Raw genomic sequence first — 141715 nt, 5'->3', positions numbered from 1 at the left:
CGATTTCTCTATACACACCACACTTCAGTGGTTTATATGGGAAAATCCAACAAATAAATTATGTACATGTACCATTAACAAATAAATACTAATCTAACTGAACAGTAACATGTAAAAAGTTAACCTTATATACCAAGAGGTTATATCGTAGTTGATTGTAGATATGGAATCAGTTGATAATTTTTAATGTAGTTGGGTACGGAGAAATTGAGGTTATGTGATTATCCTAATCGTTTTAAAAATTGATCCTTTTTATTTTATATAATATAATCGATAAATTATTTTAAGTCGTGCATTAACATTATAATATTGAGTCAGAATAAAAATTAACGAAACATAAGTATTCGGAAAAACAATAGAAAATAATTACAGAACAAGATAGTTGTTCAGACAGGATATTACACACGATAAAGTATTGGTAACCAATGGTATTATTATTATTATTATTATTATTATTATTATTATTATTATTATTATTATTATTATTATTATTTAAATCGTGTAATCACTATATCATTTATAATAAGATGGTGAAACTAGCGCTGAAGTAGTTTCGGCAATTTCGGATGTGAAAATCATTGCATTTATAAGGGATTTTTTTGTGGAGAGACAGTTCCTCGGGTTAAACTAGCGCTGAGGTAGTTTCGGTGATTTCGGAAGTGAAAATCGTTGAATTTGATTGTTTGTGGAGATGCAGTTGATCGTATATCCAAGGCATAACAAAGCCTAAACTAACCAAACCTAACCTGTCACAGATTCGTATATGCAAGGTGTATAAGGGGAATACGAAGGAAACTACCTCAAGGTTAGTTTACCCAAATAAGTTTTATCTCGTTCGGTTTTAATTCTATAGGTGCTGTTGTCGGCTTGTGAGAAATGCTTCGAAAGTTCGGAAGAGCATAACGTTCAGTGACACGGAGTGAACTAACATGATTTACGTTTGATACCCCTTATTTTCTAATGTAATTAATTATCCCATTTATGTGTAAGTGTAGGTCTATTTTAAAAGTGTGCAAGGTCAATGAGAGCGATTTGTTGGAGCAGTGTCTGCTAGATGTCAGATCTTTTTGGAATTTATAAAATTGACAATTTTTGCTAACTACCCCATATTATTATATTTAAAAGTTGAAAATTACTTGCAAGTTGATGATTTTAACAATATCTAGATAAATATCACTAAATATCAAGTTTAGAACATTGATTAGGCCTATTTGGGTGAAATAACACCCCACACGAGTACCAATGTTAGGAAGCACTGTGCGATTTCCTAAGAGTTAATAACCATAAACAACATACCGGTAATGAACTTATTACAAATAATTTTATTTTAAGTTTAATTATTTTAATTAATGCTACCCTGCACTGTTTTTGTTAGAGCTATACATTAAAACTGGATCATACATAAATGAGAGCAGTACATGTAAAGTTATTAAAATAATGTGGGCTCCTGTAACTATTCTGTTTGTAATTAATAGTATAACTAAAAAAAATATTGTTACTGCGTAAAAATTGAGTGGAAAATACTTATACATTAATATATATTCACAGTAATATGAAAATGTGAAGCTCTCGGGGGAATATATAAAATATTTATAAAACATATATTCAGACTTAATATGAAAACAAAATGTCAGATTCATGATTATATTATTATAATGCCGCTAATAACTTTGCAACACATCATCACTTTGAAAAAAATAATATTGAATAAAATATCACGAAAAAATAATCAAATACCACCGCCCGATTGCTGTCATTGTCGCCAGATTGCTGTTATTGTATCATGCGCATGCGCAAACCCACGACGTAGAGGAGAAAATATCAGTCGCAGACGTTGCAATAGTCACAGAGTACTGAATACGGAGCAGATTTCGATAGCGATATTTTGTCACAGATATTTCGCGTCATCAGTCACAGGTTTATCTGTGACAAAAAAATACCTGTGACAAAATATCGGTTTGTGAAATATCGGCCATCTCTAGGCGCGAGACACACGTTAGAGATCTAGGCACAATCGAAGTGGCCGTGATACAAATGTGATCAGGCAGGCTAGCATTGCCGAATTTTCTAAAGATATCGTGTTGGCTAGCTTGAAAGTCAGTAAAAACAATGAAAGAACTTAAAATGGCGTCGAAGAATATAACAACCGTGGATACCAGGGCAGAACTTGCGGAATTAGTGAAAAGAAAAGCAGAAATTGCGGTATGGCTTGATACTGTCACTCAAGTATTGTAATGGCTCACAAACTGTTATAATAGAATGAAGTCTGCACACACTTTCAAATGACAATACACAGAGCAGTTTGGTTAGGTTACATTTTGTATTAATTTTGACAAATTGGTATTGTGCATTAATATCTTGTAGCAGCAATATTTATGTATTTAAAACTGCTCTCATTAAATAAGAACATGGTCTATTTTATTTCAAAAGTGTATTGCAAGTACAGTATATCATGTGTTCCTTTTTTCAAGGATAAACTTTGTCACTTCGATGTCAGTTCAGGACTAGAAACAAATGATTTTTAATGAGTGTATCGGTGTTAATTGAATTTCTTTTTTTTTCAGGATACATTAGCAAACCTCGAGCGACAAATATATGCTTTTGAAGGAAGTTATCTAGAAGATACACAGTTATATGGAAACATCATTCGAGGTTGGGACCGATATTTAGCAAGTAACAAAAACACAAACAGCAAAGCAGATAAGCGCAACAGAAAATTTAAAGAAGCAGAGAGACTGTTTTCAAAATCTTCAATCACGTCGATGGCTGTAAGTTGAATTCTGTCTATGAACTGAATAGGTCCACTTATACACTATAATTTCCGGTACCGGTACTTATTTTTTTTTTTATACGTTTTCTTAGTCACATACTACTTAAAAAGGTATTCTTCCAAACCACACGGGACTGACTTCTGATTTGTGTTTTATGATCAATATACACGCGACACATTAAGTGAATGGTATTTTACCACAATATATATATTTTTGCTTCATTGTATTGTGTCATATACATATAGTCATGCGCAAGTGAGGGTTGCGTTCACATATATTTTTCGCGCAAATATCGCATAAGTTACTACTTGCCTGTATATTCATATAAAACAACTCGTCTTTTGCGAAAACACTCTTTTTAGTGAAACTTGCGCTCAGTAGTTTCGGTGATTTCGTAGGTGAAAATCGTTGAATTTATGAGGGATTTTTTTTTTGGGGGGGGGGGAGATGCAGTTATCATATATGCAAAGAAAAACAAAGCCTGAACTAACCAAACCTAACCTGTCACAGATTGGTATATGCAAGATGTAGGCCTATAAGTGGAATACAAAAGGAACGACTTCAATGCTAGTTAAGCCCTGTTCAAACTGTATTCAGACTATCACATGTAGATTATTATTGGCATTGAAATTTCCCTGAACCTAAGAGTATGTTATTTTGGCATCAAGTTTATCACCAACTTATTCATCTACAATAAAATTTAACTGTCATTTTGCCAGAAATTACTGTGTCCGTGGTGGTTAAAGCAATATCCTCTGAAGATCAAAGTTACTGGATATCAAAACTTCACAAATTAAGTTGTAAATTAATAACGACCTGTTATAAGTGTAGGACGTAATGAATGAAACAGAGATGGGAGGCGTGAAGAACAGTATGCTAAACTGAAGAATTTGCTGTGGTAGCTTTGAACTGTGCCATTACGGTTACGACCAAATTGAACTAAATACACAATGTCGCCAACATAAGAACATGACTTTGATCTGTGGCATTGTTAGAAAGAGATTTTTTTTTTTTTTACTCCTTCGTTCTGAACATTACTGAGAGATAGCACCACTGTTAGTGACAAGATGTATTTGCGTAGGCCTAAATATTGCTAGATCAAGTCAAGAAGATCCCTTCTTGCTCCGGTTACACATTTTGCATATACGAAGGTTAGGTTTGTTAGTTTAGGTTTTTAATTGGTACGCACTGCAATATTTTATTTTATTATGTAGCTGTACATTATATTACAGAGATACAATAAAATGGATTATTATTATTTGTGAAAAGGAGGAAAAAATGTACCATTGTCAATAATTTTAAGGTACAACATCGGCATTTTGTCTGTAGACAAAAAAAAAAATAAAATAAGAAAGAGGAAGAACATTTAGTTACACAAAGAAACTCTTGACAGTAGCTGAAATTAATTACGTTTTCCCCTTTGCCTAAACTTTAAGGACAATTATTATTAAATAAAAGGAATAGAAATTTTAAAATAAATTTAGATCTGCAATGTAATATACTTCCATCATGTACAATTTCTGTTCACTTATTTTCCAGGCTGTAAGTGGATTAGTGGATCAGACCCAGGACAAAGGTAAGAGTATATACGTGTGCTTCTTTTGTATTGCTGCTGTATATGAGGAGGGTAGGCCTGCAATAATAACAAAAATATATATGAAGAGTCCACTGCAAGAATGATGGATGTCATTTGGAATACATTTTGCAGGAGAAGCAATTGAAAGTTTGAAATGCTTAGCGCTCAAAGCTTAACTGTGACTTTCCGATCATTACTGGACAGTGACTATCAGTGTTAATGCCATATAACTCTGTATGTACATTCTACATGTCCTAAGCTATGCATTGACAGTCTTAGTTAATTTTCGACAAGAAAGTGACATCCATCATTCTTGCAGTGGACTCTTCATATATTTACAGATTTCGAAATTGTGTGTGTATGAGTGCGTGCATTTTTTTTTTCTTGCAACTGTAACTCTTAAATTCTTAAAATTGAATGTTCAAGAATAATGTTAAATTAATAGATTTGGCGGAAGTAGACAAATATCAAAGCATACATATTTAATTAAACAATCTAGCACTTGTAATAAAATTCAGATTATTATTATTATTATTATTATTATTATTATTATTATTATTATTATTATTATTATTATTTTACATTACCGAAAAGGTGAAGTCTTTATTAAATTTATGTTCATATGATTTATGTGATATCATACTTTATATGCCTATTTTAAACACCGTACTGGACTTAATTTAGTACGACCTTGAATATAACATGACCCCAAGTTTTAGATGTTCTTAATGAAACAATAAAAATATTTCAGTGTAATATTATCTACATTCTGGAAGTGTTACAGGCTGGTATTACACTATCAAAGTTTTTTGAGAAATATAATTATGATAAATGTTTTATCACATAATGTCATCGTCATTGTCATCCCTGGTATTACTGGAAACACAGCACTTTTTGGAATCTTCACAATTCACTCATTGCTAATCCCATTCCATGTTGTAATTATTCACTGTTTTTTTTTGGGGGGGGGGGGATCAGAGCATGGTTCCCTTTAAGCAACCAGTCAATATACAGTAGAAACTCTATTATCTGTGATAATGAAGAGGATGGGCTGAATGGTCAATCGAAAAAATCGGATATTCTGTACCATAAAAGATTTTTGTACATTTAATGAATAATGCTTATATTTTTGTAATTTCCTCTGTATTGAACACATTAGGTAGTGGATCAAAAGTTCACTGATTTAAGTCTGGTTATTAACAACGGATTTTTAAGAGGCAATGAAACTCCTTGTAATGGATGTCTGTGAAAAGATATGAATAGTAGAGGTCTTGTGGTGTAGATTTACATACTTTAAACACTTTATCCTCGATTTTTATTAAGTAGAACACACTTGTGACTTCAGTCTCGTATTCTGAGTTGAGCCATAGTTTCTGGTTTCCCAAACCACTCAGTTATTTGCACTTTTTTAAACGCATGGAAGACATTTTATATAAAAGTTAAGTTATACAGAATGACAACTTCAACAATAGACCATATTGTGTAAGGATAAAGTTTTGTAATAATTCCTCTAGAAAAATTAACGTGCTAATATAATGTATAGTACTCATATATTTCTGTAACAAAAAAAAAAAGTGGTAGGAGGACAATCAGATAATCCGCCAGTTGGTTAATAGGGTGATGGATAATTGGGGTTCTACTGTAGGCTGGTATTCATAGTCGACACTTTCGATTAAAGTGTCCTTTGGAAGACGCAAAGTATCACTTTTCCTTTGCACAGTCGACACTTTGGTGCAAAGGAACACTTTGGATGAAAGTGTAGTTTCGACTACACTTTGAGCCGAAAGTGTCACTTTGTAGAAAAAATGGCGGACGTCTTGGAAATTGTCAAATTATTAGAACGTGCGGAAGAGATGGCACAATTAGTGGACAATGTACAAATTAGAGATAGGCCTAAAGACAATCCCATGGAATTTTATAATGATATAGAATTAAAAAAAAACGGTTCCGATTTGATAAAGAAACTTATTGAGATTGCTTATATTTTCGATGACTGGTTGACAAAAACGAATAATAGACGTTTGCCAGTGCCTCCAATAATACAGTTATTGACTGCATTAAAATTCTATGCTACAGATATGTACCATACATTAATATATGTAATATTATAGTTCAGGTATTTCTGTAGTAACATTCGTATATTTATAACCTCAATTCGATGAAGTGATATGTAGGTAGATAAACCTATATAACCTATTTTTTATTACTGAAACGAATTTTTTAACTTAAATAATATCAAACTAACTTCAATCTAATGTAGGCATAACTATCTTAAATTAGCATTGAGAGACCTCACGTGCCTGCCTTCTAAGCAGATTCCATAATTATATTGGGTTTAAAATGATTTTGATTTTTGTTGACTACCTGTATTTTGAGATAAGATTTATCTTGATGTTGATATAATCATTACTGTTTTGATACCGGTAATATATATTTTCATGCCGGTAAGCAATACATCTACTGTCTCTAGTTCATGTGCAGTCATAACCTCACCACGAAAAGAGATTTCATACTATTAGGCCTATTTTGTTTTGCATTGTAGGAACATTTGGCATTCAAAATATTCCTGAAGAGCAGGCAATAATGGAAACGAGAGAGAGAGAGAAAAAATAGTAGTAATAATAGCAGTAGTAATGTGTTTATTTCATTCTTTTTTTTACTTCTATTCACTATTCATGAAAAAGATAAAAATGAAAATAACGGAAATAACACGATATATCAGTGAAGCAGATACGTATAAAACCTAACCTAACGATATAAATTTAATGATTTTATATATATATAAACTAATAGAAGATATGTAGGCTACAAAATCTAACTTAGCGACATAAATCAATGAAAAAGATATGTACAGAACCTAATCTAACTATATAAATTAATGGATCAGTTATGTACTGTACAAAACCTAACCTAATTTCACCAGCAGTATCATTATTTAATAACATGTTATATATCTGAACTGACTGAAATAATCTAAACTATCGGCAACAAAAACTAGAAACTGAAATAAAACAACTTTAAATATATATTTTCTTTCTCGCGTGATCAATTAGGCTCCCAATTCAAATCACAAGCACTGTAATTTGTAGGTTATACGTCATTAATTTGTTATTGTTTGTTCACTTGTTTTGAAAGGCATTGTGGGACTTCTGTTACCAACCAAATTGTAAGTCTACACTTTGCTGGCGTAAAGTGACACTTTGTGAAGTGCACTTCTTCAATCGTCTATGAATACCACTAATATGAAAGAGCCACTTTCGTCAAAAGTGTCACTTTGCAAAGTGGTGATATAAAGAGTCGACTATGAATACCAGCCGTACTCTCTGAGTAGGTTATTCTTTAAGGGTTTAACAACAATATCTAGTACCCCTGAAGCTGACTGGAATAATGATTAAATCAGTATTCATTTCTGCTTCTTGATCTATCAGCTGTGTGGCCACAAAAAGAATCAAGTAATATTGCTCTCTTCCTTAACAAAGGAACTGGTCATCATCATCATCCCCAGTCAGCTGCTAACTCCTGTCATCCAGCACTTCTGTGGTCGAAATATAACACAAGGGCCCCTATTCACAAAAGTATGGTATAATGCATTACAAATGTTACTGCAAAATGTGGAGTTTATCTTTCTGTTCCACAAAATTATGTAAATTTGTAAAAGTGATGTCATAATAATTATGTGTATATACGGCTGTTTGCATTAATGCCTTAGACTACACCTATAATAAGATTACGTTCATCTCTCTTATTTCTAATAGATGTCGTATTAAAGAACTGCAAAAAATTGTTACTAAGATATTTTACCTTGTAATTCCGATAGTTTATAGTGAATTTTTGATACTATAATGTGAAAAAGTTTCTTCTTATGGCAATCCTAGTTTCTGGCTTCATATGAATTGCAGTAGTACCAAATTTAATCAACAGACTAAGCTAGCAACAATCTTCTGTTCTTCCATCTCTATACCACTTAATCTAACATGTTCATTATACTGAAATGCTGGCTAAGTTGAAAATGTATTGTAAATTTGTATGGTTTTCATTATCATCATCATTAAAATTTAATTCAAGGATATTATTGTAGAATCTTTAGTGTATTGCAAATATTCATAAATATATGTCACTGTTGTATAATTAAGACTGGTTGAGTGGAAGAGAAGGCCTCATGGCCTTAAGTGTGCTAGCGAAAATAATACATTCTATTTTATCATCTCTGTTGCTTTCACTGCTGCTAGATCACATATTTAATAAATTATTATGTTGATATTACAACTTACAAATGGCTTTTAAGGAACCCGAAGGTTCATTGCCGCCCTCACATAAGCCCGCCATCGGTCCCTATCCTGTGCAAGATTAAGCCAGTCTCTATCATCATACCCCACCTCCCTCAAATCCATTTTAATATTATCCTCCCATCTATGTCTCGGCCTCCCTAAGGTCTTTTTCCCTCCGGTCTCCCAACTAACACTCTATATGCATTTCTGGATTCGCCCATATGTGCTACATGCCCTGCCCATCTCAAACGTCTGGATTTCAAGTTCCTAATTATGTCAGGTGAAGAATACAATGCGTGCAGTTCTGTGTTGTGTAACTTTCTCCATTCTCCTGTAACTTCATTCCTCTTAGCCCCAAATATTTTCCTAAGCACCTTATTCTCAAACACCCTTAACCTATGTTCCTCTCTCAGAGTGAGAGTCCAAGTTTCACAGCCATACAGAAGAACCGGTAATATAACTGTTTTATAAATTCTAACTTTCAGATTTTTGGACAGCAGACTGGATGATAAGAGCTTCTCAACCGAATAATAACATGCATTTCCCATATCTATTCTGCGTTTAATTTCCTCCAGAGTGTCATTTATATTTGTTACTGTTACTCCAAGATATTTGAATTTTTCCACCTCTTCGAAGAATAAATCTCCAATATTTATATTTCCGTTTCGTACAATATTCTGGTCACGAGACATAATCATATACTTTGTCTTTTCGGGACTTACTTCCAAACCGATCGCTTTACTTGCTTCAAGTAAAATTTCCGTGTTTTCCCTAACCGTTTGTGTATTATGTTGATATAACATTAATAAAATTTTTAAAGAAACTCTTGTATTAGCAATATTAGTTTTCTTTTATTCGTAGAGAAAACTGTACGGATGTACATATACAAACTTATACTTTTGTGGAACAAAACAGTGATAATTTCACTTGTACTTCGTAGGTATGGAGTAATAAAGTATAATAATATTGTACACCATACTTTTATGGAACACAGTCTTCATAATTTGTGCAAATTACAGGTGAATTTACTTGTTATGTATTTATACCATACTTTTGTGGAATAGGGCCCAGAGGGTAATCGCTCTTTAGGAAGGGCTTTCCATTTAGAATTACATATAGTGGTAGTCAGTCCTCACGTTCTATTAAAGCAGGCCTGGGCACGTTATGTGATTCTGAAAAATAAGCGCTGTTTACTTCAAAGAGCAATTCTCTTGAGCACTGTGACTGTACATCACTCACTGTCAGTGCAGTTGTTAACTCTGCAGTAGTGGCAAACTTCGAAGATGCACCTGCTGCTGTATGTCAGACGAAAACCTAAATTATATTTTGAGATTGAACATGGCTAACATTGAACAGCTTTTGCAAATGAAACGACCTCGTAAGTCTCGGAAAACAACCACATTTTAGTTATTGAGTTCCAAATAGTTTTGTTTCAGTAGAAAATATTTATTGATTTCAGATTGACAGAAGTACGATTTTGTTACAGTAATTTATTTATTCATGCAAAATTAAAGTTTAAGAGCTTGTTTATTATTGATTTCCGTCTGGTGTTTCTGATTGTAATCCTTTAATACATATGTTTATGCTCGACCATGCCGAAATGTAGTAATTATACACCTGGTAGCAGCCCTTTAATGGACCTCATTAAAGTACACCTATTCATTAAAGTTCAGGTGTTCCACCAATCAGAAAATACCATTGTAGCAATATGAAAGCGCAAGTATCGATTATTCTCGGATATGCAATCAAATGACAATTAGTTCTGTTACTATAATAATTAGCGTTAATTGTAAATAATATTCAAATAAATTCAATTTGTCATCTCGTTTTTCAATGTCTAATTCAATTTCAAGGTTATATCAAGATTAATGTTTATTTTACACTCTAGATTATATCAAGGTCAATGTCGACATTTGTTTCTCGGAAAAAAATCAATACTTTCGCATCTGCGCATATCTCACAATTTACGAGGTATTGCACAAGGTCAGTTCCGCTCCTCAGTCAGATAAGAATAACATGAATACTTATGAATAATTTCAAGTTAGAAATATGGTCGAGCATAAAAAGTCGTATGAAACTTGACTATAATGGTAATTAAGATGCTCGTATGAAAATTATGAAACGAGTGCAAGTGAGTTTCATAAACATACTCGCGTCTTAATTACTACCATTATAGGCTCATTGCAAAATGTACTATTATATTATTAATGCCATTATGTAATTGTTAAAGCACTGTGCATATAGATTGTGTAAATAAGCCTACATAATGATGTGTGTATGTGCACAGAGCGAAGTTTATTTCATTAAATTAATAAGAGTGTTATAAATTATGTATTGATGTAATATCCTTATAAACTATGATGTACTGACAGACTGAATGAATAGAACAACCGTGGCTCTTGTTATATTAATGCAGGAAGGTGGTTGTAATTCTGCTCTGGCTTGGAATTGAAGTGCTTTGCGGACCGAATACAGCTCTGGCCAGCTAAATGGAGCTGCTCTCATGCCTGGCATTGTATTAAAGTGTACTTTCATGACTGAAAGAATCTAGGCTGCTGTTATCATATGAGTACGGTTTTCACGCTGTCGATTTTATGCAAATCATAATTACAATTGTCATATTCACGAATATGTTTTAACTTTCAGAAAGGAACAGTGAAACAGAATCTCAAACAGGAAACAGTGGAAGTGAGGACAACAATACAGGCAAAGAATCAGGGAAAAATAACATTACAACTGTTCATCACCATGCAACCAATGGAAGCAATAATCCCAATACAGGTCCAGCACTAAATGGCAGTGCAAGCCTGGACAGACCTGCAACTCCTACCAAAGAAACAGCCAGCAAAGAGAGCAAAACTGTTCACCGTTCGGGCACAAAGAAAAATACAAACAAGAAAGCAAGACATCGATGACAAATAAAGCACAAAACGTGAACATGGTTTTTGAAAACATATTTATTGAACACATTTTACTACATGAAACTGAACTGAAGTCATGGACTTCTGTGTCATATCTTTATCACGTCATTACGGTTCTAAGGATATATATTTATTTTTACAATCTTTATATGGCATCTCTTGTTTCATCATTCACCCTGTTGGAATTTCATGTTTGGTAAGATAACACTTTCTCCCTTCTTCCTCTCCCCCATGTATGATTTATTGCTATAAATTGTCTATCGTTGGAGGTGCCAACTTACATAGATTTTATGTAATATGTACATATTTGTAACTGTATTAAATTTTCAGGCAAAAATTTTAAATCGTTTTGTGCCAAATTCTTCATGCACCATGACAGCATTAGATGCTTTAAAATGCCTGTTAGAGAATCCGTTGTGTAAAAGTACCCAGCATATGTCATTCAGAGAATGAAGTGATTACTGAAAGTTGTTTTAAGTTGGGGGTGATGTCGAGCTATAAAAAGTCTTACATAAACTTGGTGTGGAACTCTAAAAAAGTTACTCATAGATAGAATGTCAAGTTTTGTTGATAATATCGTCTGTGTTTAGCTGATCTGGATATAGTTTGATGGTGAATTTTGGTATCAGTAAAGTATTAATCATTTCGTTAGCATATGCTGGGTTGCTGTTACTTAGTTGTAATTCGTGTGATGCATATTTTGTACATGTTACAGTACTTGAAGGAATATTATTTTTGTAGCAAGTTGTATGACAGTTACTGTATATATAAATTCCTGAAAAACACTTTTAACATCTCATTCAGAGCTAGAAGTCATGGTTAATGTGACAGGCTGAATGTTTATGCAGGATAAGTAGGTATGGTGTAATTTCCCTTGTCCAAAACTCGTTAAGCCTGTTGTTGATAGTGATTTGCAGGGGTTGGCATCTCATAAGACTAGGATTTATGTAGTACATTTTTTGGTGTGAATCATAGTGGAAATGGAAAATGTGATCTTTGAACATTAATGTGGACTGACTGTCTCTGAAAAAGAAACTTTAAGCTTACTTGATTTTTTTCGGCTGAATGTGATTTTAGACAATACACCATTACTTGTCTGTAATGGTTTGCTGTGTGTTAGATTAACAGTTTATTATTGATTTATTGAATAGTAATGTATAAAAGGGAAGGAGCAAAATAAATTTTAACTAATCTTCATGAATTTTCAAATGCATGGTGAAATTACGACTGCAATTAGTAACAGAAAGAAAGGAAACTGGAATCTTCATTTTTAGTTCAACTTTATTATGCAGGAGTTACGAAGATTTTTTAATTTAAAATTTAGATATAATAAATAACATTGAAGTCCCTGGGAAATTAGATTTAGCGTGATGCATATAATGAAATTTCTAATAGTAATATTATTTTGTATTGCATGAACAAGATTTTAACAATTAACTATGATTTTCTTTCCAAACATATTTTAGGACTTTTTTAAACCAGTTATAAGGTATTAAGTTTTCATTTTTACTTCGAGTGTACTTGTACTTAAGGGGACACTCAACTTAAAAATTGCAGAAAAAGTGTCATAGAAATTAAAAATTAAATTTCTACACTAATTTACGTGACAGAACTAAATCAATACGCAGAATTCTTCCCCTATTCATTGAGAAGTCACAGTCAAATGCACAAAGCCAAAAAATAAAAAAATGATAATTAAAAGTGATATTTCAATTAATGATTGATTAAAAATTGAAATATTTTTTATTTTGAAAAGTATTGGATCTAATGAGCTGAGATTTTGCATGTTACTTTCCATATGTATATTAAAGTTTTTCTCCAAATTTGAAAAAGATTGGTCAAATAGGAAAAAAGTTCCAAAATATAGTTGAGTGTCCCCTTACAAGTTGAGGAAGGAACCAAGCAAATTATACAAAGGGAAAAATAAATGCTATCAGTCATTTTGATTTACACAGGTTGAAAAATATATATATCCATTCATTCATAGTGTTCTGCCCAAGAGCAGGTCTTTCACTGCAAATCCAGCATTCTCCAGTCTTTCCTATTTTCTGTCTTCTCTTTGTTTCTTCATATGACCCATATATTTTAATGTCGTCTATCATGTGATATCCTATTCTGCCCCGAACTCTTCTCCCGTTCACCATTCCTTTCAGTGCATCTTTCAGAAGGCAGTTTCTTCTCAGCCAGTAACCTAGCCAATTCCTTTTTCTCTTTCTGATTAGTTTCAGCATTATTCTTTCTTCACACGCTCCATGTTTCTGCCCCATACAATGCTACAATTCACACAAAGCACTTGACTAGTCTCTTCCTTAATTCTTTCTCCAGAGGTCTGCAGAAGATGCTCCTTTTTCTATTAAAAGCTTCCTTTGTCATTGCTAAACTCCTTTTGACTTCTTGGCAGCAGCTCATGTTACTGCTTATAGTACAACCCAAGTATTTGAAGCTGTCCATATAATTTGTTAAAAATTGTCTAATAGTGGAAACTTGTTACAATAATGTCAGGAATCAGAATATAAATATTCATTGTTATTTGAAACAAAGTTATTTTTATATAATCTGTCCATTTGCGATATAACAAGTCATAAAAGATCCACAGTATGATGGGCTATGCTATGACCAACCGTGTCCAAAATTTTTCTCAAGAGAATTTGTGTGAGATGAACAGAACTGTAATGATTCTTAATTTTGAATGACTGTTAGGTATGAGTTGTATGTTCATTGAGCTTGTATTGTCAGTCAGTTATAGAGAGTCTGTTTGAGAAATTGCTAAGAGTTTAAATAATTATACCGGTACATTGTCACTTTTCTCACATTGTTTTTGCATCAGATAATTAATTATATTATATAACCCCCAGTAGTAAGAATTAAAATAGTACATAAACCAAATAATCAAGCACAATGCAACTGTTTTGGCTATTTATGCTTCCAGCAATCAAATAAACGAAATTGAGCCTGTGATCACGTGACACTGTGAAAAAGCATTCCAAACTGGGCTGCCTTCATATCTGACAGTTGCTATAAAATTGCAAAAGCTAACCAAGAATGGACTTCACCATTTTAAATATGTTTCAGATTGTTCACTCAATTGCATTGCAGATGATTCTCAGTCGTATTTCCGAAACCTTTATTCCGAAAACCTTCATTTTCGACTGGTCTTATGTCGGAAAACTTTATTTTTGACTGTGCCGAATTTCCCCCCCCCCCCTCCCCTGAACGTTTACTAATCATATTTCCGAAAGTGTGTGTGTGTATCTAATGCTCTGGATTTAACAATGAAGTCATCATCCTTCTTGCTTCCCAGTATTTTGGTGGAAGGTCCACAAATGTCCTAAGAGTTTCACAATTAGCCAGGTGCTCCATCTCCATCTCCATGTCCTCTTCTCTGGTGCACAGTAAGCATTTAGGTGAATTCAGTACTCGAATATGATGGAGGTGTTTACTGAGGCAATCATGACCAGTAATCAATCTAAACATGGCCACGGCAGATTTTCGAGGTAGATCAGGAATTAGTTTTGGATCTTTGAATGATTCTTTCCATTTTGAATTTTGATGTTTTGCCTGTTCGCTGTTACTTATTCTTTTTATGACTCGTTTTATTGATTCATATGGGAACTTGAAACTTGTTTTTAAGTTGATTTTAGTTCCTTTCTTTGCTGGAGGTGGGAACAGTCAGTCCTGGCTAGGTCCAAAGGACCCACTGACCAAAGACAGATATGGTCCTCTTTCATACTGTATACGGGGTTGAGAAAGGACAATTCAACCGCCAACTCTTAAAAACATGGTGTCAGCTCATGAAAATGTTGCATCCCAAAGTAAAACATTCCGGAGTAATAGTCCCCCGGTCGGGTCTCCGGGTGGGGACTGCCTTGGGAGGGAAGAACAATGAAAACATGAAGAGATTTCCGAACTATTACATTTTATTTATTATTCATATATCATTTACAGAGCAAATTTTTAAAGTGAAAATTGATGCTGCAATGTTCTCAAATGTTCCATCTGGCGGTTATGATTATTCTATGTGTCATATTCCCGGACGATACTGCGAATTCTGTTCTGAAGCTGAATCTATTTTTTTTTTAAGTTGACATCGTACAGTCCGATCCATTCTCAACTCTTGCAGCATCATCTCGATATCCCCTTGCCCCTTTTCTGTATTGTTGAGTAGAAGCTCGGGTGTTCCTTTCCTATAACGACCTGAAATCTGTTGTGGATATCCTCACTGATGTTATTGGTCCAGTGTTCATGATGTAGAGTGCCATCATAGTAGTTCTATAGGGATCTTCTACCGTTGATATAATTGACGTTGAAGTAATCCACTACTGAGATCATGTCATTGTCCACGACACTGTGAAGCTCTCTGAAACATCGTTTGACATCTTGCGGAGGAACATACACCAGCCCGAAGCATGTATATCTCGTTTTTTACATGACGATCATTTGCATCGTTGTAGGTTCCCTGCAGACCTTCAGCTTGAACTGACTGGCCCAAGTGGAAGAAGCATGCTGTAGTGTGGGTGCCAGGAAGAGCTGCATTAATACTATTTATGATGCCTAACTCAAAATTACACATTGCACGTGCTGGCAGATTTAGTGAGATTGTAAGGTCTGCATTTTCTGTACTACTGTTTGTAGTACCTTTATATGCTGGGCAGAGCATATCTGAGAGGAATTGCGAGTTGAACTTGCCAGTTTTCCTCTTATAATAAATGTGTCCATCTATGTCAAGAATTTTGCCTCCTATTGTTTCTGGAATTATTTTTGGTTCCATGTTTTTAAATTTTTTTAATTGTGAACATTACCTGGCAATGAAACAATGGTGTTTCTGAATTGGAAATAAGGATCCGGAAATATGTTATTCGGAATATCCGTTGTGATTTGGAAATAAAGGTCTTTGGAATAAAGGTTTTGAAAATACGACCAGGAACGATTGCAGACAATGTTATTAGAGTCAATTTTATGCACAGCTACTGATCTTCTTCAAAATTTTGCCTTCTTTTGTTCCTGGAATTATTTTTGGTTCCATACTTTTTAATTTTTTTTAATTGTGAACATTACCTGGCAGTGAAACAATGATGTTTCTGAATCGGAAACAAGGATCCGGAAATACGTCATTCGGAATGACTGTTTCGATTTGAAAATGAAGGTCTTCGTAATAAAGGTGTCGGAAATATGACCAGGAACTATTGCACACAATATTATTAGAGTCAATTTTATGCACAGCTACTGATCTTCTTCAAAATTTTGCCTTCTTTTGTTCCTGGAATTATTTTTGGTTCCATGGTTTTTAATTTTTTTAATTGTGAACATTGCCTGGCAATGAAACAATGATGTTTCTGAATCGGAAACAAGGATCCGGAAATACGTCATTCAGAATGACCGTTTCGATTTGAAAATGAATGTCTTCGGAATAAAGGTTTCGGAAATATGACCAGGAACTATTGCACACAATATTATTAGAGTCAATTTTATGCACAGCTACTGATCTTCTTCAAATTTTTGCCTTCTTTTGTTCCTGGAATTATTTTTGGTTCCATGGTTTTTAATTTTTTTAATTGTGAACATTGCCTGGCAATGAAACAATGATGTTTCTGAATCAGAAACAAGGATCCGGAAATACGTCATTCAGAATGACCGTTTCGATTTGAAAATGAATGTCTTCGGAATAAAGGTTTCGGAAATATGACCAGGAACTATTGCGGACAAAATTATTAGAGTCAATTTTATGCACAGCTACTGGTCTTCTGCAAAATTTTGCCTTCTTTTGTTCCTGGAATTATTTTTGGTTCCATACTTTTTAATTTTTTTTAATTGTGAACATTACCTGGCAGTGAAACAATGATGTTTCTGAATCGGAAACAAGGATCCGGAAATACGTCATTCGGAATGACTGTTTCGATTTGAAAATGAAGGTCTTCGTAATAAAGGTGTCGGAAATATGACCAGGAACTATTGCACACAATATTATTAGAGTCAATTTTATGCACAGCTACTGATCTTCTTCAAAATTTTGCCTTCTTTTGTTCCTGGAATTATTTTTGGTTCCATGGTTTTTAATTTTTTTAATTGTGAACATTGCCTGGCAATGAAACAATGATGTTTCTGAATCGGAAACAAGGATCCGGAAATACGTCATTCAGAATGACCGTTTCGATTTGAAAATGAATGTCTTCGGAATAAAGGTTTCGGAAATATGACCAGGAACTATTGCGGACAAAATTATTAGAGTCAATTTTATGCACAGCTACTGGTCTTCTTCAAAATTTTGCCTTCTTTTGTTCCTGGAATTATTTTTGGTTCCATACTTTTTAATTTTTTTAATTGTGAACATTGCCTGGCAGTGAAACAATGATGTTTCTGAATCGGAAACAAGGATCCGGAAATACGTCATTCGGAATGACCGTTTCGATTTGAAAATGAAGGTCTTCGTAATAAAGGTTTCGGAAATACGACCAGGAACTATTGCAGACATTATTAGAGTCAATTTTATGCACAGCTACTGATTTGCTTCAAAATTTGGGGAGCAATCGTGCAGTAACGAAAGAGAACATTTAAAATCTTAAGTTAAAAACACTCTCATAAGTACAATGTTTTTAAGTGGCATGAGTACATGAATATTTCTCTTTATATGTAATAAAATCGCGAGAAATATTGTGCCCTTATGTATCAACTGTAACTTTTCATTTTGATATATAGAGTAGAGCGTAAACTAAAACCTTACCAGCAATATGATCTGAGTTCATTACAGAAGTGGCCTGATCAATGTCAACCTCTCGATTTGTTGCAAGTGAGAGAATTCATAGAAAGGAATGCTTTTCTATTCACGTTTGTACTACCAGCTGAAGTCCATTAAATGCAAACATTTGTTTTGCATAAAACAGCATGTATGAAGTGACAGGAATAATTTGTGTGTTGAGTGAATGCTTGTGTGTACATGTTTGTGTGTGTATAAAAATGTTAAATACAACACATCACGCTAGGATAAGCATCTCCATCTCCACTTTGATTTATTCCTTCAAGCATATTATTGATCCTTAGAAGATGTACAAAAATCGAATTTAAAAATTGTTTCCTTTCTCATATTCATCCCAATCATAAAGTTCTTTCGAATTGTGAACATAGGTCTCATGTAATGAGATGTAATATATTTACTGAGAAATAACTAATGATTCTTAAAAATAAATGACATATTACTGTTTTTATTGTTTATTCATTTCAATTTTAATACCAGTAGTTCAAGGGAATGTTGAAAATTATGGAATTTTTATATAGATATATGAGGCCATTTCTGGAAGAAGGGCACATAAGACAATATGGTGATTCGAGTAATCCTAGTTTAAAGATTTTGTTTTAATTTATTTCAATGAACACTTTATTCTTGCATACAAGAATAAATTAAATATATGTAGAATATCATTATGAATCCACTTTCACAATACAAAGCATTTTTATCAATATATTTCATTTTAAAATATTATTTGTTATAAGCCATTATGTGCCCTTTTTCCACAAATCAGTTTTAGGCTGTTTGAAGCTGTAGTTACAGTGTTATTTGAAATATTTGAAGTTAAGTAATTCATTTGGAGCTTTTTACCTGTATCCTCTAAGAATTTCTTCAAGAAAAGATCGTACAGTATTCTGACACTTAGATTCGGATCTTCGAAATACCTCAAAGAAGATTTGTCAGCAGTAATGACTTTCTTGGCTGGGAATTGTGCTTAGGCGTTCTTCTAACATTTATCAAATATTAGCCTCTATTTTGTGAATGTTTGCCTCTTCCCTCCACAGATGAATCATTGGGCAGTGTTTTATCTTGAATAACTCTGAGTCTTTTAACTGATACCTGATATAGCTTTAATATCAAACCACGACAAACTTTAAATTTAGTGCCATCTGTATGGAGAAAATATTCCCAAATAATTTCCCTGAGCTTATTTGGGTTTAATGTTGCCTTCCGAGTGTGTGTATTTGACTTCTTCAACATATATTGGCTTAAAAATGAATCCTATATTCCTTACCTTGATCACTACAGAACGTTCCAAAAAGCTCTTCTTGCTTACTGTTAGGTACTTTGAGATAGCATTGTTCTTGACAACACGATGATACTGCTGAAAATGTTGTTTCTTTTATGTCAATTCTGTTGCTTGAAATAGGTCTGACCGCTCTGCTGTTTTCTCCTCTTTTCTTTCTCTTAGAATTGTCGTAAGATAGTCTTTTTTTGCCCATTATTATAGTAGGAATAGAACGGCTATTGTACTAACAACCGCAGCCTGAACCTTCTGTACACTTGCTGTAGTAGCAATGAATCTGAACAACTTTACGCTCGCAAAGAAAATGCTTTCCCGACCTCTAGTGTTGAGATAATGAAATAAAATTTTGGTGGAATAAGCTATCTAATATAGCGGTTACGTTTAAACAATTTCCCGAAAAAGGGCTTATAGGACTATAGGCCCATCTTCCGGAAATCGCCTCATATATTTTTACCACGATACAAAGTAGAAGGTATAAGGAATTCGCAGTAGCTCATAACAGACTTAAACAACAAAATACTGTAGACAACAGATTGCCTGTTTATTTTCTAAAGAGTTCAAAAGGACCACTCATTTTTAAATGTTTTTACGATCTTGTCTCAAGACACAAGTACAAAGCAGGCAAACTTTCCTACAGTTCTGTCCCAAAACTTGTATTCCATTAAGTCAGCATATAATGTATATGTACTCTACAAAATCAAAACAAAATTTTCCCTGCTTAAAGAGCGTATATTTCTGACATTCTACACATGCCAGTGAACTATTAAATGTAGTACTAAGCTGTTGAAAAATAAATAAAAAGAATTGGCCTACTTATACTACACACTGTTTTGATAGTATACCTGAAAACTTTAGGAATGCCTTAAGGTAGTAAGATCCTATGAATCTACTTCATTGTGAATTCTGTATACTTAAATAATGAGGTTCAGTTTCCTATGTAACAGCAGGAAAACATTACTATAATAAGACGTGTTCGCGTAGGCTTCCGCTGCTGGTGTACATGGAGTGTGGATAAGCTTCGGGGCTTCTACCGCGTTGTCTTGGTGTTGGTGGCTGATGTTTCGACCGCTGTGTTGTGGTCATCTTTAGAGCAGTTGGATAAGGAAATAGTCTGCGAGCTCATATATATATAGTAGTCTCGATGGGGGGTTGAGGTCAACGTAGGACAACGTAGCACCAATCAGATGCCAGAAGGAGAACCTACGACCTATCACCGCAAGTACTCCCCCCATCGAGACTACTATATATATACGAGGTGGCAGACTATTTCCTTATCCAACAACTGCTCTGAAGATGACCACAACACAGCGGTTGAAACATCAGCCACCAACACCAAGACAATGCGGTAGAAGCCCTGAAGCTTATCCACACACCATTACTATAATAAGTTGCTATAAAATACCGTGTGACACAGAAGTCAGTTGACAAATGAGAAACATTACTGTAATTGAAAATACAATTGTATACAATATGTTCACTACCGCAAATGTTCAAAATTTGCTCCATTTTCTCGAAGACAGTTGCCTCATTCAATCCTGACATTCTTCTGACATACTTAAAAGTGTTGTAGGTGGGTTGTGCTGGATAACATGGGTGATCCTTTGTTTCAAGTCATCTATAGATGTAGGCTCTATTTTAAAAACAAATCCCCATAGAAAGAAATCAAGGGGTGTAAGGTCTGTTGACCGTGGAGGCCATGACTGAGGTCCACCTCGTCCAATCCAGTGCACACCAAACATCTGATTTAGTTTCTGGCGAACTGTTAGAGCATAATGTGCTGTGGCCCCATCTTGTTCAAACCACATTATCTGTATGTTCAGTGGCAAATTATGCAGGAACTCTGTTACAGTTCTGTCCAGTAATTCTCCATATATGTGTTTGTTTACATTTCCATCAAAGAAATATGGTTCCACAATCATATCACCTAGTATTCCACACCACACCATAACTTTTGGAGCACTAGGGTTGTTAGCTTCATGCCTCCATTTTGGGTTCTCTTTGGACCAGTATCTTGCATTTTGTGTATGAACGTGCCCATCCAGAAACAATAAGCATTCGTCACGGAACAAAACATGCTGAAGGAAGGTTCAAATCAATCTTAATGATCCAGCTGTTTGCTGACAACATAAAGTCCACTGTAGTCTATTCAGTTGTTTTTCACGAGAAATGAGGGGTATTTTGATCGGTGTTCATTATAGATGCCTGTTGCTAGTAGCCAGAGGTGGGGTTTGATCACTGAAGGAAGGTTTGATCACTACACAAAAGCTGTGTGATCCAGTTGCAATTTATTCGCCTCTTGAGCAATTGTAAGGGTGAAAACGTGCAGATTTCAATATTCTGCAAACAGGTTCTCTACTGATACCACTTTCTCAAGCCACATAGCGCACTGACTTTTAGGGGTGCCTGTCGTCTTTGCAATCACATCTATTGAATGCTGTCCTTCAGTAACAGATTTGGGAGGAAAGAGAAATATGTACTGCCAACCTAACAGTACAAATAAAAAAGGTCACTCAGATTACAGACATCTTGGAGGGAATACGTCACCATGTTACTAAAATTATTTCAGTTTTACAATTAGTAATGTTTCCCATTTGTCAACTGACTTCTATGTCACACAGTGGTTTTTGCACTGGTCCATCATTATTTTGTTAACAATATCGTTAATCATAGAGCCAATCAGTATCAAGATCCATATGCTATTGTAATAAGAGGAGAGACTATTCGAAAGCAGATGTGAACCTTAAAATTGTGATGCAATGACATCATCTTGTTGGAGATTTAATATTACTGATAATCTTTGTTTCTTAGGGAGATACTAGCTGCTAATCCTTATGAAGACAACTCAAAATGGACACTAATACAACAAAATGTACTAGAAGGCACGCAAAACACTTATATTTAGTGAGAATTGCCAAAGAGTATGTCCAACATCTGCTTCAGTTATGAAAAAAAGGGAACTAGAGTGAATATTTTCAAGTAAGTAGCTCATAAATGAATATTTTTAATTTTATTGCTATGTATAACCAATCATAAATGCAGGGGCTGTTATTCAGGTGAAGTAGGTGAAGTGCTACTTCACCTATTTATGTGTAAAAAACAATTTTTATCTCGTATTAATAATTAATTCTAGTTATTACCGGTACCGTATTTCTAAAATAAAAAAAGTTTTCTTTTCAGTCGTTATAAACAGTGTTTAGTTGTATAAATAGTACCTGTAACCGTCCGCTGAATAGAATAATGTCAACTGTTACGAGTGCCGAGCGGTGTCTATTGGAACTTACAATACTGTAAAGGTGAAATTATTTGGGCTCCCATTCTCAAACAGCACTTGGTTTCCATGGTAACGTGACGTCACACACTAAAAAAAGATTGTATGAGTGAAGTGCGTTTCTGAGTCTTTCAGTTACGGAGAATTGTCAGACTTGTAGGTGGAGTAACCAGTTTGCAGATCTAACGGTACTAATAATAGAGAAGGGTTGCAGCTGGTGTCCATGGCCGGGGGCTATTGTTTAAGGGCTGTGAAATTTTACAGTATGTACTACCTGACTCGAGAATAGTATTCTCATTCCCTGTGTCTTCGCAGCCACCCCTGTAGTGGTAAATTAGCTGGCTCTATGTTATTTTATCAGGAATACACCACACATACATTAGGATGTTTTCCGCTGCGTGTATTATTTCTTCTCATGACCTCTTGTATTTGAAAGTTCAATGCGCGCGTAAATGTACACATGTAGTTTAATACTGTGTACGTATATATTAACTTATTATTTAATGTGTTTAGAGTGTACTAGTGATAAGTGTATATAGTGTATTAATCCGACATCTGAGTGTATATTATATGTTTAATCAAATGCGAGTACTTAGATACCAGTACATAGAAAATGTTGATAAATGAGTGCGAAATATGTATCCAGAAAATGACACAGTTGTAATTTATTAGAAATGTCGTTTTGCAGACTTAAATATGAGGATAAAAATATATGTTTTAAATTCTTGATCTACAGTTCCATTTGTTCTTTGTTTTAAAAAGTGCTGAGAAAATAGAGAAGTTGTATAAAATAAGTTTTTAAATTCTTCCGATGAAAGAAGCTTTTCTGATTGAAAATATTGGAAATTTCACTCAGAATGCTACATCACAGGAGGGACTTTCATTATTAGCCCCATAGTTTTACTGTCCATCCTCAGTTAAATCAGATATTTTATGTAGACATCATCGAAGGTTTGCTGCTTTAAAAGATAGGAGGATTGACTTGGTATGCAAGAATTTGGTTGAGTCCTGAAATAAATTGGTTTTCCTGTTTGCATGTGTTCTAGAACTATTAAAATTGTACGTAGTTTACGAATAGAAGGTCTGCTCATTATATTGGTAAAACTGTTGATGCATTTGTTTATGTGAACAGCACTTCACCTTTTTTTTTTGACGGCGAGCCGCTACTGCATAAATGTCTTCCACACTTTCTGAATCTCCATATTAAGAATTTCTAGTTTATAGAATTTCTTCCATTCTATTATTTTAGTTGGTTATTTAACGACGCTGTATCAACTACTCGGTTATTTAGCGTCGATGAGATTGGTGATAGCGAGATGATATTTGGCGAGATGAGGCCGAGGATTCGCCATAGATTACCTTGCATTCACATTACGGTTGGGGAAAACCTCGGAAAAAACCCAACCAGGTAATCAGCCCAAGCGGGGATCGAACCTGCGCCCGAACGCAACTTCAGACCGGCAGGCAAGCACCTTAACCGACTGAGCCACGCTGGTGGCCTTCCATTCTATTATTAAGGAGAAATATATACAATGGTGATGACAAACAAATCATCAAAAGAAAGAAATTAGCACGACAAATTTATCGAATTTACAAACGTTATTGCAAAATCTCTTAATATTTGGTTACAATATTGTTAATATGTCACTATTAATGTTATTTATTTTTTTACCTAATGGGCACTTGACTTCCATCAGTCATCCAAGCATCCCCATATATTGGGCAACGTACCAAAGCTTGTAGTTATTTCAGCTGCTATGAAGGCATTGCTCTTAGCAAACTATGTAACACGTATGTTGATTATGATTAATGGAGTAATGGTGGAAGAATGCTGGTAGGAAAATGGGAGTACCCCGCAAAAACCTATCACCAAACAATGTCTTTGTCCATCACGAATTTTAGTTGGATGCTCCAGGATTCGAACCCAGGTTACCAGCATGAAAGACCGATGATCTAGCCATTTGGGTAATGGTACACGTCATTATTAACGTGAATACAGCGTTAACGAATTATGGATGGGTGGAGTGAAAAAACTCTCCAACACTGACGTAAAGTTCTCAGTGATGTGTATATTTGATTTTATTATTAAACTTTCTGCTGATGGTGCAGTGCTGAGCAGGAACTTCCTGTACATGTTAATAAAGTTCTTGCATTGCACTAATCATGCCTTTAGTAATAATCCATTCTCACAGGGAAAGAGAGGGGAGTAGTACCTAATTTTTGTATATAAATGTTTTATGATTCTGTTAATATAGTTTGTTTTATATTTACCTTGTAATTGTGTTTGTGCAAGAAATTTTGTTGCAGTAATAATCTCTTCTGACGTAGAGTATTTATAGGTTGTATTCATTTAACTGATTTCATTTTTATTAACGATTATGATAATAGTGATTAAGGTGGAAATGAATCGTATGTAAATTTTCAATTCAGCATTTGCCTCTGTGGCTGAAGGAAACCAGTCAGATTGACTAGCCACGGGGTTTGAACCCAGTATCTCCCAAATGCAAGTCTAGTGTGTTACCAGTAAGTCACCTCGCTCGGTAAATTGGGAAGAAAACATTTATTGATTTAATGAAACAAATAAATGAAGCTGCTTGTATTTAACAAGTTGCCTTAAAACATAGCTGACATAATCATTTAAGATAATAAATACATACTCAGTGTTTATACTTACATTATATTACGACATGGTTGTTTTGTTGATTTAAATATTCTTAAACATATGCTGATTAAGTTCCAATGAAATCAGCAATAATATTCTCTGCAAATGAAATGAGATATTGCTTGTTGAGGCCAAAATTACTAAATAAATTTACAGTCTTGTGATAGATAGCCTCCCTCTCACCAAAAAGTAAACCTTGTACAATTAATTTGAAATTAGGAAACTTGTCTATGTACTTCACCTGAAAGAAAGGCTCATAATTACTTTTCTTCCCTTGGTCCATATAACATGAAACTGATATAAATAGGTAATATACCAATAAATACGATCAATAAAAATCATTTCAAATAAAGATTACAAAGTCATTTTATTTGCTGTTTCTTTACACTAAAGATACTATGTTTTAGAGTTCAATATAAAAATACAATTTTGTCTGTTCCAAAATCAATCAATGATTTTTTAAGTAGAAGACAGATTCAAATAAACTATACATACTGTACACAGTGCATCATTGTCTCTCTGTACTAATTTCAGTGAAATTTGCCCATTGAATTAAAGAATTACAAGTTAACATATTCTTTTCTGTAAAAAATGATTAATAGTATTAGATAAGCAATACTACCACATACATTTTTTTTTAAATATATTCTGAAATTTGTATGTTTTATTTATAAAAAAAGTCCACGTGTCATCTCAAATAATATTGTATATTACACAAAACAATATTTTTACAATATGAAGAAAAAGTTTCCAGTTGAGTAAATATGCTGTGATCAGAAAGGTTACTGAATAGTTAGAGCACCAGTAAAATTCGTTAAAATTAAATTTTTTTTTAAGTAGGTTATTTTACGACACTTTATCAACATCTTAGGTTATTTAGCGACTGAATGAGATGAAGGTGACAATGCCCATGAAATGAGTCCGGGGTCCAGCACCGAAAGTTACCCAGCATTTGCTCATATTAGGTTGAGAGAAAACCCTGGAAAAAACCTCAACCAGGTAACTTGTTCCGACCAGAAATCAAACCCAGGCCACCTGGTTTTGCAGCCAGATGCACTAACGTTTAACATTTGTTAAAAATAAAGTTTACATACAACTAAAACATTATTAAATAAATTTTATTTCGTCCACAAAAAATAATGGAATTTATGTCATAATACTTGTTTTCAACAGTTTCATTTTGATTGCTCTGGCAGTGTTATTTGGAAGCTAACAAATCAGAGCTATTCAAGCTTTTAATGTGTTAGTTGTGTTCTTTTTTTCACGGAAATGTATCCCTCAAAATAATAATCTTGTTGTGCAAGGAAGAATTATTCTGTTTGTAAACTGTCCGAAGATAGGTTTCAACCTCACAGGTGGCGCCAATAAGGCAACTAAGCCAGGAGATAGAGGGCTAGAGTAGTCAGTTCCTTTCCCATTTCATTGCATACATCACTGATTAGTAACATATTACACTAATCAGATTTCAGAAATATACAAACAATTGTTCTTTCTGTGACACATATCATCAATCTGAATAATATGTGATCAAGAATTTGCAGTTGCCTGAGGAAGATTTGAAACTTTTCGCAGAAGTTTTTTCTGGGTATTGTCCAGACTAATGACTGAAAAAATAAAATAGTGATAATAGTTTCTCCATAAATAAGCCCCATTCTTTTGTGAATTAAATTACAGCATGTTTCTATTTTTATGTAAACCTAATTTTTAATGAAGTGCGAGTGATTTCTTAAGTGCCCTAACATTTGAACATCCCCACAAATAGAGAGACAACTTAAATATTTACAATATATTATATCAATCTGAAATACAGTATTATACAATACTTTATTGTATACATATTTTTCCAATCATTTTAAATCATACTATACATTATTTCAGAGATGTTTATTACATCAGTAATGTCTTATAAGTTACTAAGAGTAATAAAATGAGTTTATGTCATCATTCATCTGTCAACATCCTTACGACAAGATCAATAGTATTAGTGTATTAATGTTACTTCCTACATATTTTCATAGGTAAATTACAATATTCTATGGGTAATTCAATCTACTTTTAATTCTTTAAGAATGCCCTCTTTTCTTTTATGGTCAAGGAGGGAATAACCAGCAGTTCTTATAAGTCGCATTTCAGCTGTTGTAAATCTCCTTTCATCAGCCTTTTTGATGGTCCAGGCTTCGCTTTTTTTATGTAATGTTTTGAAAATAATAATAATACTAATAATGATGATGATGATGATGATAGGTGGTGTGACACCACATAAGAGGCAACGCTGACCAGCTAACTGATGGTCTCACGTCCAACATGCCTCAACAGAGGTGAACGATCATCCAACCAGTACTGAGGTAATGTGTGGCCAGCACAATACCTCAAGCTGATATAGCTGGCTTATGAAACCGGATTTCGCTACTCACTGTAGCTCCCCAAATTCATAATGATGCTGGACGGACACCAGGCTTATACACTGGCTGAAAATTCATGAGACTCGAACCAGGGCTCATTCCGCACTGCTAGTCCAAGGCATGATGCCTTAGATCATGCAACTACAGTGCGGGACTTTGAAAGTGAGAGCATGTTTTTATAATTATTGCTTCCCATTAGAATTATTACAAAACTTCTAGATATTTTTTCTTAATTAAGTATCTCGTATTGCCTCTTTCTATTTTTTTCCATCAAAATCCTAATAATATGAAAGTTACATATTTTTTTATATAGCTTCATGATTAACCACAATAACTTCAATATTGGAATGCTTTACAAGTATTGCAATTCTGTAAAATCAAGTGCATAAAATAGAATGATGATAGATTAGGCCTACTTATCTTCAATATAAAACTGAAACTGATAATCATTTGTACTGATTATATTTTTGGCTTTAAATAATACATACATATATAACGGGTTCGATAGAAAGTACTGGCACATTTCAAACTGGCGTAATGTAACTGATTTTAAATTTTACTGCCAATCTTCAAGCTCCAAAGGAATGTCAGGAGTTTGGTTTAAAGTAAATTGCACAGTCAACAATAGAATGTTTGATGATTCAGAAGTGTGTTGTTTGTGTCGATCTGTTTTCACAGAAAAACAACAAAGATTTCGTCACCAATTCCAATGCCATAATCCTCCTTCTCGTAACATCATACTGCAGTGGATCACCACATGGCGTTTAACAGGTTCATATGAGACGAGTGTTGTGTTCCTCACCAGCATAACATCACAGTGCTCACCAGTTTTGCGCCATTTAAGAATGCAGAATATGTGGTTCCGACAAGACCATGCAATGTCCCATACTTCCTGAATTTCCATGAATGTTTTCCGCGAATCATCTCTCGATATGGAGACTTATCATGGCCTCCGAGGTCTCCTGACCTTACTGTTCCTGAACCGTGTGTATTCAACTCGACTAGCTATGAAAGAAATTCGAAGAACTGTGGAATTCCATGAATTGTTTACTTTCAGGATAAGAGAATATCTCGATTGTAATGGAGTCCATTTGAATCTGTTTCTATACAATTCTCCCAAATTTTGTGGTCATTTATATGTTTCTTTGTGTAATGTTGTGCTAATATTTTATTATTTAATAAGACTTAAAATGTGTCAGTACTTTCTGCCGAGCCTTGTACATACATGGTCATTAATTACATATTTTGCAAAAGATATACTTCTGTCACTAGATAGCACAGCCACTTAGATGAATACATCTCGTGTGCAAATGAAAAGGTAACATTGTTATTCACAGTAGCACTGATATTCTACCTTCTATCAGTTCTACGTACACAGCAGTAGCCCACAGTTCAATCGTTATAATAATATTACAAGAATAACAGCTCTCACTGTTATAATATATCAAGTATTGTCATTTAATACCTTACAATTAAAGGTAAATATAATGTTAAAATAATACATCTATTAAAATAAAAACTTTACATTCATATCAAATAGAACACATACCAGTACTTTAGTATTTTTTTTATAAAAACTTATCATATTTTAAGAAATTTTACATACAGATTACTGTATTTGCAAGAAATGTATATAATTATACTATCGAGATTTCAAGCTATTGTCTTTTCCTTGCTACATGCTAGAAACATTATATTCAAAAATTAGAAATACCGGTACCGGTATGTATTTTGTTACACATATTAGTGTCAAACTATAATTTTATCGTCTCCAGATATTAATTCATGATAAACTTATGATTTCACTTGAAATAAACGCAGCTTTAAAAATACTCGTTTTCTAGTTGTTGTTAACTTTAGAATTATACAAGTGAACTAAATTTCATGCATTGCTTGAAAGACTATCAAAATTGTGTGTGTGTTTTTTTTTTTTAACAAATTGAGCAAGATAAGCTTTTAATTATCACGAAGTATCAATAACGACAATAACCTATTCATTAACAGATGCTGTATAACAAGGTCAATTGAAAAGTTCCTGTCGTATCTGTGCGTGTTGTTTTGTTACTGTTATTTGCAATCACCAATTTATTAGCACAAATGTTATAGGTTGTACCGGTATACATAACACATTTTAGTGCTAATTAAAAAATGATAATGTTTAGGTAGTAAAAATATATTATCACAATTGTGATCATAAAAATTATTAGATGAGATAAGAACAATTTACTAAAAAGGCATATGTCACGTTTGTTGAAATTTATGTTATTCCTACTGAAAGTACATACATAGCTTTTGCAACAGTATTGTATCTTCTTCCTTTATAAAATGGGTCTAACAAAGGATGAAGGACAAGTTCCAGGTTAAAGATGGGTGTTCTCTACTTAATATCGGAGAATAACTTATGATTTTTGGCACCTAACCTATACAGAAAATTAAGTCTCCAAATAGTATATAAATTACGTGTATCAGGAACTACTCGTTGAAGGAATACTTGTATCTGCTGATATTCTTCTCTCTGAAATATTAAAAATGAGATCAAAATATTAATTGTAAGATCTAAAATGAATTCATAGCATTTAAAATTTTTTCAGACAGAATAAAATCGTATCCTGGAATTAATGTCACTTATAGAAAATCAAACAAAATAAATGAGAGAAGATAATGCATCATTGATGTTCATTTTAACAGTGAATTAAATGTAAAGAAAAAAAAGTGCATATACTTACGACTAGGTATTCTCTTTTCTGCCCTAGACGTGGCATATTTTGAACCCACATAGAACACAACTGGAGAGAGGGCTATTACAACTACTGATATTATCAATGTGATTTCAGCTTTCGGTATCGAAACGTAACAACCAAAACGTTTACTCCATTTTGTTCGAGTTAAGTTCATCTGCAAAGAGAAATAATATGAATAAAAACTGAATGCATCAGAAGATGCTTTACGAGAATAAAACATATTTATTTTTTATTTTATTGGGTTATTTTACGACGCTGTATCAACATCTAGGTTATTTAGTGTCTGAATGATATGAAGGTGATAATGCCGGTGAAATGAGTCCGGGGTCCAGCACCGAAAGTTACCCAGCATTTGCTCGTATTGGGTTGGGGGAAAACCCCGGAAAAAACCTCAACCAGGTAACTTGCCCCAACCGGGATTCGAACCCTGGCCACCTGGTTTCGCAGCCAGATGCGCTGACCGTTACTCCACAGGTGTGGACTAAAACATATTATCTGAAATGTAGAAAAATCGCGATTTCTTACAGCTTACAAGTACTTTATATATAAAGACAGTGCTGGAAGTAGTGCGAGATTTTTGGATTTTTTAACCAAATTTTTCAGAGATAATGAAATTCATATTTAGTCCTGAAATGAGGAATGTTTCTTCATCTATGAAACAGTGCAAAAACCGAAAAATCTAAATATATCATGAAAGTCCTACATTATACCTAATACGAAAGTGTTAGTCAGTTATTTTTCCTAATATAAATGAGATGTTGCAGAAAGAGTAAAAGAATCCAATATTAGGAACAAAACAGAGCCTGCAACACAGAACATCAAGTATTATGACAACTTTATAAATGACATAGAACCAGGGGAAATTTCATTTCATTTATTGCATTCCATAGTTCTTACATCAGCAATGCAGCCTTGAGATGTAGAAGTAAAAGTTATACAAAAATATGCAAAATATAGTAAGCAGATTAATTCAATTTACAAGTATAAACAATTCTATCAGGTAACTTGCCCCAACCAGGATTTGAATCTGGGCCTGCTCGTTTTAGGGTCAGATATGCTAATCATTACTCCACAGCGGTGGATAGCTTACTTACCACCTCTTTTAATTATAAAATGAAGAACAAAACGTTAAACTACAAAAGCAAAAGATGCTGGGACAAAGAAAGAATAGAAATGCAGAACAATTTGAAGTTACGATCTCCTTCAAGAACTACAATAAAGGGGATGAATAGCTCTAATGTTACGGTATAAGAACTTTGTGCTAGTATTAGGAACATTACTTACTTACTTACTTACAAATGGCTTTTAAGGAACCCGAAGGTTCATTGCCGCCCTCACATAAGCCCGTCATCGGTCCCTATCCTGTGCAAGATTAATCCAGTCTCTATCATCATACCCCACCTCCCTCAAATCCATTTTAATATTATCCTCCCATCTACGTCTCGGCCTCCCTAAAGGTCTTTTTCCCTCTGGTCTCCCAACTAACACTCTATATGCATTTCTGGATTCGCCCATACGTGCTACATGCCCTGCCCATCTCAAACGTCTGGATTTTAAGTTCCTAATTATGTTAGGTGAAGAATACAATGCATGCAGTTCTGTGTTGTGTAACTTTCTCCATTCTCCTGTAAACTTCATCCCGCTTAGCCCCAAATATTTTCCTAAGCACCTTATTCTCAAACACCCTTAACCTATGTTCCTCTCTCAGAGTGAGAGTCCAAGTTTCACAACCATACAGAAGAACCGGTAATATAACTGTTTACTATTTTTTAACTCTGCTTTATTGTATTAGTTACAAATACAGTGCATTTTTTAACATCGTATTCTGAAATTTGCAATTCAGCAGCAAATTCTGTTAAAGTCTTTTATTTTAGGACAACAGCACACCATTTTATGGAATTAAGTAGGTAGACTCATGAAAAAGAACACCATACACAATCTGAAATATCACTATACTCACTGCATCTACAATATCCATACACACAATCCCTTCTCCTGTGTCAGCTTTCAGGTCTTCATAAAATTTATTGAGAGTACAATACTCTGTAGTGCAATTCACACAAATTTTTGGATCATACTTTTCAGTGGAAGGGTTATAAAATTTTTCAAAGCATTTTGTTGTATTGTTGTAAAGCTGCTGAAATTTAATTGTCACATTAGAAAGTTGAGAAGTTAATGTCCCATTATCTTCCACTACAAAACAACCTGAAAAAAAAAAACGAATATAACAACAACACATGTAAAATTATACTAGTCAGGAGACGCTCTCCCATGAATATCACAAACTTGTTTGGGTATTTTTTGGTCAAAGTACATTGAAAATACGATCACATATGTTCTGGCTTGCTCTCCAATGGGCCCTGGTTTGCTCCTGAAATATCTGGAATGACAAGTGCACAATTCCGCGAAAAGCAGTCTTCTTGGTAATGTGACCTTAGCTAAAACTAAAATCACCTGAGGTAAATTACCAACTTAGTTTCACATTAACACAGGAAAGTCGTTTCTGCAACAAATCTTAAGTGAAACAAACTTAATCCAACCCAATTACAGTGGTATTATTAAACAATTTCATAGAATGTAGATAATTCTTAATTGTGCTATAATCTATAGACAATTACTAACACTCTATAGAATACTTACAGTTGCACTCAGCTTTTCCCCAGAGCTTGTAGACATAATCCAGTGCACCGTCAATTACTTCAAGACGATCTAAATTTACAAGTTCCATCATACAAGCATGTCCGCCTTCATCTCGAGCCTAATTAAAATAAGATAAAATGATTACCTTAACAATATTTCCTTAAGTTAATGCTTGCTATATGCGTAAGTCAAAAGGAAAAGGTAGCCTACTAATATTATCTCACAGGTACATTAAAGGAAGCAGACTGAGCTCCCACGATTTCATGATCTGGCAATGGAACAAAGCTCTTGTCATTTTACTTCGAGAAAAATAAATTGTGGTACTTGCTTCATAGAAAATCAACTGAGTCCCATATCATTCCAGAAGTTATGAGAAGAGAAAAAATTTCTTGCTTCTGTTTGGATGGGTCAAATCTATGTGATTCCAGTCTAAAATTGTCACTCAGCTAAGTTTAGGGAAATAATTGGCTGACGTCAGTAAAGATTTTCATTGAAAAAATTTGTATAGAACTATATACGACATTTTGTATCACACAGATCTGTTCCGTACAAAATAAGTGAAGATAGTTTACATTTTGAACATGTGTAGAATATTATGCAAGTCATATTTTCAATTTTTGCCTATTTTCTATTGTACTGTGATTTTAAGTTGTGTATCTTTTTCTCAATTTCCTCAATCTCCGTATTCAAAATTAAAGAAATTCCACGCAAAATTAAAAATTAAAGAAATTTCACGCAAAAAGTCTTTAATGGTGTTTCTGTCTCTGAAATCTGTATTTAAAGAATGTTAGAGACATTTCCTAAACTCCATTTCTTCAATAAAACTTGAAGTTTTGGTAATTGTCCAATCCATCTTTGATCGTGTCTGCTACTGGGAAACATGTGTACCGGTACTTGGTCAGGTTGTAGAACATTTAGTTAATCATTGGTCGTATAATGATACATGAAACTTTGTTGTAAACATGTATTTTTTCTATTTTATTGGGTTATTTTATGACGCTGTATCAACATCTAGGTTATTTAGCGTCTGAATGCTATGAAGGTGATAATGCCGGTGAAATGAGTCCGGGGTCCAGCACCGAAAGTTACCCAGCATTTGCTCGTATTGGGTTGAGGGAAAACCCCGGAAAAAACCTCAACCAGGTAACTTGACCCAACCGGGATTCGAACCCGGGCCACCTGGTTTCGCAGCCAGACGCGCTGACCGTTACTCCACAGGTGTGGACCGTAAACATGTACAGAACTTTTCATTTGCATGTCTCAATTGTTCCATACCATTCAGAACTTGTTCAGAACACAAGTTCTATACGAAATTTTCCCAATGAAAACCCACCTTAAGAAAAACAATGAATGTTTCATGTGCAATGTGCCTCCCCATCAACCTTGGGATGGCTCAGTCACCCAGATTAGCCTGGTGTAACGAACTCAACAGAGTAAGCAATCCCTCTGGTCTTACCCTGATGATGGAACCTGTATGTAGTTCCGAAATGTTGGAAATGTCAAGTTTCAGGACATGGTCAAATACACAAAAGTGTAATTCTGATGAAACATCTAAATCAGAACATACAGCACTGCTTTATGGTCATTGAAAAATGCTGCTGTAAAATTCCTGATGCCGGCAGGAATATATTTTATGAATTATTATTTATAATACGTAGTTAAATGCAATTTTAACAAATTCGAAATATTCGAGCTCTGAAACTAAGTATTCATACCAGTATTCCTGTAGGTATATATTTTATCGAGCCCATCCCTGCCTTCCCGTGGTGCAGCTGTTAGTAAGCATAATTTTACAAGCTGAACTAAAGGGAGGGGCTACTCATCAATTAGCACTGGTCAGCTTGATGAGTTAATGACTGAATTTGGTATAATTTTCCTCTATCCAATACCTAATTCCCTCTTTACCCTTTCCTATCCAGTCCTCTGACTGAACTCTTACTTTCTTCGACCCCGACGGCATTAGAGCATTCGAGGCCTAGGGGTTCATTCCCCTTTCCTTCCTCCTCTTTCTACTTTTCTGTTCCTAGTGCTGACCTGCTATGGCACTAAAATCGTCCTCCAGTGGCTTAAGGAGGGAAAGTTGGTGATCAACAAGATCTCCCAGCTAGATCCAATGGACCTGTCGACCAACAGCAGGTGTGGTCCTCCAGACATTCTGGAGGTTGTGTGTGAATGAAGTAGCCACCAAAACGTTAAAATATGGTGTTCACTTAAGTCGGCTACAACTTGCCATTTTCACTACAGACCTGTTACTAAATCTACATATTACTCTGTGAAAAGATTTATTAAATCTACATAGGGCTACTTAGACTTCAACAAACAAAATTTGATAACACAATCCCAAGGGAAAAAATGGAACTCTCTGCATCAAAATCCACAGTTAATTCCCGATTTACCACGAAAATCGTCTGTAGCTGCATTTAGATTGGCAACAGGCCATGATTGTTAGGCCAAACACCTGCATAGAATTGGAATATATTAGTCCCCTAACTGCCCATTGTGCAACTCAAACCAAGAAATGGATTCGGAACACCTCAAAATCTGTGCTTCAGTGGCTGGTCATGATAATATCTTTGAAAAATATTGGAGTGCAAGAGGTCAAATGACTTTATTTTCAAACGCCTGGCATTAGAAAACAACAACAACATATTTTATCGAGGGTAATCGAAATATAAATGTAGTTTGAGTATTTGAAATAGGCTACAAAAATATTTTGGTGAATTTTTAAAAGTACTTTGTACTTATATTTAAAACGCCTATTGGTATGTCAGTATTTTGCTTCTCCTGACAGCTGGGGCACTTCTCTTTAATCTTTACTTGATGATGCAGTATTGTTCTCGCCAAGCTTAGACGATCTCACTCACACCACTCTGCTGTCTGAGCTGGGGTCGTATAAGTTTGGCAAGTACAATACCCATAAACCTAAAATCACAGATCATGCACCAAACATTGCCAAGTAGATCCTTTACTTTATCAAAGTCTCGTCTCATTTAATACAGGCATATAATAACAATGTATAAATATTTATGTAAGATTATACTACCTTTAAAATTTCTTCATATGATTTTTGAACGTCTAAATAATAATAAATACATTTTTCACATATTCTGATTGGTCGGGCATGTCTTATGGCACACTTGGTAAATTCTGATGTGGAATTCGCAAATTGTTGCAAATATTTGTTGCAGGTATGACCATTACTCATCATCTCTTCATCGTTGAATCTGAAACAATTTTTTTCTTTTACATTTTTAATTGCCAGCTAATACTATACTCTTGTTCAGCTAACGAATAAAATGCTGTAAACATATAACAATTACAAACCAGAATGTATAATTAATTAATCATTAACCATAGTAACTGGTCAACTGACATCACTTTATTCTTGCGTTGGACAGACTTTACATTCCTTCATTAATAATATTAAAGAAGTACATTCTGTGATTAAACAGTTTCAAAATCTAAATAAATACATAATTCTTCAGTGGATATCTGCACATTGTGGCATGAATGGGAATGAGACGCCTGATATATTGGCCAAAAAAGGCTCCAAAATTGGACAGAATACAAGTTTAAATCTGTCCTATGAATCTGTCAAACGAAACATCAAAAGCAAGATCAACCACAATTACAATATTAAAATATTAGCAGAAAGTGAAAATACCAAATGGAAAAATCTATTGGAAAACATTCATCTAGCCCCGGAACTTCTCGTAAACCTGCTGTTGCTATGTTCAGGCTACTCACTGGCCACCATTGTTTAAATAAATATCTCCACAGAATAGATATACTGACTTCACCAAATTGTCTGTTATGCTGTCAGGAACAGGAAATGGATATGGATCATCTGGCAAGCTGCACAACCCTTTAAATAGCTCAAGATATCACATCGAAATATTGGAAAGCACGAAGGAGAATTACTTCATTGTTAAATCAAGACCATTAGATACGTACGTACATACTTTCAGAGGGAGAAAAGAACTGGCCACCCTACCTCGTTATCTCCTGGCCTAGTTGCCTCGTAAGTGGTGCCTTCTTGGTATCACTTGTGAGGTTCATACCTGTCTTTGGACAGTTAACTAAACAACACAGTATTTCATTCTCCTTTTCTGTCTTAAAGCTGATTTTATACGATCAAATTTTCGTCAAATCCAATGCTTCGAAAAACTTTTCAAGACCTACCGATACTTTCAAAAGACTTGTTTTTGTAAGTTTTTTAAAGTTTTATCGACTATAAAGGTTATCTAGCATCTGATTGATAATGCCAGCAAAATCACTCCAGGGTCCAGCGCCGAACGTTACCGAGCATTTGCTCTCAATGGGTTGAGGGAAACCCCCGGAAAACTCTCAAGCAGGTAACTTGTCGCAACAAAGATTTAAATATTTGAAAAGGAAAATCTCTCACGGTATTCTTACCTTATATTTAGATCCGAGTTTAGTTCCGTTAGTGATACATTCAAATTTAAACATGTTACTATGAACATATAAAAGAAATAATCCACACAAGAATACGCCATTAACCTTAAAATTCATACAATTAAGAATGACAGGATGTCATCCAAATGCCGCACGCAAATCAGATGACTTTCAGTACTAAACAATCAGGAGCAGGAGTACCAACCCCCGTCATGTAGCTCACCAAATACCTTCAATATTGCATGACATCTCGTATTTAATATGCGATCATTTTTGTACATAATCATCGTGTATAAATTAAAGTGTAAATAATTGTTATAAAATCTTTAAGTAGAAAAGTATATTGTCACATTTAATTATTTACTTTTGCAACTAAATCCAACCCCTATATTTCTAGGGAAAAGGGAATTTCTATCCGTTACTTGAGAGTATTGTTAGATATTCATAAAAAAGTTTATATGCCTATGAACATTTACAAAACGTTTGAAACAATTTAAACAAACTCAAAGAATTTGTATTAAGTGAATGACAATGGATAACTCTCTATATCGGTAAACAAGTGGTTTATACAATATCCACAATGACTTTGTAACAGTTTGTGTACAATAGGGATGAACAATTTCTACGTACTTGAAGTTTTATATGTGCTTATTTAGTGGAAGAATGAAATAATCGAATAAGGTGAAATAAAACCTATTTTTAATGTTGGTGGCCTAAATGTATTTCAATAAAGAAGCAAAATATGTACATTCTGCTGTTGTAGCAGTTTTAAAAAACTTGGACGCCCCTAGAATACCGTATAAACATTAAATTCAAAAGTGTTTGGTAGTTTTGTGACTTGTGATAAATACATTTGGCGTATACTACATGGCTGTAGAAAGTGTAAATCCAACACCAGAAGATTTACAAAAGAAGGTTTACTTTCTCCTCGAACAGTTGCAACTGATGGCTAGAGACTTACCACCGTAAGCTAATTTGTGTATTATAAAATATATATATATTTGAAGCTTTGCACATTCTGCCCAATTCTTTGTACCGCCGGTATGCTAAACATATAGGTTAACCTGTAATGCCGCTTTATATTTTAAGAGCCAGTTATATTGTACATTTTATGGTAGTTACTTATACCTATTGCCATGGAATTTGAAGTACTTCGATCTAAGATTATTCACAGAGTGCAACATTGCGTTTTATTTGTAATATATACGTAATTTCCTTGGAAGGAAAGAGCAATGGGTTTATAAGTTCTAAAAAATGTGGTTGTATGCCAAGATTGTGATCGGCGCATGCACAGTAAGTAGGCTTATATTTTGGATGTGATGATACAGGCCTAAGTAATTAAATGTTATTAATTGTGGCGTCTACAGAGCAATGAAAGATACGTAGGGCCTAATATGTTTACAGTGTTTTGTGGTATACATTTCCAAACATAAGCAGTTTTCTTTAGCATAGTTGAGTATTAATTTCTGGTAATTCATAGAAAACCTTGGTCAGTGTGATGGACATAAATTGAGGATCAGTGATAGGTTAGGTGTGGTTTGTTTAGGCTTTTGTTATGCGTAACCAAAAAACGTATATGCAAGGCAAACTAGAATCTCAACAAACCAAACCTAACCTATCACTAATTCTTGACGATGTCATTGATGTCCGTCACACGATCAACGTTTTCTACCGGATTACCTAATTTCTTGCCCCCTGTTAGAAGAAGAGGCTAATTTTCCTTGGATGTATAAGCTTATTACTCACCATATTCTTATCCCGACGTCCTTAGACCAAATCTATGTTATTGTGTTTTTTTTTTCTGGATTGAGTTACTATGTAGGTATATAGCATTGTATTTGTTGCCAATTCAGAATGAGAAGTATTTTGATGATGCTTCTTCTGTTTCACATTTGATGTAGAAAGAGCGTTTCTCTGAACCTGTTAGGCCTATTTTTCTTTTCTTAAAGTGTCCATTTATAAATCTTGATAAAAATGTTGTAAGTTTAGATTTAAATTTGGGATTTTCTTAGTGTTGGCCTTTGAACCATATAGGTCTGTGTTAAGCCGCCAGCGTAGATCAGGCAGTTTGCCTGCTGTTATGGAGTTGCGGTGATGAGGCGTGGGTTCGATTCCCCCATGGGCTGATTACCTGATTGTCTTTTTTTTTTTTTTTTGCAAGGTTTTCCACAGTTGTAAGGCAAATATCAGGTAATCTATGGCGAATCCTCGGCCTCATCTCTCCAAATACCATCTCACTATCACCAATTTCATCGACACTAAATAACCCAATAATTGATACAACATTGTTAAATAACCAAGTAAAATAAAAACTTGCTTGTAACCATAATGTGAAAAAAAAAAAAAAAAAGCAAAGTCACGCCACTGATACTCTGGGCAGATAATTCTATTATAATTTTTGTGTATTGTCGTAAAGTAATTATTCAGTGAGGTAGAAGAAGAAATAATGTTTCATTCCATATTAATGTAGTTTACTATAATGTTTTAGTATTAAGTTAGCTAGGCTATTCTATCAATAGTCTCTAAACACACACCTTCATCTCAAACAGCAGAAATAACTAAAATGCTCTCTCAATTAATATCACTCAATAAAAGAATTGTATTCCAATGGATACCATCCCATTGTGGAATCCTGGGAAACGAGAATGCGGATGCATGCTTTAGCAAAGAAGGGCAGCACTGCTACTTACAGACCTGTTACTAAATCTACGTATTACTCTGTGAAAAGATTTATTAAATCTACATACTTAGACTTCAACAAACAAAATTTGATAACACAATCTCAAGGGAAAAAATGGAACTCTCTGCGTCAAAATCCACAGTTAATTCCCGATTTACCACGAAAATCGTCTGTAGCTGCATTTAGATTGGCAACAGGCCATGATTGTTTGGCCAAACACCTGCATAGAATTGGAATATATCAGTCCCCTAACTGCCCATTGTGCAACTGAAACCAAGAAATGGATTCGGAACACCTCAAAATCTGTGCTTCAGTGGCTGGCCATGATAATATCTTTGAAAAATATTTGAGTGCAAGAGGTCGAATGACTTTATTGTCAAACACCTGGCATTAGAAAACAACAACAACATAATGTTTTAGTTTAAGAGAACAATAAAATAGAAGCATGTTGTATGTTTAAATGCTCCAGATTTTGTCATGCTACTGACATTTATACAAACTCATATTTAATGCATTAGATATAACACTAACTGTGCATAACATGAACGTTATGTACAATACAGCATAATAATAAGAAACAAAGCTTTATTTGAACAATTATTTTACTCAGTTTTACTAAAAATATCCCACCACTGATGATGGACAAGCCCCTTTACACTCTTAGTATCTATGTTGTTGTTCAAATGCCTAGTTCTCTTGCACTTCAGTATTTTTGAAGTGTTGAATATTCTTTTTTAGGTTTCTACATCTTCCTAAATGTTCTAAGTTCATGGTTCATTTGCATTGCATAACACACAAAAGGTCGAGTTAAGTATTCTAATCCTGTGTAGATGTTCTGCCAGTCAGTCATGGTCACTAATTAATCGGTACATTGCAACTGCAGATATTCGTGTAATTGAGGAACAAATCCTTGATTAGATATAAGAATTTGCCACTTCTTGCATTCAGCATTGTTTTTGCAGTTTGGTATGTACAAAATGTATGTAGTTTAGTAAGTATGATGATTCACATTATTATTATTATTATTATTATTATAATTCTTAACATATTATTATAAATCCTAGAACTAGAATTTGTATGCGAAATATAAGGAACATTATGAAATACGTACGAAGATAACATTCTTTGAAAATTATGTGTTGGTTGATGATTGTACATGCATTTAACTGTGCATATAAATACATGTATCTACGAAAAAAAAATATATATAGGCTGATCTGTTTGGGTATGGATAATATTAATTTATTATTATAAAGCTGTTATGATAGTATAAGAAATTTCTTGCTGGTAATATTATGTTTAAAATATGGAAGTTTTCATACGTGGCAAGAATGAAAATCAACAATGCATATTGTGAAATGAAAATCGTATATGATTTAAATGGCTACAATGTGTTCTTTGGTATGCTAAATTTGAGTGTGTTAAGTTCGAAGAGAATTTCGACATATGGTGTGCGTAATGTATTTAAATACGATTCCATAATGTTGTGGTATCGTAACATTTGACCAGCCTCATGGGCTAATGGTGAGAGCTTCTTGCTATAGTTCATGAGGTCCCGGGTTCGATTCCCGGTTAGAGCACAGGAATTTTTCCTTAAAGGGGATTATTCCTGTGTTCGTCCATGGTCTGGAATTTAGGTTAAGTTTAGATTTAAGACCTCTCCTGGCACTACATTATCATAATCATCCTAACACATCATCGGGGTAATATAACTCCGCCTTCCAGGCGCCCCAACCTCAGAAGTGGGTTACAACTAAGCCACGGCCAGGAGAGAAGACCAGAAATGTCGAAAAGACAACCTGGTGGCATTGGATAAAAAAAAAAATGTAGTTTAGAATATTGAACCAGTACATTATGACATAATATTATTTTGACTACCTGGATCTTATAATTTATTTCCCTGATGTTAGTGGTAGAACCTTTTTCCTAATGGACAAATTTCTGTGTTTGGTCTTTTATTGTGGATGTTAAGTGACATGACCTTACATGTTGGACCCCACAGCTGGGAAACTATATTGTCTTAGAAAATAACAGGTTTAATAAACAAAAATACTCATTTGTGGTTTAGCCACTCCGTCATTGCACCATTAAAATGAGTTAATAATTTGTTAATCATTTTCTTCTTCAGAAAATACCAGCAAAGAGTGCCGTGTGAACTACTGTCTGGTCTAGCCAACGCTCTTTTAAACGATACAATTTTCGAAATTGTAAAGGGTCTAATGGAAATTCAACACGTAACTGAGAAACATCTCTTCCAACAAAGACTTCAGCTAATCAATAAGCATTCAAGTAAGTAGTAAAGTTCCCTTAAATTAATTGTAATGAGTGCTATGTGATTGAGTGAGAACCTAAAGGTGAATATACATTAAAAATGATAAAAAAAATAACCGAACAGGCCTGTAAATGGAGTATTTCTGGAAAATAAAAGATGATCTGAACATCCTGCTCCAAAATAACAGTTAACCGAATAGACAGGAATTGATTGTTTGAGAGAAACTCTGTCTTGATCATAATTCCACAGAGTAGAAGATGCATATTGTGTAGTTTCTACCAGAGACACAACATTAGCTGAATGGCTGCAGCATTAACTTTCCACGCTGGTGACCCGGGTTCGAATTCTGATGGGTCCAAGTGAAATTTGTGATATACAAGGACAACGTTTGGTGGCAGGTTTTCACAGAGTACTCCCATTTCTCTTACCAATATTCCACCATTGTACCATTAATCATCATGCAGTACTATGTAGTTCGCCTTCCATGGTGCACCGAGGGCAATACCCATGGTAGGAAAAAGAACTACATCTTGTGCATGTCTTTTCTAGATGGAGGTTCTTGGATCAATGATGCAAAGTCAAGCACTCCATATCGGATAAAAGAACATTGACAGGGGATTTAAGGAAATCCGAATGATTGTGTAAAACATCTACATATATTATGCAAATCTAGTCTTTCAGGTGAAGCTCCCTGTAAAGCAGATTTGAATAATTTCAAGGGAAAAATTGTTCCGGGGCCGGGTATCGATCCCGGGACCTCTGGTTGAACGTATTATATGTTATATATAAAGGGAAAAGTTGAGACGGTGTCGGGTGGAGTTCCCGGGTAGCTCAATGGTAGAGTGCTGGTACGTTCAACCAGAGGTCCTGGGATCGATACCCGGCCCCGGAACAATTTTTCCCTTGAAATTATTCAAATCTGCTTTACAGGGAGCTTCACCTGAAAGACTAGATTTGCATAATATATACATTACTGTGTACGTTAACAGAAAACCACAATTTCAAGTCACACAGAGATTGTGTGCACTCGTTGTGGGTCTCTGGCATTTCGTCAGCCCACGCGAGTTGTGTGGATATAAAGGGAAAAGTTGAGATGGTGTCGGGTGGAGTTCCCGGGTAGCTCAGTGGTAGAGCGCTGGTACGTTCAACCAGAGGTCCCGGGATCGATACTCGGCCCCGGAACAATTTTTCCCTGGAAATTATTCATCTACATATATGTTTCGTGACAAAACATAATGGTCTTTTTTTCTGGAAGAAAAGTCGTAAAGACTCACCCCTGCAATATTTTTGTAAGCGTTTCCACTGTGGGTGACACCCCTTATAGCACTCATACACTATACGTCGAAGTAAATCGCAAGTGAAATCATCGATGAGGGTGTAATGGAGTGGTATGAGGGAAGGCCGTCATGTTCTGTCATCGACTGTACTCGAATTGAAGTAATAAAATACACAGGCTGAAGGGACGTCAGGGTTAGAGCATGAGTCAGCAGCTGTCTCATTGAAGTTCATTTTAGTTCGTGGTAATGCATTACACATTAGAAGAACGACTCTTCATTTGCAGTAGATATGCAGTAAAACCTGGGTTGTACGTAACTCAAGGGGAATGATTTAAATCATGCATAACTCAGAACTACGTATGAATAAGGTTTGAATATAAGATAATTTTCAAATGGCTAGGAATCACTTTAACTGAACATAGAGACCTTTGTAAGAGGTTTGTAGTAAATATGTGTAATATAAAAAATTAATAATTGAAATTAAGAAAATATTTCGTAGTAAATGTATGTAGTGTATTTGTATTAAACATTAAAGTTCTAATTACTTTCTATTGAATAAAATGAATTTGGACAAGTTGAAAGAATCCTTAAGAGCTCCCAGCTCTTTATGTTCTGGCCAGATTCTGTGAGATTGTTCATGTGGTTGTTTTCTCCGAGTACTTTGGTTCTGTTGTCATTCAACCATGTTTCATTACTGCCAAGTCATCCCTTCATTGCCTTCGTAATTTAAAAGGAATATTCAGTAATTAGATCCATGGCATATACAGAGAGTTACTATGCAGGCCAATTCCACTCCAATTTCTAACTAATAAAATCTGTTGGCGGGCATGTATACGGTCAAGTTTGTGTACACTGCTCTATGCTGACAGATTCCACTTCATCCTTTACTGCTTAGCTTTCTTGGGACAGGCACTCCACACTACAGTCAGTAAGCTGACGGAACATTACTACCTATAGTCACGACACTGTTATTCCCGGCGTGACTCCTCCTCTTTGCTTACGTCTTAGGAAGTGAAGGCTCTATAAAGTCTAGGTAGGTAGTATCGTTCGCCATTTTTGTTCTTTCGTTGCCGAGCTACCATACGAGGAATCTATTTGCCATACTGTTTAACATTATCATGTCGTAGCTCCTAGGATAATAAATCAAACGCACTGTAATTCAGCAAATAATTGAGCGGCAAATAACGTCTTCGTCTGCTTTCTGCAAACGCCAACGAAAGAGCCAAAATGGCGGGCGATTATATTAAGTATTTATCGAGCCTTAGGAAATGAATAATGTTTTCCTCAGCGAATCACAAGACGCATGTGTTTAAATGTAGCCGACCTGCAACGCAATTGGCTGCCGGAAATTAGAGTGACGGGACTATAGAACTGGTCATCATAGGCACTCTGTGTACTTTTCCATTAGAGTGTAAAGAGGTTGACAATATGTCAGTCATAAAAATTGTTGAAAATTCAATTAAAATATATGTATATGTAGCTAGTCGGCGATGTATGCAATGAGGGGGAAAGGAACTGGCCACTCTACCTCATTATCTCCTGGCCTAGTTGCCTCATAAGTGGTGTCTTCTTGGTATCACTTGTAGGGCTCAGACCTGTCTTTGAACAGTTGACTAAACAACAACAACAACGTTGGTAATGTATATGATTTGGACTCCATTGTGAAAAGATGGCCTGGCTGGTGCTTACTATATAATTACCACAGTTTTTTGGCAGGTCATTATATGATTTTTTTTAAACTTCACAATTATGTTATCTTGTGTTAGTGTTTGGGTGGGCTATTTTGTGATTAAATCCATGTTATTTAAATTTTTTCATTGAATGTCCGATGTTACTGTATATTACACACTGGACTGACGTCTGATTTATGTTATGTTGTCTCATCATGAAATGATACTGAGAGAAAGCATAACTTTACAGATATACATAGGCTATATCTGGAAAAATAAAATAAGACAGTTTTTGTAAAGTCGAGGATCAATGACAGGTTTGATAAGCCTTGCATATACACTTTTTGTAAATAGATACACAGATTTATCCTGAACCAATAAAAGAAGTGCTTTCCCACTTATCGCAATATAATGGTGATACCACTGGCTTGCAAGGCATCCTGCCTAGGACTTGCGTTACGGAATGTGCGCTGGTTCGAGTCCTCATGGGGGAAGAAATTTTCTCATGAAATTTCGGCCAGTGTATGGGACTGGTGCCCACCCAGCATCGTGCTGCACTTGGGGAGCTACGATAGGTAGCAAAAATCCGGTTTTGCAAATCAGCTATAACGGCTGGGGGGATCATCATGCTAACCACACGATACCTCTATTCTGGTTGGATGATCGTCCACGTCTGCTTTGGCATGTGGACGTGAGGCTAGCAACCGGCTGGTCAGTCTTGGCCCTTCAAGGGCTGTAGCACCATGGATTTACTTTACTTACCACTGGCTTGCATGATGATTTCGTGTGGAAATGTCTGAGAAAATCATCAGTCGAATATATAAGAAACGAAGGTATTTGGCGGGGGGGGTGGGGGATAGTTGGGTTTATAGCTGTCTCAGTGGTCACATCATGTCTTTAGAATAGTGAGCTAGAATTTCGAGATTATTTTCAGTTACTTAAGTATGTAGATTTTTCTCCTGTGTGTGGTACGTACCAGGATCAAAGATTCACCTTCCTTCCTTATTTTTTCACAATTAACCATTCACGTTTGTTTGATGTTAAAAAGCTCAAAAATGTTGTTTTTTAATGACTGTACTTTATTCGAAACAGATCGAGCAAGTGCCCAATGTCATTTTTGCATAAAGCAGGCGAAACTGAAGACCTCCAATTACCAATTACTTATGCATACAAATAAATATAACCTACCGGTTAGCGTGAGTGGTTGAGTGCAAGAACGACACAAATCAATGTCAGAAGAATGATCGAGTTTAGTAGTTCTGTATGCATTTAATAAAATATGAGGCGTTCAGCTCAGAAATGGCTCAACCCACAAAATTATATTTCCACTTTATCTCTTTGTAACAATGCGTGAAATGCGATACACAAACGAAAATTAGCTGAAATCTCATGGAAAAACTGGGAATGATGATTAGGCCGATTTACACTTTGAAGAGAATGATATGGGGAGCTCTTTAAAGCAATATATTTTTTCATTAATAAATTTCCTCGTATGTAATCATGAAAACTTTGTAACCAATTCAACAGTTCATAGCATAAATACTAGTAAAAAATGATTTTCATACTCCATCAGCAAGTCTATCATGCTATCAAAAAGGAGTGTGTTTTATGGCAGTAAACATTTTTAATAACCTCTCTATAGATATGAAAAATCAAACTCAAAATATGAGATTATTTAGGGCCAAATTAAAGAAGTACCCAATTTCTCATGCTTTCTATTCTGTAGGTGAATTTATGAATATTGTATTTCTGTCTTGTACTAAGTATTGATACTAATCCCTTGTGTTGTACTAGCATATTGTGAAACTCTTCTGTATATACAGTATTTCAACTAGACTGTTACTATGAATTAAGACTTTGTAGTACTATTAAGCTTTTTTTTTTTTTTTTTTTACATGTTCCATATTCTAGATGTGGAGTGATGTACGAATAGCATGGAATGTAAATAAACACAATACAATACAATAAACTCAATATGCAAATTTTGTGGAATGGACCATTTGTGCGCTGAGCGCCTCATATGAGATTTATGAAATATGCAACAACATACCGGACAAGTGCTTTTTTTTTTTTTAATCTTTCAGAAGTAATGTAACTGCTAGAATTTAAAATTTGGTTTTCTCCCATTATCAAAAGGGGTGTATTGTCAACTTAGCAGAGATGTAATCCTTAGAAAAATAGAAGATAATGATTTTAGATTAGCTAATGACCTGGTTACAATCCTCTCATGTAACTGCATCTAACCTCTGGGTGGCAGAGACAAGCTACCAGAGTGGGGGCATAACAGGAAAATGGCAGAAATTATGCTACTGCTTTCTTCTACACACAGACGCAGATGATAAAAAAAACTAGTATTTTTATTAGCATTGGTATTGTCGGACCATCGGATCTGTGCCCCTTCAGCGCTGTTGCCGTTCGTGGAAAAGTTAATGCCTGTACTCACTCCATTCCACCCGCTTTCCTCCCACCACGTTAAACAGCAGGCCACGAACCTTGCTGAATAGGGATGTTGCCAAACTTCCGTCAAACGGTGTCATAAATAACTGGTCCTCCATGCTACAATATCATTTCTTTCAATCAAAATACATCTTGTATTTCTACACTTTTTAAACCTAAATCGCATGTCTCGAATCACTTTCCGTAGCGTTTCTATCTAACCTTAGAAATTATTGCTTCCCTCGCAACCTTCAGTAATTTCTTCAATGTCGGAACTTCTTTCTGCATGGTATAAAATTCTTGTATCTTTCTTCTTAAAATACATCGGTTCATATCATCTACAAGAATTAAAAGTTCCCTTGGTCTGTTCCTCTCTGGTGTTTCTAGTTTTCATCTCCTGCACAGACTCCCTCTCTCCTGATTTTCTTTATTAGGAGCTCTGACCTGTCTATATAAATTACATAACATGCTGTATTAGTATTAGTTAAATAAGTAATTTTAATACGTAATCGACTGAAATAAAATAAGCCTCGCCTGTGATCGCAGCTGCTCTTTTCGTTGCCTGATTTATAGAAAACAGATATTGACCTGTTTCTCTTCATTGCAAAATGCTATTACGTACTGCTTAATAATATTTCTTTCGCCACTCCATGCTACAGTATTCATGTTGAGTTGACAACACTGGACTTCGAGTGCAAATAAACTGTCCTGCAAGACGGTTCAAAATTGTGAATAGTGGGAGAGAGATAGGAAGCAGAGAGAGAAATGAATTACCGAGGCTGAGAAGGAATTAGGGTTCAGTTCGCATATCTTACGGGGGCACAGATCCGATGGTCCGACAATACCATTAAGATTGCTGTTAACAACAATGGACAATATAAGAATTTAATTAAAAATGGCTAATGAAAATGAATACAGATATTATTATGGTAAAGACAATTTGGATTTATTTTATTATTCGACATAGTAAACTGTTAGTTTTTTTTGTTGTCTCTCGTAGTCAAAGTTACCAATGTTGGACACTGCATAATAATTAGATCTGTTATATACTACTACATGTAAGAGTTCTACATCTAAAGGAATCTTTGTGGGCAAGAATATGTGTCATAATATTCACTTGTCCTTTTTCTGATTTTAGAGTTGTGAAAGTGAAGTCTTTGGAAGTGTCATGGGCTTCATACATTTGCTAGTGCATCCCCATTGGAGTGCACCACGAACAAGGCATGTAAAATTTATGAAAATTTGCAATTAAATAATCATATTTCTTTGTTACAAGTAATGGCACTAGTAGAAAGTACTCATTTTGTATTTAACTACATCTAGTTCAATTAATTCTGTTGCAACAGGACTTCCAATGGGAATTGTGCACCTAGTTGAATTATTTTTCAAACGTGAACTATAAGTGTTATATTATAACTTAATTTCGAACAGTTTTGTATGAAGCAAACATATTTACATATATTATACTGAATTAAATTTAGAAAAGGTGTAAATAATTGTAACATTTAATTCGTCGTGTGATATAATTCTTATAAAATTACATTATTGAACATTAGTAGACTAATGACGTTTAAAATAATTGCTTCTTGTTTTCGATATATTCGTATTTATTTGTGAATCGTAGGCCATGTTTACAGCCGTGATTTGATTGAGAAGACATCCTGCAGTTTATGTTTAAGTAATGCGTATACAGATAATATGATCTAGATTTGTTGTTACATTTTCTCTCAAATTATACCTATCATATTTCATTAAGCCATTTCGTAATTGTTTCTTACATGCTCATTCACCAAGAGGATTTGATTTCAGTTCTCCTCTATATCTAGCTTTTGAAGATATGTCCTATGCATGACATTCTGTAAAGCAAGTTTTACTTGAATTTTGCAGCATAAAGACTGGGAAATGTTAATGGAAGCTTGTGTAAGAATTATGGTTTAGTGTTGTTATAGCTACTCCGTATTCAGATGGAAATATCCTTAAAAAACTTGCGATTTTCATGTGTATACACGAATAGTTTCAATGTCCGAGAACTAACGTGTTATCTATCTATCTATCTATCTATCTATCTATCTATCTATCTATCTATCTATCTATCTATCTATCTATCTATCTATCTGTCTGTCTTTCTGTCTGTCTGTCTGTCTGTCTGTCTGTCTGTCTGTCTGTCTGTCTATCTATCTCTATCTATATCTATCTATCTAACTGTCTATCTCTCTATCTATCTATCTATCTATCTATCTATCTATCTATCTATCTATCTATCTATCTATCTATCTATCTATCTATCTATCTATCTATCTATCTATCTATCTGTCTGTCTGTCTGTCTGTCTGTCTGTCTGTCTGTCTGTCTGTCTGTCTGTCTGCCTGCCTGTCTGTCTGTCTGTCTGTCTACCTACCTACCTACCTAATGTAATCTAATATCTATCTATCTATCTATCTATCTATCTATCTATCTATCTATCTATCTATCTATCTATCTATCTATCTATCTATCTATCTATCTATCTATCTATCTATCTATATCTATCTATCTATCTATATCTATCTATCTATCTATCTATCTATCTATCTATCTATCTATCTATCTATCTATCTATCTATCTATCGATCTAAATCTAAATCTAAATCTAAATCTAAATCTAAATCTAAATCTAATCTAATCTAATCTAATCTACCTACCTACCTACCTACCTACCCACCCACCCACCCACCCACCCACTCATTCATCTCTCTAGTTGCGTCTTTCGCGACACAATCCGAGGCGGGCTGCATTGTGATGAGGTGTGAGAGAAGCCTGGCGAGCAGCACCCTTGATCGTAGCCCAGCTTCCAGCAAATGGTTGCCGATGGTCCTAGCTGATACCCTGGTTGCAACAGTGGCTCTAATCTGTGCTGTGGTCGCTGTGCAATCAGCCGACCAGCAATGGTTGCTCATCTCATGCAGTGGTCCAGGCATGAATCCGTATGCTGCTGCCGTCTGGAACCAGGCTGACAAGAACCATCCAGCCTCCCACAGGCCCACAATACGACCTCGCTCAAATTCTCGTCAATGCTGTCCTGGCATGTCTACAATGTTTACTAAACACAGTTCGATGTTTGAAACAACAGTACACTCTTTCACAACGTCAACTACAGTTGTTACGGGCTCAGAGTTTTTATCCTTATTACATGGTTCCTACTCCATCCACAGCACAGCACTTTTAATCATTGCATTTACTGTCCTCTATCAGCGAATATGATGTTTCTACATCACTTCTGTAGAGGTGTTCATTTTTCATTTTCTACTAATGTATTTTGTAATGTCCAAAAGAAAGTTGTCTTTATTTATAAATTGTACAGTTTACTGCTAGACTTGACTGTCCTCGCATTTAGGAGCCCATTGTGCGGCATATATATGCGATAATTGTCTGCGAAGTTTGACAGGTAGTCCAGGTGGTGTTCGTAATGCGATGCTGACAGACGGGCCATCCTGCCTAAGCCCTGACAGAGCCACATCCCATCTGTAGATGAATAACCTGAGAACTGCAACCCCTTCCTGTATCAGCATTGGAAATCCATGCTATCCCCGGGCCTTCACCCCAACTTATTTTGACTATTGCTGATGATAGATGAAATGGAGGAAGAGGAGAATGTCGGTGGAATGATACTCAAATGCTCAATTACTTTATTGTCAAAACATTTTACAATGTATGACAGAGTCAGATGACTAGAATTTGGTTAAAAGAATAGAAACTTGATTGTAAAAAACTTAGTTTCTAAATAATTCATAATACACTGCTCCGTTTATTTAGTAGAATGCATTTGAGTGTAAAGAAAGCAGAAAACAGTACAACGTGGTCTGTTGTGACAAGAACCAAGCCCCTGCATACCGGTAAGGCATCATGTCACAAACATGTTCATGTCATTTTTACAAAGTAAATATTATTAACTTCTTGAAAACGGCACAAATATTAAGGATATTGCTGTAGAGTTTAAGGTAATATTTGTTTATTTATTTGCTTGTTTGTGTGATTATTTGTTTATTTATTTGTTTGTGAGATTACTTATTTGTATGGTTATTTTATTTGTTTTAGTTTGTTTATTAATTAATTTATTATTATTGTATTTTATAGATACATATATTCTAGGAATAAAATAATTTCTACTACCGTTGTGTCAGATTCACTTTTTATAATGAATTAACAACTCTTAAATACCCATTCCCGTATGATCGATCTTTTTACTATCCATAATATTCCTTGTCTTTCATGCTCTACCTAAACATGATGCTTGCCAATTGCAGGGGACTTGCTCTGCGTGTAATATCTAAGTAGGTAAACATTGACTTTCTCCTATATCGATGAAGCAGTGAACTTATTAATATTGTAAAAACAATTGTTAAATAACAAGTCTTTGACAGCTAATTTAAAACTATTGGCTTCAAGATTTCTAATATGATTAGTCAATACAATACATTAAATACAATTCCCATTTCCTGAAAAATGTTTTTAGTTGTATTTCTACAGAAGTTAGGCCTCAAATTATTATTTTTTTTCTGGTATTGTATTCATAAGTAGCATTATTTAGTAGATGGAAATGGGGTATACTGACGAAAAACCTTCTGAAACATATGCTTTGTGACCACAACCTGACCAAGGATTGAATCCAGGCCGCCTGGATGGAAGATCGACACACTAGCACTTGAGCCAGAGATATGGCATTATACAGTTTAAGTAAATATGTGTAAATTTTTCACAAATTGATGTAATTTATGTGATCATTTCTAATATTTTTCTTTTACGAATTGGTTTTAAGAGTAATATAAATGTTAATAGTATTAATGATTTATTGTGTTTTTAAACATCTTTCTTAGCTTTTAAGTACAGTCCGTGTCACCGTTTTTGGCGTGTGAAATAAGTAACGGGAATGTTAACTGCGAGTGTTTTACATTTGCCGCAGTCAGTCTGACAACTGTGTTTGGCATATGGCTGATGTGTCGTGTATAGGAAGTGGTACCATTCTCAGCTGCACTATCAACATGCTCACAAACAGGGCACTATATATCTAGGATACACGCCAAAAACGCTGGCACCAGCTATAACAAACAGTGCTGTGCATCTGTCTATTGTAAAACTAATACCTCTGTAAAAATTCATCCATGCAAACAAGGGAAGTTTGCAGTTACTGCTAATTCATTAATGTCACTGGTTATGAGAACTTTGTATGAAATCATAATTAATAGGGCCTATATAAATAATTCTATTACCAGTACAATAATTAAAACAACTCACTTGATGATAAGTGTTAGAGGAACAACAGTAATTGTTTGTATACGTCTGAAGTCTGATTAGTGTAATATGTAGCTAGTAGTGATGTATGCAATGGAGGGGAAAAGGAGCTGGCCACCCTACCCCATTATCTTCTGGCTGAGTTGTGTCATAAGTGGTGCCTTGTTGGTGTCACTTTTGAGGTTCATGGAACAGGATTGCTGATGCACCATTTCCTGATAAGAGAATGTTGGAAAAAAAAAGAAGGATGGGAGCAATGGAGAAGATTGTAGCTGGCAATGCACTGCTTGTAAGGTGGTTTGACAACAGTCATTAAGGTTGCCAGCAACTACATGTTGATTAAAAAACTTATTTTTATATTTCGAATAATGACAAAGTTAATGACACAAGCCTGTTCTGACTCTTTGTCTGCAAAGTTGTTAGAGAAATTAATTATTATTTATTTAGGAACATGAGTCATCATTGTCCACATAATTATGCTTGCAATAAAATTTAAACTTCGTCCAATAGAAATTTCGTAACCTAAAGATATATCTGCATCAATTAGCTTACATATACATATATATTCATATATATGAATGACCAGCCTCATGGTCTAGTGGTCAGAGCTTCATGAGGTCCCGGGTTCGATTCCCAGTTAGAGCACAGGAATTTTTCCTTAAAGGGGATTATTCCTGTGTTCGTCCATGATCTGGAATTTAGGTTAAGTTTAGATTTAAGACCTCTCCTGGCACCACATTATCATAATCATCCTATCACATCATCGGGGTAATGTAACTCCGCCTTCCAGGCGCCCCAACCTCAGAAGTGGGTTACAACTAAGCCACGGCCAGGAAAGAAGACCAGAAATGTCGAAAAGACAACCTGGTGGCATTGGATTAAAAAAAAAAAATATTCATATATGGAGTCTCGCTGTTCTCATTGAATAAATAACCATACTGTAGATATATCTGTTAAATTGAGAAAAATTCGTTCCGGCACTGGAAATCGAACCCGGGACCTCTCAGCTCTGCGCGCTGAGCGCTCTTATTGATGATATGAATGAGAAGAGTTCGGCCGACACTGTGGATAGTGTCCCAGCATGGCTTAGATGGAAAAGAGCGCGATGAGCTGAGGGGTCCCGGGTTCGATTCCTGGTGCCAGAACAAATTTTTCTCAATTTAATAGAATTAGTTTACTTTGAAAAATAACCGGTGTTTGGCCATTATGGAAATGGAGTAAGAAGGAAGACTTATTTTTCTGTATCTAGAAATTGTTTCGAACTTCAAATAATTTAAAAAGAAGGCCAGATCACAAAAACATATTGGCATTGAGGATTTCCTGAAATTACCAATCTGTAATGAACACTGAACCTTATATTATCTTTTGTTTCAGTGGAAATGCAAGACATGCTGGAAAACACAAATGATTCAACAGCTAGACAGAAACAACGGATAATCTTGCAACAGAAACATAAGGAAGAATTAAAACATACTGACATGAAACTTGTTCTTCAGCTCGACCAAAAAGTAAGATGCTCGATGAGTCTGGAAACTTAGTTAGACGTTTTGGTAATTTGCCACAAGACGTGGCCATCTACTTATGTCAGTTTTGTTCTAACATGGCAACGTGTGAAAGTTTGTGGCAAGATGGCAGATGCGAAAAAGAGAAATTATTACAAAAATTATGGCTCATAATTCATAGAATAGAAAATATCTAATACAGTAGAGCCTCTATTACCCGTGGTAATGAAGGGATGGACTGAATGGTTAATCGAAAAAAATCGGATAATCCGTACCATAAAATATTTCCGTAAATTAAGTGGATAATATTTGCACTTTTTATACTTCCTTCATGATCTATTGTTTAACACGCTAGGTAGTGAATCAGCATTTCTCTCATTTAAGTTTGGTTACCAACGACGGGTTTTTAAGGGGCAAGAAAATTCCGTGTAATTGATGTCAGCGGAAAGATAGGAATAGTAGAGGTCTCGTGCTGTAGATTTACGTACTTCTTGTTTTTATTAAATCTCGCACAGTTGTAACATCAATCTCGTATTCTGATGTGAGATGAGACACAGTTTCTCTTTCCTCAAACAACTAAATTATTTGCACTTTTTTCGGTTCTTAGCACAACATGTTTTCTTTTGTCACTCATGGAATATATTTTATATACAGTAGAAGTTGTACAGTACGGCGACTCGAACAGTAGACCATACTGTGTAAGTGTCAGGGCTTGTAATAACACTCTCTAGGAAAAAAAAAAAACGTACTGGTACTAATATAATGTACAGTAGTATTACTTCATATGTTTCTGTAGTGAAAAAAAAAAAGGAGAGAGAGAAAGACAGTCGGATAATCCTGCAATCGGTTAATAGGATGACGGATAATCGGGGTTTTACAGTATGACAAAATTGTTTTCGATTAATATTTGGTGCAGGGCTCATGCATTCTTTGTAGAGAATCAGTCAATAAATTTATAATATTTCTGGCACAAGAAATAACTTAGTTTAATTGCATTCAAATACATTTCTTTGCACCAAAGACTTTAGAAACACCTATTATCGATTATTTGGTCCAGGGCGTATGCATTCTTTGTTAAAGCAATTTGTAAAGTAACACCAAGAGTCGGAATTTTTTTCATGCACGACACTTCAACTGACAGTTTGCAACAATCAAACCATGTATTGATACTAAATGAGGGCTTCTTTTTTGCACACACGACACTTCAACATCAAGAAGCCAGAAATAAATTAAAGTTACACTCTGCTTTTGACAGTTTATAACGATCACACCTATTGATACTATTTTTACGGTTTTCTCCTACAACCTAACACTTCACACAGCTTTTAAGTTCCATATTAGGTAACAAACAATAACGTAATACTGCTTTCAACCATGGTATTAAGAATACCAACATCATACAATTTGAAGTCCGATAAATTTATGGATTCTTCCATGTTGTTTGTCATTCTGACAATGAAATGACGTCAGTCCTTCTTTTCATGCAGTCGTAATATATATATTTTTTTTAGTGACATTTTTACTTTAAACGCATAATTTCATCTTTTTTTTTTTCAGTCTAATTTTTTTGAGCTAGTTGCAACTCAGAAATGTTGTACAGCGCTAGTTAATTAATAAGACTTATAAAACTAACTTTTCTAAACTGCCAGATTAGCTCATTTGGTTAAAGCACGGGTCTAAGACTTAGAAGAATGACAGTGACGTGTGTTCATGTCCTGGTACCAGCCAGTTACAGGAATGTAAAGAAAAAAAGTGCGATCCAGAAAGAGATATCTTATGTATGTATTTATTAACACTACAATTGGATATACACCCGGTGGCAGTGATATATAATATACAATAATTACAATTACATGAAATAAAATAAAATAAACGTAAATCTATAAATAGTAGATGTAATGAACCTAGGTCTATAAATAAAAACTATTCTATAATAACGCCTACGATAAGCAAAAGTAAATCTAACTTATAAGTACAGTAGAACCTCTATTATCCGTGGTAATGAAGGGGGTGGACTGAGCGGTTAATCGAAAAAATCGGCTAATCCGTTCTATAAAAAATGTTCATGAATTAAATGCATAATACACAATTTCGTAATTTCCTTTGTGGTCTTGTGTTAACGTGCTGTATAGTGGATCAGGAGCTCATTAAAAGTTCGGTTGTCAATGACGGGTCCTTAAGGACTAAGGATTGATGTTTGATGATTGTCTCCGGAAAGATAGAAATACTTGAAGTCTCGTGTTGTAGATTTACGTACTTTATACTTTTTATCCTTGTTTTTTTTTTTTTTTTTTTTTAAATTCGCTTACAGTTGTAACGCCAATTTTCTACTCTGAAGCAGCATTAACCACACTTTCTTCTTTCCCAAACTTCTCAATTATTTGTATTTTTTTTTTATAAATAACGTTTTCTTTGACAACTGTGAAAGACATTTGCATAGAAGTTATACAGTACGTCCACTCGAATAGTAGGAATAAGGACTGAATAAATTGTACACGGGTTTGTGGAAATTCTTGGGGTAGTTTCTTGGAAGCAAGTAGTGATTATTTTACAAGTAATTATGTTCGTTGCTGACAGTGAAGCAATTCTACTACGTACTTTGTAGTTAGAATAAAGGCTTGTAATAATCTTCTGTAGAAACATAACTTACAGTACTTCATATTTTTTCTGCAGCAAAAAGATAATAGGAGCTAGAAAAAAAAGTCGGATAATCCGACAATCGGTTAATAGGGTGACGGATAATCGAGGTTCTACTGTACTTCTATTTCACCCAACTATTACCAATTTAAGTAATTACATATCACCTTAATTAATTACATACCAACTTAATTAATTACATATCACCTTAATTTATTTACATATCAACTAAATTACATATCATCTTAATTAATTACATATCAACTTAATTAATTACATGACATAACTTAAATAATTACACTGCACCTCCAATTACATTTTCAGTCTAATCTTCTCAACCTTTCCTTAAATGTATTGATTTTAAGAGGACCACCCTGAAAGATTGCCGCAGGTAGATAAAATAAACGTAAATGAAATAAAATAAAATAAACATAAATCTATAAATAGTAGATGCAATAAACCTAGGACTATAAATAAAAAAAGGCAAAGGACCTGAAATGGAGGAAGATACATATCTAGGACAGAACAAGGAAGTGAAGAGACATGGGGAGTAGGAGAAAAGGGAAGGGAAGGGAGGAAGGAGAGAGAGAGAGAGGGAGGGAGGGAGGGGAAACATTCGGCTTTCTTTCCTTCATAAAAGAGCAAAAGTGCCATAAATGACATGGACACGTCTTCTACCAAATCACCGATGTTTTCTAACTAATGTACTCATTAGGCCTGCTTTAATTCTTGTTACATTTAGTTCACAATTTGTTAACAATTACTCGATGACCTTCCTCATCACATCACTGTGCATGAAGCAAAAGAATATATATATTCAGGTCTTAGTTTTTTTAGATCTTCACTGAAAGGTTAGCATCATTATGTTTATTTTTGTTTCAAAAGTAGATTATATGCAAATGAAAGATAAATTCTGTGCCATTCATTAATGTTTAATGTCAGAAACATTTGAAGGGTACACGGGAAAAACGAACAATGTCACATTTCCATTAAGGGTGAGATAATGATCTATTCCAGTATATTACTGCAAAATTTATTGGCATTTCTACTTGAAATTGATGAGTGTATCCGTGGTTTTAATTCTCCTTTACCAATTTTGGTAAAAATAATACTAAAGTTTGTAGTAATACAGCGAATTAGATAACAACATCACCCTTAAAGGAACTGTGACATTTTTCGTTTTTCCCGTGTACCCTTCATTTGTCTTCACATGTGAGAACCTGCTCCTGTAACAATTTGAATGATATGAGGCACAAGAAATTTGGGTTGCGCAACTTCATTGAGTTCTGCCTCTCCAAATTAAACATGCTGGTGCCATCACTGATATGAAATGATTGTTTAAACAATAAACAGGTTATTTCAATCTGAACTTTATAAAAATAAAATTACGAGCGTAAAAATATATATTACTTTTTAATATATATATTTTTTTTATTGTAGTGCATATTTGCTTACTTTGTATGTAAAAAAAACGTAGTCCTAAATTGACAGATTCAACATTTTTCTCATTTTTGTGCACATATTCTATATAATCATACAGTATTGCTTCAGTTGTTTTTTGTAATAAAATGTAGTATTACAGATGTTAAAGTTATTTTGTAATCTGAATAAACTGTAAGACATACTTTTTTTTTGTTTATAGGTTAGCGACCAACAAGTCACATTAGAAAAGGCAGGAGTACCAGGATTTTTTGTGACAAACAACCCATTAGATGTGAAAGTACAAATGTATTTGTTAGATTTCATACTTAGACTAAGCAAGATGCATATTCCACCTTAGAGAACATCGCAGTGATGTGTCAGTTCAACTACATGCTTCATTTCATCTGTTCATTACATATTTTTGTCACTTTTGTGTAAAAAAAAAAAAAGTAAAAATAAAAAATGTCATTTTTCTTTAAAGTCTTTAGTAATTCATTTCTAGTTCATATATAAATTGACTGTGCTTTACTTGTCATATAATAGTTCTCAGTTTTATGTTGACTTACTGTTTTTCTTCATATATTTACTACCTTCTTTATTTCCTCTTGTTTTCTTTCTTTCTTTTTTTTTTTTTTTTGCTTTTTTTTTCCTTGTCCCTTTTTTTTCGTTCCATCTTACGTCTTTTCTTTTTCTCTCCCTCTTTCTGTTTTTCTTTCTTTCACCTTCTCTTTCTCTCTTTCTCATTTTATATTTGTCGGGTCAAGCCCACTGGTCTAGGCCTGCTTGCCAGGTTCAGACCTTAAAGAAACGAAATCTTGAACGAATTATATATTACTTGAATACAATATATAACATTTTCGTGTTAATTAGAACTAAGTTATAGATACCTAGTTCTAATTAACACAACAAAGTTATATATTGTATTCAAGTGATATAATAGTGTTAAAAGTTGTGTAATCAAGATGTATGTATAGAATTATGTATTGATTAAAAATAATACGAACATTTTCAATCAATCTTCGTAATGTATCCAGCTGTTTGCTGAAAACATGAAGTCCATTATAGTTCTTGTTTTTCACGAGAAATGAGGGGTATTTTGATCGGTGTTCATTATAGATGCCTGTTGCTAGTAGCCAGAGGTGGGGTGTAGTCAATATATATACTGCAGGGCTGTGTCTTCTGCAACTGGTACTGATGATTTCAATTTACTTCTTTTGTGGTTTATGGATGGACAGTATAGAAGAATGTGTTCCAGTCTTCATCATGATTATTATACCACAGACAAGTAGGATTATCAGAAATGTGAAATCGGTGTAGGTACAATTGTGTGGCAATGTGACCTGTTCTGGCTCTTGTTAAAAATGTTTGAACATGTCTGGGCAAATTTTTGTACATTTCCAGGTCATTTGTTTTCTTTTGTACAGACTGTTAAATTTTTCCTTTGTCAGAAGAGAGCCAATTGTTGATCCATAGGTTTGTAAAATGAGACTTTACTGAAGCAAAAGCACTGGATAGAGATATCACTTGAAGAGGTCTTGGTTGAAAATATGTTGCTTGTTTTGCAATATTATCGACTTTCTCGTTTCCAGATATACCACAATGACAATTGAAATGTTGTTTCCTTTTGGAGTTCTTTCAGTTTACTTAGTTGTTTCTGAATTGGAATAATTCTATGTGCATATAGGTTTGGTACATATTTAATTATATTAAATATAGTCCCCTTGGAGTCGGTAAGTATGCAAATAGATTTTTCAGAAATTTGAGTAACACACTGAAGAGCAGCATCAATAGCTAGCAATTCAGTGTCAAGACTGGAGGAGGATGAACATGGTATGAAATAACTTTCTTGATATTTTGGAATATAATATTCTGCTCTTGATGTCCCATTATTAGGATTTAGAGATCCATCTGTATAAATTTGAAGGTAATCCATATATGTACTGCAGAGTAGTTCCATGGAATCTAACTTAAGAATGTACGGAGGATCATTTTTGGAATGATTTCCTGGAATTTGTATGCTATGTTCTGGAATCACCCATTTCCATTAAGGAATTTCGTGCACAACTGGAGTTTTAGCAATGAGTGTGTCTGTGATATAGACTGGTATTTCTTCTTTTTTTATTTTATAAAAATTACACAGGATATCATCTGACAGTTTGAAGAAATCTGAGATCTGGATGAGGCTTGAAATTTTAAATGTATTTTTAGATCCTTTTGTAATATATAGTGTCTGAGTGGTTGAATATTACATTCAATAATACGAAAATTTGAATGCATGCACAATTAGATGTCCACCTGGTACCCATCCAGAATAATAGATTACCGATATCGTAAGTTATTGTTTAGCTCGCCTTCGTATTTCGTAACAGCATTTGTCTTGTCTCTACTCTGCCTTAGCTACAGAGCACTGCCTATTTGTTTTATCAGGTAGATTACTCTTTCTCATGTTCCTACTGGAGTGATGTCTCTCGCAGCTGTTTCTGACCCCTGTGGCCTCTGCTTTATCTGCTAGTCTTCGGGTTTCGAGTCAGACTCGGGTTTTGGGTTGGGTTCGAGTCTGGTTCAGCTCGGACCAGTCCAGGCCTAAGAATTTCGGCCCGTGCAGACCTCTACTGCACAGATCCTTTTAGTTTCCTGTCTTGATTTGAAAATGAGCCAAGTTGGTGTAAACTAACACTGTCATATAATCAGAAGTCGTAATGTGCATGTGCTACTATGTAACCATTGAATTCAAGTCCACAACACAGATTGGCCAATGTGCGACTAGAGATCAATAGTAGAACCATCTAGAAATAATTGATCATGCACACTGAATCAGATGGCTCTGCAATATAATTTCTTTGCGTAGATTACATGTTCCCATGTATGGTGGGTCCCTACCACCACGGCATGGCGCGTCCTCAGGTTGCGGATAGAGGAGACGGCCTCCAGATATGGAGGGTAGCTGCGAATATATTGAATAAGCAGTCGTGGACAGCCGATAAGGGGTGGTCCTCCAGCTTGGGGGTTGGGCGAAGGGCTAACAACCCATCACCGTAAAAAACAGCTTGTTACGTATCCCTATAATAAGCCTCGGAATAGGACTGATTCTCTGGCACGACCACAGCAAAGGAATAAGGTTTTGAGATTTGGCACTTGGAACGTAACTAGTCTTTATAGAACAGGAGGGGTAACATTAGTAGCAAAAGAACTAGCCAGATATAGAATAGACTTCGTAGGAGTACAAGAGGTTAGGTTAGGTGGGAATGGCATAACACAAATAGGAGATTACTTGTTGTATTATGGGGAAGGAAACAATAATCACCAATTAGGAACAGGATTCTTTGTACATAAAAGAATAAAATCAGCAGTAAAAAAGGTCGAATTTATCAGTGACAGGTTATCATATTTAGTACTTAAGGGTAGATGGTGCGACATCATAGTTATAAATGCTCACGCCCCTACAGAAGAGAAAGACGACTATATAAAGGATAGCTTCTATGAGGAATTGGAACATACTTTTGATCAGTTCCCTAGATATCATATGAAAATTTTATTGGGGGATTTCAACGCTAAAGTAGGACGGGAGGATATTTTTAGACCAACTATTGGAAAAGAGAGCCTACACGCAATTAGTAGTGACAATGGAGTTAGATTAGTCAACTTTGCCACATCGAAAAATTTAATTGTCAAAAGTACAACATTCCCCCATAAGGATATACATAAATATACTTGGACTTCTCCAGATGGATTGACACACAACCAAATAGATCACATCTTGATAGATAAACGGAGACATACTAGTATAGTAGATATTCGAACTTTCAGGGGTGCAGACTGTAATTCTGACCATTATTTGGTGATTGGAGAATTAAGAGAAAGATTATCAGTAGCCAAGCGAGTAGAGCAACAAGTTAATATTACTAAATTCAATATTTTGAAATTAAAGGACGAGGAAGCTAAGCAAAATTATCAGGTCGAAATTTCGAATAGGTTTGCCACTTTAGAAAGTTCCGACGAAGTTGAGAAAGAATTAGATGTTAATAGCGTGTGGGAAAATATCAGAGATAGTATCAAAATTGCAGCTGAGCAGAGCATAGGTTATTATGAAACTAAGAAAAAGAAACCGTGGTTTGATGAAGATTGTTGCATGGCAGTAGAAAGAAGGAAACAGGCAAAATTGAAATTCTTACAGGATCCAGTTGAGGAGAAGAGAGATAATTATTTCAATGAAAGACGGGAAGCAAGTCGTACACTTAGGAATAAAAAGAGAGGTTACTTGAAGGAAAAACTGAATGAGGTAGAAACAAATAGTAAGAATAAAAACATTCGAGATTTATATAAGGGTATAAAGGAATTTAAGAACGGATATCAGCCAAGGGTAAACGTGATCAAGGATGAGAATGGTGACTTGCTTACAGACTCTTCATCAATCCTAAACAGATGGGAAAACTATTTTGCGCAACTACTAAATGTACATAGGCCAAATAGAAATGATCGGGACGAATTGAAATACAAACTGCTGAGCCATTTATACCCGAACCCACGCTTTCAGAAGTCGAAATTGCGATAGAAAATCTGAAAAAGTACAAGTCTCCAGGTATCGATCAAATTCCAGCAGAATTAATACAAGAGGGTGGAAGTGCATTACATAGCGAAATTTATAAACTTGTACTTGCTATTTGGGAAAAGGAAATTGTACCAGAACAATGGAAGGAGTCCATAATTGTACCTATTTTTAAAAAGGGGGACAAAACCAACTGTGGTAACTTTCGAGGAATATCACTTTTGTTGACGTCGTACAAAATTTTGTCCAATATTCTTTTGAGAAGATTAACTCCGTACGTAGATGAAATTATTGGGGATCATCAGTGCGGTTTTCGGCGTAATAGATCGACTATTGATCAGATTTTTTGTATTCGGCAGATAATGGAGAAAAAATGGGAGTATAAGGGTACAGTACATCAGTTATTCATAGATTTCAAAAAGGCTTATGACTCGGTTAAGAGGGAAGTATTATATGATATTCTTATTGAATTTGGTATTCCCAAGAAACTAGTTCGATTAATTAAAATGTGTCTCAGTGAAACATACAGCAGAGTCCGTATAGGTCAGTTTCTATCTGATGCTTTTCCAATTCACTGCGGGCTAAAGCAGGGAGATGCACTATCACCTTTACTTTTTAACTTCGCTTTAGAATATGCCATTAGGAAAGTTCAGGATAACAGGCAGGGTTTGGAATTGAACGGGCTACATCAGCTTCTTGTCTATGCAGATGACGTGAATATGTTAGGAGAAAATACACAAACGGTTAGGGAAAACACGGAAATTTTACTTGAAGCAAGTAAAGCGATCGGTTTGGAAGTAAATCCCGAAAAGACAAAGTATATGATTATGTCTCGTGACGGGAATATTGTACGAAATGGAAATATAAATATTGGAGATTTATCCTTCGAAGAGGTGGAAAAATTCAAATATCTTGGAGCAACAGTAACAAATATAAATGACACTCGGGAGGAAATTAAACGCAGAATAAATATGGGAAATGCGTGTTATTATTCGGTTGGGAAGCTCTTATCATCCAGTCTGCTGTCCAAAAATCTGAAAGTTAGAATTTATAAAACAGTTATATTACCGGTTCTTCTATATGGCTGTGAAACTTGGACTCTCACTCTGAGAGAGGAACATAGGTTAAGGGTTTTTGAGAATAAGGTGCTTAGGAAAATATTTGGGGCTAAGCGGGATGAAGTTACAGGAGAATGGAGAAAGTTACACAACACAGAACTGCACGCATTGTATTCTTCACCTGACATAATTAGGAACTTGAAATCCAGACGTTTGAGATGGGCAGGGCATGTAGCACGTATGGGCGAATCCAGAAATGCATATAGAGTGTTAGTTGGGAGACCGGAGGGAAAAAGACCTTTAGGGATGCCGAGACGTAGATGGGAGGATAATATTAAAATGGATTTGAGGGAGGTGGGGTATGATGATAGAGACTGGCTTAATCTTGCACAGGATAGGGACCGATGGCGGGCTTATGTGAGGGCGGCAATGAACCTTCGGGTTCCTTAAAAGCCATTTGTAAGTAAGTATGTAAGATTACATGTTCAAACTAGATTGTGTTTATTTTAAGAATGCGTAATAGTGTTGTACATAATGAACAAATCATGTATTTAATGTAAACATATTTTATTCCTTCAAATATAAGTTGTCTCCATCCAATACAAGAAAGGCATTATGAGTCAAATGCACGTGGACGTCTGTTGCAGACGTAAACAAACTTAATAATTCCGGGAAGCATGTGACTAATAACAATGCAGTGATACGCTGCTGACTGGAGTACAGCTGAGTGTAAGCAACGAAATAGATCCATTACTTACTTATTGGCTTTTAAGGAACCTGGAGGTTCATTGCCGCCCTCACATAAGCCCGCCATTGATCCCTATCCTAAGCAAGATTAATCCAGTCTCTACCATCATATCCCACCTCCCTCAAATCCATTTTAATATTATCTTCCCATCTACGTCTCGGCCTCCCCAAAGGTCTTAGATCCATTAGTTGTTAAATATTATTGCTACTTGTTAGTTATTTTTTAACAAAATTTAATAGTAAAACACGTTGCATATGTGTGTACTTTCCTCTTCAAGGCCAGGAGAAAAATTATTTAATGAAACTTGCCATGACATGTGATTTGGAGCTTTGAACATATTTACTTTAATGCTCGAAGATTTGGAGATAGAAGTGGGAGTGGACGAATGTTATTTATCAGTGTTGCCAACTGGACGACAATTTCGTTAAAATTGACGAAATTTCAATGTAGTAGACGGGAAAAGAATGGCTTTCACGGGTGACGGATTTTCTGGCGGAAATTACCATTTACATCGTCCTTTGACTTCTTTAGCTGTGTCATTTGTAGTGTTTTTGTAGTCTTTTATTATAAATAGGTTTCGGTTTTGTGAAAAGAAAAACAGCTAACGTAATATTAGATAGGGACGATATTACTATGTGAAGGCGAAAATATTTGAGACAAATTTATTATCTTGACGAGACTTGGATTAATAAGGGCCATTGTACTTCTGACGAAGAAAGTGGTTACACTGTATTAAGACTGCCACCTTATCACAGTAATTTATCGCCTATTGAACGCGTGTGGAGTAATGTTAAAGGTTACGTCAGAAGAAATAACGAGACTTTCAAAATGAAAGAGGTGCGTCAACTTCTACGCACAGCCTTGACCCAAGTCACGGTCGAAATGTGGCAATCTGATGTTCGTTACATCGTCAAGGCGGAAGAGAGAATGTGGCAAATGGATGGTCTCACTGATAACATGGTTGATCGTCTACTTATTAATGTGAGGGAGAGTTCTGATTCGGAGACAGATTATGGGTATTGCTGCATTATCTACAAGCGATAGCGACTCCAAATGATGTAGGTCTACTCGTAAGTTAATAATATTTGCTTTAAATTTAATTTATTATTGTCTGTAATATACATATTTGCATGTTTTAAATTATTCATTGTACACTTTTCTTTTTTAATCATGAAAGTAAGGCTGACCTGCATACATCGGTAGGATTGATGTCACATGTACTTAAAAACACGTGCTCCGCGTAGTAATACATAGTGCTAATGTTGATGTCAAGTATCTTTCTTATATTAGATATTATAGTCCCGTCGTTCTAATTTCCGACAGCCAATTACGTTGCAGGTAGGCTACATTTAAACGCGTGCGTCTTGTGATTTGCTGATGAAGACTGTATTCATTTGTTAAGGCTCGATCAATCTAAATATATAATCGCCCGCCATTCTGGCTCTTTCGTTGGTGTTCGCAGAAAGTACACGAAGACATTATTTGCCGCTCAGTTATTTGCTGAATTACAGTGCGTTTGATTTATTATCATTGGAGCTACGACATGATAATATTTAACGGTGTGGCAAATACATTCCTCCTGTGATAGCTCGGCAACGAAAGAACAAAAATGGCGAACGATACTACCTACCTAGACTTTATAGAGTCTTCACTTCCTAAGACATAAGCAAAGAGGAGGAGTCACGCCGGGAATAACAGCGTCGCGACTATAGTAGTAATGTCCTCATGGGGGAAGAAATGTTCTCATGAAATGTTGGCCAGTGTATGGGACCGGTGCCCACCCAGCATCGTGATGCACTTGGGGAGCAACGATAGGTAGCGAAAATCCGGTTTAGCAAACCAGCTATAACGGCTGGGGGGATCATCGTGCTAACTATACGATACCTCCGTTCTGGTTGGATGATCGTCCACCTCTGCTTCGGCATGTGGGCGTGAGGCCAGCAGCTGGCTGGTCGTACTGGGCCCTTCAGGGCTGTAGCGCCATGGATTTCCCTTTTTTTACTTTATAGGCCTAGTATGAACATCCTACAATAAATTCTAACTTAGTCACCTAGAATGGTTGAGCCATTTTCTTTTTCGTTCTGTGATTCATTATCATGAGTACAATCAATCAACTGCTTAGAATATTGGATTTTCTCCATTTGTTTTCTAATATGACAGTAAATATCTGTGGTATTATTAACACTTTTATCTGAACATGAAGAAGAAATTGTATTCTTGAAAATAATACTAGAATTCGCCTATACAAGACCTTGGCGAGACCTGTACTTTGTTACGGCAGTGAGGCATGGACATTGAGAAAGAAAGACGAAAGCAGAATAACGGCTAATGAAATTAAATTTATGAGATATACAGCAGGGGCGAATGCTAGTCACAAAAGTTAGGCTTGCTCTTTTATTCATAGGGGAAGAATGGAGGATATAATAATTCATAATTAATAAAAATAATCAGACCCACATAGGCCTAAATAATTTATTTTATAATTATGAAATCATTATGAGTCATGGATCATATTCGCTTATCAGATGTAGAAGTTCGATATACAGTAATATAACAAACATGGCCAACAAAACAGTTTATTTAATTTTTTCGACCCTGCCAACCAATGCATATTGTTGTATTGAGCTGCACTGAACCAGCGCACATATTCTCTATAATGTCTGTCTTCTCTTGAATAGTCCTTCGGGAAAATGGATTTAATAATAAGGTTTCAATAACACACAATTCCGAAGTGATTGCAATACTTGAAATTAATGTTTAAGAATTATTAATAATACATGCAGTAACTAACACGTGCATTCTGTTCATACAATTACATTGCACTCGCAAATCACAGCACATTCCCGCTGTCAGTACTGCTCTGTGTAACGTTAAATACTCGTTGGTGTAGCTCTCGGACCAGAGCTTCAAACAACACATAGTGCGCCTATGACGGGCCAAGGAGGAAGGCACTTGCGCGCATCATGTTCTCGCTATTATTACGTCTTCCCTGTAGCTCCGAGAAACGAGCAAGCGTTGCGATACTTGCGGTGTGCAACCTGCGGATGGTATTACGCCTATACAATATTCCAAAAATCAAAATAAATTTTAATGTACGTAATCCCATTTTGAGAAATACACATTCTACGAAAATATTGGGCTTGCGCAGCAAGCATAGCATGCCCTGAGAAATCGTCCCTGATATACAGCGGGAGTCCACACCTGTGGAGTAACGGTCAGCGCGTCTGGCTGCGAAACCAGGTGGCCCGGGTTCCATTCCCGGTCGGGGCAAGTTACCTGGTTGAGGTTTTTTCCGGGGTTTTCCCTCAACCCAATAGGAGCAAATGCTGGGTAACTTTCGGTGCTGGACCCCGGACTCATTTCACCGGCATTATCACCTTCATATCATTCAGACGCTAAATAACCTAGATGTTGATACAGCGTCGTAAAATAACCCAATAAAATAAAAAAAATAATAAAAAAAAATACAGCGGGATATACGAAATGGGATCACAAACACAATGAAGATGTAATGGAAGAATTACAACTAGAACCTGTAATTAATGACGTAAAACATTATCAGAACAACTGGATAAATCATCTGCATTGCATGCATAGAGATAGAATCCCAGAAGTCATGCTCCACTATCGTCTAAACGGGAAGAGATCTCTCGGTCGTCCAAAGAAGCGCTAGACTGAACATTCAACTGTGAGATCGTAACAGGTCATTTGGCCTAATACTTGAAGGGAGGAAGAAGAAGAAAATGTTCACATACCTTAAGTGGGTTTGACGACAATCGCCAATGGCATACACAGAGTGCATACTAGCCTATATGCCTACTGTATGACTGTATATATCAACTGAACTATCCGACTACCCTTTTCTTGAAATATTGTTCACAAATTTGAAACAGCAATGTGTCTGTTTGTGGTTTCAGACGGGGTTATGCAGGGGAAGGGAATACAGCTTTACATCGTACTCACGTATGGGGTACTGTACAAAAAGTAGTACAGCTATGATACACATTACGTAACAATCAACGGACTGTCGGGTAAACCGTTCTGCACGCTTGGCTAGCCAACCATGCTCTGTGTGAAGAATCTCTGTATGTAGCTATAATTGCTTAATTCTATAGACAGCAAGAAAAATTCACTTTCATTGTAAAATATTTCATACAGCCGAGGCATTCACAGAGTAATAATGTACCGGTAATGCTATGGTTTCCACGAAAGTCATTCATCGGTGAAACGCCAAATGTCTTGCTGTAAGTGTTAATGGAAAGGAAAGGGGAAGTGCTTTCAATATAGGAATAGTGTTCTACATTTAAACATTCTCATCGTACAGAAAGGAATGTGATCCTATAAAATTATCGATTCGAGATATTTTGAACTATTATTCACTGCTCAAACATGTAGAAAACGCGTTTTTAAAATGTTCAGCTATATAGGCCTATACAAAATACATTATTTTTGTACTAAAAATTGTCTTCTAGTATGAGAAGGGTCAATATTAACACTTTCTTTTGTTCTGTTCATAAGATGTCAAGCTTCAGCTGTTCTAAATATTACACTGCATTCTTTGGTCGTGTTGATTAGAATGAGCGTAATTGCAGAACAGTACTTGGAAGAGTTAAGCTTGCAGTGACTGCACATAATATTGTCATTTATGTCTCTGTTACAGATTTTGTGTAATAGTTATTATGTTAACTTTATATAGAATTTAATGCGATTAACCTTGCTTTGTTGGAAGTAAATCTCGAAAAGACAAAGTATATGATTATGTCTCGTGACGAGAATATTGTACGAAATGGAAATACATATAAAAATTGGAAATTTATCTTTTGAAGAGGTGGAGAAGTTCAAATATCTGGGAGCAACAGTAACAAATATAAATGATACTCGGGAGGAAATTAAACACAGAATAAATATGGGAAATGCCTGTTATTATTCGGTTGAGAAACTTTTATCATCCAGTCTGCTGTCGAAAAATCTGAAAGTTAGAATTTATAAAACAGTTATATTACCGGTTGTTCTGTATGGTTGTGAAACTTGGACTCTCACTTTGAGGGAGGAACATAAGTTAAGGGTGTTTGAGAATAAGGTTCGTAGGAAAATATTTGGGGTTAAGAGGGATGAAGTTACAGGAGAATGGAGAAAGTTACACAACTCAGAACTGCACGCATTGTATTCTTCACCTGACATAATTAGGAACATTAAATCCAGACGTTTGAGATGGGCAGGGCATGTAGCACATATGGGTGAATCCAGAAATGCATATAGAGTGTTAGTTGGGACGCCGGAGGGAAAAAGACCTTTAGGGAGGTCGAGACGTAGATGGGAAGATAATATTAAAATGGATTTGAGGAAGGTGGGATGTGATGATAGAGACTGGATTAATCTTGCTCAGGATAGGGACCTATGGCGGGCTTATGTGAGGGCGGCAATGAACCTCCGGGTTCCTTAAAAGCCAGTAAGTAAGTAAGTAAGTAAGTAAGTAAGTAAGTAAGTAAGTAAGTAAGTAACCTTGCTTTGTTCTGTTTCTAATTCCATAGCTACCCTTTAACCGCGATTTTATTGTGTGTATTTCACATTGTTGCCACTTAAATTTTATGAAGATGTGCTTTATACACACTATTACAAATTTCATAAAATGGAAGTACATAATAACGATAAAATAAAGTGTCATGGCAAAACTTAGTTCTGTTAAAGGGAAAAGTGTGTTAAATTTAAATCGCAAATCTTACCTAGGATTAATCTCGGATGTTAAAAGTAAATCAATGGTTAAGGCGAGTCCCTGAAAAAAAATGTGACAGGACCGCCATTAACAGATTACGTTGAACTTGTATATGTTTTGATGACATTAAACCTTATTATTACAAAACTATTAGATAATTAAAAACACAAAATACAGAGTGACCACAAAAGTCAGTTGACTCTACTGAACTGCATTTACTTTTATGCATTATGCTCGAAATGCTTTCCTATTGCATTAATGCATCGTTCAAATCTCTCGAGAAGACTGAAACGTAATTTCTGTAATAATTCATTTACTCGTCAAAGTTTTCGAATGCATCCTTAATGTACGTTCTGAGTTCTTCCAAGTGTTTCTGGCTTTCTGCTGTAGACAGAACGTTTGACTACAATCCAAACAAAGGGATACATTGCAGTAAGGTTAGACGAATGTGGTGTCAGCTCAGCAGTTGGACATCTGTGAATGCTGCGTTCAGGAATACACAGACTGCTGCAGCATAATCTGGTAGCGCACCATCATATCGAAATTAAACTTAACACGTAATGTGGGAATGACATCACTAGGGCTCGGATTTTTATGTACTGAAAATCGGGAAAATATGTAATTAAAAAGGAAAAATATTTAATTAGAGATTCAGCCTCAAATTGTTCATCACAAATGACTGACGATTATCGCGGAACACTGCCTTGTACTGGGAAAAAAGCGCTCTGGCCATGCATTCCCTACAGATATGTTTATGACTGAAAACGAAAACAGAGGCAACTAATGTTTATGAAATTATAATTACTTCCTGATCAGCATTATGATAACGTACAACTATTTTTAAGAAGAGTGACAAGACTAACTGTAGTAACTTTCGAGGAATGTCACTTTTGTTGACGTCATACAAAATTTTGTCCAATATTCTTTTGAGAAGATTAACTCCGTACGTAGATGAAATTATTGGGAATCATCAGTGCGGTTTTCGGCGTAATAGGTCGACTATTGATCAAATTTTTTGTATTCGACAGATATTGGAGAAAACATGGGAGTATAAGGGCACAGTATATAAGTTATTCATAGATTTCAGAAAGGCATATGACTCGGTTAAGCGAGAAGTTTTATATAATATTCTTATTGAATTTGGTATTCCCAAGAAACTAGTTCGATTAATTAAACTGCCTCGGTGAAACTTACAGCAGAGTCCGTATAGGCCAATTTCTATCTGATGCTTTTCAAATTCACTGCGGGCTAAAGCAAGGAGATGCACTATCACCTTTACTTTTTAACTTCGCTCTAGAATATGTCATTAGAAAAGTTCAGGATACAGACAGGATTTGGAATTGAACGGGTTACATCAGCTTCTTGTCTGCGAGGATGATGTGAATATGTTAGGAGAAAATTCACAAACGATTAGGGAAAACACGGGAATTTTACTTGAAGCAAGTAAAGAGATAGGTTTGGAAATAAATCGCGAAAAGACAAAGTATATGATTATGTCTCGTGACCAGAATATTGTACGAGATGGAAACATAAAAATTGGAGATTTATCCATCGAAGAGGTTGAAAAATTCAAATATCTTGGAGCAACAGTAACAAATGACACTCGGGAGGCGGTTAGCATGTCTGACCGTGAAACGAACGGGCCCGGGTTCAAATCTTGGTTGGGACGATTAACCTGGTTGAGATTTTCCCTCAACCAATTAAGAGCAAATGCTGGGCAACTTTCGACGCTGGGGTCTGGACTCCTTTCGCTGGCATTATCACCTTCATCTCATTCAGACGCTATATAACCATAGCAATTAAAAAAAATAGAAAGAAAGAAGAATGGGGCGTGTGAAGTGGACAGACAAAATAAGAAATGAAGCTGTGCTAGAGAGAGTGGCGAAGGAAGACTAGGCCTAATGCTGAAACTTTTCAGGAAGGGAAAAATTAATTGGCTGGGTCACTGGCTTAGTAGAAACTGCCTACTGATGGATGCACTGAAAGAAATGGTGAAAGGGAATAAATTTCGGGGCAGAAGAAGAAATATGATAGTAGAAATTAATATACAGGGTGATTCACGAGAATTTACCGTCCCTTACGGAGCTTATTTCCGAAGACATTCTGAGCAAAAAATGTCATATAAACATTTGTCCTAATCTCAATATTTTCAGAATTAAATTTATTTGAAGTTGTTTGTAAAATACTTTTATTATTTAGTTTTAAGGGCAAAAGAATATTAGAGATAAAGAATGAACTATTCAGGAGTATTATTTCTTTAATTATCTAATATTCTGAAGCTAAAAAGTGTTGTGAATTCTATAGTTGCTTCGTACAGATTTTCTTTTTTCGATTTTTAACTACAAAATTATATTTTTTCTCACGCATTTATCACAAGAATTGTTATAAATCACGCCACTCTTGTAAATTCTTCAAGACTGTACATTAGGATGCATGATTAAACTGTAAAGAATGAAGTTCCTAAAGTCGTATTATTTATAACAATTTTTGTGATAAGCGCGTAAGAATAATGTAATTTTTAGTCAAAAATTGAAAAAACAAAATCAACAACGCAACTGACAACACATTTTTAGCTTCAGAACACTAGTCAATTAAATAAATGATACTTCTGAATAGTTTATTATCTATTTGTAATATTCTTTTACTCTTAAAGCTAAAGAAAAAATATATTTTACTAGCAACTTCAAATTAGTGTAACTTTGAAAATATTGAGATTAGGACACATGTTTTTATGACTTTTTTGCTTAGAATGTCTTTGGAAATAAGCTCAGTAAGTGACGGTAAACCCTCATGAATCACCCTGTATATGGATTATATACGGAGACTAAGAAGAAGGCGTAAAAGAAGAAAGATTTAGGAATGCTGGATTTCTAGTGAAGGACTTGTCCTTTGGGAATTAAATTTTTAATGATGTGATGTTAAGCGCCCAATATTTAGAGCGTAAATAACAATAAACAAATTCATAAAACAGTTAATAGTATTTATTTCAATAATACATTTGTTGTACAACATACTGTATAAGATATAACATAAACAACTAATGCCCGGGTAACAATGTCGAAAATGTGATATTGTAAATGAAAATTATCTTAATATAAAGTAGCTATTATACATAACAAATAATGCAGAAACAATATGGCCTATATCGGTGTTTAAAGTGAGGTCATTTCCTTGTAGAATTTCATTCAGAAGCAAGATGAAGGTGAATAACATTGACGTCATCTATCTACAGTGCAGAATTAATTAGCATTAGAAAAGTTATAAGTTAGATCTTATATAAGGGAAATTATTGTTTCTTCAGTGATAGAGCTTTGTACAAATATACGAGTAGAAGAAGTGATTATAAAATTAGTTAACAGAGGATCTAGTCAGACAGTGCTTTAAAGGAGTGTTAAATGTGCAGGGCAATAGTAACTTGCACTACCCACTTTAAACACGGGCCATATCATCTGTCCAGTAACACCTTTTCCTTGAATGAACAGAAAGGAAATTATTATTTTTTAGTTGTACAAGAACACGCGTGGTTCGAACTAGTGACCATGTGCGTGGTGGGCTCCTTGGTTGGCCCCGGAGTGGTCGTTGCCATTGCTGTTGATGACGTGTGCGTGGAAGCCGTCCTTGTCCGCCACGTACTTGACGGTCCTCACGTTGCCGCCGGGTTCGCTCAGGGAGTACTCGCCCACAACAACGTCACCGTCGCGGGACTCTTTCTGGCTGTGGTTATCTCCAGTCTTGTGGTCAGTCACTCCATAAGCGTACTGATACTTGGGATGAGCCTTGAAATCAAGAATTTTACAGACCACTTAGTTGATGAATTTAATGTTAAATGTTATGTTTTATTTAACGACGTTCGCAACTGCAGAGGCTATATCAGCGTCGCCGGTGTGCCGGAATTTTGTTCCGCAGGAGTTCTTTTACATGCCAGTAAATCTACTGACATGAGCCTGTCGCATTTAAGCACACTTAAATGCCATCGACCTGGCCCGGGATCGAACCCGCAACCTCGGGCATAGAAGGCCAGCGCTATACCAACTCGCCAACCAGGTCGACTTGAATTTAATGTATGCAATCGGAATTTTACCCTTGATTGAGGTTCTGGCTGATATGTGCATCTATTAATTATCAGGCAGTACATCTCACTTGACGATATGTATCAGAGGAAGAACAATTTTTTTGTATACATCTGAAGTCTGTAATATGTAGCTAGTCGGCAATGTATGTAATGGAGGGGGAAAGGAACTGGCCATTCTACCCTATTACCTCCTGGCCTAGTTGCCTCATAAGTGGTACCTTCTTGGTATCAGTTGTGAGGTTCAGATCTGTCTTCGGACAGTTAACTAAACAAAAACAAAGTCGGAATTTGATATCGGGCAGACCGTATTGATTTGATTGCATGGCTTGATAATGCTAGTAAATCAATGCGAAATATCGACCCTCCCAAGTACTAACATTGTAACTCAATTTTTTATGGTTTTGAGTTGTCCTAGTTAATATGGTCTTAAATTGTTTCTTTTTCTTCCAGTACTAGCATTGTAACTCTAAACCTCCCAAATTGTACGAGAAAATCTTATTGTTACTCTACATATCTGTTACACTAATTTACACGATCATTTTAAAACTTCATTTTCATCTCTTGAAAAATGTAAGAAAGTGAGGGTCGATATGTCGATATGTGACAAACATTTTAATTCTTGCAGAAAAACTGCACTTGTCACATTTGGTTTTGGCCGATCGTGTATTTTTAATAACCTTACCGATGTTGTTGGTAGGCCTTGCAAGTAAAACTTACAATACACGTGCGGTAAATAAATAAATCAAATCAACTTTTATTTATTTACTTAGAAGTAACGAACTTATTATTGTCGCAGACCACTATGTTCTATGAGAAAAGAACTAAGGGTGCTATGCATAGACATTTCGCTAGCCCGCGCTACGAGCGTGCTAAACTAACCCCGGCTATAGACTGATTACTTGTACAGGATTCATATCATATCATATCGCTAACACTGGTTTATGAATACGAAAAACGTTAGTTCGCTGTTCATCCACCGGAAGCCCGCGCTAAGAATGTCTATGAATATGGCCCTAAATGTCTTATTATACCTGTACTCTTTCTACATTGATTTATTGGAGTAGAGATGTGTACGAAAACAGGAATTAACGTAGATAAGAAGTAAGCGTGAAAACCATTTCTGATGACTTTTGTTTGTTACTCTGAGCGGCTCTCGTGGGGTCGTGGCTGAACGCGAAAACATCCATGGAGTAAAATACGGTACGTATTCAAGCATTAACCTATACCGTTATGCAATTTATTTACACTGATGTATAATTAATGTGTCACCTACAAACATTTTCTGTATGCTATTTATTTGTATTGATGTATAATTAATGTCAGCTACCTACTTCTTTGAAGACAAAACTAAACTTATTATAATTTATTTTATTACAACATTTCTACAATTGCTGCCGAATAATAACAAATGAATAACACCTATCGACAAATACGAATAATAACAAATGAATGACACCTATGGACAAATAACAAACGGTGATCACACATGAAAATGTTAGCGTCCAAAAACAAACTATTTATTTAAATTAAAAATGATTAATAATAATTTATTTTTTATTAAGATCGACCAAAAAATTGTATGAAATGCATGAGTTAAGTGCATAACAGAATCTCGGAAATAGAGAAGACTCGATTTCGTCTCCAACAACAAATGGTTTTTAACAATTGCTCTAGTCCACCGCTGTGGAGTAACGGTTAGAATGTCTGACTGTGAAACGAGCGGGTTAGTATCAGTATTTATGTATTTAACCTGGTAGAGATAAGGCCGTCAGGCCTTCTCTGCCCCTCTACCAGGGGATTACAACTACAACATGAACAATAAGATTACAATTAATATTAAATTTACAATTAGGGTTCAAACCCTAGCTGGTTCAATTTACCTGGTTGAGGTTTTTCCGGGGTTTTCCCTCAACGAATTAAGAGCAAATGCTGGGTAACTTTTGTTGCTGGACCCTGAACTCATTTCGCTGCCATTATCATCATTTCATTGAGACGCCAGTTGATAAAATGTCGTAAAATAAACATTAAAAAAATAACTGCTCTAAAAGAAGACGATAAGTAATTTGCTACAGTTTGTAGGCCCAGTAATGATTACACAATCGTTATACCTGGATCAGATATGTTTAATCGAGAAGTATTCCGCAAAAATGTCTTGAATGGGCGTAGATTGCAGGAAATAAGACATGTTCAAACATGTAACGTCGTTCTTGGGGATGACAGTTACAGTATTACGCTTGCCATAGGATTGCAGGTTTACGGGTCAAAACCAGGTTAGAAGAATACCACAGCATTAACACTATTTATTTTTTATCGATCTAAGAAATCCATCGCCCTCTACCGGGTTAAAGCCTCGAACCTCGGATGTACAGTACACCTACGACAATAAACAAGACGACTCAAGTCTTGATCGATTGATTTCAGGAGGACTAGATCCGGGATGGATCCTTCCACTTAGGCCGTTTATGCCCATTGTACGCCCTATATGCGATGATAGTTTAGACGGATGGCCGGATGGCATTCGTGAATCCGACGCTGACAGGCAGGCCATCCTTTCTGATCGGAATCGGCTACTGACGAGCCCTAAGACCTTAAAACCTAGGTCAAAAGCGGAAACCCTTACTACCCTCAGACATTACTCCAGCGTATTTTTACTATTGCAGACGATAGATGAAATTAGTGGAAAGTGGAGTGTGTTGATGGAATGAAAGAGGGAAACGGGAATACCCCGAGAAACATCCTCTGCGACGAATGCTTTGTCCACCACAAACTATCACGACCTCACTGGGGATCGAACCCGGGTCGCCTGGATGTAAAACCAGCGCGCTAACACTTGAGACGCGGTAAGCAGTACAGTAACTGAATGCATAATAGAAAATTTGAATTGCCTTGAAGACTAAGCAACACTTCAATGCACAAGAAAAATGTATCTGAGAGACAGTGACTCACCACATAGTCGATGGAGACTCCATGACCTCCCTGTGCACCGTGAGAGGCCACAACAGCTCCCTGTGCTCCGTGGTGAGCGAGGTGAGTTCCGTGATGGACGGCGTGGTGACCCGCTGTTGCTCCGTGATGTCCATGAGCCACATGGTGAGCGCCGTGAGCGGCTGGGTGGTGAGCCACGTGAAGGTGATTGTGATGGACTGGGATGACGTGGTGGACAGCAGCAGCATGATGCACAGGAGCAGCGTGGTGGACTGGTGCCGCATGGTGGACAGGAGCCGCGTGGTGGACTGGTACCGCATGGTGCACAGGTGCGGCGTGGTGGACTGGAACCGCATGGTGGACTGGGGCAGCATGGTGCACAGGTGCGGCGTGGTGGACTGGAACCGCGTGGTGGACAGGCGCTGCGTGGTGGACTGGAACCGCGTGGTGGACAGCTGCCACATGGTGAGCAGGCGCCGCGTGATGGTGAGCTGCGTGATGAGCGGCGTGTGCTCCTTGAACCGCATGCGCATGATGCGCAGGACTAGATTTAACGACGACCGGATGCGCAGGTCCCACGACTGGACCGCTGAAGTGCACGTAGGAATGAGCTTGTCCGTGTCCTCCAGATGCACTGCCTGCAGCAGCAGCGGCGGCAGCGTGACCGTGGTGATGGCTGGCAGCTTGGTCCAGCCAAGCCACTGTGTGCCCCCAGGTTGTGGCCAGCATCGCTGTCACCAAGATCATCTGAAAATATAACAGACCGATGCCCAATCATAGCTAAATCAACTCGTCAAATGGACTGCGATCTTATTTCCTGCGATATTTGTACAGAGTTGTCATTGGTTTGGTTTACGGACCTACGGCATTTGGACCGGCCGGCGCTAGTCCACCATCTACCGCCCATTCTGCTCCCCGATTTCCCTTCACGTTGGATATACCTATGCGTGCTGTGCAATTATGCGATTGTTGTGAATACAGTTTTGTGTGATATACCACATAGCATGACTTGCTATTTGACTCTAGAAGAAAGAATGTTTGTGTGCAAGACATTATGAGTCGACTATCCGGATGTGAAATTTCCGAATACTCGATCGCCGACAAGGCAGACAGTATATGAGTAAATAAATTTGATAACACGGGGTCGGTGTTAAAATGCCATAGAAACAGATCAGACAGAGGTGACATTTGCGCTAGTCTCGAACATTCGCAACAGTGAGACTGTTTTCACACGCCGTCACTCAGTGATGCTTCTGAACATCGCCACCTCCAGAAAAACATTAATTTAAATTAAAGCATTCACACGTGAAGCACAATCGAGCTACTGTGGTCGACTTTTGATACTAGCAGCACTGCATCCTTTAGTTGAAACTTATTGGATCTGTTCGTAAAAGTAGGTAAATATAACTAAAAAAACCAAGCTAATCATGGTGCGTTTAAGCCACAAAGCCTCGCCACTCGGAAGCGCTGCTAAATGGTAGTGTGTGAAAATTCCCTTAGCTGACGATTTATCACAATTTTGATTATGTGAGATTTGTTGTTGAAAGTGCAGTAGATTTTCTCCGAGTACTCCTGTTTCCCCTGTCACTTTCATTCCACAGTTGCTCCTTTATCAACGTGTCAAAAAAAAAGCATAAGTAGTTGAAAAGTTATGTTAAATACATTTTTAGTTGCTGTTCCTTGAGTAGTTAGAGAACGTTGTTAAAATGAAATATCACTATGTACATACTTTCCACATTCCCTACCTGTATTTTAGCCATAATTCCAAGTGTCTGCGCTACACTTCAGTACTGAACAACAGTGAATTGTAAACTGATGCCTGTGTACTCGTTAAGTTCTCTTTTATACTAAACCATTTCTAATGTCGATTCATTGTAATAATATTTAAGACAACGTCTTGTAATGTAGAAATTCCCTTATAATGACATTGTTATATAAAATAACATCATTCATTATCGGCAACAAATACTAGAAACGTACTGCATTGAACATGTATATTGTTTTTGTCTCTGCCACGCTACATTTCACACCTGATTAATTCGGGAGTAATAATTTTCAAGTTAAAAACTGTTACATAATCATGTGAATTTCATATCCCTGTCTAAAGTTCTCTGTAAGAATCCAAGTATTAGTTAGCTCTTTAATATTCCGCATTCCCGCACGAAACATTGGTTGCCTCCACAGTCAATGTTGGCCATCCTGAAAGATATTATGTTTGTATTTGGAATCGCTGTAGGCAATCAGAAGCCGTGGTTTACTTGCGTTCTAGTAGTTTGTGGTATTGGTAGCCGAGTTATGACGCAGGTAACCAACTGTACTTCGCTGGTAAAATCATGTTGGAGAGAGAAGAATGAATCTAATGATATGTTTTATACATCTCTGTGGTTACCTTTATGTATAGGTTGGAGTTCCCATTCATTACATGGATTGAAACTAACCACTTCCATTGTTATTTGTATGCTTCCTTCGACATTTGCTTGTTCATTGCTGCGTTTGTCCTTCCTGTCATGTTTCAGTCAGGAGTTCGATACCAGGCAGATGCTATGCGATTTGTAGTGGAAAGAGCTACTATTATGAGACAAGACAGGTTTTCTACGATTACTTACATTTATCATTTAGTTCTCATACTACTACTGCTGCATTTTTGACAAATGTAATCATATATATATATATATATATATATATATATATATATATATATATATATATATACTAGCCGTACCCGTGCGCTCCGCTGCACCCGTTAGAAATAAATATAAAGTAATTATATAATTAAAATAGGACATTTGATCCAGGGAACATTCGTGTTTGATAGAAGGATAAATCGTTTAATATGTTACTTAATTTAAATTGCATCCAAATAATTAAAATGCTATCATTTTGGTCCAGAGACACTCATTTGGTGCAATGACAATTCCTTTAACATGTTTCTTAATTTTTATTACATGCAACCATAGCTTAATGAAGATTGACATCATTTAGATTTAATGTGTATATTTTATTTTACTTGTTACAGGTTTCCATTGAATTATGGCAATAACTTAATTTTAACCCGTGTTTTCTACGTATTCAGTAAATGTCGCTTGGCCCACTATGGTTCTGAACCCTTCAAATAACTTAAATTATATTATATAGAATTACATATTATATTATATTATATTATATTATATTATATTATATTATATTATATCAGAAGTTACTGTAATAACATTATAGCATTATGTCCATCTAGAGAAACTACACTTTCCAATGGTGAAATAATAATTAATTATACAAATCGGTTAATTTAGCTTCCGATATTACTTCATACAAATACAGAAACATTCTTTGTAGGCTATCTTTCATAGCTTTCATAGCTTTCGATTGTTGCTGTCCAAGGCTCCTTATAGACGAAGTCATTTGTTTTTTAATTCATTACACGGCCTTAGATGGCAGTTATTTTAATTTTAAAACTCATTTATCTCATTAAATATCACTCCTATCAAAATTTTTCAAGGAATAAAACTTATCGCAAATTATTTTTAAAGAAACTTTTGTTATGTAACATTTTTCACAAAAGTCAATAATAAGTGAGCTATTTCGATTTATTTAATTCAGGTCCCCTTATAACCCCCCTTTTAAATAATGTATTTTGAATGCCATATAGCCTAAAATCTAAGTTACACCGAACTTAATTTATATTCCAATTTTCATCGAAATCCGTTCAGCCATTATCGCGTGAAAAGGTAACAAACATACAGACAGATAGACAGACAAAAATAAAAAAAAAGCGATTTTCCGATTCAGGGTGGTTAATTATATATAATTATATATGTTAGGACCAATTATTTTTGGAAAATCGAAAATTACCAGAAAAATTTCGGCTACAGATTTATTATTATTATTATTATTATTATTATTATTATTATTATTATTATTATTATTATTATTAGTATATATATATATATATATATATATAATTTTCCTCAACTTGGTGAGGTTGCCAAGACAAAGAATGTTAAACAGTAACATTTAAGGACAGAGGGTTACGAGTACGTACAAAAATTATAGCACAAAACATGCAGTAAAACTTTTGACAATATCTACCACAACATTTATGATAGCCAAACATAAATTTTACCACTGAATCTTGAAAGAATGCTGAATTGAATAGCTTGTAGTTTACTTAATTTAGATTATTAATTTGTCCTTTACAGTTTGTTTAATTGTTGCAACAAATCGAAAATATACTTAAACATAAGATAGATAATAGTACCTACATTTTCTTGGTAAACTAGTGATGTCTTTGGTCCCAAATTTTTACCAGATCTTACCCCTATTGCCTTACGATAGTGGAACTCAGTTTTTTATTTTCATAACTTGAAAATTAAGTTAGTTTCATAAATTTACGCATGCTGTGAAAATTATTTGTTCCAAACTCTAATGTTTTAAAATATCACAAAACCGACAGATCTTTCTAAAATTAAGTAAAAAGTGAGTTTCTTATAGCTGTATGCATATATAAGATCTGATAAAAATTTTGGACCAATGAGATTATTAGTTCACCAGGAATTTGTACTTATGTGATCTTATGTTTCGGTATATTTTCGATTTGTTGCAACAATTAAGCAAATTATTTAGGGCAGACGAATAATCTAAATTAAATGAATTGTATGTCATTCAATGTATCTTTCTTTCGAGATTCAGTGATAAAATTCATGTATGGCTATGATAAATATTGTGGTAGATATTGTCAAAAGCGTTGGTGCATGTTTTGCCATAATTTTTGTATGCGTTCATGGTCCGCTGACCTTAAAATGACATTAAAAATATCTTACAAGAAATTTGTTTACAATAAACTAAAATTTACAGTAGATAATATTTCACTTAATGAAAATTTGCAATAAAATAAAAAATACAGATAAAAATAGAATGAGAAAATTCAATTTGAATTGAAGTAAAAGTGTCGCCGTAAAATCTGCAGAGAACTCTTCAAAGCTATCATAGAAATTTCCTTAATTGTTGTTGTTGTTGGGACTCCAAATTTCTGACAGAATGACACGAATTGTTTTGTTATGGTCCCTCTAGCGCCCACCATTAATCCGATGACTTCTAATCCCTGAGTTTATATGATGTTTTGTAATAAGGGATAGTTGGTTCATAAATTGCTCTTTCTCTAGATTAACCTCCTCGGGTTGATTCTGATACGTCTCGAATCTGATGGTCGGATCCAGAATATAACCTTTTGTCTCTCCAGGTTTAAATGTTATAATATCAATACGCCGATGACTTCCGGTATCCGCTATTCCATGGACTTCTTCATAGGTAGTGTAGCCATTGGACTTGAGGCATGTTGCGATTACAGATCTGATCTTGTGATGTCTGCTGTTGCGGAGAGTTTCGCCAAATGGACATGAACCCAAGACATGATCCAAAGTTTCAACCTCACTGTGGCATCGCCAACATCTCTGAATCGTTTCTATCTATCAAAATAATTGTTATAAGAACAATTATTACAATCGTGACATTGTCTCTAAATGAATGGCTGATTTAGAAAACAATCTATATCAGAAAAAGTAAAGTTTAGGAAAATTGAAAAAAATTGAATTAGTCTCAAATTATGATTATTTTTGCTTCACAAATCGTGTGCTCAGAAAATATTATCTTCTTTACACATATTATGAAGCACATACACTTACAATTACAACTAGTTATTTAAATATAATTTATTGTTTATACTTTGTGGATGTAGGTTGTTTGAGTTCGAACTTCGAATACAGTAACCACAGAGGGCTTGATAATACTACAGGGACATCATTTTATTTTTACTTCAGTTTTTATTGTACCTGAATTTTTTAATGTACTTCACTCCCACCCCTTCTACTAATGAACTTCCAACTGTCCTCCACACAGAACCAAGGCCGCATATAGTAAACAGTACTTACTGAGTATAGTACGTTCCAGAAATATGTTCGCATTTTCCAGTGACGAAAGAGCTTTCAATATTGAATCATATTTTCGCACAGGTACTGTCGCCCATTTGCCTATGTCGATTTCCCCCACCTGCTTCTGTTCGTCCCTCTGTAAAGTCTAGTAGCTGGGCTGTCTTAGATCTTTTCTGAAAACATTAATTTCTGTTAGGAATTGGACGTCTACGTAATATTATACAACTGTTTAAAATAATTTAAATAAGAGGGCCTCGTTAAGTAATTAACTGTCACGTGATTTCCCCCCTTTCTACGATCCTGCGGCATAACCACTTGGACGGACAGTAGATAGCATGTCTGAGTAATTTGATCTGTGCGGGTCGGGCAGAAGTGAATATTGAATTTACAGTACGTAAGGTACTCTTTTATAGAGTAGGTACAGAATTAGTTCAACATGAGTTACTAGTACGAAGGACGAAACTGGTAATTGGGATTAGATGTAATAGTCTATAATGCGATAATACGCACAAAAGAACTGAAGCCTATATCGAAATGAACGGCCACCATTTTAAAAAATGTGCTTAAATATCCATATTATGATTATTTATCAATTTAACTTCATTCTCTATATTGTACGCTAATGTGCTGTAGGTAGTGTAATATACACTGCGTAATTAGTGCTTCCGCATGGATAACTCAGTTCGTGAGTAAAAACGCTTATTGTTAATACTGTACTGCATTTTGATTAAACAAAAATCTAATGAAAATTATCAAACTCAAAATTGCGATATTTCCTAGTTTATGTAAATGGATGAACTACTTTTCTTCCCTCCTATACCTAGTAAAGTGATTTGTTTCTATTTTACGCCAGTATCATCGAATTCCAGTCGTGGAAGGGGTGTTTTCGGTTCTCAATCGTTAATCCAAAGGTATAGCCAGATTAATATTGGAAATGTTGGTAAAAATAAAATGATGTCCCTGTAGAAATAATAGTAATGATGATGATGGCGATAATAATAATAATAATAATAATAATAATAATAATAATAATAATAATAATAATAATAATAATAATAATACTTACTTACTTACAAATGGCTTTCAAGGAACCCGAAGGTTCATTGCCGCCCTCACATAAGCCCGCCAGCGGTCCCTATCCTGTGCAAGATTAATCCAGTCTCTATCATCATACCCCACCTCCCTCAAATCTATTTTAATATTATCCTCCCATCTACGTCTCGGCCTCCCTAAAGGTCTTTTTCCCTCCGGTCTCCCAACTAACACTCTATATGCATTTCTGGATTCGCCCATACGTGCTACATGCCCTGCCCATCTCAAACGTCTGGATTTAATGTTCCTAATTATGTCAGGTGAAGAATACAATGCGTGCAGTTCTGTGTTGTGTAACTTTCTCCATTCTCCTGTAACTTCATCCCGCTTAGCCCCAAATATTTTCCTTAGCACCTTATTCTCAAACACCCTGAACCCATGTTCCTCTCTCAGAGTGAGAGTCCAAGTTTCACAACCATAGAGAAGAACCGGTAATATAACTGTTTTATAAATTCTAACTTTCAGATTTTTGGACAGCAGACTGGATGATAAGAGCTTCTCAACCGAATAATAACACGCATTTCCCATATTTATTCTGCGTTTAATTTCCTCCCGAGTGTCATTTATATTTGTTACTGTTGCTCCAAGATATTTGAATTTTTCCACCTCTTCGAAGGATAAATCTCCAATTTTTATATTTCCATTTCGTACAATATTCTGGTCACGAGACATAATCGTATACTTTGTCTTTTCGGGATTTACTTCCAAACCGATCGCTCTACTTGCTTCAAGTAAAATTTCCGTGTTTTCCCTAATCGCTTGTGTATTTTCTCCTAACATATTCACGTCATCCGCATAGACAAGAAGCTGATGTAACCCGTTCAATTCCAAACCCTGCCTGTTATCCTGAACTTTCCTAATGGCATATTCTAGAGCGAATAATAAGATGCTGAATTATCACGTTTTTCCTCAAAATAATTTCCGGTGCAATAGTTTGGTCGCAAGTCTCTGTACCCCACCTTGTAATTATGATATGCCAGTCCGTGGTTTCGAATAGCAGACGTTTATTTCGCTAACCACATGCTGCGAGCTTTCCTCATTCCGCCCAGGTAAACAAGTAACAAACAAAAACAGATGAAGTGCATTAGCAGTACTTGTCTGTGCCAAGAAATCGTGCATTAACAAAATATGTACTGTACATTACACGAATGTATATGTTACTTAATATCATGTATTTAATTTATATGACTGGAATACAAGCCACAGGTTTGACCTCGCAACGCAGTGTGTGTACGAGAATTATTGGAAAGTGTTCGAGCTGTGTTCAGTTATGAATTAATTTGGCCAGGAAAGCGGCGTTGGTCGCACATTTAAAGCAGTTCCTAGCTTCAATTCGTTCTTATTCTGTCGAACTTGTGCAACGAGCAAGCCACCGATATGTAAGTACACACATCAGCGATCCGAAAACTTTTCAGGTATTAGCTCTAGTAGGCCTGGAGCACTTCATTCGACGTTTCATCTGCAAAAGGAAGTTCTTTAAGACGATACCAGATTCATTTTATTGTACTTTGTAATGATTAAGAAGAAATTGCAATGTTTGTAGCGAGTAGAAGAAGAAGAAAGAAAAAGTCACGATGTCGAAACACTTTTTTTTTTTTTTTTTAAATAAAATCCATACCAAATTGTAGGATTTGAAGTGTAGACTCAAACATTTCTGGACTATGGAAATAGATGGCCGTTTTTCCTTCTCATCGGAGAAGATATTGTGATGCTTCTACATGTTCATGGAGATATACGTTTTCAGCACCACTGATACATGTAACTTTGATCTAATTCAATTTATTGTGTTCTTTGTAGCTTGTAGGCCTTACGGCAATGGTGGGCAGTCCTGCGGCATTGCCGCAGTGACGTCAGACCTCAGCGAATTATCAAACTTACCACCTACCTTCCCCTTCCCTCACTCCATGAAAATACTGCGCGTGTACGTGGCGGATTATACGGGATTGCTGTACTTCGGAGCTTAATTAGTGATACAATGTCTTTCGCAGAATCATATGAATCGAGAGGATATCACACTTACAAGAAAGGCGGTTCTTTCATTTCTCATGTTTAGGATTAGTTACAAATATTCAGGACGCGAACTTAAATATGTACATTCTTAAAATAGATCACCTGTTATACGAGTTCAAAGAACACAGATTCAGTGATTTTCAAAGGATGGAGAAAGATTTCAATATTTTTGGCACTCTTTTCATGTTTAAATTGAAAATGTTATCCCAGAATTGCAGTTAGAGGTACTGGATTTGCAGAATGATGGCTTCTTGAAAGCAGAATGTGAAGGTCTACTGGGGGCTAAAATTTTTTAAAAGATGTCCAGTACTACATATCCACTGCTTAGACAGTTTGCTTCAAAAATAATGAGTATCGTCATTTCCCGTAACTATGGTCCTGGAACATAACTATCGTTCACGATACAAATATTCAAATTTTGTACTCCATAACGTAGAACCTCGTTTATCTACATTTTTGCTGTACTGTAGTTTGAATTCAAGTCACTGCAGCTATCTACGAACGATCTATGTTACTTCTACAATGATCTTTGAATGGTTTTATCGTGGACCATAGTTATGGGAAATGACGGTATGTATTCATCAACCTACCAATGCGAACAGCTGTTTTCTAAAATGAAATTTATAAAGTCCAGCCACAGATCCCGCTTAAGCGATGCTCATCTCCTTGCGCAACTGAAAATAGCATGCACAGATATAAATCCAAATTTCCAAGAAATTGCTTTGAAAAATGATTAATTAAATATCACGTGAATGGACTATTCTAATTACATATGGTAGATAGGAGTGTAGTGGCGCAAATGTCTGTAAATCCGTCACTGCACTGTACTGGGTGTTCATTTCAAAGTGTGTCATGACGTCACTGTTGTTGGGTCACCGATTTGAAGCGAGTTTCAGCTTATATGTTAGAGAAGTTGCCTATTATTTAAGGCGTTCTTCAATCTGAACTTGAGAACGTGTACGGTATAACTTGAACGTCGTAGCAACAGATGGCGGTCTGTACGGTCTGTGTGCTACCATAACCTCTTTCGAACTGTGTTTTGCGCCGGCAAGTCGTACGCAGGGTATTTGTTATCATCGGTTGCGTACGGTAACATTCCACAACACAAATCAAATGCTCCGTGTCCATGTTGACCGTCGAAGTTAATGTCAACAAATACGTAAGTAATCGTCTTAACCCTCTCCCCATATCCCGACAGTACGTATTTCCAAACAGTTCACATTCCTGCCACTACCGGCGTTACCGTACGTATCGGCACGTACTCTTCAGAATGAACGCCGTACTTGCTAGCCAACTTCTCTGCCTCTTAGGTTATACACCTGAGCTGCGGAAGTGTAGGAAGATTGAATTCTCTAGACTCGTCAGCTAGCCACATGACGGCATACAGCGAGCCATGACACATTTTGAACTGAACACCCAGTAGAGTGCAACCCCTCCCACAGTATGTAGTTGCCATTTAAATCCTGTCTTGTGGGTTGCATTCATTTTGCCCACCACTGCCTTACGGCCTTAACTCTGCCAGCTAACATACATTTTTTATTGGGTTATTTTACGACGCTGTATCAACATCTCAGGTTATTTAGCATCTGAATGAAATGAAGGTGATAATGCCGATGAAATGAGTCCAGGGTCCAGCACCGAAAGTTACCCAGCATTTGTTGATATTGGATTGAGGGAAAACTCCGGAAAAAAATCTCTAACCAGGTAACTTACCCCAACCGAGATTCGAACCCGGGCCACCTGTAATTTCTCATTTAGTTTGTTATGTAAATTATCTTTGGCCTATAAACGAAAATGGCCGTGTTACAAGAAATCTAGATATAATTTATTTTTGTTTAATAAACGGCGGTTTAATTCAAACTATGTCATTGTCACCGAAAGTTTCAATGAGACTTGTAGTGACATTATGAGTTTCTTTTCATGCGTTTACATTTTTTTGCATCTATTCAAAGGAACGACTTTCCCTTCCTCTTCTAGTGCATTCACGAATAAAACGAGGTCAGTTTACTATCTTTTCTTTATGCGATAACTTCAGTCGTTTAATTAAATTCTAGTCGGTGTTTTAGGAATGTAAATGTTTTACTAGACAATCACTTTCTGTTGTGTTGACTTGTAAGAGTACTGCGTAAATTCATGTTTTTTTTTTTCAAATTGATTAACATTTTTGTGAATATTACGGAGTGATTTTCATGGGAATTCAGTGCCACGGCAATTGCCTGAAGATACAAAATAGCGATATTAATGCACAGGGTGGGCGAAAAATCGTTGTTCCCCACATATTTTATTTTTCTCAATTTGGTCAGGATGACAGTAACGTATGAATGTGTGTGTACTTTGTTCCTTAATGATGGTTATTACAAACAGTTACAGTATTGGGGAGCAATTCCTTAACGAACATTCTAGGCCGCTGGACTGCCTACAACTATTTAACAACATCGTTTCCATGTGGCCACCATATAATCCTGACCTTATCATCCAGGACAGTTCTTCGTGGGATATGATTAACAAAGCACTCCTCTTCCTAATAACAACTGGCCAAGGAACTGACGGGTGCTGCACTCTATCGGTAAAAAACGAAACTGCTTCTGAGGATAACAAATGGAATCAGATCGGTCCTTGGGCCTACACTTTACAACGTTTATTAATTACAAATGGCTTTTAAGGAACCCGAAGGTTCATTGCCACCCTCACATAAGCCCGCCAGCGGTCCCTATCCTGTGCAAGATTAATCCAGTCTCTATCATCATACCCCACCTCCCTCAAATCCATTTTAATATTATCCTCCCATCTACGTCTCGGCCTCCCTAAAGGTCTTTTTCCCTCCGGTCTCCCAACTAACACTCTATATACATTTCTGGATTCGCCCATACGTGCTACATGCCCTGCCCATCTCAAACGTCTGGATTTAATGTTCCTAATTATGTCAGGTGAAGAATACAATGCGTGCAGTTCTGTGTTGTGTAACTTTCTCCATTCTCCTGTAACTTCATCCCGCTTAGCCCCAAATATTTTCCTAAGCACCTTATTCTCAAACACCCTGAACCTATGTTACTCTCAGAGTGAGAGTCCAAGTTTCACAACCATACAGAATAACCGGTAATATAACTGTTTTATAAATTCTAACTTTCAGATTTTTGGACAGCAGACTGGATGATAAGAGCTTCTCAACCGAATAACAACACGCATTTCCCATATTTATTCTGCGTTTAATTTCCTCCCGAGTGTCATTTATATTTGTTACTGTTGCTCCAAGATATTTGAATTTTTCCACCTCTTCGAAGGATAAATCTCCAATTTTTATATTTCCATTTCGTACAATATTCTGGTCACGAGACATAATCATATACTTTGTCTTTTCGGGATTTACTTCCAAACCGATCTTTACAACGTTTATACAACTGATATTCCTGCCCACCCAGAAACTAACATCGCGCAATTTGCCGACGATACTGCTGTCTTCATAACTCATCAGAATCCCTTGTATGCAGCCAGAACGCTGCAAGTTCACATTTCTCTCTTGGAAAACTGGTTTCAAAAATGGCACCTGACCTTAAATGCTGATAAAACACAGGCTATCTGTTTCACGAAGTGCTCGATGAAAAGAATCCCTAAACTTACCATATGAAGAGTACACGGGAAAAACGAACACTGTCACATTTCCATTAAAGGTGAGGTAATGATCTATTTCAGTATATTACTACAAAATTTATTCATGTTTCTACTTGAAATGAAGGAAATGATGAGTGTATCCGTGGTTTTAATTCTCCTTCACCACTTTTGGTAAAAATAACATCAACGCTTGTAGTAATACAGTGAATTAGATAATGACATCACCCTTAACAGCATTGTAACATTGTTCGTTTTTCCCGTGTACCTTTCATATGCGATAAAGAGCTGGAGTATCAACCGACTGTGAAATATCTTGGCGTAACTCTGGACCAGAGGTTGTCCTGGCATCAGCATCTCCATCTGATTAAAGGAAAAGCCATTGGGCGCATAGTGCATATATTTCCGCTATTAAAATCAGGTGCCAGAAGCATTAAACGGAAATTGCATCTCTATAAGGCTTTGGTACTGCCAATTATAATATATGCTGCACCTTCCTGGGGCCATATGAACAGCAATGCTTACAAACCACTACAGGTTGCACAAAACAAGGCTCTTAGACTGATTCATGGATCTGACTGATTTACTAGAACATCTCAAATACATGAAGATCTCAGTATGCCATATATACAGGAAGTGCTTATCAAAATTATAAGGAAGTTTTACAGTCGACTTCAAAGAAGCCCAAATTATTTCATTAAAAGAATTGGAGACTATGATGTAGACGACTTCAGACTGTATAGAACGCCGAAAATGGCTATTTTCGATATTGGGCTATAATCTAACTGGAGGTCTTGTGATACAGTGTAAGAAAGCACAAACAAATTTCCAAACTTTTTCAAGGACATCAACGTCTTCGAATTTGCTCAAAGAAGAGATTCTATGAAGTAATAACACAAGGAACAAGAACATAATGGTGCAGTCAGGGACCCAAGAAGTCCGATACTGCATCAAAATCAAAGAAGAATAAAAAAAAAATGGAATCATCAGGCAAATCATATGAGTCAGAGACTACAGAAATATTAGTGATTCCAAATGGACTCATTCGAGTATGAAGATCTTTTCGTTGCACGCCGTAGAAACGAGGAAATTTCCTGTTTCTGAACATAGTGTAGGCTACGTACTCAATTGTTGTTTTGATGTAACCGATCGGAAAGCACATTTTCTTGTATATCGGTAGGGAACTAATTTTTTTTATTATAAGACTCTTTGAAAGTATTTGTTTGCCCAACCTTTCCATAAAATTAGTTCGATATCTGTAAAATATCAGCCTGATACTTGTTACATTTAATAGCAGTTACGTAATTAAGTGATTATCTGCTATTGTTACCTCATCAGCACTCTGTGAATGTCTGCTTGTCCTAAACATTAAGACGCATTGTGATAAAAATAATGTTCACATCGAGTCTCGTGATCTTGTCACATTCAGAAGGAACGCTTTCTCTTGTATGAACAGAATGTAACATTTTCTATTACAAGTCTATTGTAATGCTTCGTGGTTTTATTGCCTCGAATACTAAAATTCTTATTTTACTTTGCAAATAGTCAGTTGTTTCTATGGAAACACAGGGTGATCCGTTTGGGTATGGGTAAAATTAAAACACCGTAAAACATTTACTGCTGAACTTTATTTGTTGAAACTTTGTGCATACAACACTGAAAGATGAGAGAATTCTCAGAGCTCAACATGACCCCCATTGCGCACCCTACACAACTCATAACGGTGATGCAATTCAGCCCATGTCCATTGTAACATAAAAGGGGTGATTTGTTGAAAAGCTTGAGTAATTTTTACTCTCAGATTATCAATGTTCCTGGGTTTCTGTGAATATACAATGCCTTTAACAAAACCCTACACGAAGAAGTCAGGAGGGGTTAGATCTGGAGAGTTTGTGGACCAAGCCAAGAGATAACTGCTTCTCGTATTGGGTTTCGCCTGCGACCTTCTGCATGTTTTTTTTTAAACACATAACCTGTTTCTACAAATGTTCGATACCACAACATTATGGAATCGTATTTAGGTACATTACACACACCATAATCACGTCGAAATTCCGTGTGAACTCTTTTAATACACTCAAATTTAGCATACCGAAGAACACATTGTGCCCGCTGTTGATTTGTAGTAGCCATTTTAATTATCTATGATTTTCATTCGTCCTTTCAGATTATGCATTATTGATTTTCATATATGGAAACTCCCATCTTTTAATCATAATATAACCAGCAAGAAAAATTTCCTACTATCATAATAGCTTTATAATAATTTAATATTATCCATATCCAAACGTATCAGACTGTATTACAAATCGCTTGCAAGACAATAGTAATTGAAGGGTTCAGAACCATAATAGGCGAAGAGCCATTTACTAAAACCGTAGAAAACAAGGGTTAAACTGAAGTTATTACCATAATTCAATGGAAACATATAGCAAGTAATATAAAGTATACACATTAAAAGTAAATGATATGTCAACCTTCATTAAACTATGGCAGCCGAGCGAAAATGTGTCTCGCGAGCACATTGTGGCTCGCAATGATAGCTATGCATTTCTCTTGCTTCCTACCTCCCCCAACCCCCACCCTCTCACTCACTGGAGTCAAACTCCGTTTCATTTGTATTTGTCTCTGACCTGCAAGTGGCGCATCGTAGCAATGTCTCTCTCGAAACCATGTACCTCTACAAAAACGAAAGTTTCAAGTAGGATGGGGGGACGCATTTTTTTGCTCTCAATATGATGAGAATATTAAATGTATGATTTGTTCACAAGTATTACGAGGAAACGGTTGCATAACATAAAACGGCATTATACTACATGTCACTCATGAAACATTAAAAGGTTAAGTTTATTATTATTATTATTATTATTATTATTATTATTATTATTATTATTATTATTATTATCATCTCTGTACGTCGATCCTTTTTCAGCAGATGTACGAATAATGCGGTTAGATCTTCAATTTAAACTCACAGATTTACAATGTGATGTTAAATGAAAGCTAGATGTAAGGACTTGATAAATGTTGAACTTTTCAAATCTTTGCCAAAAAATAAATATCCGAAGCTTCGTTCTTTCGCTTGAACTGTTGAAGCAATGTTTGCTACAACTTACGTTTGTGAAAAATTATTTTCAACAATGAAAATAGTAAAAACCAAATTTAGATCACGACTGACAGACAAATACCTTCGTGATCAACTATGACTGGCAGTAAGTGACATAATTCCTGATTTTGAAACTCTGTCGCAGAGACATTCTGAAGACAGTTAACTTTAGGTTGTAATAATGTGTCCTATGTTTTATTGTTCATTTCTTTCTTCGTTACACGTACAAAACATCAGTTTGTAACCTTGTAGTGTATAAAATGATATTTAAGTGCTTGACGTAAGGAAAATGAAAATCTGTTAATAAGTCAGACAGTCGCTTCACTTCCCCTTCGGGTGTCCGTCTCCCTCCATAATTGCTATGCACGTTGCAGGTTACATAGTGGCTCGGCGCACGATCACATTTTCGCCACGGTTGAACTATGGTATTCACTTAACTTTAACCCTTGCTTTCTCCGTTTTTAATAAATGGCGCTTAGCCCACTAAGGCTCTGAACCCTTCATTATTCTACCTGACACGTTATACTGCAATTCTCAGAATATGTGAATAAGGAAACATGCCTTAAGTAATTGAAATGTTCCCGCCAGTACTTAACTGACCAGTCTGTGGTTTAGCATACAGAGCGAGGCAAACCCTCCGGCTCTGAGCATGAAGAACTGTTTGCACAGTGACTTCCGGATATACGAATGGGCGCCTCCCTCTCATTGCATTTTCTACGATCTCATGCAAGAAAACTGCCGACTGATTTGAACGAGAGAAAACTGACAACAAACATTTGTTTCCGGAATTAAGTCTTGACATAACAATTTCATTTCAATCGGAGGATATTAACCTGTATGCAGTGGGATGTAAGACGATTACTGATAGAATACTTCAACAACCTTTGAAAAAGTAACAATCACAAGATATGAAGGCGCAATGATAGTGGAGTGACTAATGCAAGGATGAACAAAGTACGGCCCGCGGGCCAGATGCGGCCCTTGGACAGAGTCGGTGCATCCGGCGGCGATAGAATTCCAAATCTGATATTCTTTAATTAGTAGAAACGAAAAAAGAAGTCATTTGTTTTTCTTGCTATTTCATAGCTCAGTGACCAGTGGCCAGAGATTAATTGTAAGTCCACACCTGTGGAGTAACGGTCAGCGCGTCTGGCTGCGAAACCAGGTGGCCCGGGTTCGAATCCTGGTCGGGGCAAGTTACCTAGTTGAGGTTTTTTCCGGGGTTTTCCCTCAACCCAATACGAGCAAATGCTGGGTAACTTTCGGTGCTGGTCCCCCGACTCATTTCACCGGCATTACCACCTTCATATCATTCAGACGCTAAATAACCTAGATGTTGATACAGCGTCGTAAAATAACCCAATAAAATAAAATAAAATAAAATTAATTGTAAATAGAGTTCGGAATTTGATGAAACATCATCTTGTTCCTGAGACATCACAGACAATACAGGATGTAATATAAACTAGTTTCACTTCAACACGAACCAAAATAGTCTATTTTTATTTTGCATTTTTCGGTCTTTTATTATCTATTGATCAAATTTTATGAGATGTTCTAATTTTTGTTGCATTTTCCCCCTTTTCTGCTTTTGAACGGACTTTTTTTATGATATAGTCGCAGTCTGTATTCCAGAATATACTATAGATTGCTTACGCAATTCGGTTGCGTCATGCAGCAATTTTCCTTATGGCTTCATCAGCCTTGACTCCTTATCACGTGTGTTACGTGCTTCCCCCAGTTCAACACAACAGAACAAATCTGCAGCCGCTGTGCCCACTGTGACAGTCAGTTATTGTCGAGTGACAGAAGGTACAAGATCGGTTAGCTAGAATGCCTAAATTCAGTAAACCATTGCATAGTAAACTTCATGCTTACGTTACTGAATTTGGTGCCCATGTGTTTTCAACCGATGGAACAGTTTTATTATTTAGGATTTGTGAAAAGACAGTTAGGGGAGAGTTGGGTAGTATCGGACATCGGGTAATATCGGACAGTGAGTTTCTTTCATCTACCACCAGATGATAGTACCTGAATGACATAGTTACGTTTCTGTGATGTCGCATACAGAAACGTAACCATGTCATTCAGGTACTTGAAAGAAACGCACTGTCCAATATTACCCGATGTCTGATACTACCCAACTATCCCCTAATCACGAAAAAAAAAAAGTATTTTATAGATCAACATGTGTCACCTACGAAGTAAATATATGTGTTATGTTGATATAATTTAAATTTATTACTAAAATATATTCTGCCTTTTTAAAATTTATAATGTCTTTTTCAAAGATTATTGTGCCTTTTTTACGTTTTTATTGCCCTTTTGGCCTGCCTATTTTAACTGCCTAAACATCCGGGCTCTACATATAAGTGATTATTTATAATAAGTACTAAGCCATCATGACCATATGAATGCCTATATTACGTATTTGACTTGATGAAATGTAATGGCGTGCCGCATTAATTTTGTACATCCCTAACTGGAAGAGAAGCCAAGTTCATGTACAGTAGTTTTACCCGTTGATGTAAAGACAGCAGCTACGTCCGAAATACTGTGGAAGGAGTGAATTCGATCAGTTTTACCTCCCCTCTCTTATGCCCATGCCTGCTCTAACACGTGATAGTTCCTCAATATAGGGATATCTTATGCGAAGTTTTACCGTCAGATGGCAGGAGCGTTCCATGCGGCGCAACATATTGTAGGGCTATGTTTTGTCATATGCTACAGTTACATTTTCCCACTTGTTGGTTTTCTGTGCGTGTCAAAATTATATTTACAGTTATTTTGTATAACTAGTATAATTTAATATAATTCAATATTTTCTTACCTCATAATTTAATTTAATTTACAATAAATAATAACGTAAACCTGTGTAATATTGAGCGATTCTCCGAGATGGGTGGGGAAATCTGCAGTATGCAGAATATAAACACGAGTAAATTGAATGTGCATGAACATAAACGAGAACATTGAGAACAATATGCACGGATAAAAAAATAGGAAATATGTCGAAAGTGAATATTGCCCTCTTTAATAATTAGTATTTAAGAACCGTACGCTAAAAACAGGATATGCAGCCACCAATGTGTTTTTTTATAGGGAAGAGACTATCGAGATTGCATTCCTTGTATTTTTTCTGTAGTTGCAGAAAGATCAAATGCAATTTTTAATAGAATGATTATAATATGATCGCAATAGTATCACGATTAGTAGAGTGTTTTGTAGGTTAAGGACATGCAGTTTTGAATATTGTGTGGGATGATTTTGAAAATTTGAACTTAAAACATGGCTTTAACAATTAGGGTACAGTACATTAAAAACATTATTCACGAAATGGATTTCACTAGGGATCGTCCTGGATAATAAACATTCCAGTTTATCGAGAGTTTACTGCAGGCGTAAAATTCGGAGACTCCTACAACTACCGCATATAATCTAAGTTAACATAGCTCGCTGTCGAGGTTGCATATGTTTTTATTAATTTTTCTCTTACCTCTTCCAAAATGAAACTATAGTCAACAATTCCTTACTTGAAGTAGTTACTTTTATTTAATAGCTAGCACTTTCGAGGCCCAATTTTATTACTTGTATTTTTTAAGGTTTAAAGCATATATTCAGAATATTTCGGGACCTGATTGAAGACAAAAAGCTTTCCCTGGTTTTTATATATAGGAACATAACAAAAATTTGCCATTTTTAGTTGTTTTTAAGAGTATTTAATATACTAATACACTACGTATATCCTCAATGTTTATATACCAAAAAAACAAATGCACACGCAAAGCGCATCCCTCATAGTACACGTGCTGGGGCTAGTTCAGGATATCCCTATTGATATGTCTTGCGTATATCTACATGTTGGTTGTGATGTGAACACACTGACTGTGTTCTGCGAACTGACCGAATAATGGACTTTCACTCTGGTTTTATTCAGTTTCATCGCCGAGTACGCCTTCCTTACCCGGCCACGGCTAACCTTTCTAAAAGGAAACCGGTTCGTGGTAATGAAAACAGAAGCTGCCATTCAATTACTGCCTACAAGACCACGTTCATGATTCGTCAGTGCTGTACCTTGCTGTGGAATCCGCGATACGCTAGGCCTATTGTCCATACACTGGGAAGTGCTTTACGTAATGACTCCTTTGAACTACAAATTCTACACAGAATAGGTTGATTGGTTAATTGATTCATTAATTTGTAGATATGGGGGCTCATGGACGACGAGGGGCAAAATCATTTCTCCTTCTCTAATTTTTCACTGTCAGAGTAACTAAATCTACATCGACATAAGGCATAGTCCTATCTCTCCTCTAATGCAATCCCTAATCCCTGTGCTTGGTGTTGCGGCACGTTCGAATTATAACTATGCTATCTTTATTATAGAGAGACCTACCGTCTAGTACCGACCTTGAAATAAAATGAAGCTGACAGAATATGAAATTTAACTTGTTGTCAAACATATTTAAAATGATGTTTTGACAATTCTGCAGTGCACATGTTGTTAAAAATTGTGCCTTATCGATCTTAAACCCATTTTAAGAGCGGAATTCACTCGTTCGTTAGTTTCAGTTATGACTTTATTGTGAAACGTTGGTTTAACGTTTAATTTTTGCATCAATAACTTCCCAACCGTTGCAGTTCGGACATAGGTATATCAAGTTAAACCGTTGTAAGTTAACCCAAATCACTTTATCCTGAAGTATTTTACATTCCTCCTGAGACATCTTGTATAATTTCTCGTTAAATAATATTTACATGTTTCGTTAATAAATAAATAAATAAATGAATGAATGAATGAATGAATGAATAAATAAATAAATAAATAAATAAATAAATAAATAAATAAATAAATAAATAAATAAATAAATAAATAAATAAATAAATAAATAAATAAATAAATAAATACTTTTGTTTCTAGATTGTGCACAAAAACCATTGTCTATAGCTCCAAAAATAAGTTGTTTTCATATTTATAATTTGTTCCAATATCAGTCCTACGTACTTGCCGCCTTTACTACCAAGAAAAACTCTCTGGCCATCATTTCTGTTAGAAACTGAATTGACTCTATGGTCATAGATTAGGTCAATTGGAAAAATCCAAATCCATCTGAAATCAAACACTCGACCTTCGGCTTTGTAAAGTGACATTTTAACCATTACGTTACGCTGACGCACCCTTCTTGACTTGTAATACCTAAGCCTTATTGTTTTACGAATAAACAATTTTATTAAAAATTAATTAATTGTGATTCGACGTATCGGTATACAGAATGTCCCAGAAGCTTCGGCCAGATTCGAATAGGCAACCGAAATTACGCCACCAGAGAAGAGTAAAATGCTGCTTTAACGACTTTTAATGCTGAAAAGAAAATAAATCTTAATTGAATATAACTTTCATCAACCCTGATATTCCAAAATTCATCCAACATGACACGTGAGCCTTGCGAGTGTAATTCAGTATAACTTCAAGAAATTGACCGCATTTCTGGGACACGCTGTAAAATTCTTTTATTTACATGTTGCTTTGTATTGTTAGATGCGACTTTAAGGAGTGTTGTAAGTTATCGCATGCAAAATAATGGTAAAATAGCCTATTTTCAAGTAGTCATAAATGTAATACTATTTATCACAGCTCTTTCATTTTTTTAGTGATGTGTGGCCTATATATATTAAGCTTCAAAATGAAAAAGAATGGTTGCTCTAGAGTAAATCTTTACCCTTAAAATAATTTTTGAATTTAAACATATTTTTTTTTTTATAAATTCACTACATGTCTGTGATTAGGTACACTCTATCCACTTATTATAGCACACATTGATTTCAAATTTTAGTCACTTACTGCTAATAGATGCTAAAACAGACCCTACCAAATTTATTAATATATCCAAAGATTAGCCAACTGAATTGTTGTTTAAACATTTCAAAGTTTTCAACATTAAACAAATGTATTATTTTGTTAAAATATTTTCATAGAAATTTTAGTAACTTTGAAAGGTATATACATATATATAGAACTAAAAATATTAATTCTCTGCGTTTGTCTGAACCATAGCATGAGTCAAGGTCCCAGATTATTAAACAAATTTTATTCTAATATTATTTTAACCACAAATCCTCTCCAAATTAATAAAAAAAAAAGATAAAAAAATTGTATTGGATTTATAGTTTGGGTCTAAACATATTAAACACTTTTTAATCTGTATTCACTCTCAATTTTAATTTTATTTTTGTCTGTATTGGAATCTCCTCCTGAGCACGAGTCTTACTCATTCAGGAGTGGGCTAGTTTATCTTTCATTGTATTTATTAACTTGTATTCATTTCAAACTTACTAGCAATAAAATTAATAAATAAATAAATCTGTAATATTATGTGCACAGGGTTTATACCATCTTCACCTTCAATAAATAAAAAAAAATATTTGACAATGAAGATTGGTATAAGCCCTATGACCATACTATTGCAGATATATTAATAATTTTAGTAGGGTGTGTTTAAGTATCTATTAGCAGTAAGTGCCTAAAATTTTAAATCAATGTCTGCTCTAAAAAGTGAACAGAGTGTACCTAATCACAGACATGTAGTGAATTTATATAAAAAAAATTATGTTTAAATTTAAAAATTATTTTTAAGGATAAATATTTATTGTAGAGTAACCATTCTTTCCTTATTTTAAAGTCTAATGTGTATACACATGTCACTAAAAATGTAAGAGCTTTGATAAATAGTATTATATTTATGACTACTTGAAAATAGGATATTTTTGTCATTATTCTCCATGCGATAACTTCCCACTCCTCTTAAAGCACACATAATATTCTTATCGCGACGTTCGTAGATGAAATAAATGATGAATTCCTACGTAAAGTGAAGCAAATATTAAAATTGAAAAGCACTTCTTGGTTCGTTTAATGTATTATTGTGAATCGGTGAAATAGGAAGTGCTAATGAAGAGGAAGAGGATACGAATAAAAAAAAATTGGACTCTCGATACATTGTGTGCGAGTAGTCACGCTTTGTAAGTACCACACCTTGTCGACTGGCATATATAAAGGTATGCCGAATTTAGTAAGTCACAATTGGCACACAGTCCAGGTTTGCAGAAGACATGGCTTACATGAAAGTAAGTATGTGTTTTAAACTGATAAACATAGTCAAACTTATAGTATAGCACAATTTGTGAGCACTACAGTTCTGTTTGCTAGTTTTTCCAGTTTGTCCAACAGCTTGTTTTGCTATTAGATCTATGCAAAAGATAGTAAATACCAATACCTTAAAAACAATATACTTTGCATACTTCCACTCGGTAATGAGTTCTGAAATAATATTCTGGGGAAATTCCACAGATAGTAACAATATATTTCTATTACAAAAAAGAGTAATTAGAATAATAGTAGGTGCCAAATCTAGGGAATCTTGTAGGACTATTTTCAAAAAACTACAAATAATGCCCATGGCTTGTCAGTATATCTTTTCATTAATAATCTTCCTCGTATGTAATCGTGAAAACTTTGTAACTAATTCAACAGTTCATAGCATAAATACACGTCAAAAAAATGACTTTCATATTCCATCGGCAAGTCTATCGTGCTATCAAAAAGGAGTGCGTTATATGGCAGTAACAATTTTTAATAGCCTCCCTATCGATATAAAAATGAAACTCAAAACATAAAATTATTTAGGGCCAAATTAAAGAAATACCTAATTTCTCACGCCTTCTATTCTGTAGGTGAATACATGACATTCAATAACACTTCATGAAATTGATACTAAAACTTTGTCTTGTACTAGTAGACAATATTGTAAATCTCGTCTGTATATATTTCATCTAGACTGTGACTATAAATTAAGATTTTATAATAGTATTAAGTTTTTTGACTTGTTACATATTCTAGCTGGAAGCATGTATGAATACCATGGAATGTTAATAAATACAATACAATACAAGTCACATATCGGTATACATTTTACTAAGCAACAAAGTCGAATGTTTTACGCCTTGTGATCCTGTAACTTTGATGCAATAATTTAGTTATTTCGCACCTAATATTTGTAAGTTTGGTGTTGTTTAAGGGTATATGTACGTGAACGACCACAAATATTATCAGAAAATGCAGGCTGTAAATTTCTAAAATTTTAGAAGGAAATTAATTCACAATTGGACAAAAATTACAAGGTACCACAACAAGACTTATTAGAACTTAAATGTCTGATAAAAGTATGAAAAAAGGTTACTAATAATATTTTTTAGAATTCACTTTTTACTTTAAATTAAATTTTCCAGAATTTGAAAGTTTTCACACATATATACTATTTCATAACTCCACAACCATTAGAGATAGAATTCTGCAATTTTGTACACTGATTTAACAGGCATTTATGCAAAAGGTAGACTACAATAATGCCCTTTTCTTTGAAAATAGAAAAAATAGGTCACAAAACATTATGTAAATTTTGATATATTTTATATAGGACAAATAAAAAAATAATTGTATTAAAATAAACAACTCTACATGTCTGAGAGTAGTCTACTTTTCAGAAATAGTTGTTTATTACATGCAGGAAAAATATTAAAGATGTCAGAGAGATCATAACAATGTTATGGTTACCAAATGATGTAACTGCAGCTTTTTTTTTCATACTTTGATAAAACTGGTTTGAATAATACTATTAGTAACCTTTTTTATACTTTTATCAGATATTTAAATTGTACTAAGTGTTGTTGTCGTACCTTGTAATTTTTGTCCAATTGTGAGTTCATTTTCTTATAAAATTTTAGACATTTAAAGCCTGCGTTTTCTGATAATATTTGTGGTCGTTCACGTACATTTACCCTTAAATTATTTTTATCATGATTCATCTAGTCATCTAGTCTAGTCTTAATTTCAATTCAGGAACTCGCCCCTGAGCACGAGTTCTACTCTTTCAGAGGCGAGCTAAAGTTTTTCTGTTTATATTATATTTTATGTTACAATTATTAGCTAAAAAATAAATAAATTAACGTAATAGGCCTGTTTTGTACAACATAATTATTTTTGAAAATATTTTTAATGTTTCAGATTATTGTGATTTTCGCCGTAGTGGCCCTCGCTGTTGCTGAACTGGAACATCATGTAAGTGTTAAAATATAAAATAATCATTTGTTTACATTCCTTCCCAAACTGCGAATTAAAATATGTTTCTCTTTTTAAGGCCCATCCCAAATATGAGTTCAAGTACGGAGTGAAGGACTCACACACCCACGACATCAAGGAGCAGGCTGAGAAACGTGACGGCGACAAAGTTGAGGGATACTACAAGCTGGTTGAGCCTGACGGCACCACCCGCACTGTCCACTACACCGCCGACAAACACAACGGATTCAACGCTCACGTCCAGAAATCCGGACATGCCAGTCATGTTCCAACATATTCACACGGATCTGCGCAGAATTACCACTTTGGATCTTTCTAATGGTGAAATGATTGGACATTTTAATGCGTTGTAGTCTTTGACAATGTTGTAAATCGAGAGGCTCTTTCATGTATTTATTAAAATTCTTTTTATTCGACTTTTATTTCGTTAATTTATATTTATCTGAACATTGTTACTCTTTGTTTATGTACATTTAAATAAAAATTGAAGATCGCATTAGCAAATATCTTTCAATATCATCATTTTAACCTCTGATTGAGGTTCTGACTGATATGTACATCTATTATCAGTCAGTACATCTCACTTGACGATATAACAATAATAATAATAATAATAATAATAATAATAATAATAATAATAATAATAATAATGATTTATTTTAGCTGGCAGAGTTAAGGCCGTAAGGCCTTCTCTTCCACTCAACCAGCAAAAAGTATATATACATATGCATGAACTTACAAAGAATTCAACAATTTGATTTAGATGAGAGTTACATGTATTCAAGAGTTATTTACGAATTAAACAACAAAATACTATGAACTATTAATTAAACACTGAAATAAACTGTGTAGCAGAATTAAGCTAAAATACATAGAATGTTAATATATTTCAAATAATATTAGATAATAGAAAGACATTATTATGAGACAATTTTGAAAATACAGCACTATCAGGATGATGTCTAAAGAAAGAAGTAACAATGTAGTCAGTGATAGTTTAAATGTAGTCAGTGATAGTTTAACGATATCTGTTAGAGGAAGAACAATTATTGTTTATATAGGCCTACATCTGAAATCTGTTTAGTGTAATATGTTATTGGTCAGCGATGTATGAAATGGAGGGGGGAAAAGAACTGGCCACACTACCCCATTATCTCCTGACTTAATTGCCTCATGAGTGATGCCTTATTGGTGTCACTTCTGAGGTTCCAGCCTCTCTTAGAACAGTTGGCTGAACATAATCACTTTAATAATGTCAAGCCAAAAATTGTTCCAGGGCCGGGTATCGATCCCGGGATCTCTGGTTGAACGTACCAACTGAGCTACACCGTCTCAATTTTTCCCTTTATATCCACACAACTCAAGTGGGCTGACAAGACCCCAGAGACCCACATCGAGTGCACACAAACTTTATGTGACTTGGAATTGTGGTTTTCTGTTAACGTACCCTTGAAATTATTCAAGTCTCTTCACAGGCAGCTTTACCTGGAAAACTAGACTTGCATAAGTTTGTAACTGTCAGACGGTCTTACTAATAAACAGTTTATAGTTTTTATACTAGATTTATGAACAGTTGGGACAGAAAACGTTACCAATAAACCATGAATAACTCGTTTATAAGTCGTGTGTAAATTCTTTACTAATAATCACTACATACGTCATGTATAACAGTACAACTGTTACACAGCTACGTCATAGTTTCTCATTACTTCATTACGAGCTATGTATAAGTATGTCGTTAAACATCTACCGTATATAAGAGTTTTTATTAGTAAGACCGAAAGACTGTAACTTGAAGCCTTTTGAATTTGAATCAAGGCTGAACATATTATTTACCTCACTTTGTTTGTTTGTAGACTTTGACCTTATAATATGATCCGTTTCGGAAGACACAAAATAACGTTGTAATTTCATTACTGTTGCTATTTATTTTTCATTAATATGTAAAATTATTCTACAAGTATGTATTATTCGTATTAGACCTCAGCGTACCACCATTGCAGAACAAAACGTTACATTAGTTCGGATCAAATTTCTGCACATTTAGCTGAATGACAAAGCTAAAATTCTTTCAGTCATTCATTATCATAATACACTGCTCTCTTATATTGACTGAGCATATTGGGGATTAAATCAATGGCTTTCTCTAAACACGCTATGAAATGTTTAATATATTACAATTTTTATCTCGAAAAGGAAGCAGAAACGAGCAAAATTGTATTTAACTTTTTTGTTTGAAATATCTCAAAGAATAATTACCTGAAATTAATGACATTACTTACTCTGTATAAATATTAAAATGGATTTGAGGGAGATGGAATATGATGGTAGAGACTGGATTAATCTTGTTCAGGATAGGGATCGATGGCGGGCTTATGTGAGGGCGGCAGTGAACCTCCGGGTTCTCTAAAAGCCATAAGTAAGCAATTAAGAAATAATAACGTAGGGGAAGAATCGTGCAAAATATGAAAATAATATGAAGATTTTTCTAGAATCCGAATAGTTTACCAAACCATTAGCAAATATGAAAATATGTGGTGTTAATTGCATTCTACATATCGTGAATCGTGAAAAATCCTTGTTCCTATATTGCTATAATATGAAATTTCATATTTTTCCTGTCAGTCATATCCTGGACTAGTTTACTAGGATAGCAATAGCGTAGAGAAAAATACTTCCTAAGTTATATTTTAGTGGTGCGAACACAACTAGACTGTAACGTGGGTACATACAATGTTTCTATTTGCAATTTCTTAACTATCTATAAGTCTGGTACGACTAGAATTAAAATTCTTGAGTTCATTTGTATGGAACGCAATGAAACCATGGAGATGACATAATGCTGCAATGGATTCCAGCACGTTACTTTAGTGATACTAAGTACTTTAGCTCTCTCTCTCTCTCTCTCTCTCTCGTTTAGACAGGTTTACAGTATTTTAAAATCCTGTTGTACTAATTGCTTTAATTCGTTTCGTGCTAGCAGTTTTTGATGGCAACTATTTACGTTTAACTGGATCGATATTCAGAATATTTTTCTCGTAAATTCAATTACAGCTTCTTTATGTAACATCCGTGTAAATAGCGTTGAGATTATGTAACTCAGAAAGTTACAAGACAATTATGAAATTTCTTGTATTCTGTAGAGTATCTTTATTATTTGAATGTAATTTTTAGGTCAGATAAGAGCAGATTTAAGGATTAAATACAGACATGGACAAATTATTAGCAAAATTGAACATTTTATTACATAGTTTTACAAAATATGATTCTTCAGTTTAGATTAAAGTTGGCATTTTTGTGTATTTCGAAATTATTAGCAAAATTGAAGATTTTTATTACATATTTTTACAAAATATGATTCTTCAGTTTAGACTACAGTTGACATTTATTGCGTATTTCGAAATTATTAGCAAAATTGAAGATTTTTATTACATATTTTTACAAAATATGATTCTTCAATTTAAACTACAGTTGACATTTTTGCATATTTCTATCTATTGTAATGATATAAATATGCAAAATTGTCAACTATAGTCTAAATTCAAAAGTCAAATATTGTAAACAGAATTATCATAAAAATCGTCAATTTTGTTAATAATTTGTCCACTTCTGTAAATACAACCGCATGCTGAATGAATACACATTATCAAATAATTAGATTTTTTATTTCAGTAGGTTATTTTGCGACGCTTTATCAACATCTTAGATTATTTAGCGTCTGAATGAGATGAAGATGATAATGCCGGTGAAATGAGTCCGGGGTCCAGCACCGAAAGTTACCCAACATTTGCTCGTATAGGGTTGAGGGAAAACCCCGGAAAAAACCTCAACCAGGTAACTTGTCCCTATCGGGAATCGAACCCGGGCCACCTGGTTTCGCGGCCAGATGTGCTAACCGTTACTACACAGATGTGGACTAATAATAATGGAGCGACACGGACCGAACCTGACATTGACAATGAATGAATGTGGAAAATGAAAGAGGAACATTTAAAATGTACGCGAAAATCCGTGAGGGAAATTGGGGATAAAAGAAGAAGTCTGTGTGAGCTCCTAGCCTGTTGGCCACTTGTCTCACTCTGATTTGCAGCGTTCCATATGGACGAACATTAGGGAATATTGAAGGGGAAAGTCGAAAATGGACGCAACCTAATACTGTAGCTATCAACAGATAATGAAGCGAGATGCTCTGCCTGGAAAACCACGAGGAACAGTTCATCTACACTTCTGTTTGCATGGTACCACGAGTAACGTCATAGTTACAGAAAACCCTTTCATACCAAAACGTTAACATTGTTATTTCCTTGTAGGTCGAGTGTACACTTTCATAGTCCACCGCTGTGGAGTAACGGTTAGCATGTCTGACCGTGGAACGAGACGGCCAGGGTTCAAATCCTGATTGGGACAAGTTACTTGGTTGAGGTTTTTTTCGGGGTTTTTGCTCAAATTCTGAGTACTTTTCGGCGCTGGACCCTGGACTCATTTCGCTGGCTTTATCACCTTCATTTCCCTCAGACTGTAGATAAAGCATCGTAAGATAAACCACTTTAAAAATAAAGATAATACATAATCACGATAGATTATCTATTTCTTCTACTAAAGAGGTTGTTTTCGTAACCATGTTATCAAGTTTCAGGAATGACGGGACAGGTCAAAAGTACCAATATGATGTAAGGAAATCAGGTCCGGAAACATTAATAATCCGTGGCGCTACAGCCCGTGAAGGGCCTAGACCAGGAGTCGTCATCTCAGTGCACTATGGTGCAGGCACAATTTGCTCGCTGCTCAGTTCTATCCTAAGGGCCGTATTCATAAACGAGACTTTGAATGAAGACTTCCCAAAGTCGACTTTCGTAGTAAAGTTTAACTTTGTTAAAAGTCCTATTCATAGACAATACTTCTGAGACTTTGACTTGGACTTTGGTAAGTCGAGATTTGACGATCTTGTTCTAATGTTGGCAATCGCAATCACTGCCTTCTATACGAATTAAATTAATAGATAGTTGAAATAGAGTAGGCATTGCCACAATCAAAGCCATCTTTTGAGACACCAATCAATGAAACAATTGAACATCGGTAAATGTTAAGCAATTGTTAACCGTTCTTGTAGCTTTACATAAGAATAATATTATTCGAGGATTATTGTGAAACTAACGTAAGTACAAAAATTAACATGTTTAAGTCTTTACACCAATCGATAATAATTTGTTCTTCTACCTGGCCACAAAAAATCGTAACTCAGTTCGAACAGTCTTGTATATAACACAATTCATAACTAAAAAACATGATATAGTTTATCTGAAATAGTATTGCCTGTTAAGAATTTTGTTGTGAATAAAACATCTATTGTAGTTGCGTTAGTTTCACATTAAGCCCTGAAATTATTTCATTGTAAAATAATTTTGTTGTGAAGATATGGAACCTAAGATTCCACCAATGACAGACTATGAAAGAGAAATGTTATCCTACTGACAGTTGGCAGAGTTGTTCCCTGCATGTCTGCAGAAACTATTCAAAAAATTATCTGAAATCAATATGCGGAAAACATTATTATGATGACCGTAAGGATTATAAATTAACTGCATTTCCAACTGTATAACCTATCCTCTATAGAACTAAATAGTAAGAATCAATATTAAGCTATTAATCCTTACCTATAGCGTAAAATCGGGATGAAATAAGTTGTATTATTTATTGGTGGAACAGATAATCTCTTCTATTATTCATGAATGAAAGTTGAAACATGACGAGGATATTTAATACCGGTACTGTCTATCAAATCTGTACCTTGATTTGAATTTATAATCTATAATAATATGCTAAGGAACATTAGCAGCTTTAATAATCTCCTAGATATTTTCAATATTCTCGGCAAATTCAACAATTTCCCAAATATCAATAATTTTCCTTTTGTCCACGAACGAAAGTCAAAGTCAAAGTCTAGATTTTCCGCGACTTCGAAGTAAAATCACGATTGAAGTTTACTTTCCTCAAAGTGTCGACTGTGAATAGGAAAATGGTGACTTTGTACTTTCCAAAGTCAACTTAGGTCCAAAGTCTCGTCTATGAATACGACCTTTAGACATCAACTATGCAGCAGGAGGTGGGGGGAAGGAATCGGTTGATGGCAGTGGCGTCCGTTCACTTGTTCAACCCTTTTAATCAGTCTCTAATAATTATAATAAACACGGAAGAAGCATGTACTTAATTTATTTTAAGAGGAACTATGTAATAAGTAAACCACTTTTCAGTTTAAGACAAGAAACCATATGTATTTTGCCGTTATGTATTCTATCGGTTTTGAAAGTAAATAGTTTTTTTATATTAAAGTAATTGAGAACTTACAGACCTATAGGCCTAATGCATTCTCACTATTACGAAATATTAAACAAATCGAATCCATTAGTAATATTTAAATCATGTCATCCTATTCCTTTGTTCAAGTGTCGTCAATAAAATAAAATAAATTATCCTTTTTTATCTGACACTATATCACAAAACCAATTATTTGTTATTATGTATAACATATGAAACATATTATCGTTTCTGTTACAAGGCTAAAGTAGGCTTAAATTATTTTATTACAATGTAAATAAATTATATATATATATATATATATATATATATATATATATAATTTGAACTGGTAATGGAAATTACGGGAAAACGGCTGAACGGATTTTAATGAGTGACCCCTCATTTTCATGCCTCGCATCCAAAGTTTTTCGGAAAAGTAGTAGTTTTCAGCGAAATGTCAATTTTCCTACATAATTTTCCTATTTTCCAAAATCCATCTGTTGTCAGTTTTGAGAACTAATTTTATTCAATCACGGCCGACTTGATTGAATTTCAGAACAAAACACACACTACAATAAACAATAGGCTATTACACGAAGGCCATGACCTGCAGGATTGCCGACATATTTAGAGCTCAATTCAATTTGTTATTAAAAACTGATTCTGCAGTGTATAATTTTCTGAGTACAGCTGTGTATTGGATATTCAAATCTACGAAACTTGAGGTGGTTTGATGACATTATTACCCTTAGAAATTAAATATTATTATAGTTAATATCATGATGCATCTATTTTTTCATTAATTGTACATAATATTGATGCTATATTGATGACATGAAAGTGAAACGTTTTGTGGTTATGTAAGTAAATGTAGAGAATATCTTAATTTAGATCTTCATTTCTATAATTTACTGAGTGGCTGCTATATATAACTACAAAACTTAAGTAAGATAATAATATTGTTATTAAAAATCAAATATTTTTATACTTATTAACCCAGTGGGGTTGGGTCATTTTCATATACTTAATGGCGGTGTAGTGTAGATATTGATCTGTGTCATTGTCTTCAGTATTGGCTCGAGAGAGCGCAAAAATTACAGTTCCTAAGGAAAGATCAAAAGGTATTACTTACTAATAAAATAAGAGGCCTAGAAAATTTTGTAGTCCCCAGATACTTTCAGCAAGATCTCTTAGTAGGATAAAATGCTTTTACGCTCTACATTTCCAGTTCTACATGCAGCAGCTATACGAAAATGCTATTGTTCGAAAGCTTAGCAAACCTGACATTTTTTTTTAACTTTTGCCTACAATCCACAATGACCTGAAATAGCTACTGCTATCGTCCTGACATTGATACTTGCGTTTTCGCGTTGAAACTCAAAAACTGAAGTTGGATAGGTTCAAGAAAAAGTATTTGGCCTAAAAAATCCATTGAGAGGGAGTATGTTTCATTATTATGGAAGCAAATAGCTATCAAAAAGACAAGTATTCTTCATTGAAAATAAATCTGAAAAATTTTTATTTGAACGTCTAACGAACTTAGTTTGCAGCAGTATTTGCTGCACAAGCCACTAGTAAAATTTATTTTCGCTGGTTCTCCCGTTTCTCCATATTAGAAATCCACACCATCCCGTCAACATCTTTCCATTTCATCATCATTCCATAGCATTCCCTGATAGAGACGCAAGGAGGGGGCTGGCCTAGGAACGAGGTTGTTTGCCAGCTCTAAACCTGGGTACGCAGCGAACCTTAGCGTAGTCAGCCGGTGTGGGAATGAACCTAGATTGAGGGTTATTGCAATAGATCGTGATAGGTCGCTCGCAGTGCTGGGTCATATTACCCCTCTCCCGAAAATTCCATTCCCTTTACTATGGAACACTTTTTGTTAAACTCTATTGTAGACACAGGTGCGCTCAGCCAACATTCAATAGGCCTATGTCCAAGTCTTTGTGACGCTCTTGGAAACGATTTTAATAGTCTGAGCGCTGTTTTAAAAAATTGTTGAGCACAGTTGTAGGCAAGGTGATGGAACTGTAAAAGAAAATTATTTCCTTTTTAATTCTTAATTTTATTTTTTCCTACAGACATCGTATCTTGTTAAATGTTATTTTATTCTAAATTTGCTGTTCGAAAAATTTACTGTACAACGAAATCAGTTATTCATAATTTGAGTATAGTAGGCCTAAAGTCGCTTTATCAACAGCTTAGGTTATTTAGCGTCTGAATGAGATGAAGGTGATAATGCCGGTCAAATGAGTCCGGGGTCCAGCAACGAAAGTTACCCAGCATTTACTCATATTGGGTTGAGGGAAAAACCCGGAAAAAACCTCAACCAGGTTGACCGGGTATCGAACCCGGGTGTTTGGTCTTAAGGAGAAAAGAAGAAAGTAATACATAGGCCGCTAAAATGAAATTTCTATGAGCATTAAAAAGATATGAAGAGTCTACTACAAGAATGATGGATGTCACTTTCTTGTCGAAAATGAACCAAGACTGTCAATGTATAGCTTAAGACACATAGAATGTGCATAGAGAGTTACATGGCATTAACACTGATAGTCATTGTCCAGTAATGATCGGAAAATCACAGTTAAGCTTTGAGCGCTAAGCATTTCAAACTTTCAATCGCTTCTCCTGCAAAATGTATTCCAAATGACATCCATCATTCTTGCAATGGACTCTTCATATACAAGAAATGAAGTAATTAGAGAGGAACTACGATTCTCGCCCGTATTGAAGGAGATAAGTAAATATAGGAGAGAATAGGCCGAACATTTTGGAAAGGTTATGAACCGGAACAGGAGATTAGTCCTATGCCGTGAAAGTTGTTGTTGTTGTTGTTGTTGATAATGATGATGATGATGATGATGATGATGATGATGATGATGATGATGAAATAAATTTGGGTAGTGTCGTAGAAAAATATATTTTACAAAGTCATATTTTATGTCTGTTCATTTTTATACTATAAAGTCATAGGCCTACACAAAAATTCTGAAGTGATGTAATAACATGTCCTTATAAAATTGTACACAAATAAAATATAGGCTATTAAATAGAACTAACATAACTAATTACATAATTAAAATACGAAGATCGCGTAGATTCGAACATGTTTACAAACAAATTAAATATAAAAACCAGCAAGAATGATCATTTAATGTTTTTATAGCGTATAAACTGACATAAATGGATCTCGTTTATGCAATAACCAGTTAATTAGTAATAATGCGGTAATGGCGAACTCTCATCGCATGGTTAGCAGCCTGGATGTAATTGCACTTCCACAACAAAAACTTGTCTTGGAGTCAAAGCGATCTCGTTAGTGAGATGTCTGTATAACAAGCCGGCAAGGAGAAGCAGAGACGAGGGAGAAATTTTTCTCTTGTTGTTTAAGTTTCGATGTTTATCGATAACCGGAGCTATGTGTGAATTAATGTTTATTGTGTAGAATTTTACTTGTACTATCATATATTTCTCGTCAACAGATCATTATGGCATTGTTTCTTACGCTGATAGCTGCCGTTGCCATTCCTGTGCTTGGTTTTCTTACTTTTATTCACTTTTAAACTACACAAGCCATTCAAAGGCAGTAAAGGCTGGTTCACAATAAACCGGAAACGAGAATCGGAACGAAAACGAAAACGGTAAAATTGTTAAAATGTGTACATTTAAATGTGAGCATTCACAATTAACGAAAAGCTTGCCGGAGCCCAGGATCGGGAACGGAGAGTTGGCCAAGTTTCAACTTTGGCGTTCACGTTTCCGATCACAGCCTACTAGATTCATTCTATTGCCATCTAAAAGCTATTTTGTCGTCATATATTTTGTAGCAAGAAGACCGTGACATAACCTATGCATTATTTTGTTCTGTGCTGTGCATCATGGAGCAAGTTTTATTTGATGAGATTCTAATATTGAGTGTTGAGGAAAATACTCACGTTTACGATAAGCGGCGCGCCTCGTATAAAGATGAAAAAATGAAGGAGAATACGTGGCTTTCAATAGCTGCATCTTTGAACACCGATCGTAAGTGAATCATATTTTATTACTGTATTGGTTGTATTACACACTACGTATTCATGCTTCAATTCAATAACTACTGTTGTGTTCATTTTTGTTCTATTACAAATGTTTCTTCTCTAATTATTTTACATTATGGTAGACTTAAAATAGGTTGTGATAATAAAGATGCATGGGCATATTTATAGTACCGTACCTAATGAAATGTTTCAGTTGAAATTCCGAAGTTGGTTAACCTGTGTTTATGTTGGCTGCCTTGTACTCATGAGAGAACGCCATTGGTCAATTATACACAAATAACAACAGAATGCATAATACCGACTTTACATATCGTTATTGATATGCATATCGATATGTATAGTCGTCTACATTCTCGGTTTATTGTGAATAAAAAATTGTCATATTCACGTCCTCTGCTTCTCGTTTTCATTCTGGTTCTCGTTCCCGGTTTATTGTGAACCAGCCTTAAGAGGTTTGTCATTGTTTTACTTTTAAACTACCAGAGGTTCTTTAGAGACAGTAAGATGATTGTAATTGAGTTTCTTTACTTTTGATCTAAATAGATCCATCAGAGATAATTAAATGATTGTACTTCGAATCCTCAGAAGTTAAGTATTTAGGCATTACAATCGACCAACACCTACGATGGGATAAACATATTACATATTTATGCAATAGATTACGTAAAACAATTTATATCTTTGTTATACTTCGGTCATATTTACCAATTAATATTTTACGTCTCATTTATTTAGCATTATTTCAATCTATTCTCCAGTATGGAATTTTAGGGTGGGGACATGCATGTATTTCTAATCTCACTCATTCCAATAATACTTATTCAGAAAAGAATAATTAAAATATGCCTTAATAAACCAATTGATTACTCATCCGAGCTTTTGTTCACTGATTTTAATGTTTTGAAAATTAAACAGATTTATTATAGTGTCTTATTAATCTTCATACATAAAAATCGTAATATATTCAAATTGTATCATCATAAATATGGAACTATAAGATCCGATTTTATACGACTAGAGGAACGAAAGTGTTTCACAAGCACAGCTCTGAGCCATGGTACCTACTTTGGTCCAAGGTTATACAATAAAATAATTGATAAATACCCAAATTTGGAAAATTTCAGTATCAGAAATTTAAAAAATAGCGTTAGGAATTTACTTTTTAAAGAATATATATATATATATATATATATATATATAGATTTAATATGTATATGTATTTGTATGATTTAAATTGTTAAACATTTTTTAAAGTTAATTTATTCCTGTATTTTTTTTCTTGACCCAGTTTGTGTCAAATAATTATCTTTGTTTGTGTTTATCTTTGTGTTTAGATATCTCCCTGAGCACGAGATTTTACTCCTTCAGGGAAGAACTAAGATTGTATTTTTGTACATGTTATTTTACTAACAATAATAAACAACAATAAAATTGTGTTTCTTCCTTATTTTTAAACTAAAGAGATCATTCAAAGGCAGTGAGTTGAGTGTAATTTAGTTTTTTTAGTTTTATTTACTTTTAAACTACACAAGTCATTCAGAGACAATAAGAAGTTTGTAACTGTTTTACTTTTAAACAACCAGAGGTTCTTTAGAGACAGTAAGATGATAATAATTGAGTTTCATTAGGTCCATTTAAATGATTGTAATTGTGTTTCTTTACATTTGTTTACTTCTAACTACAGAAATCATTCAGAGACAGTAAGGGCCGATTATATAAACCATTTATTCTTAGATCAGAGGTTAAATTGAGCCTCGTTCTAGCTGAACTTGGAATTTTGTGTTGTATAAAGTCTAATCTGAGATTAATTTGTCTTAAACTAAAGTCAACTTTGACTGAAGAAATTTCTCCGATTAAGTTAGATGATCCAACTTCAGTTATTTCTTTTCTGTTTGAAATATACGAGTGGCAGATTGTGCAAAAAGAATAGCCATTATTATTAATATTAATAGTTATGGTAGATATATTTATATGTATTTTTTCAATTTCTTGCCTTAATACACAAACATTCTTATATTTTATAAGGCTTTATCGTGTTCAGCAGTATCAGATAACATAACCTATAATTATATTATGTTTATAACAACCATTAATTATTTATTAATGGATGTGATAGGTACATTTATAAATTTTCAATTAACTGTATTACTAAACGAAAATTGTCGTTTAATAAAGCTTTATTATGTTTAGCAGTATCAAACACCATAACATGATAACAATTTGGAGAACGGTCAACCTTCTTCTTATTGTCCGCCATTATTTACAATGCACAAAACAAACCAGTGTCTCCAACAGAGTGTACGGAAAGTCGCCAAAAGTAATTGAAAAGTAGCTAGATTTCTCATTATCAACAAAGAAAGATTAAATTTTGTCACTATGGGGTGCTAAAAAGGTCGCTAAACCCCTATTTAAGCCATATAATAGTTAAAAGAAATTGTCGTTGAAAAAGGGTTAAAGTCGCTAAATTGGCGACACTGAACAAACCTGTACAACTTCGCCCGCGCATCACATACTTAACCTGTTTATGCGATGTTGTCAAATCCTTTTCACGTGAACTTAGATTGCATTTGAACCAAGGTAATTTGATCGCAGAAAAGTTTTATATAATAGAAGAAGTGTCTGAACTCGGATCACTTTCCGATCTTCGATCAAAGTTGATCTTTAGTCAGGGAGTTTTATACAATTGGGCCTAAGACTATTGTCATTGAATTTCTCTACGTCTGTATATTTTTAAACTTCAGGACCCATTCACAGAGAGTAAGGTGCTTGTGATGGTAATGATTAGACTTCGTGAAATTGTCACGAGAATCGTAAGGTTTACTACGCACGCGGTATAGACTGTATGAGAAGGGGACGTGCAACGGATCGGGTATGCCTCTGATGTAAACACCGAGCAGTATACTGCGGTTACAATAAAACCTGTATCCTGCATTCAAGAAATATAATGAATGATCATTGAAGTAGCAAATGTCTAAACATGTAAATACACAATTATTTTGTAGTGAGATATATTAACTCTTAAAATTTAATGTAATATACTCACATCATCCTTGAATATGTGCATTGCAGTGAAGAGTTGAGCGACTGCAAAGTAACCTCCTCCGATGGTCACTTAAACAGTTTTTATTTTGGGAAAATGTACATTCAACATCACACGATGTAACAGGTGCATATTTGAAGAACGGGAAGTCACTACTTTTTAGCACACCAACTTCACACGTCTTGTCGTGACGTGATAGTACATCATTTATAGTACGAAGTTGTAAATAGGCAGAATTTTTAGCAATAATGTTTCTCAACTTACATTTCAATTTTTCTGAAATTAGTGATATTTTGGATAACGGTTTGTGATACTTTATACACTATATTAAGGGCTTTTGAGAGTTGTAGTTTAGACGATTCTAACAGGATGATGCTTTTGGACACGATTTTAAAATTAGAATCAATGAACAGAATATCTTCCAATAGCTGTTCAGAAGGCAATGATTTTACAGCTGCAACAGCGGAACTGTCTGTGCTATCCAATGCATCAATTACCTCCATTATTTTGCCGTAATATTCTGAATAATAATTAACAGCATCCAATCACTTTTTCAACGGGTCAAGACTGGCTGCGGGGATAAGGGTATTCCAGGGGCAATTATTTGGAAGAGCAACACTCTCATTGTAGTATGTTTGATTGAATTCTTGCCTGCACTGAACAAATGTTAAGCTTTGACTATTCCGACCACAGTAATGCAAAAAACGAGTTCTTACATAGGTATACATAGGCAGCTGTAGCTGCTCTATCTATTTGGACCGGTCACATCTCTTAACATGAACTGCTTATACTACGAGACCGGGCGGTCGTTCGCCTGCTCTATACTACCGTAGGCCTACATCGGCAACCTGATTGCACGCTGAGTGTGGCAATTCAACGAAGTCTAGTAATGATTTAACGTTCCCTTTAAACTGCAGAGAGTCAGAGACGCTGACATTGTTTGTAATCCTTCATGTTACTTCCTGTTTATGATTACATGTTCAGCGTAATGCGCTTTCTTCGCTTATCTCACATGTTTTTCCGAGAAACTAAAGGTTTTCCTCGTCATAAGAAACTATCTGCCGTCTCACTGCGACCGAACTTGGAAATGAAAAGGATGTAACTTACTGTAGTTTTGAGTATCACATTACAGAACGCGCCGCGAGGTATCTCTTTCGAAATAGACTAGACATCGAAGCCCGAGGTATGCCAGTTAGCGACCTTCGCCTCTCATCAAAGTAGGACATCTGAAGACCTTAACTTCCCTTTCAAATTAAATGCTTACAGAAACTTGCACGACAGGACAAGATCTGAGTTCATGAACTTGACGCGGTGGACTGGAACAAAGAAATAAGGTAGAAAAACCTTCTGGTCTGTCTCCATTATAACTAGGGCAGTGACATCGGTATACTTGTATTAGTCCGAGGTGAACATACGACGCCGGTCAAAATGTAGTCGACGTGTTTCAAGTACAGGCAGAGCAAGCGAATTTGACACGCGCCTAAGCAAGCACGTCCCGTGTTTTGTATACGATTATTGCATGTTATAAAATCAAGACAATACAATCATTGTACTTATTTACTTATTGGCTTTTAAGGAACTCGGAGGTTCATTGCCGCCCTCACATAAGCCCGCCATTAGTCCCTATCCTGAGCAAGATTAATCCATTCTCTAGCATCATATCCCACCTCCTTCAAATCCATTTTAATATTATCTTTCCATCTACGTCTCGGCCTCCCCAAAGATCTTTTTCCCTCCGGCGTCCCAACTAACACTCTATATGCATTTCTGGATTCGCCCATACATGCTACATGCCCTGCCCATCTCGAACGTCTGGATTTAATGTTCCTAATTATGTCAGGTGAAGAATACAATGCATGCAGTTCTGTGTTGTGTAACTTTCTCCATTCTCCTGTAACTTCATCCCTCTTAGCCCCAAATATTGTCCTAAGCATCTTATTCTCAAACACCCTTAACCTATGTTCCCTCTCAAAGTGAGAGTCCAAGTTTCACAACTATAACTGTGTTATAAATTCTAACTTTCAGGGTTTTTGACAGCAGACTGGATGATAAAAGCTTCTCAACCGAATAATAACACGCATTTCCCATATTTATTCTGTGTTTAATTTCCTCCCGAGTATGATTTATATTACTGTTGCTCCAAGATATTTAACTTCTCCACCCCTTCAAAAGATAAATTTCCCATTTTTATATTTCCATTTCGTACAATATTCTCGTCACGAGACATAATCATATACTTTGTCTTTTCGGGATTTACTTCCAAACCTATCTCTTTACTTGCTTCCAGTAAAATTCCCGTGTTTTCCCTAATCATTTGTGGATTTTCTCCTAACATATTCACGTCATCCGCATAGACAAGAAGCTGACGTAACCTGTTCAATTCCAAACCCTCTCTGTTATTCTGGACTTTCCTAATGGCATACTCTAGAGCAAAGTTAAAAAGTAAAGTTGATAGTGCATCTCCTTGCTTTAGCCCACAGTAAATTGGAAACGCATCTGACAGAAACTGACCTACACGAACTCTGCTGTACGTTTCACGGAGACACATTTTAATCAATCGAACTAGACAATTATTGTATATAAGGGTTAATATCTGAAAGATCTAAAATGCTGGTGAGGTTGAGAATAATTGTCGGAAATCATACTTAAATTGTCACAAAGTGATAAAACATAAAAGTCTGAAAAGATTTTTTTTTTTTTTTTTTTTTTTTTTTTTTTTTTTTTTTTTTTTTTTTAATTTAGAATTTTGCATTACGGTACAGTTTTAGAATGCCGAAAACGTATATGGTGTATAATTTTGCACTACCGACAACTGCTATCACTGTTGCCAACATAACAGTTAGAAAATCTTTACCAGTTGTAGTATTTCTCAGTACCTAAATTCGAAACGAAATTGGCATTGGCAAAAGAAAATTCAACCTTCAAACTAGAAAACACCATAACCCACTAGCACATGTAGTCATGGGGGGAAAAATGAATAGATTTCACCCTTAGGGTATTAAGTAAGCTGATCCGGACTATAGAATCGCTCCTACAAGTTGGAGTAAGTTGTCTCTTCATCGCTTCTAATTATTCTCTTTAATTTGACTGTCTGCATGTCAAGAACAGTATGTCTGTGGCATACGTGAATGTAGTGCAGACTTACAACAGCAATAAAACCATAAATCAAAGATTTTACTGCCGTTATGCATTTGCTACTTGTGGTAATAGAGTAGGAAGTTCTCGGAGATGGAGTAGATAAGCGTCATAAACTGACAGTGTACCTGGTGCTGCACAAGAAAATGTGGGCCACTACTGCCGAAATCCGTACGTTGATTAACAACACAGCAGCCAGAACAGGTTGGTGGATGACGTAACGTTCAAGTGCGTGTCTTTCCTTCCGGGTGTCCGCCAGACTGTTACGTCATTCCCACACTCTTGGAAATGGGATATCCACACATTGCTCCATATTAATTCAGCTTACAGCAATTGAAGAATTCCAAGTACCAACTTGCGCCTCAACGAATTGAGAAAATTTCTTTCCGCCATTGCGATCGGGACGAACATGACGCAGGTTGAAAGTACAAATATATTGTGTTACGTCGAGACTCTCTTCTATACTGGCCTCACGCCATGGTAATTCTATCATATGTCTGTCTAAGTTTGAAACTCTCTAAAATGGTCTAACGTTAAACATTGACATACTATAGTTCTGCAGTATACAGAATGTTTCAGAATTCATGCGGTCCCTTAAACTAACAATTAAGTTACTTTCGGCATTCCCATATTTTTATTAATATACAAATGTACTCCCTTTTGTCAGTTAGTCTGCTGTCAAAAAATCTGAAAGTTAGAATTTATGAAACAGTTATACGTTACGTATTACCGGTTGTTCTGTATGTTTGTGAAACTTGGAGTCTCACTTTGAGAGAGGAATAGAGATTAAGAGTGTTTGAGAATAAGGTTCTTGGGAAAATATTTGAGGCTAAGAGGGATGAAGTTACAGGAGAATGGAGAAAGTTACACAACGCAGAACTGCACGCATTGTATTCTTCACCTGACATAATCAGGAACATTAAATCCAGACGTTTGAGTTGGGCAGGGCACGTATGGGCGAATCCAGAAATGCATATAGAGTGTTAGTTGGAAGATCGGAGGAAAAAAAACCTTTGGGGAGACCAAGACGTAGATGGGAAGATAATATTAAAATGGACTTGAGGGAGGTGGGATATGATGATAGAGACTGGATTAATCTTGCACAGGATAGGGACCGATGGCGGGGTTATGTGAGGGCGGCAATGAACCTGCGGGTTCTTTAAAAGCCATTTTTAAGTAAGTAAATAAGTATACAAAATGTACTCCAAGGTGACCACGTTTTGACCAAAGAAATCCAAATTCTCTCTAGAAATGAAAACCTCTGTTGCCGCAAAACAACTAATCTCATGCACAACTTTACTCGAATAATAACTCAACAATAACACCGCTGTGGAGTAACGGTTAGCCTGCCTGATCGTGAAACGAGCGAGCCCGGGTTCAAATCATAGTTGGACAAGTTACCTGGTTTCTTGCGGGGTTTTCCCTCAACCTATTACGAGCTAATTCTGGGTAATTTCCAGCGCTAGATCCTGGACTCATTTCGCTGGCATTATCTATAGGCTACTAACGTCACAAGAGGTCTGAGATTTTCCGAGTGACATTTATTAAGATTGTTTCGTGAATAAAATAAAAACTTAAATAATATCTTAAAATTCGCTCAAAAATGTAAATAATTGTATATTTGTGAATACTTAACCTATTCAAACACTGTGAAGTTGAATTACATAAATATCGATTACTCCAACACAGAAATTGGATGTTATTCAGTAATGCCAATTGAGAAAAGCGAAATACAGGTTTAATAACAATGTTAATTACATGTACTGCGCTTTTCTCTTCTCGTTATAACAGAAATACATTTTCATTATTTGCTGAAATCATAATTTAATTTAAACATTTTATAATATAGAGTAAAGGTTGGTAATATTGTAATAGTTATTTTTGAGAATTCATTGCAATTTTACTGAGCTAGAGGAAGATCGATTTTTAGCGTCAATGTATTAAGGGAATGTTCGTGGACAAGTTTCTGCAGAAAACTGGTCCTTCTCTCGCTCAGTAAAATTGTAATAAATTCTCAAAAAGAAATATCACGATATTACTTGTATCACAATATTACCAACCTTTACCCTACTTACAAATAACATTAATTAAATGTTGAAAACGCGGTTATCAAATCTGAATGAAAGAGTGTCTTTTTCTTTAGATATAATGGACATGGAATCAGAAGATGAAGCTGTAGATGTGGAAGTAGGATTTCGCACTTTATTTAGTACTTCATTGTTCCATTAATAGATTCATGCTCATCGATTTACAGGGAAACAGTTGGCGACACTGACTAAACAAAACGACAATGCGATAAATTGTGATAAATCGAGTTGCAAAAATTATCGCTATATATGACTGTGATTGGTTGGAATTCAAAATTGTATTGAACTTCATTGGTCGAAAATGCAATGACGTCATATTATCGCGATATGTGACTGTGATTGGTTGGAATTCAAAATTGTATTGTACTTCCTTGGTCAAAAATGGAATGACGTAATATTATCGCGATATATGACTGTGATTGGTTGGAATTCAAAATTGTATTGTACTTCATTGGTCGAAAATGGAATGACATCATATTATCGCGATATGTGACTGTGATTGGTTGGAATTCAAAATTGTATTGTACTTCATTGGTCGAAAATGGAATGACGTCATATTATCGCGATATATGACTGTGATTGGTTGGAATTCAAAATTGTATTGTACTTCATTGGTCGAAAATGGGAATGACGTCATATTATCGCTATATATGACTGTGATTGGCTGGAATTCAAAATTGTATTGTACTTCATTGGTCGAAAATGGAATGACGTCATATTATCGCGATATATGACTGTGATTGGCTGGAATTCAAAATTGTATTGTACTTCTTTGGTCGAAAATGGAATGACGTCATATTATCGCGATATGTGACTGTGATTGGTTGGAATTCAAAATTTTATTGTACTACATTGGCTGAAAATGGAATGACGTCATATTATCGCGATATATGACTGTGATTGGTTGGAATTCAAAATTTTACTGTACTACATTGGTTGAAAATGGAATGACGTCATATTATCGCGATATATGACTGTGATTGGTTGGAATTCAAAATTGTATTGTACTTCATTGGTCGAAAATGGAATGACGTCATATTATCGCGATGTATGACTGTGATTGGTTGGAATTCAAAATTGTATTGTACTTCATTGGTCGAAAATGAAATAACGTCATATTATCGCGATATATGACTGTGATTGGTTGGAATTCAAAATTATTTTTTACTTCATTGGTCGAAAATGGAATGACGTCATATTATCGCGATATATGACTGTGATTGGTTGGAATTCAAAATTGTATTGTACTTCATTGGTCGAAAATGGAATAACGTCATATTATCGCGATATATGACTGTGATTGGTTGGAATTCAAAATTGTATTGTACTTCATTGGTCGAAAATGGAATGACGTCATATTATCGCGATACATGACTGTGATTGGTTGGAATTCAAAATTGTATTGTACTTCATTGGTCGAAAATGGAATGACGTCATATAGGCCTAAACGAAATAGTCACCTTAATTTCATTCAGACGCTAGATAACTACAGCAGTTGATAAAGAGTCGTAAAATAATCAATTAAAAATAACTGAGCATGATCAAATAATGTGTGCTAATGAAGAATGGAACACGCAGACGTGCAGCATGAAACCGGAAGTTGAGGAAGTTGTTCTAAGCAGTAACTGGTGACATATGAATAGTGATCCGACATGAGCAGAGATGATCTGCATCACAGGACTGCAAGCGCGCTTCACTCTCTCATTTCACTTTCCTTCTCGTTAGCCATCGATTCTTACTAAATGGAACTCAATTCTTTGCCGTTTCCACGTCCTTCGTTCTGGTTGAACACGAGCATTACAGTCAGCACCAATTAGCGTCTCCGTTCTTCCGGCAATAGCTGTGCCAGACATGCACGTGCTTACGATGCAGGGTGTTTGATTACGAAATATTTTCGGCCGCTCTCTAGTCTAATTAAACTGGAAGGCAACCAAACACCCGAATTGCATTGTTTGCATTACTGGCGCAACGGCATGCTAGATATGCAAGGGAATAATTATGTATGTAACAGTGAAGTGCAGGCACTCAAAGAAAATTACCTTACGTCGTCCAGGAAAAGCACCGAATGAAAAATTGTGGTTTGTGAATCTGTTAATTAGGTACGATTTCTAGTGGTTCCATCACTTCACCTGTTCATTGTAATGTTTTATCCCTCATTCTGTAATATCACAATACAACCCAAGTACGGTTTCGATTAAGTTCACAATTTGTCGCGATCATTTACCAATGCCAGGAGTTCCAACAATAGGACAGTCAGTTAATAACTTCTCATAAAAATGAACCAGAGTTCATTACTTTTCAGTCATGTCAATATTATAGTGAACAATGCCAATTTTTTTCACGCAACAAACCAACGTTCAGCGTCGGGGATCGAAACCAAGTTCCTGGGGCTTGCTACTGTCATTCATTCATGCTTCTCGAGCCTTGGCCTCCACAGGAACACGATGCCAGTGATCATTATTCAATGCCAATTTCCATGAATGTTTTACTCCAATGTTATCTGTAGATCTCGGACATGTATTCACTTAAAATGTCAAAAATAGGCAGCCAAAATGCACTAAAACAACCAAAACAGATACTAGACTTACGAACTAATATTAAAAATATATGTAATGGATATCTTCTTCTTCTTCACTTCATGGTTTAGGCAAAATGCCTGTTACGTCTTCACATCCAGAGTTATTCCCATCTTTTCCTAGGTCTTCTAGAGTCTCTTCTTTCATATAGTTTACAGGATACTAACTGCTCTGATAATCTACCTTCTGTCATTCTATCTGTGTTCTCTCCAGTTCTTTCGATATTGGTCTATCCTTCCTCCAGTATTATAAACATTGAGTTCTGCCCTTTTATCCTCGTTTCGTATCTTGTCCGCTCTGGAGCATCCTTTCACCCTTCTTAAAAATCGCATTTCCGCTGCTTGTATCTTTTTGTTTTGGGACCCAGGCTTCACTTCCATACATCAGAATTGGTGTTGCCATAATTTTATACATTTTCATTATAGTATCTTTCCTTGTTTTATTGTTTAAGACTCTACTAATAGTTCTACATGATTGTATGTCCATTTCGTTGAATTTTAATTATATATCGCGATATTTATTATAAATATTATATCTGCTCCTAGATAGCAAAAATGCGACTCTTGCTCTATAGTTTTTCCACTCACTACTCATTTTGAGAGTATTGTGTGTTTTCCGTGGAATGCCGTCAATTTGGTTTTTAGGGTAGATATTTCATGGCGATTTGTTCTAATTCGTGTAGGCCTATAGTTCTTTGGAGGTCATCTTCTTTTTTATATTATTGCAAGATCATCTGCAAACAGAAGAACATTTACTGTTGTATTGTGATAGATATTTATCCCTGAATTTCTCTCTCCTTTCCGATCCTTAAATTATATAAATTATACGGTATACATATATATATACATTAAAAAGAGTGGATGATATATTGCACCCTCGTCGAACACCTCTTGAAGTCGTCAATTTAATATTCTTGGTCCGTCCAGCATTGATTAAAATGTTCGCCGTTTTATATATCATATTTAATATAATTGATATACCTATAAGTTATACACACTTTCACTTATTTTGCTCTGATGCATTTTAACATAAGCAACTTTGTTTTATGATGCTTTAAATGCCACTCATTTCCACATTTGACCCGTAAAAAAATAAGACCGATCTATCGGGTATACTAATCCAATTTTAATAAAAAAATGAATAAATTATTAAATTGATTTCCTATAAACCGCGTAACGAATAAAAGGGTTAAATTCCCTCATGCATTTTACTTTACCCAATTTTTAAGCGATTAAAAATACGAAACTCTTCTATCCGAATTCAATTTAAAGAATTTACAGTTCAATTTCTAGAGCCTAATACTGTGTGAAAAACGACAAAATATTCAAACTTTTTTTTTAATATCGAGGCAAAAAATCTGCATTAATAAAATTCGTTGTCTCCATGTGGTTTCGCTATTTTATATTTGAAAAATGGTCAGAAATATATAAAAGAGAAACATAGTACAAATTCCTTATCACAGTACCGGCAAAAATTATCCATCTGTCGTGAAACCTTCGTCTCCACCAATTCATATCTCCACTATAACATACTTACTTCTGGAACGTTTTTCTTTGTGCGTCATATTGGTTGTTGGCATACCGCACCACTAAATATATTGAAAGTGACAATGTGTTCGAAATACCAGTGCAAAACTGAATTTATTTAAAAACAGATAATTAAAATTAAATATTTTAGTTTATGTTGTCCATATGGGAGAACTATATATACATGCAAAGTTTCATTAAAATGTCTTAAATACTTTTTGAGTTGTCGTATAAACGTGAAAAAATAACTGTTAGATTTCCACAAACATTAAAATTGATTATAGAGGTAGTGTATATTAAGCGGGCCAATTTCTATGTCTAAAGAACCAATAAATTTTTAGAAAAAAAAAGTTGAAATAACAGAAATATAAATAACTAGTGAAAGGTGGATCTCCTTCTTTAATTTGAAGAAATTGTACATTATTAGTTATTGATCTTGTGAACAAGACTTGCATTATATACATACATATATTATGTATTTCATTATTGAAATGTTAGTCCTAAATACATAGAGTGTTATGGAAGTACTTCAAAAAGTTTCATTCGAAATCCCTCCAAACCATTGTGTCTCCTCGCCCATATAAGATATCGTTTGACTGTGGATACCGGAAAACATAATTGATAGAAAGTTGGTATACAGAGGACGAATCCTAAATGTGAAACATTACACACAGTCTTCTAATATAGGTATTCGTTTTGTGTTCTACGTAACAAATTCCTTTCCATACTACTTATATAAGGATTACATTTGGTAGAGAGCATCAGTGTTAACAGTTCTCTCAACTAGCTACAAGCTTTCAGCTTAAAAAAAGATCAGACATGGCTTTCATTAAGGCAAGTACATCCAAGTGGATGAGTGCTGGCTTTGATGTTAATTTACTAAAAATTTGGTCGTATCTAGGCTACTTGAAACACCTTTTGGACTATGTTATGTCTTTTTCATTATTCATGCAAAATGTTATTTAAGTAATTGGCGTTACATTATTGTTAATTTTAAAGCTACAAGTGCGTTTCCAGTCAAACTTTGAAATGTGTAGGCCTACTATTATTATTATGGTAAGTTACTACTAGCTATATGTCGTGATGAAAAGTCTTGTAGTACATCACTGTCATTTGTTCTTCAAAATACCGATATCTTTCTAAAAACCGAGTGTAAAATGAAAATGGATTATCAGCCAGGAATGAGCGAAGCAGACAATATTTGAAGGATTCATAGTGGGCCAAGCGCCACTTTTTAAAAACGGAGAAAGCAAGGGTTAAAGTTAAGTGAATACCATAGTTCAATGAAGATTGACATATCATTTAGTTTGAATGTGTATACTTTATATTACTTGCTATATGTTTCCATTGAATTATGGCGATAACTTCATTTTAACCCTTGTTTTCTACGGTTTTAGTAAATTTGCATTTGACCCACTATGGTTCTGAACCCTTCATTTATGGTGAGCTTAATATACCTTCACTTCCTTTTACAAATAGGACTAAAGTAAAAAAAAAATGGACTTCTTACAGGCTTTGGTACTTTTCGCCATCCTCGCCACTGCTGTTGCTCTTCCAGGATACGAACATCATGAAGAACATGTGAGTTTTTTATATTGGTATACTTGAGAACGATTTTTAACTATATAGTTTAATGATTTTAATTTCTATCATGATGTCATACGAAATAAAATATTTATTTTAAGGCCCATCCCAAGTACGAGTTCAAGTACGGCGTCAAGGACTCTCACACCCACGACATCAAGGAACAACACGAGACGCGCGATGGCGACAAAGTTGAGGGATACTACAAGCTGGTTGAGCCTGACGGCACCACCCGCACTGTCCACTACACCGCCGACAAACACAACGGATTCAACGCTCACGTCCAGAAATCCGGACACGCCAGCCATCCTCAAGCTACTCACCATGTGGTGATCCCATCACACTCACACGGATCATCATACGCTTACAACTCACAGCATGAGTCAGGATTTGGACATCATGGCTTATATTAATTACAGAGCTATAGATTTTATCAACAACACGATTGATCCTTAAGAAAGTCTGTCTGCAAAATCTAGAGGCCTAATTGTTTACTTTGAATATCATCGCGTCATCATACTTTTACACATTCCCCTTATTTACTTGTAAGATATTTTTGTATTATAATACGTCTATTCAAATTCAAACTTCATTATTGTTTGTAACATCTACATTTCTGTTTTTATTGTATTTGTATTTATTTTTAGTAAATAAATATTTTATAAATCAAGCGTGTGTATTTTCTTCACACTCTCTCTCTCTCTCTCTCTCTCTCTCTCTCTCTCTCTCAGCTTGAAGTTGTTTATTCACATTTATAATAAAACATTTCATGTAGTAAAGCAGCGATGGTCAAATGGCGGCCCGCGGGCCTCATCCGACCCGTGAGTACGTTTCATCCAGCCCGCGAATATAAATGTATGATTTGTTCCTTTTTTAAAATTCATGCGTAAATATAAGAGTGGAGTTGGCCATCATAATGTACCTACTTAGCATTTAAGTACAATTAAATTTTAATTGCAAGCGAAGAACAAGACAATTTTTGTAATGATGGCATTTGCAGATGCTTTCAAAAAGAAGTTAAATCTATTCCAGCAATTGTTCCAACTTATTCACATGGGGCTGCATAAAATTACCACTTTGGACACGGATCGGGTTTGGGAGGTTTCCACTGATGCATTATTCAATTTCCGTGCATTTTTCTGTATGGAAAATTCATTGTTTGGTCTTGTATTGTAGTAATGAATTATTTATTTAATAAATGCACTTAATTTAATTCAAACAGAAAAGTTTAATTCATTTTCTATTAAGTTAATTTATTGATTATATTAAAAAATTAATAATGGATTTGCAAAATCTCTTTGATAGTGAAAACTGTATTCATTTTTGGTAAGAAATGTTTAGGTTGGATAAGAATGGAATTAAGATTTACAGGCAGGATGAGAACATCCTAGCCAATCATTTATTAGAGAATGGAGCGAGACAAGAAATGGATCAATAAATCAGAGAGAAAGAAAGACGAATAAACTGAAAGGTACACGAGTGCGCGTTCTTGCAATGGCTTTTGGGACACATCTTAACCCTTATGTGAGCTCCTAGGTAAAGGTCACTGGTCTCACTTCGTTCATACTATCCCTTGCTTTGCGAGAACTAGACCTGCGACGGATCCGTACACCTAGGCTTCCTTTGGTCCATTGTACGCCATTGAAAAAGTTTCTGACTTAGATTAAATGCTAGTAAGTCACAAGCTATAATAATTGGACATGAGAGACTACTGAACACAATGAACAACAGACATGTCCCTATGATTACAGTAAATAATGCCACTATTCCGTACCATTCCGTCGTCAGAAACTTCGGCATTTCCTTGGACGAAAATTTAAATTGGGAATGCCAAATAAAGGAAATATCCAAGAGAGTGTGCTATACCATGCATTCTCTTAACCCATTCAGAAACTTCCTCCCGCCAGAATTTAAACAGACTTTAGTGCAAACCCTCGTACTACCACTGTTTGACTATTGCGACGTAATACTTACAGACTTGACAACATTTGACCTGTGAAAAATAAGGCCAATCTGTCGGTTATACTAATCCAATTCTTAATAAAAAATGAATAAATTATTAAATTGATTTCATAAAAAACACGTAACGAATAAAAGGGTTAAATTCCCTCTATACATTTTACTTTACCCAATTATTAAGCGATTAAAAATACGAAACTCCTCCATCCGAATTCAATTTAAAGAATTTACAGTTCAATTTCTCGAGCTTAGTGTTGTGTGAAAAACCAGAAAGAATTGAAATTTTTTTTTTAATATCGAGGCAAAAAATCTGCATTAATAAAATTCACTGTCTCCACGTGGTTTCGCTGTTTTATACTTGAAAAATGGTCAGAAATATATAAAAGAGAAATATAGTACAACTTCCTTATCACAGTACCGACAAAATTATCCATCTGTCGTGAAACCTTCGTCTCCACCAATTCATATACTCCACTATAACATACTTACCTCTGGAACGTTTTTCTTTGGGCGTCATATTGGTTGTTGGCATACCGCACTACTAAATATATTGAAAGTGACAATGTGTTCGAAATAACAGTGCAAAACTGAATTTATTTAAAAAATATAATTAAAATTAAATATTTTAGTTTATGTTGTCCATATGGGAGAACTATACATACACGCAAAGTTTCATTAAAATGTCTTAAATACTTTTTGAGTTGTCGTATAAACGCTGCCCGCCTGAAAAAAATACTCCACAAATTTTCGTATTGAAAAAATAGTACATTATACAACGAGCCTATAATGATAGTAATTAAGACGCGAGGATTGTCATATAGGCATTACCTTTATAGGCAAGTTTCATACGACTTTTTATGCTCGACCATGTTTCTAACTTGAAATTATTCATAACTATTCATGTTACTCTTATGTGAATGGGAAGGGAACTGACCTTGTGCAATCTCGTAAATTGTGAGATGTGCGCAGACGCGAAAGTATTGATTTTTTCCCAGAAACGATTGTCGACGACCGTGATATAATCTCGTTAAACTTGATATAACCTTGAAATTGAATTCGACATTGACAAATTGAATTTATTTTAATATTATTTACAATTAACGCTTATTATTATAGTAACAGAACATAACCTTCTGCGACAGTATTGGATTTCCAGCCTGCGTGACGTTTTGCTAGTTGTCTTTCGATTGCATATGCGATAATAATCGAAAACCTGAACTTTAAAGAATATGTGTACTTTAATGACATGCATTAAAGGACTGCTAGCAGGTGTATAATTACTACATTTCGGCATGGTCGAGCATAAAATAACTATTAGGTTCCCATAAACATTAAAATTGCTTAGTAATGGGTATAGGTAGTGTATTATTAAGCGTCCCAAATTCTATTTCCAAAGGACCAATAAATTCTTAGAAAAAAAGTTGAAGTGACAGTAAAATAAATGACTAGCGAAAAGTGGACCTCTCCCTTTAATTTTAAGAAATTAGTGCACTGTACGTTATTGATCTTGTGAATAAGATTTGAAATATAAATATAGATTCCATTGTTTAAGTTTTAGTCCTAATTACGTGGATTGTTACGCAAGTACTTCAAAAAGTTTCATTCGAAATCCCTCCAAACCATTGTGTTTCCTCGCCCATATAAGATATCCTTTGAGTGTGGATACCGGAAAACATAATTGATAGAAAGTTGGCATACAGAGGACGAATCCTAAATGTGAAACATTAGACACGGTCTTCTAATATAGGTATTCGTTTTGTACTCTACGTAACAAATTCCTTTCCATACTACCTATATAAGGATTACATTTGGTAGAGAGCATCAGTGTTAACATTTCTCTCAACCAGGTACAAGCTGCCAGCTTAAAAAAGATCAGACATGGCTTTCCTTAAGGCAAGTACATCCAAGTGGTATGAGTGCTGGCTTTGATGTTAGTTTACTAAAAATTTGGTCGTATCTAGGCTACTTGAAACACCTTCTACACTATGTTATGTCTTTTTCATTATTCATCCAAAATGTTATTTAAGTAATTGGCGTTACATTCTTGTTAATTTTAAAGCTACAAGTGCGTTTCCAGTCAAACTTTGAAACGTGTAGGCCTACTATTATTATTATAATGGTAAGTCACTACTAGCTATATGTCGTAGTGAAAAGTCTTGTAGTACATCACTGTCATTTGTTGTTCAAAATACCGATATCTTTCTAAAAATCGAGTGTAAAATGAAAATGGCTTATCACTCAGGAATGAGGGAAGCAGGCAATATTTGAAGGGTTCAGAATCATAGTGGGCCAAGCGCCATTTATTAAACATGGAGAAACCAAGGGTTAAAGTTAAGTGAATACCATAGTTTAATGAAGATTGACATATCATTTAGTTTGAATGTGTATACTCGGACTTTATATTACTTGCTACATGTTTCCATTGAATTATGGTGATAACTTCATTTTAACCCTTGTTTTCTAAGATTTTTAGTAAATGGCGCTTGGCCCACTATGGTTCTGAACTTTTCATTTATGGTGAGCTTAATATACCTTTATTTTGTTTTACAAATAGGCCTAAAGTAAAAAAAAATGGACTTTTCACAGGCTTTGGTAATTTTCGCCATCCTCGCCACTGCCATTGCTCTTCCAGGATACGAACATCATGAAGAACATGTGAGTTTTTTATATTGGTATACTTGAGAACGATTTTTAAGTATATAGTTTAATGATTTTAATTTCTATCATGATGTCATCCGCATTAAAATATTTATTTGAAGGCCCATCCCAAGTACGAATTCAAGTACGGCGTCAAGGACTCTCACACCCACGACATCAAGGAACAACACGAGACGCGCGATGGCGACAAAGTTGAGGGATACTACAAGCTGGTTGAGCCTGACGGCACCACCCGCACTGTCCACTACACCGCCGACAAACACAACGGATTCAACGCTCACGTCCAGAAATCCGGACACGCCAGTCATCCTCAAGCTACTCACCATGTGGTGATCCCATCACACTCACACGGATCATCATACGCCTACAACTCACAACATGAGTCAGGATATGGACACCATGGCTCATATTAATTGCAGAGCTATAGATTTTCTCAACAACACGATTGATCTTTAAGAATGTCTGTCTGCAAAATCTAGAGGCCTAATTGTTTACTTTGAATATCATCGCGTCATCATTCTTTTACACATTTCCCTTATTCACTTGTAAATTATTTTTGTATTACAATACTGCTATTCAAATTCAAACTTCATTATTGTTTATAACATCTATATTTCTGTTTTTATTGTATTTGTATTTAATTTTAGTAAATAAATATGTTATAAATCAAGTGTGCGTATTTTGTTCACTCTCTCTCTCTCTCTCTCTCTCTCTCTCAGCTTGAAGTTGTTTATTCACATTTATAATAAATCATTTCATGTAGTAAAGCAGTGATAGGCAAATGGCGGCCCGCGGGCCTCATGTGGCGCGTGAATAAAAATGTATGATTTGTTCCTTTTTTTAAATTTATGCGTAGAAGTTAGATGTAACTGGCCATCACAATGTACCTGCTCAGCATTTAAATTCAATTAAATTTTAATTGCAAGAGAAGAACAAGATAATTTTTTTAATGATGGTATTTTTAGATGCTTTGAAAAACAAGTTAACTCTATTCCAGCAAATGTTCCAACTTATTCACATGAGGCTGCATAAAATTACCACTTTGGACATGGATCGGGTTTGAGAGGTTTCCACTGGTGCATTAGCCAATTTCCGTGCCTTTTTCTGTATGGAAAATTCATTGTTTGGTCTTGTATTGTAGTAATGAAATTATTTATTTAATAAATGTACTTAATTTAATTCAAAGTGAAAAGTCTAATTCATTTTCTATTAAGTTAATGTACCGATTATATTTAAAAAATTAACAATGGATTTGCGAAATCTCTTTGATAGTGTAAAATGTATTTATTTTTGGTAAGAAATGTTTAGGTTAGATAAGAATGGAATTAAGAATTACAGGCAGGATGAGAACACCCTAGCCAATAATTTATTAGAGAATGGAGCAAGACAAGAAATGGATCAATAAATCAGCGAGAAAGAAAGACGAATAAACTAAAAGGTACACGAGTGAGCGTTCTTGCAATGGCTCTTGGGAGCCATCTTAACCCTTATGTGAGCTCCTAGCTTAAAGGTCACTTGTCTCACTTCGTTCATACTATCCCTTGCTTTACTAGAAGTAGACCCGCGACGGATCCGTACACCTAGGCTTCCTTTGGTCCATAGTACGCCATAGAAAATGATTAAATGCTAGTAAGTCACAAGCTATAATAATTGGACATGAGAGACTGCTGAACACAATGAACAACAGACATATCCCAATTATTACAGTGAATAATGCCACTATTCCGTACCATTCCGTCGTCAGAAACCTCGGCATTTTCTTGGAAGAAAATTTAAATTGGGAATGCCAAATAAAGGAAATATCCAAGAGAGTGTGCTATACCATGCATTCTCTTAACCCATTCAGAAACTTCCTCCCGCCAGAATTAAAACAGAATTTAGTGCAAACCCTCGTACTACCACTGTTTGACTATTGCGACGTAATACTTACAGACTTGACAACATTTGACCTGTGAAAAATAAGGCCAATCTGTCGGTTATACTAATCCAATTCTAAATAAAAATTGAGTAAATTATTAAATTGATTTCCTAAAGAACCACGTAACGAATTAAAGGGTTAAATTCCCTCAATACATTTTATTTTACCCAATTTTTAAGCGATTATAAATACGAAACTCCTCTATCCTAATTCAATTTAAAGAATTTACAGTTCAATTTCTCGAGCTTAATGTTGTGTGAAAAACGAGAAAGAATTCAAACTTTTTTATCTTAAAATATCGAGGCAAAAAATCTGCATTAATAAAATTCACTGTCTCCACGTGATTTCGCTGTTTCTTACTTGAAAAATGGTCAGAAATATATAAAAGAGAAACATAGTACAAATTCCTTATCACAGTACTGACAAAAATTATCCATCTGTCGTGAAACATTTGTCTCCACCAATTCATATCTCCACTATAACATACTTACTTCTGGAACGTTTTTCTTTGGGCGTCATATTGGTTGTTGGCATACCGCACTACTAAATATATTGAAAGTGACAATGTGTTCGAAATAACAGTGCAAAACTGAATTTATTTAAAAAATATAATTAAAATTAAATATTTTAGGTTATGTTGTTCATATGGGAGAACTATACATACACGCAAAGTTTCATTAAAATGTGTTAAATACTTTTTGAGTTGTCGTATAAACGCTGCCCGCCTGAAAAAAATACTCCACAAACTTTCGTACTGAAAAGATAGTACATTATACAACGAGCCTATAATGATAGTAATTAAGACGCGAGGATTGTCATATAGGCATTACCTTTATAGGCAAGTTTCATACGACTTTTTATGCTCGACCATGTTTCTAACTTGAAATTATTCATAACTATTCATGTTACTCTTATGTGAATGGGAAGGGAACTGACCTGGTGTAATCTCGTAAATTGTGAGATGTGCGCAGACGCGAAAGTATTGATTTTTTCCCACAAACGATTGTCGACGACCGTGATATAATCTCGTTAAACTTGATATAACCTTGAAATTGAATTCGACATTGAAAAACGAGATGACAAATTGAATTTATTTGAATATTATTTACAATTAACGCTTCTTATTATAGTAACAGAACATAAACATCTGCGACAGTATTGGATTTCCAGCCTGCGTGACGTTTTGCTAATTGTCTTTCGATTGCATATGCGAGAATAATCGAAAACCTGAACTTTAAAGAATATGTGTACTTTAATGACATGCATTAAAGGACTGCTAGCAGGTGTATAATTACTACATTTCGGCATGGTCGAGCATAAAATAACTATTAGGTTTCCATAATTAAAATTGCTTAATAATGGGTACAGGTAGTGTATTATTAAGCGTCCCAAATTCTATTTCCGAAGGACCAATAAATTCTTAGAAAAAAAGTTGAAGTGACAGTAAAATAAATGACTAGCGAAAGGTGGACCTCTCCCTTTAATTTTAAGAAATTAGTGCACTGTACGTTATTGATCTTGTGAATAAGACTTGAAATATAAATATAGATTCCATTGTTTCAGTTTTAGTCCTAATTACGTGAATTGTTACGAAAGTACTTCAAAAAGTTTCATTCGAAATCCCTCCAAACCATTGTGTTTCCTCGCCCATATAAGATATCCTTTGAGTGTGGATACCGGAAAACATATTTGATAGAAAGTTGGCATACAGAGGACGAATCCTAAATGTGAAACATTACACACGGTCTTCTAATATAGGTATTCGTTTTGTACTCTACGTAACAAATTCCTTTCCATACTACCTATATAAGGATTACATTTGGTAGAGAGCATCAGTGTTAACATTTCTCTCAACCAGCTACAAGCTGCTAGCTTAAAAAAGATCAGACATGGCTTTCCTTAAGGCAAGTACATCCAAGTGGTATGAGTGCTGGCTTTGATGTTAGTTTACTAAAAATTTGGTCGTATCTAGGCTACTTGAAACTCCTTCTACACTATGTTATGTCTTTTTCATTATTCATCCAAAATGTTATTTAAGTAATTGGCGTTACATTCTTGTTAATTGTAAAGCTACAAGTGCGTTTCCAGTCAAATTTTGAAATGTGTAGGCCTACTATTATTATTATTATTATTATTATTATTATTATTATGGTAAGTCACTACTAGCTATATGTCGTAGTGAAAAGTCTTGTAGTACATCACTTTCATTTGTTTTCCAAAATACCGATATCTTTCTAAAAACCGAATGTGAAATGAAAATGGCTTATCACTCAGGAATGAGGGAAGCAGGCAATATTTGAAGGGTTCAGAGTCATAGTGGGCCAAGCCACATTCATTAAACATGAAGAAACCAAGGGTTAAAGTTAAGTGGATACCATAGTTCAATGAACATTGACATATCATTTAGTTTGAATGTGTATACTTTATATTACTTGCTATATGTTTCTATTGAATTATGGTGATAACTTCATTTTAACCCTTGTTTTCTACGGTTTTAGTAAATGGCGCTTGGCCCACTATGGGTCTGAACCCTTCATTTATGGTGAGCTTAATATACCTTCACTTCCTTTTACAAATAGGCCTAAAGTAAAAAAAATGGACTTTTCACAGGCTTTGGTACTTTTCGCCATCCTCGCCACTGCTATTGCTCTTCCAGGATACGAACATCATGAAGAACATGTGAGTTTTTTTTATATTGGTATACTTCAGAACGATTTTTAACTGTATAGTTTAATGACATTAAATTTCTGTCATGATGTGATACGCATTAAAATATTTATTTGAAGGCCCATCCCAAGTACGAGTTCAAGTACGGAGTGAAGGACTCTCACACCCACGACATCAAGGAACAACACGAGACGCGCGATGGCGACAAAGTTGAGGGATACTACAAGCTGGTTGAGCCTGACGGCACCACCCGCACTGTCCACTACACCGCCGACAAACACAACGGATTCCACGCTCACGTCCAGAAATCCGGACACGCCAGCCATCCTCAAGCTACTCACCATGTGGTGATCCCGTCACACTCACACGGATCATCATACGCCTACAACTCACAACACGAGTCAGGATATGGACACCATGGCTCATATTAATTGCAGAGCTATAGATTTTATCAACAACACGATTGATCTTTAAGAATATCTGTCTGCAAAATCTAGAGGCCTAATTGTTTACTTTGAATATCATCGCGTCATCATTCTTTTACACATTTCCCTTATTCACTTGTAAATTATTTTTGTATTACAATACTGCTATTCAAATTCAAACTTCATTATTGTTTATAACATCTACATTTCTGTTTTTATTGTATTTGTATTTATTTTTAGTAAATAAATATGTTACAAATCAAGTGTGCGTATTTTGTTCACTCTCTCTCTCTCTCTCTCTCTCTCTCTCAGCTTGAAGTTGTTTATTCACATTTATAATAAATCATTTCATGTAGTAAAGCAGTGATAGGCAAATGGCGGCCCGCGGGCCTCATGTGGCGCGTGAATAAAAATGTATGATTTGTTCCTTTTTTTAAATTTATGCGTAGAAGTTAGATGTAACTGGCCATTACAATGTACCTACTCAGCATTTAAATTCAATTACATTTTAATTGCAAGGGAAGAACAAGATAATTTTTTTAATGATGGCATTTTTAGATGCTTTGAAAAACAAGTTAACTCTATTCCAGCAAATATTCCAACTTATTCACATGAGGCTGCATACAATTACCACTTTGGACATGGATCGGGTTTGGGAGGTTTCCACTGATGCATTAGCCAATTTCCGTGCCTTTTTCTGTATGGAAAATTCATTGTTTGGTCTTGTATTGTAGTAATGAAATTATTTATTTAATAAATGTACTTAATTTAATTCAAAGTGAAAAGTCTAATTCATTTTCTATTAAGTTAATGTACCGATTATATTTAAAAAATTAACAATGGATTTGCGAAATCTCTTTGATAGTGTAAAATGTATTTATTTTTGGTAAGAAATGTTTAGGTTAGATAAGAATGGAATTAAGAATTACAGGCAGGATGAGAACACCCTAGCCAATAATTTATTAGAGAATGGAGCGAGACAAGAAATGGATCAATAAATCAGCGAGAAAGAAAGACGAATAAACTAAAAGGTACACGAGTGAGCGTTCTTGCAATGGCTCTTGGGAGCCATCTTAACCCTTATGTGAGCTCCTAGCTTAAAGGTCACTTGTCTCACTTCGTTCATACTATCCCTTGCTTTACTAGAAGTAGACCCGCGACGGATCCGTACACCTAGGCTTCCTTTGGTCCATAGTACGCCATAGAAAATGATTAAATGCTAGTAAGTCACAAGCTATAATAATTGGACATGAGAGACTGCTGAACACAATGAACAACAGACATATCCCAATTATTACAGTGAATAATGCCACTATTCCGTACCATTCCGTCGTCAGAAACCTCGGCATTTTCTTGGAAGAAAATTTAAATTGGGAATGACAAATAAAGGAAATATCCAAGAGAGTGTGCTATACCATGCATTCTCTTAACCCATTCAGAAACTTCCTCCCGCCAGAATTAAAACAGAATTTAGTGCAAACCCTCGTACTACCACTGTTTGACTATTGCGACGTAATACTTACAGACTTGACAACATTTGACCTGTGAAAAATAAGGCCAATCTGTCGGTTATACTAATCCAATTCTAAATAAAAATTGAGTAAATTATTAAATTGATTTCCTAAAGAACCACGTAACGAATTAAAGGGTTAAATTCCCTCAATACATTTTATTTTACCCAATTTTTAAGCGATTATAAATACGAAACTCCTCTATCCTAAATCAATTTAAAGAATTTACAGTTCAATTTCTCGAGCTTAATGTTGTGTGAAAAACGAGAAAGAATTCAAACTTTTTTATCTTAAAATATCGAGGCAAAAAATCTGCATTAATAAAATTCACTGTCTCCACGTGATTTCGCTGTTTCTTACTTGAAAAATGGTCAGAAATATATAAAAGAGAAATATAGTACAACTTCCTTATCACAGTACTGACAAAAATTATCCATCTGTCGTGAAACATTTGTCTCCACCAATTCATATCTCCACTATAACATACTTACTTCTGGAACGTTTTTCTTTGGGCGTCATATTGGTTGTTGGGATGCCGCACTACTATATATATTGAAAGTGACAATGTGTTCGAAATAACAGTGCAAAACTGAATATATTTAAAAACAGATAATTAAAATTAAATATTTTAGTTTATGTTGTCCATATTGGAGAACTATATATAAATGCAATGTTTCATTAAAATGTCTTAAATACTTTTATGCTCGACCATGCCGAAATGTAGTAATTATACACCTGGTAGTAGCCCTTTAATGCACCTCATTAAAGTACACCTATTCATTATAATTCAGTTGTTCAGCCAATGGGAAATCACCTTTGTACTGATTGTACCATTATAAAACCGAAAGTATCGATTTTTGTCGGATATGCAATCGAAAGACAAATAGCGAAAAGTCACGGATGCTGGAAATCCAATACTGTCGCAGAAGGTTATGTTCTGTTACTTTAATAATTAGCGTTAATTGTAAATAATATTCAAATAAATTTATTTTGTCATCTCGTTTTTCAATTCTAAATCAATATCCAGGTTATATCAAGCCTAAGGTTCATGTTATTCTCTAGATTATATCACGGTCAATGACATTCGTGTTTCGGGAAAAATCAATAATTTCGCGTCTGCGCACATCTCACAATTCAGGTCAGTTCCATTCCTCACTTACATAACAATAACATGAATACTGCTGAATAATTTCAAGTTAGAAATATGGTCGAGCATAAAAAGCCGTATGAAACTTGCCTATAATGGTAATTAAGACGCTCGTATGAAAATTATACAACATACTCGCGTCTTAATTACTACCATTATAGGCTCGTTGTATAATGTACTATTGGAGTTGTCGTATAAACCCTGCCAAATTTTCGTAGTAAAAAAATAACTATTAGTTTTCCATAAACATTAAAATTGCTTAGTGTTGTACAGGTAGTGTATATATTAAGCGTGCTAATTTCTATTTCTAAAGGACCAATAAATTTTTAGAAAAAGAATGTTGAAATAACAGTAAAATAAGTAACTAGCGAAAGGTGGATTTCCTTCTTTAATTTGAAGAACTTGTACATTATTCGTTATTGATCTTGTGAATAAGACTTGCATTATATATAATATGTATTTCATTATTGAAATTTTAGTCCTAATTACATAGAGTGTTACGCAAGTACTTCAAAAAGTTTCATTCGAAATCCCTCTAAACCATTGTGTTTCCTCGCCCATATCAAATATCCTTTGAGTGTGGATACCGGAAAACATAATTGATAGAAAGTTGGTATACAGAGCACGAATCCTAAATGTGAAACATTACACACGGTCTTCTATTATAGGTATTCGTTTTGTACTCTACGTAACAAATTCTCTTCCATACTACCTATATAAGGATTACCTTTGGTAGAGTCCATCAGTGTTAACAATTCCCTCAACTAGCTACAAGCTTCCAACTTAAAAAAGATCAGACATGGCTTTCATTAAGGCAAGTACATCCAAGTGGATGAGTGCTGGACTTGATTTTAATTTACTTAAAATTTGGTCGTATCTAGGCTACTTGAAACACCTTCTGGACTATGTTATGTCTTTTTTATTATTCATGCAAAATGTTATTTAAGTAATTAACGTTGCATTCTTGTTAATTTAAAAGCTACAAGTGCGTTTCCAGTCAAACTTTGAAATGTGTAGGCCTACTATTATTATAGTAAATTAGTACAGTACCTATATATCGTGATGAAAGGTCTTGTAGTACATCACTGTCATTTGTTTTTCAGAATACCGTTATCTTTCTAAAAACCGACTGTAAAATGAAAATAGCTTATCAGTAGGGACCGGAATTTTATGTAATATAAAGGTGTGAAATATGTACATATTTATGTAAGAAAAATAAGCTGAATATGTACCAAAATATGTAAAATCATGAAAATATTTAATATCAATATCTGGCAGGTATAGCATAGGTAAGACTCTCCAGTTGTGATTTCATAGAGCACCCGAATTTTTTACCGCTCACTTGACACATTACTATGTTTCCATATGTAGTGAAAGCTTCGTCCATCGCAATCGATGATTTTATTTTTGTTGTTAGGATTGAAGATACAGGAGCCATTTTAGTTAGTTAAAAACACTAGATAAACTCACATTGGGTGAATGCCTCTCTTATTTCCTTGAACCAACAATATTATGTTTCGTCCGAGATATATCCTTTCTTGGATAGGTAAAAAGGCTTTTTAAATCTGTGTATTTCAAATTTTGTAAACGTGTATTTCAAATTGTAAATTTCCCCAGCAGAAATTTTTTCCCCCTTTTAGAGAAGTAAAAATGAATAAAACCCCTAAATATGTAGATTTATGTAATATCAAGCCATAATATGTAATGTGCGGTAAATATGTAAAAATATGTAGTATCAAATTTTAATATATTAATGGTAATTACAAGATTCGAAAAAGATTTGTTACTTATATACAGTTAGGTTGAAAAGAATATGATATGTAATTACATAAAAATCCGGACCCTACTTATCACTCAGGAATGAGGGAAGCAGACAATATTTGAAGGGTTCAGAGCCATAGTGGGCCAAGCGCCATTTATTAAACATGGAGAAACCAAGGGTTAAAGTTATGTGAATACCATAGTTTAATGAAGATTGACATATCATTTAGTTTGAATGTGTATACTTCATATTACTTGCTATATGTTTCCATTGAATTATGGCGATAACTTTATTTTAAACCCTTGTTTTCTATGGTTTTAGTAAATGGCGCTTGACCCAATATGGGTCTGAACCCTTCATTTATGGTGAGCTTAATATACCTTCATTTTCTTTTACAAATAGGCCTAAAGTAAAAAAAATGGACTTTTCACAGGCTTTGGTACTTTTCGCCATTCTCGCCACTGCTATTGCTCTTCCAGGATACGAACATCATGAAGAACATGTGAGTTTTTTATATTGGTATACTTCAGAACGATTTTTAACTGTATACTTTAATGACATTAAATTTCTGTCATGATGTGATACGCA

General features: G+C 35.1%; 6 protein-coding genes and 1 long non-coding RNA gene across 9 annotated transcripts in view; 5 read left to right on the top strand and 2 right to left on the bottom strand.

Moving 5' to 3' along the window:
• Positions 1–2049: 2049 nt before the first annotated feature.
• Eaf6 (chromatin modification-related protein EAF6/MEAF6) lies at positions 2050–12733 on the top strand. The gene is made up of 4 exons (XM_069849675.1): positions 2050–2202; positions 2565–2768; positions 4311–4347; positions 11262–12733. Exons 1-4 carry the CDS (start codon positions 2110–2112, stop codon positions 11528–11530), a joined length of 603 nt encoding a protein of 200 aa, XP_069705776.1. The 5' UTR covers positions 2050–2109; the 3' UTR covers positions 11531–12733.
• Positions 12734–22468: 9735 nt separating this feature from the next.
• On the top strand, positions 22469–59336 carry gdl (gonadal protein gdl). Of its 2 annotated transcripts, none has more exons than XM_069849310.1 (4): positions 22469–22539; positions 42501–42661; positions 54670–54803; positions 59077–59336. In XM_069849310.1, exons 1-4 carry the CDS (start codon positions 22484–22486, stop codon positions 59212–59214), a joined length of 489 nt encoding a protein of 162 aa, XP_069705411.1. In that variant the 5' UTR covers positions 22469–22483; the 3' UTR covers positions 59215–59336. The 2 variants fall into 2 exon arrangements, with proteins under 2 accessions (XP_069705411.1, XP_069705409.1); XM_069849308.1 differs by lacking the exon at positions 22469–22539 and adding an exon at positions 37948–38657.
• On the bottom strand, positions 28150–37866 carry LOC138716337 (osteopetrosis-associated transmembrane protein 1). 2 transcript variants are annotated; one of them, XM_069849306.1, is made up of 6 exons: positions 37693–37866; positions 36320–36500; positions 33277–33394; positions 32597–32841; positions 30622–30790; positions 28150–30410 (listed from the first exon to the last, which is right to left on the bottom strand). In XM_069849306.1, exons 1-6 carry the CDS (start codon positions 37791–37793, stop codon positions 30361–30363), a joined length of 864 nt encoding a protein of 287 aa, XP_069705407.1. In that variant the 5' UTR covers positions 37794–37866; the 3' UTR covers positions 28150–30360. The 2 variants fall into 2 exon arrangements, with proteins under 2 accessions (XP_069705407.1, XP_069705408.1); XM_069849307.1 differs by lacking the exon at positions 37693–37866 and adding an exon at positions 37271–37489.
• Positions 59337–74203: 14867 nt separating the features above from the next.
• On the bottom strand, positions 74204–79678 carry LOC138716534 (uncharacterized). The gene is made up of 3 exons (XM_069849687.1): positions 79664–79678; positions 77940–78649; positions 74204–74697 (listed from the first exon to the last, which is right to left on the bottom strand). Exons 1-3 carry the CDS (start codon positions 79676–79678, stop codon positions 74664–74666), a joined length of 759 nt encoding a protein of 252 aa, XP_069705788.1. The 3' UTR covers positions 74204–74663.
• A 21061-nt stretch (positions 79679–100739) lies between these two features.
• Positions 100740–136958, top strand: LOC138691645 (cuticle protein 19-like). Its single transcript, XM_069813831.1, has 3 exons — positions 100740–100781; positions 102718–102771; positions 136402–136958. The coding sequence occupies exons 1-3, from the start codon at positions 100767–100769 to the stop codon at positions 136711–136713; spliced, it is 381 nt and encodes a 126-aa protein (XP_069669932.1). The 5' UTR covers positions 100740–100766; the 3' UTR covers positions 136714–136958.
• LOC138691644 (cuticle protein 19-like) lies at positions 126229–127686 on the top strand. Its single transcript, XM_069813830.1, has 3 exons — positions 126229–126330; positions 127009–127077; positions 127182–127686. Exons 1-3 carry the CDS (start codon positions 126316–126318, stop codon positions 127491–127493), a joined length of 396 nt encoding a protein of 131 aa, XP_069669931.1. The 5' UTR covers positions 126229–126315; the 3' UTR covers positions 127494–127686.
• A 4600-nt stretch (positions 136959–141558) lies between the features above and the next one.
• Positions 141559–141715, top strand: part of LOC138691646 (uncharacterized) — a 750-nt gene continuing 593 nt past the window's right edge. Inside the window, exon 1 of the long non-coding RNA XR_011329932.1 lies at positions 141559–141629. This is a non-coding gene — a long non-coding RNA (uncharacterized lncRNA). The remainder of the gene's footprint in view (positions 141630–141715) is intronic.

Source organism: Periplaneta americana, chromosome 16, assembly GCF_040183065.1.
Source record: "Periplaneta americana isolate PAMFEO1 chromosome 16, P.americana_PAMFEO1_priV1, whole genome shotgun sequence".
Lineage (NCBI taxonomy): Eukaryota > Metazoa > Arthropoda > Insecta > Blattodea > Blattidae > Periplaneta > Periplaneta americana.
Note: the sequence above shows the minus strand (reverse complement) of the source record. Positions and strands in the feature narration are given on the sequence as shown.

Excerpts from the sequence above, each read along its gene's own strand:
- Eaf6 (XM_069849675.1), top strand. The coding sequence starts at position 2,110 with ATGAAAGAACTTAAAATGGCGTCGAAGAATATAACAACCGTGGATACC. Across the intron at positions 2,769-4,310 it reads CTTCAATCACGTCGATGGCT|GCTGTAAGTGGATTAGTGGA; the intron begins GTAAGTTGAATT and ends CTTATTTTCCAG. Across the intron at positions 4,348-11,261 it reads GGATCAGACCCAGGACAAAG|AAAGGAACAGTGAAACAGAA; the intron begins GTAAGAGTATAT and ends TTTAACTTTCAG.
- LOC138716337 (XM_069849306.1), bottom strand. The coding sequence starts at position 37,793 with ATGGCGTATTCTTGTGTGGATTATTTCTTTTATATGTTCATAGTAACA. Across the intron at positions 32,842-33,276 it reads GGGAAAAGCTGAGTGCAACT|GTTGTTTTGTAGTGGAAGAT; the intron begins GTAAGTATTCTA and ends TTTTTTTTTCAG. Across the intron at positions 30,411-30,621 it reads AGAAAAGAGAATACCTAGTC|AGAGAAGAATATCAGCAGAT; the intron begins GTAAGTATATGC and ends TTAATATTTCAG.
- gdl (XM_069849308.1), top strand. The coding sequence starts at position 38,560 with ATGGCTGTAGAAAGTGTAAATCCAACACCAGAAGATTTACAAAAGAAG. Across the intron at positions 42,662-54,669 it reads GCTAATCAATAAGCATTCAA|TGGAAATGCAAGACATGCTG; the intron begins GTAAGTAGTAAA and ends CTTTTGTTTCAG. Across the intron at positions 54,804-59,076 it reads TTCTTCAGCTCGACCAAAAA|GTTAGCGACCAACAAGTCAC; the intron begins GTAAGATGCTCG and ends TTTTGTTTATAG.
- LOC138716534 (XM_069849687.1), bottom strand. Across the intron at positions 74,698-77,939 it reads GAGTCTCCATCGACTATGTG|GCTCATCCCAAGTATCAGTA; the intron begins GTGAGTCACTGT and ends CTTGATTTCAAG.
- LOC138691645 (XM_069813831.1), top strand. Across the intron at positions 102,772-136,401 it reads TTGCTGAACTGGAACATCAT|GCCCATCCCAAGTACGAGTT; the intron begins GTAAGTGTTAAA and ends ATTTATTTGAAG.
- LOC138691644 (XM_069813830.1), top strand. Across the intron at positions 127,078-127,181 it reads ACGAACATCATGAAGAACAT|GCCCATCCCAAGTACGAGTT; the intron begins GTGAGTTTTTTA and ends ATTTATTTTAAG.